This window comes from Empidonax traillii, unplaced genomic scaffold, assembly GCF_003031625.1.
Source record: "Empidonax traillii isolate 1590-97213 ecotype Southwest subspecies unplaced genomic scaffold, ASM303162v1 scaffold448:size1359114, whole genome shotgun sequence".
Classification (NCBI taxonomy): Eukaryota; Metazoa; Chordata; class Aves; order Passeriformes; family Tyrannidae; genus Empidonax; species Empidonax traillii.
Genome location: NW_020955641.1, coordinates 432,649 through 534,965, shown reverse-complemented (window position 1 = coordinate 534,965; position 102,317 = coordinate 432,649). Strand labels below are relative to the sequence as shown.

The 102,317-nt window shown below is 55.4% G+C and overlaps 3 protein-coding genes across 13 annotated transcripts in view; 1 reads left to right on the top strand and 2 right to left on the bottom strand.

Annotated features, from left to right (window-relative positions):
- Window positions 1–15,425: 15,425 nt before the first annotated feature.
- NOL4L (nucleolar protein 4 like) lies at window positions 15,426–77,864 on the top strand. Of its 7 annotated transcripts, XM_027895023.1 has the most exons (12): window positions 29,780–29,836; window positions 31,453–31,598; window positions 32,974–33,129; window positions 36,800–36,911; window positions 41,152–41,261; window positions 57,682–57,823; window positions 69,170–69,441; window positions 69,800–69,985; window positions 70,065–70,256; window positions 70,343–70,465; window positions 70,754–70,955; window positions 72,705–77,864. In XM_027895023.1, exons 3-12 carry the CDS (start codon window positions 33,058–33,060, stop codon window positions 72,902–72,904), a joined length of 1,611 nt encoding a protein of 536 aa, XP_027750824.1. In that variant the 5' UTR covers window positions 29,780–29,836; window positions 31,453–31,598; window positions 32,974–33,057; the 3' UTR covers window positions 72,905–77,864. The 7 variants fall into 7 exon arrangements, with proteins under 7 accessions (XP_027750822.1, XP_027750824.1, XP_027750823.1 ...); XM_027895021.1 differs by lacking the exons at window positions 29,780–29,836; window positions 31,453–31,598 and adding an exon at window positions 15,426–15,871; XM_027895022.1 differs by lacking the exon at window positions 29,780–29,836 and having other exon boundaries at window positions 31,316–31,598.
- A 1,605-nt stretch (window positions 77,865–79,469) lies between these two features.
- Window positions 79,470–97,426, bottom strand: ASXL1 (ASXL transcriptional regulator 1). Of its 5 annotated transcripts, none has more exons than XM_027895014.1 (12): window positions 97,312–97,426; window positions 92,763–92,845; window positions 89,579–89,687; window positions 88,369–88,489; window positions 88,200–88,294; window positions 87,781–87,874; window positions 87,347–87,499; window positions 86,790–86,953; window positions 86,607–86,703; window positions 86,028–86,133; window positions 84,999–85,614; window positions 79,470–84,288 (listed from the first exon to the last, which is right to left on the bottom strand). In XM_027895014.1, the coding sequence occupies exons 1-12, from the start codon at window positions 97,369–97,371 to the stop codon at window positions 81,457–81,459; spliced, it is 4,530 nt and encodes a 1,509-aa protein (XP_027750815.1). In that variant the 5' UTR covers window positions 97,372–97,426; the 3' UTR covers window positions 79,470–81,456. The 5 variants fall into 5 exon arrangements, with proteins under 5 accessions (XP_027750815.1, XP_027750817.1, XP_027750816.1 ...); XM_027895016.1 differs by having other exon boundaries at window positions 88,200–88,252; XM_027895015.1 differs by having other exon boundaries at window positions 88,369–88,486.
- A 2,796-nt stretch (window positions 97,427–100,222) lies between these two features.
- KIF3B (kinesin family member 3B) overlaps window positions 100,223–102,317 on the bottom strand; it is a 10,798-nt gene continuing 8,703 nt past the window's right edge. Inside the window, exon 10 of the mRNA XM_027895019.1 lies at window positions 100,223–102,112. Coding sequence (XP_027750820.1) covers window positions 102,101–102,112 — 12 coding nt within the window. The 3' untranslated portion in view covers window positions 100,223–102,100. The remainder of the gene's footprint in view (window positions 102,113–102,317) is intronic.

Below are 102,317 nucleotides of genomic sequence, written 5' to 3'. Positions count from 1 at the left end.
AGGCGGTCCCCCCACCTCGACCCCCGCTCCTCCTGCCTCCAGCAGCACCATCTCCCCCGCAATTCCCACAAGCGCTTTCCCAGCCGGGAGAACCCTGGAGCCACACTTTTCCCTCCCCACCTCAAAACCGAGTGTCGAACCCAGACACCGCCCAGCTGGGCCATCCCGCCCCAGCCCCCCCGGACTGCCCCTGCGGCAGCCCCAGCTCAGAGCACCGACCCCCACCGCCCCCAGCAGAGCCCCCCGCACCGGTTCAGCTCTCGGCTGGGGGCAGAAGTTCCGGATTTATTCAAAATGTAATAAAACTGAAACCCAACAGTCCCTGTTCCCTGCTGTTCTGTGGGGCTGGTGCTGGAGTGAGCCCCCCTCCCACCCCACACACCCACAACACGCCGGGTGAGGCAGTTCCTCAGTCGGGCAGGCTTTGATAAGAGCAGATTAAAAATCATCATCATCATCATAATAATAATAACGAGAAGACCCCTTGCCTCTCTGGGGGCCACCTCCCAGTGCCTGCTCCCAGCCAGGCAGGCTGGGACTTTCAGCTTCTGCTGCTGAGGAATTACTTGCATTTCTGTACATATATGTGTATTTGCATTATCCCCCCACCTCCCTCTATGTGGGGTGCTGGTGGGTGCCTGTTCCCAGCTGCGGCCTCTGCAGGGCCAGGTGCTGAGGGAGGAGGCATTAGGAGTGGGGGATGAGTGGGGGCAGATACCCACAGGACAAGGGACAGTCCAGAGCCCCCTCAATGCAGATAGGGGGAACCCTGAGCTCAGGCAGAGCCTCACTGGCTAGCCTGGCTGCTTGGAGTGGGGCATGAGGCCCAAGGGGTGGGGGCAGAGCTGGGTCCCCCCCATGCCAGGCTGCAGGTGCAGAGCAGTTTGGCAGAGCACTGCTGGAGCAGGTGAAGGAGAGGGGGAGCACCCGCCTTTCCATCAGCTTTTCCACTTGCTCCGTCTCACATATAGCGAATTCTGAGCACACAATGCAGTTATCGAATAAAATTATTCTTTTTTTAGTACTTGTATGCATGTGGGTTTTAAGGCTCTGCCTAGAAACCAACCTCTGAGCCAGGAGCAGAGAGACCGGAGGGAAAAGCCAGGCCAGCCCCGGACCCCGCACCAGGCTGGAGGGCTGTGGGACACAGGGATGCAAGCACAGCACCACCAAGGAGAGCAGCTCACAGGTGGCACATCCATCCCACGCAGGTGACCATCCCACGCAGGTGACGTGCCCATCATTCCTGCAACCCCAGCAAGGAGGAGGAAGCGCTCCTGGCTAGGGCAGGGATCATCAGGGAAAATGGCCACCGCAGCCAGCCCAGGGCTGCCTCTCCTCTCCCTGTCACCATCTCCATCCCCCATGGCATCAGCTCTGTTCCCCTCCCACAGAGCTCTGCCTGTGCCCGCCAGGACGAGTCCTGCCTCCCCTCCGCCATCTCGCTCTCCCTCCAGGCAGCGGAGCCGAGGCGCTGCCAGCTCCATCTGCACAGTGCGGCGAGCACGGGGCCAAGGGGCAGGACCCACAATCACATTTCCTTGGAGCACATTGCTCTCACGCCTTGCCGAGGGTGTTGGAAATGGGTGGCTGTAATCATGGTGCCGTGAATAACTGCAGCTCACTCACCACGGCCTCCGAGCCTGCTGTGTGCTCCGGCTCCAGCCTCATCCTCTCTCAAGGCCGTTCCCTGCCATGACGTGCCCTGGTTTCCAACCTGCCTTATAACCTCCTGCCTCAGCCCAGGTGCCCGCAGTCCCCACTCCCTCCCTCCCTCCCACCACAGACTCCCATCAATGCTTCCCCCATTGCATCTGGTTTGGCTTTGACCTGTGTTCTCTTCCCAGCAGGATTCCCATGGGCTGAGGACCTGTGTTCTCTTCCCAGCAGGATTCCCATGGGCTGAGGACACAAATCCCCCCAAACGGGGGCTCTGCTGCCCTGTGACAGACAGCGCTGCCCAAACACAGTGCAGCACAAAGGGCTCACGGAGCTGTTGTTGCTGCTGATCCCATGTGGCTCCCCCAGACCTGCCTGGAGCAGAGGCTGCCCTTGGAGCTGGTGCCCTGCAGTCTCCCCAGGGCCCTTGGAAGGGTCGAGGCACAGCTCCCCACTCCCAGCAGCGGCAGCCCGGCCGCAGGGCAGCAGGTTCTCCTCTGCCACCAAACCTGGCTGAGGCTGCGCTGGTGCCATCTGTTCGTCAGGCACAGCCCCGTGTCACGCTGTGCTGCGGGAGCCATGCCAAAGCTCCCGGACCCTGCTGGAGCACCCGCACTGGAACCGGGCTCCGAGCGCCGCGACCGATGCGATTTGCAGCCCTGATGAAAAGAGGAGGGCAGGGATGCCAGAGGCGTTCCCCGGCTCTGGAGATGAGCCCTGTCGGGTAGGGCTGTGGGGCAGCCCGACGGAGGGGGTGCCAGGGTGGGGGGCAGCTCACCAGACCACCCACCAGTCGGGGAGATGGGTGTGCCCTGTGGAGTACCAGCAAGGGCACAGCAGTGGCGGGGTTGGAGTGGCACCGGGAAGCCTCGGGCCGGGCTCTGTCCCGCTCCGCTTGCTCAGGAGTGAAAGGATTTGTCAACAGGGAGCTGATGAGTCCCGCGGGCAGCCAGCTCGCCCTCCTCCCAGCACCCCCTGCCCGGCGGGTGGGCTCCTGACACCACACAGTCATCGAAAGCACGCTGGCCCCGAGTGCCGACTGCACCAGAGGGACTGCACCCACTGTCCCATCAAACCCCCAGTGTGAGGGCTCTGACCTTCTAAGGTGTTTCTGCAGGATGCTCAGAGTGACCCGGGCAGTGCTTGGCACACGGAGCAGCCACACGCCGCGGAGACAGGAATATGCTTTCACCAGGAGAACAAGAAGAGCCTCTGATGGCTGCCATGTCCCTTGTAAACACCAACTTTGAGAGCATCAAATTACAGCCGCTGCCTCGGCTCCAAACAAGATGGTAATCGGGAGCACAGAGGCACCCTGCCTGCATCCTGCCTGCATCCTGCCTGCACAGCAGGGCGCACCGGGGGCCTGGTGGCACCGCAGAGGCCATGACACCCTCTCCTGCATTGCAGGAGAGATGGTCCCACTGCGGCCCGACCCCACCAGCGCAGCGACCCAGCGCGCCCCGGGGCGAGCGGGAGCTCCCGCCTCCTGCCCGCGGCCGGGACCGCTGTTCGCTTATCCCCGGGTGCAGGCGCAGCGGAGGAACCGGGGGGGGGGCACAGGGTCCGCGTGGCAGGGAGGGCACCGCGGCTCGGTGCAGCCCCGCTGGGACACATCACAGCCCGTCCCCCGCAGCCGTGGGTGTGCGGCGGCGATATCTCCCACCCAGGGCTGGGTGGACCAACCCCCGTGGTCGCGGGCTCGCTGTGCTGCTGCTGCCGCCCTCGCTTGTGGGGTCCCGGCTCAGGAGATGCTCGGTCCCACGGCCGAGCCCCCCCGCAGCAAGGCCGGTTTGCGGGCTGCAGGTCCCGCCCCAAGGAGAGCTCGGGGAAGGCACAGCCGGGCAGGGCCGGTCCCGGGGCCGCAGCTGGCGGGGCTGGAGGCAGCTGCCCGCAGAGCAGGGCCCCCCCTCGCCACTCCCGCTACTCCCCGCTGAGCGGTCCGGGCTGCGGGGAGGGGGCAGCCCCCGCTCCCGTCCCCTGCCCCGGCAGCGGGCAGGACCGAGCGGTTGTTCCCGGCGCCGCCCCGCCGGTCCCGCACAGCGCGGGGACACCGGGACCGGCCGCTCCCCGCTCGACCGGGCCGGGGTGCGCGGTGCCGGCGGGGTGGGGGGGGGGACACGCGGGACCGCGGCTGCGCCCACGCTGCGGCAGCTGGCGGGGGGCGGCGGGGATCAGCTGCGGCCGGGGATCAGCTGTGCCCCGCGCCGCCCCGCCGGGGCCCCCCCGCTCCCCCGGGAGCGGCCCCGGCCCCCCTGCAACGCCCGCCCTGCCCGCCCTACCTGCCCGCCGCCCTCCCGGCCCTCCCCGGGGCGGCTGGCGGCCGCCCAGCCCGGAGCTGCCCTGCTCTCTCCTCTCCTCCACTCCTCCTCCTCCTCCTCCTCCTCCTCCCGCGGGCACGGCCCTGTCTAATCCCACGGGTGTCAAATCCACGCTGCGGCTTTGGCCGTGGAGGGGCCGGAGCGATGGGGCCGGAGGGGAGGACGCGGGAGGAAGGCGCGGGATGCTCCGGCGGGGGGACCCGGCCGAGCCCCCCCGCTCCGCACTCCGCAGCCATGGCAACGGCGATGGGCTGTCCCAGCCCGGCCGCAGCGCAGTGAAGGCGAGAGGGACGCAGGGAGGGAAGGAGCCGCCGGGCGATTCCTGAGGGGCTGGCACACACACAGCCGCTGGAAGCGACCGGAGCCAATCCCCCGGCTCCCTTTGTGATGCTTCCTGACACAGATTCCCTCTCCATGGCTGACTTTGCAAGTTTCCCCATCCTCTTCCCCTCCTCGCGCGGCTCCTTTTCATGCGACTAAATTATACACGAGAGGAGGGACATGCTGGAAATTCTAGTGACAAAATAGAAATGAGCAGGTTTGCGCAGGCGGCTGCAGCCCGGCCGCCTCCGGGACTCCTGCGAGCCGAGAGGGACCGGACCTGGTCCCAGGGCAGCAGCATTAAAGCCCGTGAATACTGAAACCACCAAGGAAAAGGCTTTTCCTGCGGCAGCAGAGGAGTGCCAGCGTGTGGAGCGGGACCGCGGTGCGTGTTGGGACTGCGGCCCCTCCGCACACAGCGGCTGCTGTCCCAGCACACAGCATCCCCGGGGACGGCAGGCGATGCATTCACTTCCCCTGAGAAATGTCTTGTTTGGGAGCCAGTAAAAAATATGCAAATCTGGCAGGGCTGGGCCTCAGCCTCTGAGCAGCTTTTCTCCCCTTCCTCCTGTTCCTCCCTATCCCAGAGCTCCGTGGGGCGACCTGAGGCTTGGGAGGCCGAAGGAAGGAAAAGGGCAGGGCCAGGGGGAGCGCGGGGGCGACAGGCGAGGCAGTAGGATGAGATTTAGGGTGTCGCGGAACAGGACGGGGAGGTGTCCGCGGGATAGCGGCTCCTCCAGACCGCGGGCATGCGGAGAAGGCTCCTGCTCCCGCAAGCCGGGGTGGGTGGAGCGTGCTGTCACTTTTTTGGTGCTGGGCAAGCCCGGCATCGCTGTCGCAGGATTGCTGCCTGTGCTCTGATGAGTCAGGAGCAGCGCTGCCACGTTTTCCTCCTACAGGCAGCGTCCCGTGGCGGGTCGGTCGTGCTCCGCACCGGGACGCTCCCGCACACGCGGTGCTGGTTCAGCTCCGATGCCACGTGGGTGGGTGAATCTCCGGCAGCGCCTCTCCGGGGAAACCCCTCTGGAGCAAAGGATGAGGACACCGACCTGCAGCTCGGACGAGATGTGGAGCGCCTGGCTCAGGCAGCGATCCCATGGGACACGGGCATATTCCTGTGCCTGCGTCCCACCTCCTCTGCCAGACAATGAAACACTGCCCTCCTTCCCAAGTCGCAGCAGAACAAATAAAGCAAGCGCCATATGGTGCCAAGACACGTTGGAAATGGGGCCAAGCCCAGGAGGTAGGGGAGGTGGCAAGCCTCCATCCCTACACCAGTCCCCATCACCAGCTCCAGGCCAGGGCTGTCCTTGGGGGAGCCCTGTGCCCGCTCCTCCTCCTTCCCCCTGCAGCCACTGCCCCGCTGCCAGGCACAGCGCTGCATCTCAGCTGTGGCTTTGCAGTGACTCACTTGACCTCCTCCTTGCCTGCAGTCTTGGGGAGCACGGAAACTAAAGGTGTCACCAAGAGCCCTCCTTCCTCTAAGGGCTGGGCCAGTCACCGCTGGACTGACACTGGGGCATTGTCAGGAAGGAGTTAATGCCCTGCACCCTGACATGGGACAGGGCACCCTGCTATCCCTCCCCCAGAATTACAAACAGGAGTGGGCGCCACTGACAGCTTGTCCCCTGCAGCCCAGGAGCTGGAGGAGAAGCCTCCCCAGAGCTCCAGGCCACCATAGAAACAGGACCCTGCTGTGAGCAGAAAGTGGCACCACCCTTCTGCCTGCCAAAGCAACCCTCCTGCCTGGATCCTCCCACAGCCCTACAGCTCCTGGATACCCTGTGTGTTTTCAGGCAAATCACCTCCAGGGCAGTGAGGTACCTCCCAGCAGAGCTGGGTAATCCCCATGGCAGGGCTTTCAGAGGTGCTGAGCATCCACAGTTCCCTGCAGCCAGCTCTGAGGAGCAGAGCACATCCTTGCAAGCACCCAGACTGCCCTGGCTACCCAAGGCCAGGACCTGACCTGGGACAGCGAATCCCAGATCTTCCTTGGAGGCAGGATATGACAAGGTCCCGGGGGAAGGAGCTAACAGACCTTCTGCAGGTGTGGCAAGCAGATGCCAGCCTTGCCCATGCCTGGGAGCCCTGTCACAAAGCCCCTGTGACACCACCCACCCACTTGCCACCCTCATTCACCCCATTCCCTCTGCAAGGGCCTCTGGGAGGGAAGTGCCTGGCTCTGTCCTCCAGGCTGAATCAAACTGAGGATCTCTGGGAGGTTTTGTAGCCACAGGGCTCAACTCTCTCACTGCAAATGTGAGCCCATCATTTGCACCTGAGTCACAGAGATGAGAATCAAGCAAGTTGTGCAAGCAAAGGAGTTTGTTGAATCATACACAAAAATGCCAGGATGATAAGGATCAGACAGGACCTGGGAGTAGCCCACAGGTCTCTATCTCTGTGCCATCCTCCTTCCTCCTTTGAAGAGGCAGCACTGCCCTATGGAGTGTCCCATGACCTGGCCCCGTCCCTACCTGCCACTGGAGCCTCTGGAACTGCTCTGCACCAACCAGTGTTTGCTAGCTGCTCTGCAGATCCAAAACACTGTATGAAAATATTATTATTTACTGTCAATGTTATAGATAACGGGAAAAGCAAGAGGCAGCCTTGCCCTACATTGCCTACTTAGATTCTTGTGGAGTGAACCAGGCAGGTCCAGGCAGAGGGTCTGGGCAGAGGGTCCCAGCTGCAGTGCTGGTTGCTGGCCGGTAGCTGTGGGTCTGCACTCACCGTGGCCCCAGCTCCACTCGGGCTTCCTACCCACCACGTGCTGATAAACAGAAAAAAAATGTACAATGGCTGCATTGAAGTTCCCAGTTCAACAGAACAGCAGTGGCTGCTCAGAAGGGGAACTCCTGTGTTATCTTTTGCTCTGTTAATTCAGAGGTGGGACTTACAGAAACAGGGTCAATCCACAGGGCACAGGGCAGGATCTGGATTTCTGAACACCCCCAGAATGAGAACCAGGGCAGGGTTAAATGGCAGCAGGCAAAAGAACAACAGCAACCCCAGAAACAAAGGGTCCATGGCTGTTTCAGGGCAGGGTGACTCCCAGGAGCAGCAGCAGGAGTTGCTGGGAGGTATGGGGTTAGGGCATGTCATGTTCCAGCACATGCAAGGTGAGGCCAGGGATCCCAGGTGGATCACCAGGTACTGAATGGCAGTGGGCTCCACCAGAGGCCAGGGATCCTGTCTGGATCACCAGACAGCCAGGCTCTGCCGGAGGCTGGGGATCCAGCACTGGCATTGCAGCCACACAGGACAGTGCCCAGGTGCTGCAGGGTGAGCAGTGGGCACAGCTGGGCAAATCACTGAGCTGCAGACAGTGGCAGAGCAAGCAGGGAGATCAGGCAGAGAGACCAGGCAGGGAGCTGCAGGCAGAGAGAGCAGGAAAGGAGAGGAGGCAGAGAGTGCAGGAAGGGAGCACAGGCAGCAGTGCTGGAAGCAGCAGCAGCTTAGTCAGGAGAGAATCAGGGGATGACTTGGTCCATGCTGGGACCTGGGACCTTGCTATTTCCCAAGTCCCTGCTGGCATGACAGTCCTGGGGGTCTGCACCCTGCTTCGTGCTGAGTTGGTGGGGTCCTGCTCAGCAGCAGCCAGGTGGGATCCTGTGCCTGGAGGAGACATGGCAGGATCAGCCCAGAGCAATCTGTTTGGATAGAAGTGGGTGGTAAATTAAAGGCAATGGAAGAACGACTCCCTGGCAGCTCCAAAGCAGGGTGTCAGCAGCGAGCAGGGCTCTAACGAGCCTCGAGAAGGCTGGAGCCCTCCGTGCCATTTCATCTCTGCTGCTCTGCGTCGGATTTCCCAGGAGCCCTGCAGGCTCGGCCTCATTAATTATGCAAATGAAAAGGTGATGCCAACGCGCCATCCCTCGGTAGGGTCCCCACGAGTGAAGTTGGGCCTGAGCAGCGGCCACTGCCCGGGCTGGGGCAGGGAGGGTCCGGGAGCACATCAGGCAGGATGGATGTTTGCAATAATTATCCAGTCATCCCCTTCAAGTGTACTGCAGCCATAGCAACAGACAGATGTTCTGTCCCAGCCAGAGTCCACAGCGAGCTGGGGAGGGAAGCACAAAAATTAACCCGTTCAGCCCTAGGATGACACAGAATCCTCTTTATTCTGGGACCAGCCCACACTTTGACATCCCTGAGGAAATCAGGCAAAACCCCAATCCCACAGTCCCCAAATCAAACCAGCAGGAATTGCTCCAGTGCTCCCTTGGCCACTGTTTGACACAGGCAGCTGAATGAGAAGCAGCAGCATCCCACAGGATGGCGTCTGGCTCTGTGAGGGCTCTCCTGCCTCTGTCCTGCATGGAAGTAGCCCGGCTCAGGCTCAGCATCCCCTGGGGGGTGATGCTGCAGGTGAGGCCCTTCAGCTCTGCTGGTAACAAGCCTTTGGAGATGGATGGATAGCACCGGGAACTTGCTCAGAGAAGCCACAAGCAGCACATGTTCTGTGGTCAGTACACACACAGTGCCCACAGCACAGACCCCACTGGGCACCCAGGCGGGCAGGAAGGGATGGATGAGCCACAGGGACCAGCATCCATTGCTGAGTTAACAGCTGGGTCAAAGCAATGAAAGTATTCGGAGGTGGGATGCAGCCAGACCAAAGAATAGTTGGCATTTCATTATCCTGCTGCTGCACAGGTTTCCAGGATTCAGCCCGAATCCATTAAATCCCACCCAGAAATATCACCACAGGGACCCTCATGCCTCCCAGCACACTGAAAATGTAAACTCAGCTTCTCCTGGGGCCTGCTGAGCAGGCAGCACTCCCCAGGCAAAACGTCTTTTCCCCACCCACCAGCGATTCCTTCCAGCACTGGCATTTAAATGTTGTAATGCAAAGGCCAGACCCCTGTGGACCTCACAGTTCCCTTCTGGAAGGAGCAGAGCTGCCCACTCTGGCCAGTATTTGCTTGTCCCCTCCTGTGCCAGCCATGCCCAGGGGTCCCACAGAAGCAGCAGGGATTCCTCAGAGCCCAGAGCAATCCCCTGACCTCAGAGCTGGCTCATGGGAAAGCCCTGTCCAGATGTTTGCAGCTGCAGATGCTGCTGGAGTGCACCCACGGTGAGGATTTCAAAGGAGGGTTAAGGGGCCGGGGAGGACAGCCTGAGCAGATGTGCCTGGAGGGACAGATCACACCTGGAAAAATGAAGAAGACCCTCCTCTGGGCTGGTGAAGGGAGACAGAACCCCCAGCACAGCAAACCATGGAATCACAGAATTGCTAAGGTTGGAAAAGACCTCTAAGATCATCGAGTCCAACTGTTAACCCAGCACAAGTGTGAGAGGTCACAGGAACAGTTTTACTTCTTAAACTGTACGACTATTTTTGGTTCCTATTCCTTCCCTCTTGTCCTCTGCCACACAGACAATGAGATCTCCAGCTTGCAGAGGGCACCCCGGCTGCTCCCGGCTGCTCCTGGCGCGCCTGCTGACAGCTTGTGCCGCCTTAGCACAGCCTAGCCTGGAAATCTGCGGTCTCCTGGTTGGTTTTTTCTTTTTCTTTTTTTTTTTTTTTTCCCCTTCTTTCTCCTGAAGGAAAAAAAGCAGAGAAGGGTGAATTTGCTGGTCTTGAAACTGAGGGAGACGTGGCATCATGTGCAGTCGGCAGAGGATGTGGGCAGGTGCCATCAGCCTTCCCCACGCAGCTCTGGGAATGGAGCTCAGCCCTGCTCTGCAGCTCCCTGGCTGTTCCTGCCCGGGCTCCCACACAGCTCTGGCAGATGCTGGGTATTTCAGTCCTTCCCCACAGCGCCAGGCTACCCCACTCCTTCTATGGCTCTTCCTCCAAGCACATCAATCCAGCGGCCACGTGGTTTGATTCCCAGCCTGCTGAAGCCACACTGGAGACAGAATAAGAAGGTGGGAAAAATGTCTATTATTTCCACAAATCCCCACTCAATTTGTGACTCCGGTTGCTCTGCCTGTCTCAGTCCCAGGCCTCTCCCAAGAAGAAGCCACACCAAATGATGTTTGGGGCTGTGACACGGACAGCAATCCAACAGGCTCCAGAAGGAATTCTTGCTCCTTGCTGACTTCCCCGAGCTGCTTTGACTTATTATCTGACCTGGATCTAAATTGGGTTTTGATTAAAGTCAAGAATAATTCTACTTGGGAAAACCTCATTGTTTAGGCTGAGAGTTAGCAAAAACTAGAAGAGAATTAGAGCTGATTTCTCACTCTGGGGACAGAGACCCCCCATGGGACCCCTGACTGCCCAGTGCCTGCTGTGAGAGGAAGCCACACTGGGCCACGTCATCCAGAACCCGACCAAGCTCCTTTTTGCAGCCACCAGGTTCTCTCCCTGGTTCATCTCTGAGTTCAATCCTGTAGAGCCTCATGGCTCTGATGCTTGGTCAGCATCTCCTCATTTCAGACATGGGGTTATCCATGGGCTGTGCATTCCTACTTGTACCAAGGGGGTGCCAGGGTTTAGCCTGTGTCCCTCCCTGCTGTCTGTCTATGGTTGTCCACAAATGTGTCTTCTCTCAGCATCCGTTTCTCTGAGATCAGGGAGCTGAGTCATCTCTGTAAGACACTCTCCTCTCTCCTGAACAATCCAGCAAACTCTCTCTGCACTAGTTTCAGGCTAAATTTTCTCAGCATGGCTCACGAGAACCAGGTGGCAGTCCGGAGCGTCTCCAGAGCCTTCGTCCTTCTCTGTGCCTCCCTTGAAATGACTCTTCCAAGACATCTTGGGATCATTCCCCTTTTCCATCCTGCTGGTGGATCACAGCTATCCAGTTGACGGATCACAGTTCTTCCCTTGGTGGATCATAGATCTCTTGGTGGATCACAGGTGTCCCATCCAGCCTCAGGCAGGTGAACGTCTCAGGCATGGACAGAGACATGTGGGCTCCCTTTGTGTTTGATGGGAAGAATAAGGCAGTTCCAGTGAGTAACTCATCTCACCGCATGGGGAGTGGTCAGAGCATGGGAATGAATGGTTTCTGGAGGTTCTCATTGTCATACACTGACTGTAGAGACAGTTGAGACACCCACATACCTCTGGCTGTCCAGCTGTGAATGACTGAAGTTACAAGAGCCAATCGTCATCCATAGTGATTCCACAACATTCTCTAATCCTCCCCAAGGAGCTGCTAGCAAAAGTGGCAGTTATTTACCCCTGAGTTCCCTTTGTGCTGCTCGGCACTAGACAATGTCCATAGATGGGTTGGGTGCCCCCGTGCCCACCACTTTGCCTGCCTCTGGTCCCACCCAGCCATACCCAGGGGGAGTGGGTAGATAGTTCCAGTTTTAGCTCTATTCGAGTGCAAATCCAGATGCTGAACAACGACATCAGGTGTTCAAGGCCAGGTTGGACAGGGTTTGGAACAACCTGGTCTAGTAAAAGGTGTCCCTGCACACGGCAGAGGGGTTGGAACTAGATGGTCTTTAAGGTCCCTTCTGAACCAAACCATTCCATGATTCTGTGACCTCTTGAGCACCTGATGTGATGTGTCTGGCAGTACAGCAGGATTTCATCCCTTGCTGTATGTTGCAGTGTCTGACCTCTGCAGGTGCCAACCCCTTTGCCCTGTGCACGTCCACCCCCTGGTCCAGCTGAGCATTTTTGTCAGAAGGACGAAAATTTCTTTAGGACACAACACAACTTGAAGTCAATTAGAAAGACACCTTAATGAGGAAAGAGCAGCAGAGTGCTCAGGTAAAACCCAAACCCAACCTTTTCTGCATACAGCATAAATAGCTTTGGACCTGGAGTCACCACCTGTTTGTCTATAAAAAATTCGTCAGCAGACACCCAATGCTGAACACACCCAGTACCTGCAGCCAAAACCAACAGCTGAAGGTCCAGTACCACCAGACAATTCCACTTTCTTTTTTCCCTATCTTTAAGGACAAGAGTGGCCTCAACATCATGCGCTCTAATTTGGTGTGTCATGAGAGTGCTCGTGCAGTGCAAGGTAAATACTCATTGAATCCATCTGGATTGGGACATAAAACATTGATCTGAACACTCAGGATGGTGCGAGTGGTCTGCACAAAATCATCACTCAGAGGGCATCGGTTCTTGGCATGGCTGGCCTTCCTGCCCAAACTAGGGAAACTCCTGTCCATGCTCACCAGAGAGGGACCCTCTGCATTGCTTTCTAAATGGACCCCAAACCTTCCAATGGGTGGGCTGAGGTAGGAGAAGACATCTGCCCATGCCTACAGTGGTGTGAGAGGACATTCCCTTTGTCCTGGCTCCTCAGCAGTTCAACTGCAAGGTGGGGAATTCGGTGGTGACCTCAGCCAGGAGGTCTGACCACGGTGAAGAAGGCAGCACCACCCCTGGGCAGAGGAACTCCTCAGCAGAAGCAAAACATCCTTTTTACTCCCGTCCTCACTCAGCTTCTCCTGCAAAGTGTCTGGACTCCAGCAATCAGAACTTCCTTGGCACTCACGGACATCCAACTGTCACCACACCACCCACATCACTGATTCACCGAGTTCTCATAGGACCCTGTCCACGGCTACCCCTGTACCAGCTGGCTCTGAACACCAGCTCAGCCAGTCACTTTATTCGGGGCAGGTGGATGCCCAGGGGCTGGAGCTGGCTAAGAGCTGAGCCCAGCTTCATCCACAAAGTCTTTGTGAGAAAGTTGCCCACCGAACCCAAATTCTGGAGAACATCCTCTTCTTTTCTGCCATTTCCGTCCACTCACTGCTCCCCACAACCATCCCTGGAGAAAGCCATGCTTCCATGGCTGGCTGAGGCTTCAGAGTATGTCCATCCTGTTCGTAGTGGTCATCAGAAATACTGCAGCGCACCAGAGGGTTCCTGCAGGCATCCTGCACAATGTGCCTTGGGGTGAAAATCAACAACAGGAAAGACCCCCTGCACTTCTGGAGTCCCTCTCCGATGGCATCATGTTGGGACCCACGCAAACTGGATGGGGACACTGAGAATTTTTTGAGGTATCCAGATATCCAATGGGATAGGGAAGGTCAACATGATCTCCAGTGGCATATTGCAATAAGTAATGCCAAGGCTCCAGTGTCATGGACGTCCCCTGGTTTCACTGTACCCTTCTGGCATGGCTAACCTACAGCTCAGCTCGTGCAGCATTTCATTTCTACCTCGAGATCTGTTGGATGGGCACCATGCAACTGTCACAGGGCAAGGGGCAGTGAAGAAAACTGCCCCTCAGCCGTGAAATGCCCTCACCTTCCCCCGTGTCTCCAGCCTTGGCATGTGGTACCACGGCCAGCTGTGCTCCGGCTGCTCTGCTGCCACGCCCAGCACCTCCAGCGCCAGCCTCTGCCAACTCACTGACACATCGAATTCCAGGTTCCCAGACTCCCAGCCCCTGTTCCAACACCCCATGCCAGCACTCCTGAAAACACAGGCAGCCCTCATATGCACCTATGCTGTGCTGCTGGCTGGGATGGAGCAGGTGTGTGGCTCTGCTGGGTGGGCATGGAACACACGTGTGACACTGACGGACAGACCAGGAGCACATCCGTGGCACTGCTGGGTGGGCACAAGAGCACATATGTGGCACCAATGGACAGAGTGGGAGCATGCACGTCACTGATGGACAGGGAACACAGGTGTGGGACAGAGGGACAGATGGAACACACGCATGGCACTAATGGACAGACTGGGACCACACATGTGGCACTGATGGACAGACAGGGAACACGTCCTGGCACCAACAAACAGACCAGGAGCAGACACGTGGCAGTGTTGGGTGGGCATGGAACACGCATGGGGCACTCAGGGACAGACCAGGAGCACATATGTGGCACTGAGGGACAGACAGGAAACACATATGACACCAACAGACAGATCAGGAGCACACACAGGTGAGACTGTTGGGTGGGCATGGAACATGCTTATGGCACTGGTGGACAGACCAGGAGCACACATATGGCATTGATGGACAGGGAGCACATGCGTGGGACCAGTGAACGGACCGGGAGCATACGTGTGGCATTGATGGGCAGACGAGGAGCACACGCGTGGCACCGCCGGGTGGGCACGGAGCACGCATGTGACACCGATGGACAGACCGGGAGCACACGTGTGGCACCACCAGCATCACAGCACATGCGTGAGAGCGCCGGGCAGAGCCCGAGCCGCAGCCGCCGGCCGGGACGGGCCGCCCCATCTCACCCCCCCGGGGCCCGCCTTGGCCGCCCCTCGCCTCCGCCCCCTCGGGGTCGGAGCAGCGGGACCGCGTCCCGACCCCCCCCGCTCGCCCCGCAGTGGCGGCGCTCGGTCCCGCCGCGGGACAGCCGGGGCTGCGGGGCGGATGCGGAGGGCGGGGGAGCGCAGAGAGGCACCGGGGCCGGGGTCCGGCCTTTGTCTCCCGCTCCAGGGGCCGGCAGGACCGCGGTTGCCCCGGGGCCGGGCTCGGGGCGGGGTGCGGCTCTCCCGGTCCGGCGGGACAAGCCGCAGCCGCCCCGGTCAACCGAGGGCGCTGCGGGACGATCCCGGTCCTCCCGGCGGGTGGCGGACCCCCCCTCGCCACCTTCCCCCTGCCGCTCCCGCTGCCCCCGCGGCTCCTCCCCGGCTCTGCGGCGGCTCGGCAGGTGCCCGCCTCCGCCCCCGCCGGCCCGTCCCGCCGCACACGTGCGCCCGCGCCCCGCCGGCCCTTTGTCTGGGACCGGCACCGGGACCCGCGCCCACCGACACCCCCCAGCCCGCCCCGGCCGTGCCCCCCGCCCCCCGCTGCCCCGCTCCCTCGCTGTACGGGGCCGTGTGGCCGGGGAGCGGGGAGGGGAGGGGGAGGGCGGCCGAGCCGGGGGAGCGCATCCCACCGGAGCCGGGGCGGGGGGAGCGGCAGCCCCGGGGCGGGGGTTTCGAGGGGGGGGGGCCCGTCGGTGGCGGCGAGGCCGCTCTAACAGGTGGGATCCCGCTGAGAGGAGGAGGCGGCCGGAGGGGGGCGGAGGAGGCAGGGACGGGCGGGCGGGCGGGCGGGCGGAGGGAGGGAGGGAGGGGGACGAGCCGGAGCCGCCTGTGATCCTGTGACAGGAGCGGCTGCTGCTGCTGCTGGCGCCGCCGGTGCCTCCCTCCGGTCGCTGTCCGAGCCCCGGTGCATCCCCCCATCCCCGTTACAGCGGCCGCCACCCCCCCTGCGCTTCTTGCTGCCCGCTCCATCCCGCCCGTCGCCCCCGCAGCCCGTCCCGGGAGCGCCGCTGCCCCTCCGCCCGCTCCGGGACAGGGCGCGGGGCCGGGCGCCGCCGCCGCTGCTGCTACCGCCGCCGTTACCGCCGCCGCCGCCGGTCGGGCGATGCCGAAGCCGCCGTTACTGCTGCGGGGGAGCCGCCCCGGGGACAGCGAGCTGGGGCGGCAGTTCCGGGACTGGTGCCTGCGCACCTACGGGGACTCGGCCAAAACCAAGACGGTGACCCGGAGCAAGTACCAGCGCATCGCCGAGGTGCTGCAGGGGGGAACCGGCTCCGGCGGCGGCTCCGGCGGGGGGGAGAAAGGCAAGTTCCAGTTCTGGGTCCGGTCCAAGGGCTTCCGCCTGGGAAACGGCACCAGGGAGGCGACGAAGATGGGTCAAGTGGTGGTTTATGTGCCGGTGAAAACGGGAACGGTTAGTGCGCTCCGTGCCCCGGGGGCTCTGTGTCTGTCTGTCTGCCTGCCTGTCCGTGTCTGTCTGTCCTCCCCGGGGGTGCGGGCAGGGGTGGGGGTGGGGGGTGAATTGCCCGGGGCGGGGGCGGGCACCCCCGGGGCCGCGGTCCCCTCCACCGCCGCGCCGGCCCTGTCCCGTCAGCACCGGGCGGCCCAGCCCCGCCGGCCGCCGGGAGCGCGCATGCCCCATGCGGGGCGCGACGCGGGGCCCGGCCGCTCCCGCAGCCCCCGCCGCTCCCGGGGCAGCCGCCGCGCCCCCGCCGCCCCGACCCGCCCGGGATGCGGATGGGGAGAGGCGCCCGCCCGGAGCCTCGCACCTTCCGCCACCCGCCCCCCCAGTCCCCGTCCCCGTCCCATCCGGTGCTGCCGCCGTCCCCGGGCGCTGCTGGCGCGGGGGAGGAGGGGGCGGCGGTGCCCCGCGCCCGCCGCCGTGCACCTGCCCCCGCGGGGGGGCCGCGCCGCCGCCCGGTGCGGGCCCCGCCGCCCCCCCGCTCTGTCCGATCACGTTCGCCCGGCATTTCCCATCCGCCCCACGGCCGGGGACAGGGCTGCAGTCAAGGGCAGCGGGCGGCGGGGAGGGGGCGCCGGCACCCCCCGGCCCCCCCGCGCCGCCGCCGCGCCCTGCCCGCCCCGCCGCCGCGCCGAGCGGAGCGGAGCGGAGCGGAGCGGGGCGAGTCCTGCCGAGCGGAGCGGGGCGAGCCCGACCGCCGCGCTGAGCCCGGCCCCGGCGTCCCGCGGCGCTGCCCGCCCGGCGCGGCCGCCGCAGCCGGTGCCCCGGGGGGTGCGGGCAGCGGCAGAGCCCGGATTAGGGCAGCTCCCCCGCCCTCGCCTGCCCGCGGGCCGCCGTCCCGGGAACTCCCCCGCCGGAGCCTCATTGTTCAGCACCCGGCCGGGCCGGGGCGCGGGGCACCGGCCGCCGCCTCCCTCCCTCCTCCCGCCGCCGCCCGGGGCTGCCCCGCCGCCCCATTGTTCCCGTCCCGAGCGTGTCCCGCTCCCCGGCGCGGGGGGAAACGCGCAACTTTAGCGGCCCCGGCCCCGCGCAGGGAGCGCCCGGAGGGGCTGCCCCGGCCCCGTGCCCCCCGCCATCCCCCGCGCCCCCCGCCGCCCCGCCGGGACCGCGGGCACCGGAGAGCTCCAGCAGGGATTTTTTTTTTTTTTTTCCTCCTGTCCCTCCCCGCCTCTCCCGCTGCTGCTGCTGCTGCCGCTGCTCTGAAGGGTGCAGTGTTTTCTGTGCACACAGACTCCAGCATTGATGTGGCTGGAGGATGCTTCCATTGAGGGCAGCCCATCTGTGGCAAATGCTTCTAAACGCACTATTTACCTCCCATCTGGTCCGCCTGATTATTGGGGGGAGGGGGAAGGGTCATTATTTCTCCCTCTCCCTTCGTGGTGCTCAGAGGCTCCTTTCTTTCTCCCCTCTCAGCCCCCCTCCCCCATGCCATGCCCCAAAAAAAATTCTTTGCGATTTTTTTTTTTTTTTGAGACCTTTTAGCAGCCCTTCTCTCCCGCTCCCCCCTCCCCCCCCACTCCAGGAGCCCCTGCGGAGGGCGGATTAGGAGCGGTACCCCCTTCCACAGACCCAGCACTCCCCCCAGGTCCTCTCCATCCAGCCGGCGACTCTATCCCAGATCTTCCAAATGCTGCAGAGTCATGGTACCCCAGAGAGGCCGAGCCAGACTCCCTCGACCCCGCTGCTCGCTAGACGCCCCCTCCCCTTTGTCCGGGAGGGAGTCCCAAGGGTCAGTGGCTCAACCAGGCCGGCGCAAGCCCTTATATTCCCAAAGGGCCCCTGCACAGATGAAGTTTCAGCAAGGAGAGTGCCTAGGCCCCCGCATCTTCCCTGGCAGAGTCCCTGCAGGCTACAGGCAGGAGTTACACCCAGGCTCCCCTAAACCAGCAAACACTGACAGGCATGTCCTGGGGGACAGCCGAATTTTCCAAGGGGCAGTACAGCTTATTTCCCAGCACCTGGATGCCCGCCGGACGGTAGGGCTGGGAGCGCTTTGCAGAGCCACTGGCTGTAGGGAAACCAGTCATCATGCTCCCCAAACCGTCCAGTGTGGGGTCTATAGAAATTGTTGCCTCCTGATCCCTTGGTCCTGGCCTCTCTCTATCAGGAATCGTGTGGACCGTTTCAGATGGGTGCAGCTGGAGTTTTGGCTTTGCCCGAAGTGGCTCTTAAATTTAGAGAGAACTTGACAGGGATTTTCTTCAGCTCCTCGTAATTCAGTGCTCTCCTCATCCTTGGTGGTTTGGGCTGGGTTTGGGGTGTATTTCATTGCTCTCATGCACACAGTCAAATAATTCATGAAGATGAGTTATTATGAAGCTTTTGCTGGACAGTAACGCCTGGATTCTGGTTTAATGCCTGTTCAGCTGCTTTTCCCAAATACTTCTGGAGCAGCGTTTCAGTTGCTTTCTCCTGGCTGTGCTCCTCAGCTACCTGATCTGGCTTGTCCTGTCTGCTCTCCCTTCTTTGAGCACATCTGCTGGGTGGCCACAGTGCTGGGGATGTCCCCTGCTGCAGGGACAGGCAGAGCCCCCAGCCTGGGTGCAGTGAGGGGGAGGCTCTGCTCTTGCTGCAGGAAATCCAAGGGACTGTGAGGGAAAGCTGGAGGAGAGGTGGTAAAGAGTGTGTAGAGGGCAGTAGTGGGGATAAGGTTTCCTTTCCCTGACAGGGCTGGGGCCACTCCTCCTCTGGAAAATAATAATAGTAATAATGATCCCAAACCCCCAAAATTAACTGCCCCCCAGCAAGCCAGTGGAGCTGCGCCTTCTGGCTTATGCACCCTGAGCTGGTTTGTGTATTTTCTGCGCATCTGTAGTGAAAAATTAATTAACATGTGGTTATTATTTTCTCTCCTGAGTAACTTTCCCTTGCCCTCCTCCAGGCCTCTCATCAGAACAGGCCTAATCAGATTTGGGTGGCTTGAGAGCGGGGACTGTGCACTGAGAAGGGGGCATCTGCCTTAGGTGGTGGTCAGAGCAGATGGTGGTCTTCTCAAAGAATGCACTGGGAATAGGAACAGCAGTGCGGACGGATGTCTGGCACAGAGACTGTTCACATTTCTTTTTCCCAGATGAACGTCCCAAAGATGCTGGACATTTAACACATACAATTAAAAAAGCCCTACGCAGATAAACGCGGGCGCATTAGTGGTGTAGGACATTGTTGCCTGACAGCCCCTATTCATGCACGGGCTGGATGCTGCATCCTTTAGGTCAGGGAGTTGGAAAAAAAAATGCATTTAGGCTGTGTTGAGGAGGAGGGTATCTTTGTGTCTGCAGCACAGACAATGGATACAGCCCAAAGTGCCCAGATATGCCCTTCTTTCACGTGCCTGAGGAGCACTAAGGTGCGAAGCCCCTCGTTGTCTGTGGGCTGGACCGAACCCTGGCACTGGATGTGCAGCCCTCGCCCTTCTCCCCATCTCTGCTAAGAACTGTGGGAGAATTTGCCCATGACAAGGTGCTAAGATGCAGTTCATTATAATCTCATGTCCCTCTTGTCCTAAGCATTTAGCATCATTTAGACAGCGTTTCCCAGACAAACGTGGAGTGAGATGGGGCCACGGTGCAGGGAAATGGGCAGCGCTGGGTGACAACCGGCGGAGCAGATGGCTGTGGCCGGAGCAGCGGGTGTGCAGGGGAGGGCTCTCCTCCGACTTGGGCCCGGGCGTTAGCTGCTCTCGGGATCGATGCTGTACTTGGCCGTGCGTGGTGGGAGCTTGTCACAACTCCGGCGCGGCGGCCAAGCCTCGCAGGACAGATTCATGCTGGCAGGCCGTGGTGCAGGCTGGGGGGCTGCGGGATGAGCAGGGTGAGCCTGGCGTCAGCCCGGCCCTCCGGGGGCTGCGCGGAGCCGTGGGGACCGGGCAGGCTCTGCAGCGCTTCCCACCTCGGATTCTGCTCCCCTGCTCTCTCCCCGTCCCCCGCAGCGCTGACACGAGGCTCGGGGGGCTCTGTAGGTATCGCTGACAGCACGAGGGCACTGCTGGGTGGGTTGCTGCCGTTGTGCAGGTACAGCTCACCTGTGCTGGCACCCCCAGAGCCAGATGTTCGGAATTATTTTATGATTGTGCCCAGTGAGACTCAGCCTGTGCTGTCGTGGGGAGAGCGCTAGAAATAGAAATGGTGAGTCCAAAATGCAAAATGGATGGAGGCTTTTACCGACAGCAGGAAAACCATCCTATGGGACAGTGGATAAATCTCATAGCACAGCCTATCCCTAAATATGTTTTAGCTCCAGAGACTGGAGTGTTGTGATGTGAAAGCTGCGGTGCCAGGCCGTGGGACAGCACAGCACAGTGGCAGAATGCCGGAGCTGAGGAGCCAGGCATGTCAGAAAGATGCTGCTCCAACAGCTAATAGAGGCTACATTTTTCCTGGTACAAGTACCCTTCAATGCCCATATTCAGTGCCCCAAAAAGCTGCACATCTACAACCTCTAAGAACATCAGTCAACAGAAGGTTTTCACGGCGTGAATAACCACTCAGACTTTCTGGGGACTTCAAGTGATAAAAAAAAATAAATCAAGACCATTCAGAAGAGCCTTAGACAAGGCAGATGGGCCTGAGGGTATTATCTGAGAAATTGTCTATTACTCCCATTGCACCAGCCTTACTTAGAGCACACAGAGCCTTCACCTGCAGAGAGATCCCATTCCCAGCACATGGGGCAGCACCAGCTCTTCCAAGGAGTGGAAGTGATGGCAAGTTTGCATTTAAGTGTGTGCTTAGCAGAGTGGTACAGTGCTGGCATGGGTGCTTGGTCCCCTCCAACCCCATCTAGAGAAAATCCCCCACATCAGCATCCGTTCCAGATTCAGCTCCAAGTTTGCACAACATCAGGTGCAGATTTTACTTTTGAAGGTGCTCGTGATAAGAGTCAGAGCAGTGACACCCAATCCTCTGGGCCCAAGAGCTGGCTTAGGCTCACCAGGCAGCAGCAGAAGCCTCCAGTACCTTGGCAAGGTGAATTTAAAGAGCTCTGACGATCCGCAGTTACGCAGCCTGGCAGAATGAAGTTCCTCACTGAGCCGGGAGCAGAAGATCTGGCAGCAGAGCCCGTTTCCAGCTCCTGCCCACTCCCACCCCTTGGGACAGCCTGCTGAAGCTGCTTCTAGGGATAAGGGGGAAACCAGCATCTAATTCAGTTCTTGCTTCATTTCTGCCAAGCCTGCAAGCCTGATTAAAGGCAGCCCCACTGTGGTCATTGGTACCACAGTAGGGCACATGTGGCACAGCTCCAGCGGGAGATCCCACCATCCCAGCCAGCCTCAGCATCAGGCACTGGCTTTGGTCACTTGGCCCTCATGAGACCTGGAGCCCCATCAGCAGAGGTCCCAGTTCCCAATACATATCTGACCAAACAGTTTTTGAAAATTAACTCCTTGCCATCTACACTGCTCATCCTATGCGATTCCAGAAACAGGAGCAGCGTTTTTTTCCAATAACATTAATCTGATGGTTGTCTCCTTCACCCACAGTTGTTTTCAGATATGTGGTTCTTAAGGGGTGCCACTCTGAAGAAGGTTGAAAAACAAACAACCAAAGCGCAGCTCTGCCAGGCCTTGGTCAATGAGGCTGAAATGGAAAGAAGGCCAGGAGTGACAAAGGGCTGTTGTTTGGACCCTCCAGGTTATGTCCCACCTTTGCACAGGAGGAGGGTCCAAGCGCTCAGGAGTGAGTTAATGAGGAGCAGAAAGCTGGCTGTAAAGACAGTATCTGGCTGTTCTCAGCTCTCCTTGTGAGCAGTGGCTGAGAGAGGCTTGCTCTGGCCATGGGCAGACAGGGGAATTCAGTCACTGACTGAAGACCACAGCAGAGCCCAGAGAGGCAGCCACACTCCTGCCAGCGAGAACTTTCTCAGGACCATTCTCGGCAATAATCTCCTGCTGATATAATTTCTTTGGTTTTGGTTTTACCATTACATTAGGCTTGGTATGAGCAGTCTGTGAACTTACACTGTGGACCAGGAAATGGCAGGGAAAGCCCAGAGGTGTGGAGGAGCATTGGTGGGGTGTCCTTTCACCTGGCCCACACAGATGCTCTGGCATTGCTGTGACAGGGGGATGCATATTCATATCGCTTTCTCCAGTGCAAATTAGTAATTATCTTTCCCTGATCTCATATCAGCTGTGCCCACCTCTAAAGAATCACATTGAGATGGGCCAGAGCCACCCCTGAGTTTTGATGTCTGGTTTAATTAGCTGATTGTAGCAAGGGCAGGTACCTGTTGGCCAAAATCACTGTCTTTGTTGGAAAGCCGCTGACTTCCACTTTTACATCTGGTGCCAAAGAGTAGCAATTTATTTGAGGAGAAATAGCTGCAGACTGTCTGTGCAGTGTATGGGAGCAGAGAGCAGAGCAGAGGTTTGGGTAACAGTGTCTTTGCCGCGTGTCTGAGGTTAAGGCAGCGGCCTTTGGAAGTTAAGTGGAGGCTGGTTGTGTCTTCCTGGTACGGAATGACAGCGGGAAGACAATGCTGTGTGAGTGGTTTCTCTCTGTCCTTGCTCTGCTTTGGCTTGGCGGCCCTGGTGGATGTGTTTGCCTTCTGACAGATGGGCATAGGCAACACTGGTGGCTCTGAGGGATCTGCTCCTCACCAAGAGGGAGGGGGTGACCTGGGAAAGATGGGGTCACTCAGTCTCTGTATCTCATGTTTGGGCTCTCTGGTTGGGGGTGGGTGTCTCTTATGGCAGTGTCTGGCCTGAAAATCCAGGCTCACCGTGCACCCCCCAGGGAAAAGCAGACTAAAGTTTGGGACTCCTCTGCTGGATTGCATTTGAAGGAGGGATCTCAAAGCAAACCCCGAGTCATCCACTCATCCACACTGTGATGACACCCAGAACCTCATGGGTGTCGGCGCTGTGGGTACCACCCGCACCAGTGCCCAAGGGTCCCGGGGTGTGCCAGTTTGCAGTCTCACAGCACTGGGACGGGCAGCCAGTGCAGGGAAGCTGGTCCCTTGGGGATGCTCTTGGGTTTGTCATTCCCATCATCAGATTGAATGCCGGTTGTGTGGCTGCCCGAGCTGGGAGGAGGCTTGGGAGGAGGCCTGCCTGCTCCCGCTCACCTGCGCCGGGCGTTTGGATCCGGCAGAAAGCCCTTGAGCTGGTGACAAAGGTCTGGATGTGGGCTGGAAAGTACAGTCCTGTCTCTTAGCAACTGGTTCCTACCTCTGAGCTCTCGGAGCCGTGTGTGGGACAGAGAGCATCAGTCACGCTCCCGCTGCCGCAGCAGCGACGCGCCGAGGAGGGGATGGGGGATCAGGCCGGCTCCAGCCACCGCCGAGACGCCTAAAGAAGCTCAGGCATTTCTAGCACAAGCAGTCATCTGTGAGCCCAATCAAAGCTCCGGTTTAATTGCTTTCCTCGTGCCCTTCTCTGCCCGGCCAGCGGGCGCCGATTGGCTGCGGCAGCAGTGCCTGCCGGCACCCAGAGCCTGCTCCCCACCATTTCGGTCACAGGGTGGGGACGGGGAAGGGTGGGGGAGGAGGAAGAGGGAGGACACGGCCTGTGTGTTTCTAGAAAAATTAGATGTCATTGGGTCCTCCCCTGAACTCCTCCACGCAGCACCTGGGAATCCCCGTCCTCTCACGGACATTTGCATGGCTGTTTTCTCTCTCAGGGCTCGTTCTGCTGTTTCACCCTCGTGTTTCCTCTCCCAGCCCGAATCAGCTCCTCTCTGGTGAGCGTTTCTCAGGGGCTCCCTTGCCAAGCACTGTTTCATAAACATTTTCACGAATCCTCTGCTTTGTCCTCCTAATTAACCATCCAATTGGCCCCCAATGGAGCCTTCACCTCTCCTGTGAAGATCCTGCTTGCACAGATTATAACCTGTCAGCTGCCAATTTATTTCTCATGCAGAGGGCAGGTTGTATTAATTGTCTGCCTTCCCTGCCCTGCTCGGTTTGCCCCCCTTTCTTCTGCTCCCAGAAGCATCCCAGTTTGGAGATACAGACCCACAGAGGACCAGGGGGACCCAGATGTGAGGCCACTCCGAATGACCCACATGTCCAGCCTGCAGTGATGTGGCACTGAGACCAGATGTGATGGGACGATGGGTCACACCTGGGAGAGGGATCTCTGTGGGTGGATTACCATGACAGAGTGTTTAAGAACATGCTTGACTTCTGCTCCCTTCACCTGTAGTCTCAGTTAAGAGCTCAAAAAAATTCCACTTGGTCATCCCAGGTTAATGGTGAATCCTTCCTGGTCTTATTAAAAGTCAGGGCTTGGCTTTTGGAAGGGTTGGGATCCACCTAGAGTGGTTATGGTGGATATGAGTCAGAATACAGAGGGAGGTTACCTGAATGCAGGGGGAGGCCAAACAGATTTCCATCAGGGTCTCTCCCCTGTGCCCCCTGCCCCGACTCCCTGTATAGGACCCTCCAGCCTTGCAGAGCCACACGTGGGCCCAGAATAAATACAAGTACCTGCTCTCACTGAGGGCAGTGGCTGACTGTTTTTCCTGGGTTCCCACACTGGGAAAGGGGCTGATGGAGTCCAACATGACCCTCATGGTTCTGCGCTGTCCCCATTTCTTGAAGCCATCATGTGCTCACAGGGAGTTTCCAGGCTCTGGTGTCAGGGCCGGGCTGTGCTGAAGCCCTGAAGTGGTGAAGTGCAGCTCAATCCCTGCCTCGCCCTGACCTGGCGAGGAGTCTGGTTTGGGAGGTGAGGGTGTGCAGCCCCTTAACCCCCCCCAGCATCTGCTGAACTGTCAGCATTTCCCTAGAGGCACATCATGCTGTTCCTGTGGGAGTCTCCAACGGTGGCCCACATACTGGGAATTGCCAGAGTACAGGGAGCTGGCACCAGGATGCCACACATCCAGGGCTCAGCCTCTCAGCCCAGCCTGACCTTGATTCACTGTAGCATCATCTATAACTGATTTGACATAATTTTGCTTACCACTGACGAGCTGAACTGCCGCCGCTGCTCTGTACCTCCTCCTCGGTTTCATTTTGACATCACGGTGTCCTCGCTGCGTGTGATGATGTCACCTGGCTGCCCTGACACTGCTGGGTCTATTCCCAGGCACAGAGGGGTCACCTTGCTGTGACAGGTCACCTCATCACTTTCTACAGTGCCTTGCTTCCCCCCCGACTCGAAGGATTTTGCTTTGGTGGTGATCTTTATTAGATTAGTGCTCAGCACTGGGGAGATCGCTCACAGTGATAAGTTACTTCAAGGAAGAGCCAGCTCTAGGCATGTTCTGAGTTTGTTATCAATATTCTTTAGACTTCTAGTTTTACATTTTTTTTTTTCTGGATGCTATGGAATATAAATGCTCTTCTGATTGTAAATTCAGTTTATCATTTCCCCCCTTTTTTTCCACTCCAGTAGCAGGCCCCGTCAAATCACTCAAACCAAGATCCAAATGACATTAAGAAATTGCTACCTGCCTTTGCAGATTTATTTAAAAAAAAAAAAAACAACAAACCAAAACCCAAACTCACATTTTAGAATCATAGAATCCTAGGAGGATTTGAAGGGTCCTTAAATATCATCTTGTTCCAAAGCCCCTGCCATGGGCAGGGACACCTTCCACTGGAACAAGGTTGCTCCAACATGGCCTTAAGCACTTCCATGGATGGGGCAGCCACTGGGCAAACCCTGCCTATTTCAAAATAGTAGGAAATAGTGCAACTTTATAACAATCCCCAAATAATAATGCCCGTGGTCTCTTCCCTGTTAGTGTCCACAGCATAGCCCTTCTCCTGCTCAGGTCCCACGTGCTGTGGAGCAGAGTGCGATGCTCACCAGCTGATGTGGAGTGGGAAACCCACGGCCCCAGGGAGTGATTCCCCAGGCAGGTCAGTCGGGTGCTCTGCTCGTGCAGCCTTTCTCACCAAACCCAAGCGAAGCAGTGCTCAAACAGCAGTTTGGGCTGCCCCACGGCACCCAGGATTTTGTTACCCCTGAAAGAGCTGGTTCCCCGTTGCTCCTGGCTGGAGAGTGTGGGGTCACATTAATTTGGGGAGCGCTGTGCTTGCCTCTGCCTGCCGGATCCAGCTGCTCCTGTGGCTTCCCCGCCGGCACAGCCCGGTGCTGGCAGGGAGGCAGCTCTGCTCTCCTGCGCCGTGCAAAATGTCCTCTGCCTCCCGGGCAGAGCAGGCATCCGAGGAGCCTCTGAGCAGCCATCAGAGCAAGGCTCTCTGCCTGCTGGGCTTCTCCAGGCAGCCCCAGGGTGGATGGCAGCCCCATTCCCCAGGCGCCCAGCAGACCCCACGCCCACCCACCTCCCCTTGGCACCCGGCACCTGGGCCCTCTCCACAGGCTGGAGGCAGGGCTGCCATTTCCAGGCTCGCCCCTCCCAGGCCGCTGTGTTTTCATTCCCAGGCCTGGGAGCCGGGAGAGGAATAAGCCGAGGTCAGAGCAAAGGCCTGGACCCATCCCCATGGCTCAGCTGCGGCTGCTGAAAGAGTGGCTCTCCCTGAAGAGACGCCTGTGCCCCGTGAAAGGCACACACCTCAGCTGTGTTTGCCGGCTAAAAATAAAGCGCCCGGCTCCCCTCACGAGGAAGTATTTACTTTGAGGAAAAAAAAAAAAAAAAAGGTATTGTGTACAGTTCTGGGTAGAGAAACAATGTGAATGCCCCCAGTCCCGGCCCGAGTCAGCGTGGAGCGTGGGGAAAATGACTTCTTCTTTATGCCTCGGTTTCCTCAGGAGAAATGAACCCTCCTGGGCTGGAGAGACTCTCAGCTGCTCAGCAGGGCTGGGGCTGTTTTCGCTGCAGTGGGTAGAGCTGCAGCTCTAAGTGCAGGATGGGGCTTCATGTTTGTGTGGTGCAACATGACACAGAAATGCTCAGTGCAGGGAAACGGCATCAGCATTTTAGCAGCCGCATTTCTCCCATTTTTCAACCAGAAATGATCAGAAAAATTTCCCAGCGAAGTATTTCCAGGAGAAAAAAAGAGCAAAATCTGTGAGTGAGATCAATTCCCATCGTCGTCTGGTGGGTTCTTTTGTTATGAGCAATACAACTGATATTGTTCTTAGCCCAGCATCTCCCCAGTGCCTATTCCTAAGGCACTCACTGTGCCCATGGCATGAGGGGCAAGAGGAAAAGGGAAGTTCGAGGAATGTAGCTCCTCTTTCTCCTCGCAGCATTAGCAGAGGGAGCCTGCTGTGGTTTAACATATCCCCCGCAAAAGCTGCTTTCATCCTACACCTAAATACCATGAGGAGTGAACTTCCTAAAGCCCTGGAGAAGTCTAAATATAGAAGCCAATCAAGGGCTGACTTCCCAGAGATGCAAAGTACCGAGAACAGTTTCTTGATCAAAAGTTGTAAGAGTCCATATTGAAATAAAACGTCTGTTTTGGTGCTGAAGCCTGTGCAGGAGGAGCAGTTGCAGAGGTGGGCTGTGTGCCGGTGGTGTCCGCAGCAGGAGGCCATGGGCTTCCCAGGGAGATGGACTTGAGGAGTCATGATGTTTGGAGGAAATTCCTTTGGTGAGGCCCTGTCACAGGTTGCCCAGAGAAACCGTGGATGTCCCATCCCTGGAAGTGTCCAAGGCCAGGTTGGACAGGGCTTGAAGCAACCTGGGCTAGGTGGAAGATGTCTCTGCACATGGCAGGGGGTTGGAACGAGATGTCTTTAAGTTCCCTTCCAACCCAAATGATTCCATGATTCTATGATCTCTCCAGCACCTGATGGGATGTCTCTGGCAGCATGGCAGGATTTCATCCTATCAGTTTTGACCTCTGTCCACTCCCTGGTCCAGCTGAGCACTTTTGTCAGCAGACTGAAAAATTCCTGAGAACAAAACACAACCTGTAGGAAATTAGAAAGGCACCCTAAAGACCACAGAGCAGCAGAGCCCTCTTGGTAAAACCCAAAGCCCACTTTTGCTCATCTCAGCACAGAGATGGCACCTTTGTGCCTGCAGCAGAAGGAACCACCCAAGACTAGCAGAAAGGGCAAGGGATGGCTGAGTGCCACAGGGATGGCACTGCCAGTGTGAGCTGTGGAATGTGTGCTCGTGCAGTGGGGGTCAGGGGAACCCTGATCCTGACCCAGCTGGGAACAGTGGCTGTGTCCCTCAGTCAGCGGGCAGCAGGAGCGCAGGCAGAGCAAGCGACACGGCCTGTCTCTGTGTGCAGTGGAGGTGACCTTGAGGGACAGCTCGATGTGGCTGGCCCCAAACCTCCTGCTCCACTGTCCCAGGGATGAGGGTGAGAGTGGCCCTTCCAGACAGCAGCAGGAAATTAGAGTTTAACGTGCAAGAGACTCTGTAGTGGGGCGGGGAGATGCTGCGGTTGGGAGATACAGAGGGGAACGCTTTCATGTGGGAAGTGCAAGGAGAGGCGAGGGCAGAGGGTCTGCTCCCAGGCAGAGAGTGGAGTGCAGCCATTATCAGGCAGGGCTCTGCTGGCAGGAAGCGGCTTTTGACTCACAGGAAGCTGAATTCGGCTGGTATCAGCCCCTCGTGTGAGGGCCAGGGCAGTGTTTTATCTGCTGTTGAGCACAGCAGATGGGGAAACAGTCGGCACTCCCTCCCAACCCACTCCTGCTCCAGCAGCCCCTGACTGATGGCCCTCCAGCATACCCCCCTTGGAAAAGGGATGCTTCCCTGTGGAGCCACGAAGCAGAGGCAGCTTCCCAGGCCCCAGGAGAGCTGCCAGCCCCACTGGAGGAGGCAGAGATTGTCCTGCCAACTGGTGCAAGGGCAGAGCCAGGACCCCCCAGGCTGCTGATCCCAGAACGGGCAGGTACCGGCTCCTCCAGCAGTGTCTACCCCAGTCAGTATGAAAAGGAGCTGGAAGCATGTAGGCCTTGGAGAGCCGGCTCTCTGGCTTGAAGCTCAGATTAAGTCCTCCCAGGTTCTCCCAAATCCAAGTCCACGATGGGGAAGGGCTTGCAGGGTTGGGGAGCCCTGTCATGCCTTGGCCTCTCTAGAGCTGCCCGGGTTGGGAGTCTGGTTTCGCTCAGGGTGGTGGCGGCTCGCCGGGGCTCGGGGTGGAGGTCACCGCAGGCAGTGTGGAGGGGATCGGGTGGCAGCTGCCAGCCATAGACCTACTGCCCCGTGGAAAACACAGTTTGTTCCTCAGTGCTGCAATTTAGCAGTGAAAACCTCAAATTGTGGCAGTTTTCACACCCAGGCCATGCTGCTGAGGAATGGCCGTAGGGGCCAGTGGAGACACAGCAGGTTGCTGAGAGTGAAGGGAGCAGGGTAGGTGGAGGAGGCTGGTCATGGAGGTGGTGCAGGTGCTGCTGCCGGGCTCAAAGGCAGGGCAGGTCCGTGTGGGAGCCAGGGCAGGTCCGTGTGGGAGCCATGGCAGAGCTGTGTGGGAGCCAGGGCAGGGCTGTGGGATCATGGCAGGACTGTGGGAGCCATGGCAGGTCCCTGCGGGATCATGGCAGGTCCCTGCGGGATCATGGCAGGACTGTGGCAGCCGCGGCAAGGCTGCGGTGGGAGCTGAGCGGAGCGCAGCGCTCCGGCGGGATGGCGGTGCCAGGGGATAGCAGGAGCCCGCCCCGCGCTCCGCCGCCGCCCCTGCCCGAGTCCCGCCCGGCCCGGGCTCGGTGAGGTCCAGGACCAGCCCTAGCGGGGCCCTGCCCCAGGCCGTGCCTGCCCCGGGCCGGTCCGCGCCGGGCGGGGCGCAGCGGGCGCGGGGGCACCGGGCGCGGGGCGGCGGCGGCGGGCCCGGGGGAGCGGATTACCGCCGGTTGCCGTGGTTACCCGCTACCTGCCGGCGGGCCCCAGCCCGGCCCGGGCGGGGGGGGCTCGGCCCGGCCCTCCCTCCTTCTCCCTCCCTCCTTCTCCCTCCCTCCTTCTCCCTCTCTCCTTCCCTCCCTCCCTCCCCGCCGCCGCGGCAGATGTCACCCCGCGCTGCCGCTCCGGGCGGCCCGGGCGCTCCCCGTCCCCTCCCGCCGCACCGCCCCCGTCCCGGGCAGGGCCGCCGAGAACAAAGGTGCCGGGGCTCGGCGCTCGCAGCGCCATGGCCGGTCCGCAGCCCGTGGGAAGCGCTGCCCGGCCCGTGCCGCACCCGGGACAGCGCTGCCTGAAATGGCTGTCGCCGCCCGGTGCCGGGCACGGCTCCCGGAGACCCCGGCCCGCACAACCGCCCCCCCGGCGGGGGTGGGAATGATGATGGGGCAGAGGGCAGGAGGTGCCGGGGCAGCGAGGCCCCGGGGGGCTGTGAAGGGCCGGGGGGGAGGCTGTCCTGGGGGGTAGGGGCGCTCCGAGATGTGAGGAGGAAGCAGGCAAAGAAACGTGGGACTAGAGGAGATGGGGAAGACAAAGGACACTGGGGAGGGAAAAGACCCGATGGAGGAGAGGAGGTGAGAGGCGCTCACAGCGCTGGCAAGGTGGGGAGGAGGTGAGGAAAGGGGGGCGAGAGCTGTGGGACAGGGTACACAGGGACGGAAAAAGAGGAGAGACCGGGAAGGGGGAGAGACAAATGATTGCGGGACAAATGTAGGAGAAAGGAGGATGACTGGAAGGTGATGAAGGAACTCAGCACCTGAAATGCCACCCACTTCTGAGCGCACATGTCAGGGCTGAGCTTTGCTCCTGAAATCTTTTACTCCTTTGGGGGCAGGTGACTTCTGATAAAGCCCCCATGCCAGAATAGGGTAAAAGCATCCTTTCTTCCCATTCTGCTTCCCAACTGATTTTTTATTGCTATTTAAACCTGAAGGTTTTTAAGCCGTTCTGAGATATTATGGGCTCTGACTCATGCCTTGAATACTGGTGAGCAATGCTGGGTGTGGAAGGAGGAACCCGAGGGGCGTGGGCCCCTCAGAGGGGTACTCAATAGCACACGTGTCCTCTTAAATCCTCGGTCAACATTTGGGTATATTGCCAGACATAAACCTCTCTAATCCTGGAGGTACTGACTTGATACAGCTTCTTATACCCAGTGCCTTTCATACCGCTTGCATCTCACCTGCTTCCCAGAGCTAAATAATCATCACGGGGAGAGCAGTCACAAGGCTGAGGAGGGGATGGAGAGACGCGAGGAGTCAGGGGAGGATCGCTGCAGGGAGTGGGATGCTGAGGAGGCAGCTTCGGCATCCGGCATCCAGCCGGTGTGGAGAGGAAGGCGCTGCTGGGTGTGCAGGGAGGCTGTGGCGATGCCCAGACCCTGAGGTTACCTTCACTCCTTCTGAAACGGGGGAGGAAACACGGACCTGCTGGCTGGCTGTGCAGGGAGGAGGGCATTAGCTGGCTGGAAATAGTGATTTGCATACAGGGTTGGTTACAACCTTAATTTTGAGGGCTCTGCTCATTACATCTGACTGTGCTTTTCTCCTGCTGCATTTTCCTTTGTCCTGTTTCTGTAATTATCCTCATTTCAACCCTGCTCTGAGGATTATTGGTCAGTAGGAAGCCTCCTAATGCCCGCTTCTCCTTGGCAGGGGAATACCCATGCCCTCGATTAAACTGAAACTCTCCGAACGGTGACAGAAGAAATTAGATCTGTATTCCTCAAAGACACTCCCTGGGGCAAAGTTTCCCGACCCCCACCATGCAGCCCTGCCACCCTGCCCCTTGTGTTCGCTCTCAATATTCTCTTTGTTACAGCCACCTTCAGACCCGGCTCAGGGCTCCTCCGGGAGGGCAGAGGTGGTTTGTGTTGGAAAATCGTCGTGCCCGTGTCCTGGTTGAGCTCACCGACTGTCCTGCTGTGGCCCGTGCCCAGGACAGGGAGTCTCTGTTCTGAAATTGGGGTGAGGAGCCAACTCTAATAGGCGAGCACTGTACATTAAACCCTGAGATGCTGGGTAGCTTTAGCATAAGGTGGACCCACTAAGTGATTGATTTTTGAGAGGCCCTTGACTGGTGGCTTAAAGAACAGCATTTATTCAACCTATAGCCTGTGTGAGATACACGGAGTCCAACCAAGGGCAACACAAAATACAGGTTAGGAGACTGGGTGTTCCCTTTGCTTGCAGCCCCCTGCCAGCCCCTGCCTGCCCTCTGGGATGTGTGAATGCAGGTGACAAAGATAGTTTTGCAGGTCGTTTAGATGTGCAGGTTGCTGCTCAGCAGCCTGGTGTGTACCCGCTGGACACCATCCATGCGTTCCTTTTGGAAAGCAGGCCTCAAAGGGACATAATGTATATATATATGTGTGCATATATATATGTTTTAGATTTGTGGTTTTGTTTTGGTTTTTTTTTGCCTGTGCAAAAATGGCATTTTTTCCTTGAGCAGGCTAAGTGACCTCCCAAAACCCAGCCCTTTTTTGGTCCCCCCTGCCATTGCAGTAGCCACTGACCACCTCCCACTAGCCCTCCGCTCTCGGGTGCTTTGTGCCGAACACCGATAGCAGCTGCTGGGTCCCAAAGGCTGCCTCCCCTTCCCACGGCACTCGCTGCCAGTGTGAGCTGACACCGTTGGTGCCAGTCAGCTCGGAGGAGCACTGCTCCCCACACTTCCCACTCCCATCAGTCTGTCACCACTGCCGTGTGGCAGAATTACTGCCTCCTGCTCTCCAGCACATCCGAACACACAAAGAGCTGTGCTGCTGCTGCCAGCGCTCAGCTGCTCTGCGTCTGTGAGAGGGAGGGAGCCTTGGAAAGGTCAGTGCAGGGAAGGAGGGGATGTTGGCTCCTTCCCTTAAGGGGCTGTATCCTGGCATCACAGTGAAACCTTGTCCTGCTGGCTGATCCACGCCTGCAGGGACTGCAGCCAGTGAGGGTACCCCACATCTCAGGGCTTCCCAGGATGGTTTAGCACCATGTGCAGGTCCAAAGAGCTTCCCCTTGCCTGTTCCGCGCCTAGCAAAACCATCCCACATTATGGAAATTGAATTTCTTGATCGGTTGTGGCTCCACTCTGGACCCTTCTCTTGTTTTTATTCCTGGCCCAATTTCACTGCCAGCTTTAGCAGCACAACAGCAGCAGCCGCCACTGCCCTGGCTACAGCAGGATCCTCCCTTGAGCGCTGTTTAATTTATCCCCCACATCCCCCCGTGCCCAAGGCAGCCCGAGGCGGGAGCACCGCCACTCTGCCCCCTCCAACCGCATTAGCCCCGGGCCGATCTCGTCACCCCTGTCACCCATCGCTGACACTAACTCAACTTGCCTGCACTGTTGTAGGGGGCAGATGGACTGTCGGAGCCCGAGGGCATCTCTCTGAAACGCGTGGCTGTGGTGGAAGATTTCTTTGACATCATCTACTCGATGCATGTGGAAAGCTCGTCGGAGCCGGGCAAAGCACCCAAACATGCCGGGCAGAAGAAAACCTACCGAGCGGTGAGAGAGCCCCCGCCGTGCCCCGGGCATCGAGGGGGGACTGGAGCAAAGAGGCTGAGGGGCCGTGGGACTGAGAGTCCTGTGGGGATGAGGATGAGAGGGCAGGTAGAAGCAGAGCCACTGGCGGAAGGCAGAGGCGAGGGAGAGGCCAGTGTGCCTGTGCGGGGAGGCGTGAGGAAGGAGGGGTTTAAAGGCAGAGCAGCTGTGCTTGGGGACGGGAAGCGGGGCTGCAGAGGCAGCACAGCGGTACGGCCGCGGGGAGAGGAGAGACCAGGGCAGTCATACAAAGACACCGCACACGTCTGAGCAGAAAAGAAAGAGAAATCCTCAGTATTAGTGATGAGCGAGGGGATGTTTGCCCAGTCGCCTGCACACTCCAGGCCATCTGCCTCCCTGTCTCCCTTGGCCAGAGGGAAATGTCTCGTGTGGGCCTTGGAGGGCAGGAGCAGCCAGAAAAGGGGACTGGGGCATGGTTGCAGCCCCTCTCCTGCTCCCAGCCTCCCTGGCGGATGCTCCCACCAGCCCATCCTGGGTTTCCTCAGTAACAAAATGGAGGCAGGCACAGAGCTAAGTCTCATCAGGTGCTCCGTGGATGCTGAGAACCAGCTCTATCCATCCTGAAACCACTCTAGTTGGGTCAGGAATAATTTAGCTTGAAATGTGCTTCTCCAGGGAGCTTGCTGTTTCTCCTGACTCTGCACAGCCCTTCAGTGCAAACATTTGGGCTCTCCTTTTACAAGAGCTGTCCAAAACCAAGCTACTCCCTTGATTCCCACAGCCCTAAGGACCAGGTCGCTTAGAGACAGGAGCGGCTGGCTGGCAGCTCGGCTCTCTGGTGTATATGTCATCTTAGAGAGGTCTGTGCAGGCTGTCCTGGTCTCTGTGATGATGCCTGAGGTTCTGCAGAGCTCAGTGTGCTGCCAGAGCTGGTGCAGGGCTGGAGTCTGTCCTGACTGTCCTGCCTGCGGATGTCCCTGGTCCAGCCGTGCTGTCACGCTGGCAGTGCTGGTGAGACAGCCCAGTGCCCTGCAGCCTCCCACACGTGGTGGGAGCCTCCAGGGAGCAGGGCTCTGAACACAGAGCTCATGGCATAGCACTCAACTCCTGCCCCTGGGGCAGAGCGTGAGACCGGGGGCTGGGGCACACACTGACCCTCCCTGGCCGGGGGCAAATGACCTCTTTGTGGTCCAGAGGGGGCAGCCCCACCAGCACGACCACAATTCAAAAACTTTCTGCTCATTTCCCCAGCAGACCACTCCGACCCTCCCCTAATTCCTTCAATTCAGCTCTCTGGAGGACTAATCTGTGCCCTGCACAGCCCCGGGGGAGCAGGCTGGATCCGTCTGTTTTCCCAGGCCTGCTCGCAGCAGTCAGAGAGCTTCACGCTCCACCCCTCATCTCCCTCTTGAGCTGAGATCATCACATTAGCAGTGTGTATCCCCTCCTGACCTGGCAGGACGCTGCTGGCTGGGCTGCCCGGCCTCTCTCCTGCCCTCACTCCCCAGAGCGCCTTTGCAGCCCGGGCTGGAAGGAGAAATGGTGCAGAGCACACGCCGTGCCTGGCTTGGCTGTACAAAGGGATGCTGCTGAATGGCCAGTTAGGAGGCTCCAGGGTCCCCTGTCTCCTTCTTCCAGCTCCCTTTCCCCACCACTTCTGATTAGAGGCACTGGAGAGTTTGCCCTTGTCCATGACCTCCGGAGGGAGGCAATCAGAAAGGGAGTTTGGATGGGAGATAACTCATCAAGGAAGCTGTCTGCTCTGCAGAGCATCAAATCAGCTGAGAAATAACAACTGTATCACTAAAATTAGCTGAGCATTTGCAGCAGAGACTGTGGGCTTGCTGGAGCAAAAGAGGCAGGGAGACGGCTGAGCCCGGCGGGCAGCGCGCGGGGACAGTTCCCTGCCTGCGCCACGACACCACGGCTGCCACCAGCAATTTTCAGGCCCCTAATTTCAGCGTGTCTGTGGGAGTCCCTCACGCTTGTGCATCGATAAATATCGCACAGAGGCGAGGACTGAGCTGGCATCCGCTCGGTCGCAACAGAGCTCGCCGGGGCCGCAGCTAAAGAGGAGGAGAATCCCATGAGGACCAGGCACTGCAGCCTCCATTTGAGCGCTGGGACAAGGTCCCCGCCTGAACTTTCCACCCATCTGGCATTCTGTGTGTGTGAAAGCCCGGGCTCTGCTGCCGCGCAGTGGAGATGGATGCAGATCCCTCCCACCGCAGCGGCTGGGGCTGCCTTAGCCACGATCCCGCGAACCCTCTGCCCCTGCCCTACTGCTCTGCTTCTCGAGAGCAGGATTTTAATCCAAGCTGAAGCATCACCCTTTCCTGGAGGGTAGGAAAAAAATGCTTGGAATTTAAGCATTTTTGTATTTAATACGTATTTCTATAATTTAGGTATTATTTGTTAACAACATAGGGTGGGAGGATGACACCCACCAGCCAGAGGAGGGGGACTGGGACATCCTGGGCCGCCCTCCCGGCTCCGCCCCGTCACCAGCCCTCACCCACGAGGTGTCTGGTTGCAGCCCCACTTCCCGTCCTGAGCCCCACTTCTGCCGGGCTCGCAGCCCCGAGGACTGGCACAAACAATTGAATTTCTGTCTGCTTTATGACCCCACTTGTAAGAGCTGTGACCCCTGTGGGGGTCACGGCCCCTGGTTTGGGAACAGCCGTGCTAGGACAAGTCACTTAGACCAAACAGGATGGGTGATTAACCGTAGGAACCAGCCCCAAACTAAGAGGTGGGCTCTCCACCTCTTAATGCCTTCCAATTAAGACCAGATGTCTTCCTGGAAGATGTTTTAGGCAAACCACAGGCCACTGGGCTGCAGGAGAACCTGGGTGAACATCCCTGACTTGTGCTACACAGGTCAGACTCCCAAGATTTGATGGTCTTTTATGGCCTTAAAAAAAGTCTACATTAAAATTGACTAATTCCTTCTCCAAATAACCTTGATCTTTAGAAATACTGTAAAATTGCTGCTGGCAGGGATTCACTGGAATAACAGGACTATGGGATTGCCAGGCACCTTCTCTGGGTGCTTAGGTCTGGCTCAAGTGTTTTAACTTCAAGCATCGAAGTTTTAAATATTTATCCTTATCTTTTCCTCATCTGTAAAATACAAATATCCCACAAAGGTTCAGGAGACTTAATTCATTACTGTTTGTAAAAATGTTTTCAATTCCCTAGATAAAATATGTCACAGAAGTGCAAAGTATTATTAACAGTAATTGATTGTCATTGTGGGAAAAAGTGACCTGCCCTTACAAAAGATTAATGGATTCTTCAGGTTACTGGTGTGATGGTAATTAACAATGCAAACAGAGCTGACAAGACCTTACTTTTGCATTTGATTCTTACACATCTGTAGCTTCACTCTTCCCAGACTCCAAGGGGGAAGGAGTTTCTGGGAAGACAGGGGTATGCAGGGTTTCCAAAGGTCTGTTCAGTTATGTCTTGGTGCCTCTCTGACACACCAGTTCCCCTCCTAAAGCATTCCCCCATTAATAGCTGCTCTGGAGGGAGGGATTTAGGGCTGAAGGGAACAGTGTGTGGCTATGAGCTGCTGATGTTCTCAGTGGGCTGAGCAGGTGAGGTGGGAGGGTGCCCGTGCTCCTGCACTCCCTCCCCCAGCACATTCAGCTCTCTGTTGTTTCCCCAGATTGCAGAGACCTATGCTTTCCTCCCGAGAGAGGCTGTGACCAGGTTCCTGATGAGTTGCACCGAGTGCCAGAAGAGGATGCATTTCAACTCCAACGGCCTGGAGCCCAAAGGTAAGGGCCAGTGGCTTCTGCCAGCAGAGCTGACACTGCATTTTGCACCAGCACCGCCGACAGCTGCCAGATACTGCCCCCACCAGCAGATACGTATTGACCTAAGGAATATCCCAACCCCGCTTATTTTTTCATGCACTTTTACAGCCAAGATGAAAGAATTGCTTAAACCTGCTTTGTCTGTCACTGCTTTCAGCTCAGGGAGCAGGAGCAGCCTGGCTTTCTTTCCGAGCTTCCCCAGTAGGTCAAAAATATCACAGATATGGCTGCAATCAGCCCATAATCATGTGTGGGTGGAAACTTCAGTGTCTAAAAAAACCATGATCTAAAGTTTTTCCTCTGAACTGTTAATTTTGTATTGAAAGACACCGGAATATGTCTGAATAGCTGAAGTTTCTGATAAAGGAGCAATTTACACTAATTAATAGATAAGCACATGATCCCTGGGTTTGATAATGGCAAGTGTTTTGGCAATCGCAGTTGCATTGTGCCTGTGTACCCACCCAATTAGTGTGGTGGTTGACTCGTTATGGTTCAATGTGCAGCTCCTAGGCCTAAGAGAGAAGCAGTGGGAAAATGACAGGATCAGGTTCTCTTCCAGGGGAGATGGTTAAAGTTTGTGAGTTTGTGTGTTAATGTTTGTGTGTTTTTTTTTTTCTGGTTTCACACAACAAAATAATTTCTTTTAAAAAAACCAGAAGCAAATTGCAAAGACTTTGGTCTGTTTCAAGTCTGAGAAGGCAAACTGCCTCGTTTGGCAGGTCTTATCAAGAAGGGAAGCAGAATTTAAGGAACAAAAGGCCCAACAATAGAAAAATTCTACTATTAAATACTGATTGCCAACTGTTTACTGCGGGGAGCAGAGCTACAAACATCCCAGAGGTTCAGTGTAAGTGGATTATGTGCCAGTTGTCCAAAGGTAGTGACTGAAATGCTTTGTACTCATGCTATTTTTTAGAAACTCTCCCAAATAACCCCATGGGGCTTTTATAAGCTGAAGCTCCATTACTGCAGCACTTCCCACTCTGCCAGCTAAGGGCCCGATCCCTGTTTCCAGTTATGCCAAGAGAAGTTCTGGCCTTTGGCCTCGCTGGGAGCAAACCTGACCTTCACACCGATTGCACTGCATCCATCACGGGTGACACTCCAGGCACTGCGGCTGCAGCGCTCGGCTCAGTGGACGGGAGGGATGATGGGATGAGTCAGGCCAACAGGGATGTCCATCTCATTCCAACACCCTGCCGCGGGCAGGGACATTAAAGCAGACCAGCCTGGTCTTCCCTCAGGGGCCCCCACCCACCATCCTGCATCTCCTGTGCCTCCCCAGCAGCACACACCCATCCCAGCTCAGAGGCAGCTCAGAGAACACCAGATGCTGGGTATCCTTCCCAGAGCAGTCCTAGCTATGGGAACCATAGCCAGCTGAGAGCTGGCTGTCCTGAGCAAATTTATAAATTATTATCAATTACCGATTTATTTTCATAAAGCTTCTCCCCTTAGCAGTTCTCTTAAAAATATGTCAGTCAGGAAAACAAAAGATCCCACATGTAAAAAGTCCCACTTACCCACCAGGAATGAAAGGACAGAAGTGCTTTTCTGCTCTGAATAGCACCTAACTAGTGACTAAGTACATGTGAAAATGCATTGAGTAGATTAGATAAGGTAACTTTTACTGGGGAAAAGTGTCTGATTTCACTAACACTTATTCAGGAATTTATCAGGAGCAAATCACCTAAAAAAACACTGGGGTCACAGAAGAACCACTGAAGTGTATGCACATGCATACACACATACAAGCATATACAGGTAAAGTTTAACTCAGTAAGTTGACAGATTTTGAGTCATTCCCTTCTCTTCCTACTTCTCTTGTCCACGGAACAAATCTCAACACATTTAATTTGTGATCACAAAAGTCCCTAATTAAACATATCTGACATCAAACCCTGCAGGGCACCCACATCATTCATAAAAGCAAATTGTCTTGCTCATGGGAAACTTTGAACGTCACTGGACTTCACTGGGATCTCTTTACAGTGTTACTAAATTAGGATTAATTCCAGTGGAGTTAAACAAATGTGGAATTAGGATCAAAACCATTTTACTTTCAACCATCCTGCTTGTTCCATCTGTATGTCCAACATGTGGGGCATGTGACAGAGATAACTGTTTGAAAAATGAGCTGAAGGATTCCAGGAGCTTCCTCTTGTGACATAGGATGTGAGGATTGTTCCCGTGGAGCCCCCCAGGCCCTTTAAAAACAAAGGTTTTCTTTCTTTTCCAGATAAATTAAAAAAGAGGGGGGGAAAAAAGGGTTTGGTTTCTTAGGCTCAAGCCCTTATGTGCTGCAGTTGCACAAATTCACAGTTAATTTGTGGCTGCTAATGGGATTATTCCAAATTTACATCAGGATGGCTTCAGGCAGAATCCAAGCACCGAAGATCACTTACCTCCCTCTTCTTCCCCACCTGAAGTTGCTGAGCTGCTCCTGTTCAGCCTCATTCATCTCTGCAGCTTTTCTAAACTCTTCTTAAGGACTCAGCCAGCTGAGGGAGGTGACAGATTCTGTCCCTGCAAGAAGGTCCCCTTGCTCTGGGATTTTCATTATGAAACAACATCCTTGTACAGCAGAATAATGGGTTATTTTGGGTGGTTATTATGTAGAGACGTAGAAGTGCTCCTAATTAAGCTGTAGGTCAAAGCATGACAGAGACTGCTGACATACAGCCATAAGAAAAGAGGAGGAATCAGTTTACAAGGTTCCTAAAAGCTATGGACCTTCATATTTGGGCAGGTTGGTGGCCTGAGGGGCTTTGGCTGCTCTTTCCTGCTTCCACTGCCAGGAGCGCTTCATCTGCCCAGGGGTGGACTAGATGGACCTGGGAAAAAAGCATTATATTGCCATGGACCCAGTCAGTGTCTTGATAGAGAAGATTTGCAAAAACCTGTGTGATATTAAGTCACTTACAGCTTCGGGGTCAGGTCACTTCTTAATCAGACTTGATAGATCTGGTGTTTCCAGAGGACTGGAGCGTCTTCAGGTCCGCTGAGTTTCACCGGGATTTTTCGACACTCAGCGTTTCTGAGCAGCAGGCCCATTACAGTTGGGATGATGGGTTTTCTGAGCTGCTGTAAAACATTTTGTGAAGGCACTTTTTCAAGGGGCTGTGTCAGAGGTGCCTGTGAAACCAGTGACCCCAGGAAATGCAAGCCAGCCATGGAGATTCCGAACCAGGAATGGAAACCTCCCACCACCAGCTCACCTTCAGCTCCTGGAAATCCTTCTTCCCTGTCCATTGTTGCTTAAGCTTCCTGTCCAGGGGACACCACACATCCCCTCAGCATGTGCTGGAAGGCTGGATTAATTCTCCACACTTGCATCTGCCTGTCCTGAGGACAAAGAAATCTTCCTTGTAGCCAGCAGCCATCCCTGTGGACAACAGCAGCTTTCCTCCTGGACAAACCCACTGCACGAGCCTGTAAATTCAGTGTTAGAACAGATCATTCTGGCAGCCTTCGTGTCCTGCGTGGAGAGATCACAGACTCCGCAGTGCTTGTGGCAGAGGAGGCAAATCTTTGAGAATTCACAGAAATCACTGAGAATTTGCTTTGTGGGGTCTCCTTTGGCCTGGCCACACAGAGCGACCTGCAGGAGTGTCCGAACCCAGAGCCATCCCTAGAGCTCAATTTGATGCAGCCAGAGGAATTAGCAGGAACAATTTAAATTAAAGATCTTTAAAATTAAGTTTGTGTCTTAATGAGGATGTTAAAAATAATCTTCATCATCAGGTACAGATACTTAATACATTGCCTTAATGTTAACTCCTACCTGAGGGAATCCCAGCAAAATCAGCGAGACTTTTGCAATGCTAAAGCAAGCTGCAAATAGATCCTTGTTCATCACCTTCCACATAAATCCCATGTGCATGGAAGCACTTCTGAGGCACAGGCAAGACTCTGCTTCTTCCTCTGGTTTGGGAGACGGTGAAAAATTACGTATTATATGTAGTTTTTTCCACAGGTGACAGCAATGCTTGTTTGTTGTTTTTTTTTTTTTTTTCCAAGACAACATCTGTTCTGTAATTATGTTCTTGGTGGGGTCACGTTGTTAGAGGAACCTTCGCTCAGCGGGCAGCGGCTCTCACCAGGGATTTGAAGCGCTCCAAAATACCCAAGTGTAACAGTTATGAGAACACATCACAGGTCCCTCACCTGAGTAAAGTTTTTTTCCTCTGTTCTTCAGAGAGCGAGCCTCCTTCCTCCCTGGTTTCTGGGATCATTGACTACAACATGCCCCTCACCTCGACTTACCTGAAGCAGATGAAGCTGCGGGTGATGAACTCACAGGAGCAGGTGAGTGGGGCGGCACGAGGGGCACCGTGGGGCTCTGCCCGCGCCAAAGGGCTGAACGGAGCGATTGCTCCTGGGCACGTGGATTTTTTGGGAGGATGTTTTTGGGAATGGCCGGTCTGCCCAAGCAGGTCAGGCTCTGACTGAGCACAGCTGGTGCATGGAGGCTGAGGGGCAGCGTGTCCTGGGTCTCCTGGCCCAGAGGAAGCAAACCAGGCTGCTTCAGTGTCGTGTCAGTGGAGAGAGGCAGAGGTGGGGTTGATGCAGTTCCTGCTTATGACAGCCTGCTAGTTCTTTAGACTTACAGTTCTTCTAAGAAATTGTCTTAAAAAAATAAATATGGCAAACAGGAATTTGTTTCTTTGCCTCCCCCTGGTTGCCTGGGAGCTTTAGCAGACAGGGTCTGAAGCCCAGACCTTGCTTTGGTGCTCTGACCCTCTCTTAAACAGCTCAGCAACTTGAGGTGGTTCAACCACAGGCGCTCAGTTCCCATGTCAGAGTGGGAGACGGCTCCGTTGTTTGATGACAGTGTTAAGCCGCTGGATTTTGCTTTGAGGATGTATGGGGCACCCTGCCACAGGATTATACCCAGGCTGTGCAATTTTCTGAAGTTCTGCAGCTGCAGAATTAGCTATGGGAACCTCTGTGCACCATGGAAACAGTCTATAAAAAGAAAAGTATGTTTTACTTGCTCCCCACAATCTGCACTGGAAGCCAGTGCTGGATTTTCTTTCCAGCACACTGAAACCTGAACCTGATCTCACACATTGCTGCCAGTGGCAAAAAGTGACAGGGTTTGCATCTGCTGTGGTGGAAAGCATTGCTGGGAGCTCGAGCTGTGAAGCTGTGCCCAACGTGGGCTTTTATCCAGCGGCTTCCTAAAGGCACATGGGTTAGAGCATCACTGCCAGGGTGTAAAGTGCCAGGTGTGGGTTTGCTGGAGAGATTCCGAGCTCCTCCATTGCTTCCGCTGTGAAACCTTCTCGCTGGAGGACAAAATGGCATCTGGTGGGAAGCATTTCTGTGTCTTGGAGCTTTTTCCTTTGTGCTTGTTGGACACTTGAGTGGGTTGAAGGTTTTGTGTTAGGTTTTGAAAGGTGAAAGGCTGCAATGTGTCAGGTTTTGTACTTGTGGTGGGCTGGGCATTAGAACAGTGAACAGTTTGGGGGGGTGACCGGGCTGGGCTGGAGACGTGGGGTGGCTGGATGTGCCCCTTCATGTCATCTGAGGGCTGCTTGAGGACCACTTCTGGATAAACAGGGTTGGGGACCAACATGTTCCAACCACCTCTGGGTTGTGCAGAGTGTTTGCTGGGTCTCAGTGCATCTCCTGGCAGAGCAGCACTGGGATGGCAGACCTTGAAATCCTATTCTTCACCAAGGTCAGAGACTCAGAGGCCACGAAGGCTTGGCTGTGCTTCTCAGCATTTGAGATGGCTGTTTCAACTTAAGTTTGCTATATACAAAAGGATGGCCTGAGTGGTTTGACTTGTCACCATTTATGCGTTTTCAATCAGTTCCTCTTGGCTCTGAAGCTGCTCAAGGGAAGTGTGTTGTGAAGCTTCATTAAACTCCTGTACCCAGTTTCTACAGGTACAAAACTGGCCTTGCAGTTTGATCTCATTCCCAGAATAACAAATCCCCCCAGAAGCTGGCAGGCATCAGTACCAGATCTCGAGTGTTGGAGCTGCCTGCTTAGGGATGCTTGTTTTGAGAGCTTTGGTTGGTAATTTAGGGATTTGAGTTTCTACCCTGAGTGTTGGTGTAGCAGTTTGCTCTGGAACTGTCACTAGATCGATATAACGTGCAGCTAACACGAACCCTCCTGAAGCTTGCAAAGATCGGAATAGAGGCGTGTGTCATGTGGGAACAAAAAGGGACCAGCTGAGGCAACCAGCAGTTGTTGGTTTAGATCATAAATCAAATGGTTTGATGTTATTCCCTACCTCTAAAGTTTCCCTTCTCCTGCGCTCCTGTTGGTGCGTTGCAACGCAGCTTTCGAAGCTTTTCAAGCCGTAGCAGCCAGGGGAAAAAGCCTGCTTGGAAGAAGTAAAATTTGCCATTCAGTGTGTTACTGAAACTGATTCCTGTTACTGAAACTGATTCCTGTGAGCAAAATAATAAAAAAGATCAGTCCTACTGCTCAGATTTCTGAAGCGTTAACGCTTCCCATCATGATGACAGTCTGGAGAGGATGCAAGTGGTTGGACCCGCTGGGGAAAACCCAGCAGGACTTGAGTGCTGTCCATTCCAGTATGGGACACTCCCTGGATTCCCCTGGGGAATCATAGACTCATTTAGGTTGAAAAGATCTCTAAGATCATCAGTTCCAACTCTTTACCCAGCACTGCCAAGCCCACAACTAAACCCTGTCCCCAGGTGCCACATCTAGTGTCTTTTAAATCCCTCCAGGAATGGTGACTCCACCATGACTACCCTGGACAGCCTTTTGGTGAGAAAACTTTTTCTAATATCCAACCTAAACCTCCCCTGGTGCAACTTGAGTGAAAAACAAGTGCCACGCTCCTGAGGCAGCCGTGGCTGGACCTGAATCTGCTAACACCGAGGGAATGTGAAGAAAATGTGTGTAATAGTGCCAATACCAAGGTTAAGTTCCCTCCACAAGCATTCCCTTGATATTTTTATGCCATCCTTTTTTTTTTTTGCTGGAGGATCCTGGCAGTCTGTGTGGAGCATGGACTGTGTGGAGCATGGGCTGTGAGACATGGGCTGTGCAACACAGGCTGCTGCTCACCCTTCCCCAGGGTTAGGGTTGCAGAGTTTAGAAGTTGCAGCTTTTGGGGTTCCAGGTGTGTGCCAACTACAAAACCCTTCTAAAGATGATAGGAAAAAACCCTGACTTTTCTACAAATGCAAAACAGGCAGAAAATTCAACCTGCTTTTAAAGTTTGCACTACACAAATATTCTCTGCGTGGCAGCAGCTTGAGTGATGCCACTGTGCAACTCACTAACATTTGATGGTGATAATAGAAATAAATTAGGCAACGGACTCGTGTTTCACTTGGCTCTGGCCAAAAGCAATTATTTGTATGCAGCAGCACCAGGAGGAACTTGCTTCACTTGGGGTAACAATGAATGAATTTATGCCAAAGTGGCCTTTTAACTTCATTATTCAGGAAAAACAGTGTGTGCATGTAAGTGCAATCTATTAGTGCTGCTAAGCACATCGGTATTAGGGCACCAGTGTCTCCAGAAGGAAGCACAGCCAGAACCTTAGAGAATGCATTTTATCTCTGCTTAGGGACAAAAAACTGTCAGAAAAGAAGCTCTTGTGGTTGCTCACAAAATGAAGAGTTCCCGCAGAATGTATTCCTGTATATTTCTTGGAGTCAGAGCATCTGTTCTGTCGTGGTGGAAAACAACAGTGACCCAAGTTGCTTATACTGGGTTCACTGGGACATGCAGGAGCTCCTGGGGTGGGATTCTTCCTTCATCCCCATTGCGTACCAGCTCTCACATGTGAGAAAAATCAGGCCCCTTACTCTTCCCAGAGTGCTGAATTAGCCCCATTTCAGGGTGTCTGCCGAGGCATTAAAGCACTTCTGAACTGCTGACCTTCCCAATCTAGCAGCAAAAAGGAATGAAAAGAAGATAATTGATATTTATCTATAATGATCCTTCCACCTCATTTTCAAATGCTAAATATTAGCATTTTTAAATGATTGGCTATTCCATTGCAGTCATTTTCCAGACAACCTTTCCTGTGTTACTCAACCCCAGCCTCGGATTTATTTTTCACGCCGCACTGTTGGGCAGGATTTCCACTGGTTACTGGTGGAATAGAAAGATTCTGAGAGAACAAAATGAGAGCACTGACATGCCAGGCTCTCTCTCTCTGCTCTGGAGCTGTTGCTGTTACCTTGGCAGACACAGTCCAGGGCCGAGTAACCGGGTTTAAATGATACTGAAACGTTTTCAAAGATTGCTTCAGCGGCTGCTGGCAGAAGGTCACGCAATCAGTGAATGGCAGGAAGCTGCTCTTGGATGGGAAATAAGAGGAGCGTTTTTCTTGTTGCTATGGCTTTGCTGCACTGACTTGTAAGTGTCTGAGAGGGACAGAGCCTTGTCCTGCACCGTCACACACTCCATCCATCCAGTAAATTCCCTGTAAGCCTGGAGTGTGTGATGGTGCGTGGATGTGAAGTGGTTTTCAGAACACAATTTCGAGCAATGTTTTAACCCAGACAGTGGGGTGATCCTGGGAGGGGGGTGCAGGGGTTCAAATCCCGCTGATGTACCCGGAGTTGGCTTTGGCTGGTGCTGGTGAGGATCAAGCCTTTGCAGGATTCGGGAGCTCACGGAGCCTCGTGATCAGAGGCTGGTTGGCAATGTGAAGTCTTCCTTCTTACACTCTCCTCTGGTCCACCCATTACTGTACTTGCTCACTTCAGTGTCCCAGAGGCTCTGAGAGCAGCTGAGATGCATCTTCCCCTGGCAGCTCACTTGCTTCCTGCTTTGGAGCCATCTCCAGATAATCCTGGGGGTGCAGAAGGCGGGGAGGGGAGCCTGCACTTTAAGACGAGGGCATTCGTTTTCAATCTGTCAGTTCACTAGTAAGAGTTGCAGGCTTCTCATTTCACACAGTCCAGAGCCCAGGAGCAAATCTGACAGAGCTGGCAGCTGCTGGGTGAGCTCTGGGACCTGGGTTTAGCTGTCTGAGTGTTTCATGAAGGCATCCTGAAGAAATGCTGTGTGTGTTCACAGAGGTGAGGAAGGCAGAAGCATGCAGCCAGTACTTGGAAGGAAGTGGGATGATGTGTTTGCATCACATGAGGATGATAAGGTACTTCCCAGCCCATTAAAGAGGGTGTTAAACATCTCTGTGAATAAATACCTCTAAATCAACCTGACAAGATAGCTCTCGTTCAGGAGGCTTTGTCTTGGCTTGGGAAGATCTTTGTTTCCTGATGTTAATTTTTAAGACGGTTTGGAGCACTAGAGGAGTTCCCTAAATGAACCCTTACGCACAGAAGGGACCACTGGCCGTAGGCACAAGGAGGCACCGAGTTAGAAACTGATTTCATCGCTGCTCGACGGGCTCGGCAGCACAGCCCTCTAGTGGGGACGGAGCTTCTGCCGCCGGGAGCCGGCTTTGCCTGGGAAACTTCAGTTCTGCCCTAAAGGACACAGTTAGTCCAGGCAAAGCCAGGTCCAGCTGTCACAACCAGTCTTTTTTTACTGGCAAAGATGGTTTAGCAAAACTTTCGTCCTTGGCCTGACGGCTCATGAGATGCAGGAGGTCAGATGACCAGCCCATTTAGCCTGGGTTCAGACTGGTGTGAATGGGTCGCTTTCAACGAAGGGCAGCTCATCTTTGTTACTGGGATTAACTCTGATGTTCCCAGCTAGTGAAATCTTGGGAGCTTTCATTTCCCAGACCCACCGTGTGGATCTGTCAATACTTTTCCCACTGTTCCAGGTGAGCTCTGTGTTTGTTCAGTGTGACGTGCACGGCGAGCAAACAGTGTGAGACCAGCTGGGGTCCGTCCTGCCACCGCAGCTCTTGTCTTCAAAGGACGTGTGATGAAGGCTCTGACTCTTTGTACTTTTGGGGCTAATCATGTTGTTTTCTGTAAGAAAGGAGGTGGCACTGCCTGATTCCAGTGGTGCTGGGCACAATTTGAACTGCTCAGGTGTATTTAGTTATTGCACGCAGTGGCTCCAATCTGTTCTCCTTGCTGGTAGCTGTGCACTGATGGGGAGAAGCTGATCCCTTCCCCCATGAGAGCTGATCTCTCTTCACTTCCCTGTGATGTTGTGCAGCTCAGCTAAGGTCCTGGAGAAGTGGCTGGAGGATGTTTAGAAGTTTCCCTGGCTCTTGGTGGATCTCTTGGTTGCAGCAAGACTCCTCTGTGCCAGGACTGATCCCCACCCCTGGGGAACTGGGACTGGTCACCCTCCACCATGCACACCTATCCTGGTGCCTGTTACCTGGTCTGAGAAGCCTTCTAGAGCCGAGCTGCTTGAGCCTGTGTCTGGAGACACTAAATAAGTAGGGCCAGAATCCCCACTATGTGTCTTTAATTCCTTATTTCTTCCCACTACATCCCCTGCTTGGTAAGGAGAGCTGCGTCCCGTTCCCTGTGTGTTAACAAGGATCAAAGGCAGCTGTTCCCAGTAGAACAAGGTTTTGGTTCAGAGCCTGTAGAGTGGGGCTGGAAAACATTCCCAGCGGGAAAAGTAAAGATGTCTAGCTCAGGGTGATGAAAGCACTATTCCAACATCCCTGGAGTAGTCCCATGAATCCAGTTAGATCTGTCCTGTACCTGTGGAAAGCTGTGCACAGTGGGCTGTTCTGCATCGTCTCCAAGCTCAGGTGCTGACGTGCTGTACAGTGACTTTGATCAAGTCACACAAATGGCTGTTTCTTAATTGCCTTCTCCCTTTAAAAAGGGAATAATACCTTAGAGAGACTTCTGAGGTCTCGCTCACTAATAAAGCTCTTCAAGAGCTCGGATGGCAACTACTTCGAGAGCGCAAACTGTTATTAATGATTTCCGTTATTACGGAAGATGAAGCTGTGTGGTTCAGCTTTTTAACCTTGAATTGTGTGCTTGCTTTTGTTTCTGCTGCTGTTAAACCTGTGTGGCCAGGTTTGCACCTTGCCTGCCTGCACAGACCCCTCAGACCCGCATCAGGGGCCAGGTGTGTGCAAAGGGTGCGGGTGTATCACTGAGGAGTCAGTTTTGCTCACAAAGATGGGTTATGCATCACGTGGCATGGCTTGAGAATGGCCAGAAATGGGGTTAGCGGTGGTTCTGTTTATATTGATTCATCTCCTGGCCCCCCAAATCAGAATTAACCTGTGAAGGTCGTCCTCAGTATATAGAGCAATGCAGACATTGCAGCCAGAGCTGTGGATTTGGGCTGTAGAAAGGAATGTTGGAGGATATTTAACCGCCATGGACCTATCTCTTCTAACACCCATTCCCTGTCCTCCAGAGGAAGAAAATCCCGCCCACAGAAACAACTCCTTTCCTGCTCCTTTTTTTTTGGCAGTGACTGGTGTACCCTGTGATGTATGGAGTGGTATTTCCTTTTCTTCTCTTGTCTTGGCTCCTGGGAGAAAAAAAAACCCCTTTTATTCATGCACATGCCAGGTGCTAACTACTGCTGCTTCTAAGGAAGGAGGGACCAGGGTGAAGTGAGAACACAGCCCTCAGCCTACACCAAATCTGGTTTATAACAAAAGTTTCCCAAATCTTTACTCTCCTTTTTTTTTTTTTTTTTTTCCCTGGCTCTGCTTTGGATGGCAAATAATTTAAATTCAGTGTGGATAAAAGCTGTGTCTCCCCCTCATGCCATGCTCTGGGCCCTCCTTTGGTCCCTCCTGCCCCCCTTTCCTGACTGGCCTTGCCCCGGAGAGATTTGCATTTTACTGCTTATTCCTCAGCAGGGTTTGATGGTCACAGAGGACCCAGTGCAAGAGGTCCCGTTTGTTATTTAACCTACTTTTCAGAGGCACAAGAACATCAAGTGACTCGCACAAGGTCGCCCATGAGTCAGTGACTCCTCTGGCGTGATGGCCAGACCCTGCAGTCCCTGCTCCCACCACTAGATCCCTGTGCCCACACTCCACAGCACCACAACCATTCAATTAAGCTCCTGCAGTGCCTTAAATGTCGTTTATTCCTGGGTTTGACAGCAGCCCTGGTATTCTTGTGGAGCCTTGCCTTAGAAAATGACAGCGGATGAGGTCAGGGCATCGTTAGCGATGCCCTTGGAAGCATCACTGCCTGGTGCTCAGGCAGGCTGTGTGGTGTGGGTGCTCTTAGGCAGGATGTGGCTCTTCCCAGGACCTGCAGCTCGGCTCTGGTGGCAATCTGTGGGATCCTGGCTGGACCAGCACAGACAGACAGGGAGCCCCACGTTCTCTGCACGGGCAGATCTGTGTCCATGTGAAGGGGCTTGCAGGGCCCAGAGGTAGTGAACATATTGTGAGGAGAGAGGAAAGGAAGCGACTTATAAATAATATATTTGATGTATATTATATATATAATAACAGCAGCACTGGTTTATTATGGCCTGTGTTTTTTAAGATGTAATCTCATAAGGCACTTACCCCTGTTCCTGACAACTCGATAAATTATTATTACCAATTCCATACCTAATTGCCAGTTATTTCCCCCTAGACAATTTGAATCCAAAAAATCCCCACCAGGAAGGTGCTTGGCATGCCCTTTCCCAGAGCTGCTTCCCTGGCTGTTCCTGGAGGCAGCCCCTCTTCCGCCGGTGAGCCCCACTTTGCCAGCCTCGTGACCTCGCACACTGGCACAAACAATTGCATTGCTGTCGGGCTCATGACCCCACTTGTAACAGCGGTGACCCCCCCCTTGGGGTCAGGACCCCTCCCCTGCACAGGGAAAAGCTCCTGCCCAGCAGCTCTTGCTGAATGGCTCTTCCTCCCTCGCTGCCTGTGTGGATGCTGTTCCGCACTAAGTTTGCCGATGTGAAATTTAGGTTAATCCATTTCCAAAGTGGATTAAGCTAACCCACACAAAGGCACTTAGTATAAAATAAGAGTGTCCACATGGTGAGGCAGCACGGAATAGTGACTGTGCTTCAAACTCGCATCCTGGCCGGTTTGTGTCCCCTGTGTGAGCTCTCCAAATGGAGGGGCAGGCGCTTCAATCCCGTGGGATGTGCTCTCCCAAATGGCTTTAAGCCGATCTAGCCCGAAGCTGAAGGAAGCACAAGGAGTAAACAAAGCCCAGCAATGGGAAGGGGTTAAAGCCCGCTCCGCTGAGGTCCTCGGCAAGGCTCCTGTTCACCTTAAATGGTCAGGATTTTATTTTAGCTTCAGGGAGGAGCAGCAGCCATGGAGTGGGAAAGGAGCCCTGAACAGGCCCTGGGGGCTCACAGCCTGCTGCCCTCCCGGCCACCCGCTTCCTGCAGAATGTCCCCAGGGCTCTGCTCTCCCTTCAGCCTCTGGTTCCATGGATCAGCCTGGAGGAGATGGAAATGTGGCGCTGAGTGATGCCCATTTTCACCTCTGGATCTTCCTGAGCTGCCCTTCTCTCTTGTGTGCCTTCCCTGGCAGTGAGGTGGTTAATGCTGGAATAGATAACATCATAATTGGCCATCCACACTAACAAACCATAAACCCCAAACCTGGCAGTTCCTATCCTGGCTCTGGCACCATTTCTGGCACTGGCCTACTGCAGGCTCCACGCGGAACCGCTACACTTGGTTTATTCCATAAAAATTTCCTTTGTAACCATTAAATAGCGAAACATGAGGTGGACTGAGAAGGGGGATGCTGTGATACTGGTGCCCATCACCAGGATGGGGATCACCAACCCCATCATGGTGATCCCATACTGGATCAGCCACTGACCCGCTGCCCTCAGGGCCCAGCCTGTCAGCAGGTACCAGCCTCGGGGATGCTGGGGTGCAGCATCCCCATCCTCCTGGCCACCTTCCAGCCGGTGCTCTGCCCAGAGGTGTGCAGGGCAAGCCGCTGGTTTCCCAACAGCCAGCTCCAGCGTTCGGAGGCTGCGGCGGGTGGGTGATGATGTTGCCGGCAGCGCGGGGTCCTCCTTCTCCCGCGGAACGAGGGAGAATCATCGGGAACAAAAGGATTCGGCAGCGGCGGCAGCGCGGGGCCCGGCACCGCGGCACCCACCGCGCGGGGAAGGGGCTGCGGGGACCCACCGCGCCCGGGGCTCACTGCGAGGGCCCGGCACTCGCCCCCGCGCACGGGCAGCCCCCGGGACGGAGCTCCCGGTGCTGTGCCGAGCCGGGCGAGCTGTGGGTGCCCGGGCCGTGCCGGGCAGGGCGGCAGCCCCCCAATGCTGTGCCGAGCGGAGGGTCCCCGGATGGGCTGCAGCCCCCCGGGCGGTGCGGAGCGGAGGATGCTCGGGCGGGTTGCGGCCCCCCCCGTGCCGTGCCGATCCATACCGTGCCCCGGCCGCGCATTCTCGCGCTCTCCAGCAGGCGCCCGGCCCTGGACATTGTCTCCTCCCGGGGAAGGGCCCTCCCGGCCCCTCCACAATGTGCTCTTCCAGGCGCGGCTCCGCGCCCCCCGCCGCGCCCGGCCCGGTGCGCCCGCCCCCCGCGGCCCCGCTCCCCTTCCCCCGCCGCCCCCGCCCCCTCCGCCCGCGGCCGGGCCCCGCTCGCCCCCCTCCGCCTCCCCGGCCCCCCCCGGGAGCCGGGAGTGACGCGCTCCGCAGCGCCGGCCCCTCTCCCCGGGCAGCAGCTGGCTGTCAGCCTCTCCGGAGCGCCGCCAGCCCGGGCCCCCTCCCTCCGTCCCTCCGTCCCTCCGCCCCGCGCTCCCCGCCGCGCCGCCGGGCTGGCGCAGGCCGGCAGGCCCCGGGCTCCGCTCCAGGTAGGCGCCCGCCCGCGGGGGGCTCCGGTACCGGCCCCGGGGCGTTGGGCGGGGGGGGATGCGCGGGGGCTCCACGCGGCCGCGGCGCTGCGGGGCGGAGGGCGGGGGGGGGGGGGCACCGGCGGGCGGGGCGGGGCGGGGCGGGGGGGGCGCGGCGGCCGCGGGGCCCGGCCCCAACTCCGGGGGGAGCGGCCGCCCCGCGGCCCCGGGAAGTTGCGGGTCGCCCGCCCGGCTGGCCGGCGGCGGGGGGGGGAGGGCGGCGCGTCCTTCCCCGCGCCCGGCGCGGCTCCCCCGCGCCCGGAAGAGCACAAAAGCGCCGAAGAAAGTGGGAGGAGGCGGCGGCGGGAGCGCTCCGTCCCCGGCTATCCCCGGGCACCGGCCCCAGCCATCCCCCCGGGCACCGGCCCCGCGCCGCCATCACCGGCCCCGGCCCCGGGCGGGGATTGTGCTGGAAATAGCCGCCTCCCTGGAGGTAAAGCCCTACTTACGTGTCAATCCTCGCCGCACGCTGAGCCCCGCACACGCGCGGGCAGGGCTCCATCGCGGGTGTATCTATTTACCTGCGGGCGGGGGGCGGGACGGGGACGGGGACGCTCGCCCGGCTCTCGGCATCTCGCTGCTGCGGGGACACACGCGGGAACCTCGTCCCACCGGGGAAACGCCGGGTCCCGTGGCCGCCGGGGAGGGGGGAGGACACAGGGACCCCCTCAGCCCGCAGCGCTGCCCTCGCCTCCAAAGCCGGGTCCGTCCCCCCAACCCCCCGACACCCGCTTCCCGGTGCTGGGGGAAGAGCAAAGTACCCTTTCACACCGCGCGGTATCAGGCACCGTCCCCGCCTCGCGTGGAAAAGCAAACGCCTGGGAGCAAGTTCAGGTGCGGGGGAGGCGGGTGCGGGTCTCCGGGGTGGTGGAGGGAGTCCTGCAGCCCTGTCCCCCCTGCCCCGCGTTCAGCACCTCCCCGCTGAACAGCAGGAGCGGGGCAGCGGCTGCGGGAAGGGGCTGCGGGGCCGCCCCCCGCCCTGGCAGCTCGGGGTGGTGGGAATGCTCGGGGGGGTTCCCAGAAGAAGAGCTCCTAGAGAAGGGGGAGGGGGAGGAAGGGATGAGCCTCCCTTCCTCTTCCATTTGCCGTTTGCCTTTGAAAAATTAACTCTTTTTGCCGATTTTCGGGGGCTAAATGAATACTCGGGTTTTTCCTGGTCCCGTAGAAATCAGCAGAAATAGCAGTAAATAAGAACGTAAGTGACCTGACAAAGAGCGCCAGGGATGTTCTCTTTGGTGTGGGAATTGCACACACGAGTAGGCAGCACAGTCACAGCTCACCGCCGCCACAGCCCGCGTACACCCGTGTGCTGTGAGGCTTCCCGGGTCTTTGAAGCAATGACCACCACAGCATTTGTGGCTGCAGTATCAATCTTTGACCTGGAGTGTTTTATCTTCCATTAGTAAGCCTTTCTCTGCGCTGAACTGGTTAAGTTAGGGTCAAATCTGGTTCAATACCTTCTTGGCATGCTCAGAGGGCTGGGTTTAAACAGTGGCTGAGACGAAGATGAGGCTGCCTTCCTCAGAGAGCTCGTCCCCGTGCGCCGCTGCTGCTGCTGCTGCCGTGGGTCATGGCACGAGGTGCTCTTCCCTGGCCAGGTTTAGCAGACCTGGGGGCTGCCCGTGCCGGGCAGGTTGTGCATGGCACCAGCATGGCAGTGGAGCAGCTCCGGGGGCTGGCAGTCACGCGTTGCCTTTTGTTGACTCTAAAAACACGGCTGGTTCTGGTGGGAAGCTGAGCGTGGCTGTGTGCTGAGGAGGTTGCACAGCGCACAGCCTTAGTTCCTGCTCCATGGAAGGAAGTCCCATCAGGATAGTGGGCTGTGGCGTGAAAGGATGAGTTTTAAAATAAAAGGACTCAAAGTGAGAAAATAAACCGTCCTGAGACTCGGAGCTTGGAATATTAAACGTGAGGCACAGCATGTAAATGATGGGAGAGAGGCTTGCAAGGCAGTCCCCGAGAAACTGAGCCTGGCTGTAAAATAAGCAGGTTACCGATAGTCTTGCATATATTTACGAGGTTATAAGAGTAGCTTCCCCCCCTGCCCTGCTCCAGCCCGTACTATGGGAGGTTGTTCTCCAGGAAGGAGAGTGCTGGTGAAGAAACATTGTCTAACAATTAGAGCCTTGCAGTCCGGAGGGCTTGATTGGGTTCCTGGATCTGCCAGCGAACCGCTGTGTTCTTGGACCAGCCAGGCTGTCAGTACCCGGAGTTTCCAGCTCTATAATAGGAAGAATAGTTTTCTAACTCAGAGCGGAGTTGGGAGGCTCAGCGGACGCGTGCAGGCGTGGTGCTCGAAGATCGTGAATGGAAAGTGGGACAGAAATGTGGAGTGTGAGCCCTACACATGTGAGTGTCTGCTGGGTAGAAAGTATTGGCTGCAAGTGTCTGCAGAGCAGCTGTGGATGTTGGACTGTAGATAAGCAGCGGAGCGAGGATTTTGTTTTCCAAATCCTGCACGGTGCCGGGAGCCCTGCTCCGATGTTTGGGTGTGCCCTGTGAGTGCAGCAGCAGGATCCGACTTCCCCTTGCAGAGAGGAGCTGCACGCACACTGCCTGACCCTTGATCGCTCAGTCCCTCGAACACTGGAAACAAAGCGATGGGACTTTACTGCGGGGTGAGGAGATCTCTCCAGAGAGCTGGGAAAGGCAGGAAGGAGGAGGGCAGCAGCAGCAGTGCTGGGTTTCGGCGTTTGGCTCTGGGCTGGCTGCTTGGGGCGCCACTGGCACTTCCATCTGTGCCACGAGTGGTGTGGAACTGGGGAAAAGGCGGCAGGTCCTAAGACAGGCACTTCTAATGGATTGCATTCTGTTTTCTAATGAAAGTTTCATTTGAAGTTTGTTTACAGGAAAGAAGAAATTAGCAGAGAGAATTCTCCTGAGAACCCAGAGAGGAAAAAGAATGAGCTGCCTGACTTGCAAGCCAAAAGAGGGTGGAAGGGTAGATTAGATTTACCGTATTGCTCCGAGTCGTGGCTGTTGCTGCTGTTGAGAAGCGGTTCCTTGTTTGGCTGGGTGAGGCTCAGCCTTCAGCCAGATTACTGACATCCAGGGAGATTCAGAGCTCCCACTCAGCCAGAAATTTTGATCCTGATGGATTTGAGGCTGGATGTGTGCTGCGCTGTGCTGTGTTGTGCTGCTGTCCCCCCTTTCCAGCCCACTGACACAGGGCTGCTCCTGGGCTGTGGCTGGGCAGCCAGTGCTCTGGGTGCTGCTGCCAGGGCCTCCCTCCCTGGGATTGTCCCTGGTATGTGAGGAGGCAGTGCCAGCAGTTGGCAGGCAGCACTAGGAGGTCACAATGCTCAGCCTTTGGTCTCTGAGGGGTGTCCCAAAGAGGGAGCTTGCTGGTGGCCTCTGGTGTTCCAACAAGCAGCGAGGGATGCAGCAGAGGGGCAGTGGGGGATGCCAGAGCTGGGGTGACAGGGGAGGACACAGCCACGCTCAAGGTCAAGGCCTTTCTCTTTCTCAAGGAGGAGGCACAAAGGTGTGAGCAGCTCCTGGGGTGGTGTGGGCAGAGCAGGGGGTCTGCTCCAAGCCAGCAGGCAGTGGACGTTCTCTCGGCAGTTCCCACTGCTGGCTTTGGTCATTTCCTGCTGCCGTGAAGGGTTCACCTGCTACCACCTGCACCATTGACTTTGCATTCCCTTGGGATGGGCTGTGTTGTGAGAGCTGTGTGATGCTGGGAAGTTTGTGCTGTTGGCGTTTTGGCCAAGGGTGTTAGTGCTGGAAAGCAGAAAGCTCTGGTGGAAAGCAGAGGGTGACTTTCTGTTGGTGTCTGGATCCTGGACTGGTGTGACAGCCTTGTTTAACTTGAGTCATTTGTAGCTTATCAGTTTCTGGTTTGATAGCCGGAGTATTTCTAATAATAGGCGAATGTTATTGAGCCTTGAGAGAATTGTACACATTTATAAAGCACTTTGCATTACATGTGCATGCGAGGCATCCTTCGTGTCGCTGCTTTTCCCCCGTGTGTGAGTGCACAGAGAGTCTGATGCTTCCCGGGCTGTGGTTTGGGTGCTGTGGCTGGGTGTCCTCTGCAGCTGAGCCTGAACCACCCGAAAACATCTCAGGTCACTCCCAGGGCTCCTCCTCCTCACCGGACAGGTGAGAGACTGTGGGCAGCAAGGACCTTGGCATTTGCATTTGTCTCTTAAGCCTGACAGTAATCTTGAGTAAGCCTTGTGAAGAAGGCCAGATATTAGGGTGGCTGCCTCCCTGCAAATGCTTACAATAAAGAGACTATTTATAGTTTGCAACAGGGAGACCTTTCCAGTTCTGTTCCTGTACGTACAAGATGGAGTTTCTGGAGAGGTGGGATTGCTTTGTGGCTGGTGTGGCAGTGGAGCTGTGCTGAGCCAGGGACACCATACCCGTCCCAGCCTCCTGCCCTCCTGCTCGGCTTCACCTGGGCACAGGGGGCTGCACGGGGGCACTGGCAGGTCTGGGGTCAGAGTGTCCCCACGGCAGGCATGCTTGGGGCTGCTGAGCTCTGTCCATCCGTCCCTCGGTCCCCCGTCCCTTGGTGCGTGCAGGGTTTCACAAGCCGTAAATTCCAGGAAACTCCCCGGGAGGCACATGGAGGGAGCGGGCTGGGGGCGGCGCGAGCCCTGAGCCAGCAGATGTGTCTGCAGGGACAAGGAGCTGGGAGGAAAAGCGCAAACCTGTCTCTAAAGACATTTGTTTGTTCACAATAAAAACTATCAGCCAGCGGCGGCCAGACAGGGCTGTTTTTATGAGGCACAGGCGTAGGTTGGAGGGGTGCTGCCAATTGCTGCTTACACGGAAAGGGAGCGGGGATTGTATTTTATCTCAGGACCAAGGGGGAGGGAAAAAAAAAATAAGAGCAGAGAGTTTACAAGCCTTTGAAATGTTTCAATCAAAGGAAAGCGGAGTTGAAAGCGGTGCTGGAAACATTTTCGGTGTTCCCCTGCGCCCCAGGGCTCTGGATGTGGGCTGTGCCCCTGGCTTTGGGAGGGGAGCAGGGAGAGGAAGGCAGATAAAGGGATCACCAGCAGGACCATGTCCATACGGGAAAACGTATCTGCTTCCTCCCAAGCTGCGTGTTGGGAGAGTTCAGCCCGGGGAGGTCCCGCAGCCCCTCCTCTCATTCAGGATCTCAGTGCTGCCTTTATGATGATGGTTTTGAAATCCTGTGGCTGACCTTTCCGGTGCTGGAAGCGATCCAAGGGCTGTGTCTTGAAGTACTGTAAAGGTTAGTGAGAAGGGAGAGAGGGAGAGAGAAAATGTCCTTTCAGCTGCAGGAGTGGGAGAGAGGAATGTCGTCTATGCCCTCGCTGGGGGGCAGGCAGCTGGCTGGGGTCCCCTGGCCTGAGCTGGAGTGTTCCTTGCCTCAGGGGAGACTTCACTCCCCCAGCCCCTTCCCAAGGTGTGTGCTGTCGTTTTTGGTCAGGCTACAGAGGCAGTACCCTTCCAGAGAAGGCTGGAGGAGCAGCCCCTTGGGACTGGGCTCCAGGAACCTCCTCCGCATCATCAGGCAGTGCAGGTCTATGGGGATCCTTACCTGTGTCCAGGACTGCCACAGCAACCACTCCTGCTGCTGCCTGTCCCCCAGTGATTCCTCTTTTCAGCAGATTATTTGATCTCAAAAAAGTATGAGGTGTTTTATGGAGCCGTTTCTCGCCCGTCCTCAGCTCCTCCGCGCCACTGCCTCACCAGGAGCACGCTGGGGTGGATGGAGATTAAAGGGTAAACTCCAGGGCTCAGCCATCCGCTCCTACAGGATGTGAGCTCTTTCTAATTGTCCTCAATTAGAGACAGTGCCATTGCTCAGGCAAGTCTTCAGGCAGGAAGCAGAGCCCTGGTCCCTGCTGGGGCAGCCACCTCGCCCTGCGCAGGGAAGGGCAGCTCAGGGAAGGGCCGCTCGCCGTGGCCTTGGGGCCAGCAAGCCTTCTCAGGGGACAGGAGCTGCCCAAGGAATTGTTTTTAGGAAGGAGTGTGCTGAGGAGATTTTATAAAGCCAGAGAAAGGAGGAAAGGAAATAGCTCAATGAGTTAACCCTTTCCTGCTTGTCTCCAGGATGAGACGTCGGTGAGCAGCGAGGACTTTGATATGAACGACTCCACATGGATCTCAGCTGACCAGCACCTGAACTCCAGCCTGAGCCCCAGCCAGGACGAGAGCATGCGCAGCCCGCAGAACCTGCACGGCCACGAGGACGGTGAGTGCCCCGGTGGGCGGGAAGCGCTCCGCGCCTCTGCCACAGGATGTTTTTGTGACTTATTAAACATTAACCAGTCCTTTCTGATCAAGTGTCCCACCTGTGGGATGGATTTCATATCAGCTCAGGCTTTGAAGCAGCTCCCAGTCCTTCCCATTTAGCCTCTGGGTTCCTGCTCAGCCAGGGCTCTGTCCGGCTCAGAACTGATGGTCCTTGTGCCCAGACCTGTCTCCCAGCTCCTCCAGAAAGAGATCACCAAACCCCCTCCTAAGGCACTGGGTTTTAGCTCTCCAAGTCCTCTCACCAGGTGATGAGGAGAACCCTTTCAGTTCTGAATGCACAGAGGATGCCAAGGCTTCGCAGCACAGGTCACAGCTTTCTGTGCTTGAAAAGCTGCATCTTCAACAGGTCTTGGATCCCCCAGGCAAGAAATTGTGAATAATCTGCAACACCTGACAGTAGTGGTGCAAGGGGCGATTGTGGGTGTCTCCTCTGGTTGGAAGGGCTGAAGGCAGCACACGTGGGCTGGGTGGGAGGAAGAGTTTGGTGAAGAGAGGTGGTGTGTTGCGTCTGTGAAACGTGCAAGTTGAAAATAAAAGAGCAAGTAAATAAGTGGTAGAAGTACAAGTTGGGGTCAGAGTTCATCTCTGTGATGCTTGGGAGGATTCGGTGGTTGGACTGTTATGGCTTTTGCTCAGGAGGTTGAATCCCTCATTGTCCCCAGCCTGGCTGCTGCTGGGAGAGCAGGAAGGGAGCAGAGGGACCGAGGGACAGCCCAGGCTGGGTCAGTGCTGCTTTAAGAAAGGGGGACTGGAAACCCACCCCAGAGGAAAGAAAGGGCTTTTGTGCTGGCAGGTCTCCATGGGGTGGCTCTTAGCTGGTTGTGTGGCCAGTGGCAGGGACAGCAGGGACGCTGCTCTCTTCAGTGCATTGTGGCACTTCAGTTTCCACTGTAAATCTGCAGTTTTGGGAAACTGCTGGTTTTCTCCAAGCAGCCCCAGCGCTGGGGGCAGCCTTGGTGAGGATGTGAAACCTGCCTGCGCGGCACCGCGTCCCCGCAGTGGGATGGGCAGGGGCACTTCTGCTTGCCCAGGGCCCCCAGTGGGGCTGTGCCACAGCAGGAGGAAGGGCATTTTGGCGGTGACACAGCTGCTCCCATCAACAGCTTTTGACTCTTCAGGGCCAGGCTGCAGCCTCTGCCCCAGAGACCACGGCCTCTCATCCCCACGGCCTGGCTGGGTGTCTCGGTACCCCCTGAACTTTGCCTTTCTCCCACTGGGACACCTTGGTCTTGTGACTTACCACTGAATTCCCAAGTCTCATTTACAATCTGGAATGACACAGTTTTGATCCCTTTGCTGAACACTGTAATTCAGCAGGGCAGTAATTTAATAAGGGACTCACGTATTTAGGCAAATCAAGATGTTCCAGCTAAAGCTAAATCCTTCCTCTCTCTCTGCCCTCTGAGGAATTGCTTCCAATTTTTCATGCCCTGTGGTTTTCCTTCAGAAGCAGGTGTCCTCTTTGGGGCTTTTCTTGGCTCCTTTAATTTCTTTTGTAAGGTTCAGTGATGAGCAATAAAGCACAAATAGTCCCTTTCTGTGAGGAATGCAAGTGTCCCAGGTGCTGGCAGAGGCTGAACCACGTAGACCTTGGTGGATCAGAAGTGATGGAATTGAAAAGTAAGCAAGCCAAGCCCAGGGTTATGAACAAAACCCATTCAGTAAAAGCTAGAGATTTGGATTTTCATCAGGCTGCCATACTTTAGGGGCATTTTATGGACTGAAAGGTGGTTTTTGTACCTGTGGTGAATGTCCATGGTCTGTGTCCGAACTCTAAACACAGACTAATGCCATCTCGTTTCAGTCCCTCTTCCAAATCAATGCTCCCACTCAGGACTGAAGCATGCGTGAGACTGGGAAGGGGAGGGACAGTGGAGCTGGAACAACCCTGGAAGGCAGTGGGTAGTTAGAGGAGAGGAGCACGGAGCAGAGAAGGAGTATGGAGCAGAGGAGCATGTCCTGAGAGGAAAAGCAAATTGCTGGTGTGGGGAAGGGAATGTGCGTGAATCAAAGTGTCGACCGCTCTTCAGTTTCGTCTTCTCTTGACCTATGAAAACTCTTTTTATTTTGGAAGCTAATGTGTTTTCTGGGTTCACACAAGCTTAGTAAGGCTGTGCAAAAAATGTGAGTAACCAGCCCACGTGGGCTTGCACGCTCCTTGGAGCCCAGGTGGCCAAGGTGCCTGTGCAGGGTGCTCACACTGGGGCAGCACAAGTACTCCCAAGCTGGAAGTTTGTCCACATCTCCTGCGCTCAGCTGTCCACTGTGCTTTGCAGCAGCCCTGCAGAGCTCCAGCTGGTGCCACAGTGAGCCCCACACCAGACTGGGCTCAGCTCCAGGTGTCCTGGCGCTGCAGAGGGGTCTGGTTGCGCACCGTGTCCTTCAGTTGGAAGCTTGTTCAGAATTGGGTACTCTCCTCCTTCAGGAAAACCCTCTGAGTTACTAAATTGCTCCTGCCTGCTGCCGTCTGATGGGTGGGATGCTTGGAGTGTGTCTTCTGTGAAAGGCTTCCTAAAGTATAAAGTTTTAATGAGGAGTTGCCTGGTAGGAGAGCAGTATCGTCTGACACGCTCGTGAAAAAACTCTTTTTTAAAGGACCTAAACACAAGCTCCAGGTCCTTCTGAGGCCTGGGAGTAGCAAGTGCTCTCCTATGGCGTAGAGCAGAGTGGTATGAAATCCGGAGAGGTGGGAGAGCAGGGAATTGTCATCCCATGCTTTGACACTCAGGTAGCTGCTAAATCTTCAGAGACCTAAAAAAGAGCTGGGGCAAAAGCCGGCACCTTCTTTACTCTCAGTGCCCAGAAGCCTCGGCCCGTGCTGCAACCAGTGTCAGCCCCGGAACTGCAGGGAGAGCAGATTACACCTGAAGACTCTGGGGGGTCGGGGGCAGAGCAGGCACTGTCAGGAGAGCTTTGGCAGCAGAGCCGGGGTTGCCGCTGGGCCGGTGGGACGTAGGACACACCGGCCGGCTCTGAGCAGCACACACTCGCTCCTTCCATTTTCCTTTGTTACTCATCCTGCGGGCCCCAGCACGGAAAACGTGAAGCTCCCAGCAACATCCCTTCCCAGTCGGATGTTGCTCACAGCGTACGTGCCCACAGGAAGCCGGCGGCTGCCCAAAGCGACAGCGAGATCAACATGAGCTCCGCTGCTGCGGCGGAGCTATTGTGCCGGACATCCTGGAGGGACACATCTGGGGAAGCCAGCACACACACTGGGAGCAAAGGGACCCTGAATGCTGCGCCGTCCCACTGTCGGTGCCTGTCACCATCCCCACTCCCTGTGCTCGGCCCTGTCTGGGTGCAGCGGTTTGAGCTGAACTGTGTCCGTCTCCAAAGGCTGCTTCCACAACCTCCCAGTTTGGCCTGGTGTGTGGGCTCAGTGGGGTATCCCACCACAGAGGTGCTGGGGTATCCTGCTGCTGTGACTTGCTGGCAAGTGCAGTGCCCTGGAAAGTAAAGCAGGTGACAGACCCTAAATCCCGGTGTGTGACATGGCAAAGCGCTTGGACTCATGGAGAAGATCCTCTGTCTTGCCCTCTAATAGGATGCATCTTGCCTTGTTCCTGGCCCTACATTCCTGCTCCATTGCCAGGTGCAGTGCTCAGCCCACAGACAGGGCTTGCTGCTCCCCAGCCCGTCCTGCCCCATGCTTCTGAAGAGCAGGGAAAGCTCCTGGGTGTAAGATGTTCTTTCCCTGTATGGGGGACATGAGATTGGTTACTGGCACCATGATGGACAGATTCCCTTTGGCTGAGATCCCGAAGTGCAGTCCTCACTTGACTGGCAGCGTCCCCGCTGAGCCCGTTCTGCCCGGAGCAGCAGTGGCTAATCCAGACCTTGGAGAAAGGACTTTCTTAACCTACTTAACTGTGAAGGCACACGCTTCTCAGGGGCATCCCTTGAGGCAGCTGGTTGGGAAGGCTTCTGGGTGTTGGGGGCATCCCTCAGCAGTGCTCCAAGGAGGGACCTCAAGGACATGCAGGCAAGCATTATTTCAGGACACTGTCCCAGGGACAGGTAGGGCCTGTCACTCCTCTGGACACCCTGCCCTAGGATGGCAGGGACAGCACTGAGCCATCCCCAGCACTGCAGTCTCTCTCCTGGTATGGCACATGTCCTGCAGCTCTGGGTCACACCCATGTTATTTGATGAGATACCCGCGATGTGCTGCACATCACCAGCTTCCCTGAGCTGCTGGCCTGGCAGAGCGCTTTCCAAGGAGGACCAGCCTCTTGCCAAGTGCTGACCAAAAGCCAGGCTCTGTCCCCAGGGCAGCCATGATGTCCTGCCCCACAGCTGCACCTCTGACAGCTGTCACCCGACCGTGGGGCGATGACTGTGCCCTAACAGAGTCACTCACCACAGCGGCGTTGGGTGTCGCGCAGCTCCCGGTTCCCCTCTGCTGCTGGGGCTTTCCTCAGCCAGCCCATCCCTGCTCCAGGTGAACACAAACACCCTTTGTCAGCCCCAGGGGAAGCCCAGCAGACCACAGGCAGCCATCTGATGGCTGGCCAGTGCAGGAGCTGGCCTGCAAGCCCTGAAATACTTGTTTAGCCCAGACTGCAAAATCCTCGCTGTTTTCCAGATTTCTTGCACCACTGTTGGGTTTCATCCACCCGAAGCCCAAGCTCAGAGCCTAAAATAAGACTAGGACCAGCAACCAGGTTTTACTACAGCTAGATCTTATTTTCCTTAGGGATATATTTCCTCTTCCCCAAGATGTCCCCATGCCATGCTGTCCCTGCAGCAGGAGTCAGCAAGCATGTCCCTGCCTCGCCTCAGTGGTTTGGACTGGTGACTCTGTTCCCGTCACATCTTCCAGGGGCGCATCTGCTCCTCCCAAGCAAAGGCCCTGGCCCATGATAAACACCCTCCTTTCGGTGTCCTTTGAAGGCTGTCCTTCCCTGCTGCCAGGCTGGGCAGTGCAGCAAGGACACTGCGAGGCCGTGGTGGCTTTGCCAGCCTGGCGCACTGAGCTCGGCTTGGGGCTCCCTCACGGCTGGTGCAGGCGCTGCTGAGCCTGTTGGTTCATTCTGTTGGTGCTTGGAGCAGAGTTAGGGGGGTCTCTTCCCTGGAGCAGAGAGGGTCACTGGGCTGTGTGTGAGCAGCCAGCACTGCCTGTGCCCCCAGTTCTTCCCAAACCGAGTACCCTCAACTGAAGGGGGGAGCAGGGATGGCAGGGTGAGCTCCACAGCTTGGGGACAGTCCCCAAAGGTCTCTCTGGTGGCAGGTCTGTGCTGGAGGCTCCAGCTCAGTGCGAATCCGGCCAAAGCCACCAAACCCGTTTGTTTGGCATGGGGAGAGGCAGTGCCCGGGCAGCACAGGGCTGTGGCATGTCCCCTCCCTGCACTGGGATCCGGGTGGCTGCCAGCGGCAGTGGCACAAGGAGAGTCTTGGTCTGTGCCACCTCCTTCCTCACTGCAGACAAGGGCCAGCTCCTGGCTCAAGCACTCCTCTAGCAGTGCGGTGGGAGGGACAGGGCTTGGGAGGAGAAGGGAAAACAGAGGGACAGAGCGTGTTTGTGACAAGGCTGCTCTGTGCAGTGGGAGCTGACGAGCTTTGGGGCGTGGGAGAGTGTCCAGCACAGGGCCGGCGCGGTGAGGTCCCAGTGCCGGAGGGAGCTGCTCCCTCGGGCTGGGCAGTGGAGCCGGGGGGAGACGGCACCGGGGGGCACCTTTCATGGCAAGGGACGGGGAGGCGGCCGCACAGCGCTGCCTTGTCCGGCCAGGCTTGCCTGCAGACGCGCATTGTGTCCGGCCGTGCCAGATGTCTGGCTTGCCGAGGGCTCTGGTCGAGGCAGGGACCCAGGGAGGGAGCGTGGAGGGTGGACACTTTGTCTGGGACATAACGAGGTTTGCGTTAGCGGAGGAAGACAGGAAATAGAGCGTCTTAGCTGGACCCTTGCCAGCCCCAGCGCACCACGGCCCTCAGCCACGTTGCTTTTTTTTCTTCCTTATGCATCTTGGAGGCAAATGCTGGGCAGGACCTGGAGTAAATGGGCTCTGTGCTCTGGCCAAGTGAATGGTGTGTGCCCAGGGCCTCTCCTGCTGCTCACCTCCCACTCGTGGTGGGCCTTGCTTGCCCCTAATTGAGTGTGGCGCTAACGCCTGGCCATTGCCCCCCCCCCCCCCCCCCCCCCCCCCCCCCCCCCCCCCCCCCCCCCCCCCCCCCCCCCCCCGCCAGGGCCCCGTTCCCACTGGGTCTCTCTAATTTGTATTAAGTATCCCTTCCTCGCAGGCTTTCCTCCTCCCCTTCTTCCCCCTTCTCGTCTCTTTTGTGAGTGAATAATTTATGGCACTTTTCATCTTCCTGGCTGTTGTTCCAGGCGGGCGGCAGTGGGATGCTCTGTGCCCTCCTGACGGCCGCTCCCAGGCTGGGTGGACGGCACCATCCCGTGCCGGTGCCACAGTGGGCTGGAAATGGGACAGACCCTCCCAGGAGCCACGGGGGGACTCACGTGGGAGCAGAACCCCTGCCATCACCCCTGGAGGCAGAACAGGCAAGGGCTGTGGCTGGCAGATCCATGGGAGTCCTTGGGGACCGGGGGTCACTGGTGGGATGGGGAATGGCCACAGTGCCCACGGCTGTGCAGGCAGGTGGGCAGCAGTGAGGGAGGGCCACCCCTGGGCCAACTGGGGGTCCCACAGCAGTGGGGTGTGGGCAGGGCTGGGCAGCCCCTGTCCCACCGCGTGGTGCGGGGCTGTGGCGAGGTTTCCGTGGGCTGCTGGCTCTTACATAAGCTCATTGTTTCCTGAGTCAAAAGAGGTTTTGTCTCCGCTCTGGAGATGTGACAGGAGGAGGAACAATTTGCCCCATTCATCTTTAGCTCTGCTCTGGAGAGCGGTGTGGTGGCCTGCGCCGGCAGAGACGTTAAACCCAACCACTTCCCCGCCGTAAAAATCTCCCGGGGAGCAGGTGTTGGAAATCGCCCCTTCCCCTCCTGATCTCCTCAAATCCAGCGCCACAGAAATCAAGGATAATCCAGCAGCCTCTTCAAAATGAAAACGCTGAGCCCTGATTAATTCATTTAATAAGTGACTGATCTCCTCCTCCCCCAGCACCGCGGCCCAAGAAGCCATTTTGCTTCTTGTTCTCTTGGGCTGATGCCAGGGAGGTGCTGGGGCTGCAGCAGAGGCACGAGGTTGGTACCCCCTGGCCTCCTTACCAGACTGGCTGTGTGCCTTGTCATGGCCTGGCCTCTGCATCGGGGCTGGGAAGGGCAGTGCTCTGTGGGCTGTGGGGCCAGTGGCCTCCATTGGGCTCTCCAGGCTCACTGGCCTCACCCACGCAGTGCCAGGGTCTGCTCCACCTCCCATCCAGCCCACGGAGCCCTGGCTCGAGGGGATTAAACAGGAGAACGAAATACTCCGTTTTCCAACCGAAAGATCAAACCAGTTAGAAGTGACATTGTTTTTGCAGTTCCATCTGCTTCAATTAGGGCACGGGGGTGGAGCAGGGGGGCTCCCAATTATCCTCATTAGAGGGGCTCCTCGTGCAGCCAAGCTCCAGCCGTGAGCAGGGAGCTCACCAGGCTCGTGCTGGTTGATAATGAATATATTCATGGCTGCACAGCCTGGCCTTGCTCGCCTGCTGCTGCCGGAGCCCTGCTCCTGACATGTGCTCTGGGCACTGCTGGGAGATGCAGAAAACCTCTCCAAGCTCAGGAGCTTGGCGGGTTTTACTGAAAGAGAGCGTGGCCAACATGGCCCCATCGCTGCTCAGCACCCTGCCATAGCAGTCACAGGAGCCTAAACCTGGTTCTTGCGCTCCAGGTGGGAGCACTCCTGCTCCCTCTCCCCCAGGTCCTGCTTTCTTGGGAGGTGTCCCAGCTCCTCTCAGGGCTGGCTGTGGGCTGGAGATACCCAGCAAAGCTGCCCAGGGAGCAGCACTGTCCCTGTCCCTGTCCCATCTGCTCCAACCAGGAGAATGCAGCTCCCTCCCAAGCTCATCTGTTTTCAAGCTGGCTGAAGCCATTCCCGCTCAGACCCAAGCGCTCACTAGTCTGAATTTGTGGCTGTTTCTCTGCTCACAACACTGAGATTAACCCCCCACTTTGTGTGCAGAGCTTCTGGGAGAGCATAAAGCGTAAAAATGTGGAAATAAGAAAATATCTGTAGCCCACGGGTTTACAAACCTCATTATTTACGTACGTCCATCCTTGGTATAAACTAAATTGTTCTTTTAGTAGGTGCTGGTCACTGATATTAAATTCCCATTTCATTCTCTTATCCCACCTGGCAGGTTCCTAGAGACACCTTCCTCTTTGTTTGCAATATTTTTTGCCTGTAGCAAACCCAGGGTTCATAAATGCAGCAGCGTTGGGCGGAAACCTGACGTGCAGCTGCTGTGTGTGCTCTGTGCAATACAAAAGAAAACCTGAGACACGGAGAAATTGGGGCGGTCCAGACGTCACCCCCAGGATCCCGCCTGATGTCAGCAACCGGGGATGGGGCGGCAGAGCTGGGGGCTGTGGGGAGGCTGGGTGTGGGCGGGCAAGGGCAGAGCAGGATGCCCAAGGAGGAGTGGGGGTGCTTAAGGCATAGTAAGGATGCCCAGGGCAGGTTGGGGTTGTTCAAGGCAGGTTGGGGATGTCCAGGATAGACTGGGGATAATCAGGGCAGGTTGAGGATGCTCTCGTCCCTGCAGGGCTGCCCGGAGAAGGTTGGGGATGCCCCGGATGCCGAGGTTTGGGGATGTGCAGGGCAGGTTTGGCGATGCCCAGGGCACCTGCTTATCCTTCTCCCAGGTGATGTCTCTCCAGGTGCCCTTGCCTGGCAGGGGTTTTGTCACATGGCAGGCCCCTGGCCCCACTGGTGCAGGCAGCCTAGGGGGGTTGCTGAGGAGCTGTGGGAGGTTCCTGCCCTCGGCCTGGTCGCTGTGCCGATTGGCCCTGCGGTGCAACGCTGTTGCTGTGGCTGTGCCCGGGCTGATGGCGGGGCCTGGCCTGCAGCTCGTGCCTCCGCGCAAGGGAATAATTCTCCTTAATCCTTCCGAGAGGCATCGCTGGATGAGACTGGAGCCTCCCTCTGGGAGCCCCATCTCCCCTGGCGCAGAGAACAGAGCTGGGGGAGGGACAACCACCATCCTGGGCAGGGAGGCCTCTGTGCCCCCGGCCACCTGCCCTCTGCTGCTGGGGCCGCAGCCAAGCCAGCAATGCTCCTGCACCCGTTCCGAGGGACAGCAAAACCCGGGGGAGCTCAGAGCACCAGACCAGTGCCCTGGGACAGGAGGGTGCGGGGGCAGGAGTTGGCACTGCCCCCAACATCCTGCCCCTCCAGATAACAGCACAGCCAGCAGCAGAAGCACATGGGGCCGTGGTCTGGGACTCAGCCACCCACTGCAGCCTCACTGCCGCAGCACGGGGAGAGGAGACCAGAGCTCCTCTTGGAGGGGTTGGCTTGGAGGATGCCCCTGGACAGGGCTGACTGCTGAGCCCCTCCAGAGCCCCACACTCGCTGGCATGCAGCGTCCCGGCCCAGAGCAAGGACTTCTGCCAGGAGCCAGCCCTGTGATGGGGAGGGTGACGCCTGCTGCCAGCCCAGAGCACCCGGCACATAAACACCACCCCGGGGATTAGGTCAGCTCTGGTCATCGCTCAGACGAATAAGTGGATCAGTGCAAGGGAAAGGAGGGGGAGGGAGCTCTGCTGAGCGGGGAGCTCCAGTGGGGACCTTCTAATTTAGGGGCTCGTGGGGCCAGGAGCCGCCTTGGTGCAGGCACGAGGCTGGGCAGCGAGCGCTGACGCCCGTGGCGGGGCGGCTGGGGACACGCGACGGCAACCCCGGCCGGCCCCACGGTCGGCTCGGATGCCCCAGTGTCCTCAAGTCTGTTTATTTTAAGGGATACAAAGTCCTGGGCTGCCGCAGGGTCACCGCAGCACTCGCCCAACCTCGCAGTAAAGTTTTCTGCAGGTGCTGGCAGGGGGAGGAGGAAGAGGAGGAGGGTGGGTGGCAGCAGCCGGGCACCGTCCCGCCGCCCTGCGCCCGCACACCTTTGGACCTGGCGGCCCATGCGCCAGGAGCCGTCAGCGCAGTGCCACGGCCACCCCACAGCCCCGGGCCATTGTCCCGCAGCGCCCGGGCCGGGTGTGGGGACGGCCATCTGCTCGTCGCTGCTGCCGACAGCTTCTTTGTTCACCGCCCGGCGCACGCTGGCGCAGGAAGCGGCTCCCACGTGCTTCGCCCTTTCCCTCTCGCGGAGGCACCTAATGAAATAAAGGATTTACTGCGGAGAGGGGGAGGGAGGGGAATGGGCTGAGCAATTTGAAATGCTCTGCTTGGCCCCCAGGGCTGGGCCCTCTGGCAGGGTGCAGGCAAGGTGGGTGCAGGCAGTGCCAGGCTCTCTGCCGTTTCTAGGCTGTCTTTCAGGAACCACCACGGTGGGAGTGGGCACAGAAAGGGGGATGGTGCCAGGGGCTGTGTTGTGAGTAGAACTGAATCTGAGCAGAGCCAGGCTGTGCACTGGATGTGCGTGGCACCACCATTACCGAGCCCCTGACCTGCCTGGGTGGTGGGGGAAGGCCATGCAGTTGCCATGGGGATGGCTCTGGGGCACTTGGAAACAGGGAACAGGAGTGTCCATGTAGGGTGTAGGTCACTTGGGCTTTGAGTGGGACAGGAAGGACATGGTGCAGCCCTGTCCCCTCCCTGCAGCAGTGTGCTGAGGAGGAGCCTTGTTGGGTCGTGTGCCTGCTGTGAGCAGAGCTCCTAATGCTACTTCTAGGCATCGTGAATTCGGCATTTTCCCACTCATGAGCTTGTCCTTGTGTGTATCCTTATGCCCCAGACCTCTGTTCAGCAGCACATCCCTGAGCCACCAGTGCTGGAACTCGTCACCTCTCACTGCACCCAACCCCAAACTGGGCCAGGAGGACGGTGAGGGACCTGGCGGGGAGAGGCAGTGCCCCTTTCTCCTCCCTGCAATGCAAACAGAAACCTAAAAGGACCAAATTCCAAAGTTCTTATTCAAGCCCAGGCACCGTGGCCGAGGGCGGAGGCGCGGGGACTGTCACCTGCGGAGGGATGGGTGGCTCGGGCACGGGGCACGGCAGCGTCCGGTGTGCTTGGAGGGACGAGGGAGTGAATCCATGTGACAGTGTCCCTGCAGCTGTGGGTGCCAGCATCTGTACTTCCAGCTGCTGTGTCCCAGGGCCCAAAGCACAGCAGTGCCAGCCTGGCTTCCAGTGGCACATGTGGTAGCTCAGCCACCAAGTGAGCCCAGAGCAGCCCCAGGAGAGCGGTCACAGGGTGCCGCGGGGGTGACCGCACGTCCTTCCTTGCAGATGACTCCTCGTCAGAGAGCTGCAGCGGGAATGGCTCCTCCACCCTGAACCCCTCCACTTCCAGCAGCACGCAAGGCGACAGCGCCTTCCCCGAAATGAACGGCAATGGCACCGTGGCCCCCATGGACTTCACCGCCTCCGCTGACGACCAGCCCATCAACCTCTGCGATAAGCTCACACCTGCCCACGTCACCCCTTCCTACCAGTCCGACAGCTGCAGTGCCGACGGGCTGCGCAGCAGGGTCAAGTACGCGGTGAAGACCACGGCAGAGGTACGGCCTAGGGTGGTTCGGGAGAGCCACGGACATCCCCCACACCCCACCTGCCCCAGAGCTGGGCACTGCACTGGGCTCACCTCACCCTCACCTTATGGCCACCACGTGAGGAGGAGCCCGTTCCTGCTGGGTCCAACAGTGTTTCCCATAGGACGAGGCAGAGCCACGGTCCCACCAGCCAGAGCAGCCACTGGGCCATCAGGCCTTCACAGGCTCCCTTGCCCCAGGCAGGCAGGAGGTGACGCTCAGGGGAGCTTGGCCATGGGTTCATCTCCCCGAGTCGCAGGGGGCCATCAGGAGAAAGGGCAGGTGCATCAGGTGAGGGCCCCTGGTGGTAACCACTGTCTCCTTTCAGTCCCCGCCGTACAGCTCGGGCAGCTACGACTCCATCAAGACAGAGGTGAGCGGCTGCCCCGAGGACCTGACCGTCGGCAGGGCCCCCACGGCTGACGAAGATGACGATGACCACGATGACCATGAAGACAACGATAAAATCAACGACTCGGAGGGGATGGACCCGGAGAGGCTAAAGGCCTTCAACGTAAGGAGGGCTCCGCGGGGAGGATGAGCCTGCCTGCCTCCCATCTCGAGGTTCCCACCGCCTGTCTTCTCCTTTGCAGATGTTCGTGCGCCTTTTTGTGGACGAGAACCTGGACAGGATGGTTCCCATCTCCAAGCAGCCCAAGGAGAAGATCCAGGCCATCATCGAGTCCTGCAGCCGGCAGTTCCCCGAGTTCCAGGAGCGGGCGCGGAAGCGCATCCGCACCTACCTCAAGTCCTGCCGCCGCATGAAGAAGAACGGGATGGAGATGGTGAGTGGCCGCCCCAGTGCCCTCCTGCTCACCCCCACTGCGGGGGCAGCAGGTCCCTGAGCTCCCTCTCTGCTTGTGTCCTGCAGACCAGGCCCACGCCGCCTCACCTGACCTCGGCCATGGCAGAGAACATCCTGGCCGCCGCCTGTGAGAGCGAAACGCGGAAAGCAGCCAAGAGGATGCGACTGGAGATCTACCAGACCTCCCAGGTACGGTGCTGGCAGCTGGAGGTGGGCAAGAGGCTGTGTCCTGTGGTGGGATGAGGGAGAGACATTTGTGTGCAGTTTAGAAAAGAGTTTTTAAAAGTCTTATTTCTAAAAGTCAGCGAGGCTGCAGAACAGAGCCCCGTGGTCTGTCCTGAGACTCAGGCCAACGGGGATGGGGATGCTGGTTTGGACTGGCCATGCTGCAGTCACAGGAGAGCAGGCATCCCTCTGCTGTCCCTCCCGCTGGCCACAGGCTCCTCTCTGGAGTAAGTCTGTGTTTCTCCTGCGCAGGACGAACCGATCGCTCTAGACAAGCAGCACTCCAGAGACTCCACAGCCATCACCCACTCCTCCTACTCACTGCCAGCTTCATCTTACTCCCAAGACCCGGTCTACATCAATGGAAGCCTGAACTACAGCTACCGTGGCTACGGGTCCCTGGGGGGCAGCCTGCAGCCCCCCGCCTCCCTCCAGACAGGCAACCACAGTAATGGTAAGTGGCCACGCTGGGGCCTGCGGGGGCACGGGGAGCCCACCCAGCCGCTGCTCTGCCCCATGCCCAGGCAGTGTGCAACAGGCTCCTGGCAGCCCACAACTGTGGGGCTGAGCTGGCTGCTGGAGGGGAGGAAGAGCTGCTCCAAAAATCCCCTCTTGTCCTGCAGCTGGCAGAGGTCTCAGCTCACCTCGTCAGCAGACGGTTAATTGTTGAACTGCACTTGGAAGGACGGTCTGGGTGGCACTGGTGGAGGCAAGGAGTGTCACTTAAAAAAAAAGAGAATCTGTACCAGCTATTAATCATTAACAGGAGCGGGCGCCTATCGCTGCCCTGATCTCCTGCTGGTACGAGCCGTTCCGCTCTCGGGGACGGATGGGGCTGGGGGCACAACCACAGCTCAGGAGGGCTCTGAGGGGCTGGGCATTGCCTGGGAACAACAGCTGGGAAAACAGAACTGATGCTGCAGGACAGGAAGGCAGAAGGAAATCACAGGCAGGGCTTAAGGTTTGGAGCAAGTGAATATCCTGGGCCTCAGCAGGGCACACAGGAAGGCTCCCGTGTGCCTGATGACTCCCTTGCACCTGGAGAGACAGGTATGGGGTGAGGCCAAATGTTCCCTCTGATTCTGCCCTGCAGTGCTGGTGGCAGGAGGGGCTAGAGTCCTTGCCAGTCCTTATCCCGTCCTTCAGCAATCTCCAGGCTGCCATCGCCTGTCCTGGTGCGCTCTGGGCTCCTGCCCTGCCCCTGCCCGCCCCGACGGGAGCCAGGATTTGGAAGGATGTGATTTCCGGAGGCCTGAGAGATGCCTGTCTGGGATTAACTCTTATCATCCCTTCCTAATGCTTCTTAACCCTGAATAAAGATCCCGTCCCGGCCTCCAGCTGCTGAGACCTAATCCTCGCAGCAATGGTTCCTCCCCAGAGGAGCACAGGCACCCCGACCTCCCGCTGCTGAGCACCCTCCTCTGGCCTGGCCAAGCCACAGGCTCTGGCTCCTCCATGTGAGACAGCAGATGTGCAGGAAGGTCGCTGAGCAGCCTCCAGGAGGAGCAGACGGGCCCTGGGTGCAGCACCCAGCGGCAGCACCCAGCAGCACCTCACCTCCTCCTTTGGAGTGGATTTCCAAAGCTCTGCTTTGTAAATCTTTTTTCCCCAAGCTCTTGCCCAGCCCTTCAGAGGGAAGAGTGCGCTGCAAGGAGCTGTGCCTTCTCCTCCCCTTGAGCAGAGGCCTGCAGGGGTTTGCTGCCCAGGAGTGTCTTCTCCCTCCATCCCCCACCTCAGGCAATGCTTGCTCAAGCCCACATCCCTGCTCCCAGCTCCTTCCCCCCTTGGTGAGCTGGGAAACAGGCTCCGTTTACTGCTGCCTTCTCTGTCCAGTGAAATTGCTTTCGCATGAGAGCCTCCTCCTTCTTCTCCTCCTCCGCCTTCTCCTCCTCCTCCCCCACTTCAAAGCACTGGTTCTCCTGGCATGGAACACTTCTGCTGGTGCTGCTATTCCCGCAGCGTTTGCTGCTCCAGCATTGCTTTCCTTGGATGGTTTCCATCCCGCCCGGGGTGATGTGCTCCCCTCCCTGCCACCATCACCAGTGGCACCCCCCTGGGCTCGGGGTTGGGGGGTCACTGAACTCTCCCATTCTGGTTTGCACATGGCCACAGTGCCCAGTCCTTGCCTGGTGTCCCCCGTGTCCCACGGCTGTGTTGGGCCACCCAGCAGGAGCTCAGCTTCCCTCTCGCTTCTCCTTGGCAGGTCCAACCGATCTCAGCATGAAAGGTGGGGCCTCCAGCACGGCCCCCTCCAACAGCACCAGCCGGGGCATGCAGGCGGCCCAGCTCAGCCCCACGGAGATCAGCGCCGTGCGGCAGCTCATCGCCGGGTACCGGGAGTCGGCGGCGTTCCTGCTCCGCTCTGCAGACGAACTGGAAAACCTCATTTTACAGCAGAACTGACTCCCCGTGTCTGCGTCGCTCCTCGGTCGAGAAGACAATTTATACCTGCTAGAAAGAGGCTCCCGGCGATGCCCTGCTCAGCACCACCATCGTCCTCCCGCCACGCCGCGGGTACATGTAGTTTTTAGAAGGTGGAATTCAAAAGACCTGTTTTCTTTTACACTCCAAGCACCTGGGACTTCAGGCACAAGGACACGTTTTGGAACCGTACCGACACACCCGTGCGTCTGGCCGACCAGAAGCCAGCCCTGCAGCTTGGAAGGATGTGGGACTCTGAAGGGCAGAAGGGAGCCTGGGGAGGTTTGGGGCTGCAGATGTATTTAGAATAACCTTTGTGGACCCAAATGTTAGATTCCCATCCCCAGATAATTTCCAAGTCTTAGGTGAGCTGAATCACATATTTATTGAGAAATGGACCCTCCTCTCCCCTTAGTAATTTATTTTTCTGAAAATGGATTCTTTTGAGTTTGTACAGATTGCCAGTTTTTTGTCTGTCTGATCAGAAGGAATTTATTCCTGTGAAATAACACATTCCATATCACTACACTACTAATTTCCAGGCAGCTCTGCCTGTTTCTCTGGTGAACCCTTGTCCCACAGGGAGCAAGTTTGCCATCCAGCCTTTGATATCAAGGCTGCTCAGCCTCCAGTGAGCGTAGGTGGGAGCTGAACAGCAGCACAAGCTTAGGCCTTCGTTCTAAAGGGTTCCATAGCACCAGTGGGGTCTGAACCTCCCGCAGAGACCTCCGGCTGGAAGGACATCTCGCACTCATTTTAAGTCATTGCAGATAAGAGAAGGAAGGAAGGAAGGAGATACCTGAGAAACACTGTCTTGCGGTCACCATCCGTACTCTACCTCACACTCCATTGTGGGCTTCTTCCAGGACTGGCCGTGCTGGTCCTGGGGGACGGTGAGTGTCGCAGACATGGGGATCGTGCCGAGGAGGCTGGAACCTCCGGCTGGGGTCCTGCTGTGCCTGGCCATCCGCTCCGCTCCGTCCCAAACCAGCCCCGGGGCAGCACCGGGAGATGAAGCGCTCGGGGCCCACGGGGTGTGAGGCAGGGCAGCGCCGGGGCTCACCCAGAAGGGGAGTTGGTGCCGTGACCACTCGCTCCTGCGGGAGAGACGGGCAGCATTGAGCAGCAGAACTGACAGAAGTCCTCTCTGGGGCCCAGGATCTTTCCCGCTCCCTGCTCACAGTCCTGGAACAAGCCCACAGTTCCCGAAGTGTGGAAGAACCATAGTCCGATGACCATTCTGCCCCGTTTCCGCCCCTCTCCCCCACGATGCACTTCGTTTTGCTCAGTGCAATACCTACTGCCAGTGCTGCTAACCCAGGGACCTCACCCCTGCCCGGGGTGCCCAGCCCAGCCCAGCAATGCCCCGAGCTCTGGAGCTGCGCAGAGACCGGCGGGGGTCCCGCTGCTCCCCGACCCCCGCGGCCCCCCCAGCCCGGCTGGAGTCCACACCGTGAGATAGCAATTCGATAAGTGTGAAGCTGTTTTGTAGGTAGAAACTTTCTCTCTTTGGAACCAGCTTTTAGCTTATTTTTTTGGCCGCTTGGAGCTGGCGGATGGGGGCTGCTGCTCCCGAGGGCCAGCGCCACTGACAGGGGCTTGAGCAGCGGCTGGGCTGGCCAGGAGTGGGCCCGGGCAGTTCCCCTGTACCCTCTGTACCCCGTGATGCTCCACACACTGGAAGAGAAGCAAAACTTTACCTTGCTCTTAGTCTCAGAACAGAAAAGGTTCTGTCTCCTGAGGCCAGCTGTGCCTGGCCCGGCAGCAGAAGGGATCAACCATCGCATTGACTGTTTTTCCCCAAACCTTAAACTTTCCGTAGCATTTGGAGAAAAGGGACCCAGCCCCTGGCCACGGGGTGCAGAGATGAGGTTGGTGGCTCATTAGACCCGAGCCGGTGCTGGAACCGGGAGCATCGTGGCCACACCCATCCCCTCCTGCCTGCGGGGCGGGGGCCCTGGGGATGCCGACCCCCAGCCAGGGCTCATGCTTTCCCCAGCACTTCACAAGCCTGCTTGGTTTGTCCACTGCATCCTCCCATACTCGGAATTTATGTAAATATTTATTTTTGTGTGAATACCATGAAGTAACAAACCTTTGACAAAACCTGTAACCGCAGCCATTCGTGAAAGTCTTACCGTTCAGGCAGGAGAGGCAGAGACAATCGCTGTCCCGGGATTCTCCCTCTCCGCAGTCTCCCACCCGTGCCGGTGCCTCCCTCCCCGGCAGAGGCAGTGGAATTGTTAGCCATAAGTTTGCCATCAGTGTATACTGAAACAGAGGTAACCCGGGAGCTCATGGACAGACCACCAACAGCCACAGTGGGGTTAAGTTTTATTTATCCGAGGTTTAGCTGTCGTTCCCGGTCACCTCTGAACCTGTCTCGGCGCGTGTGGAAGTTCAGGAGCTCTTGCAGGTGGTCAAACTGCTGTGGAGGACACCGAGGCTGCGTGGGTGTAGGAGGGTGCCCAACACCGCCCTGTCCCAGCACCTGATGTTCATGACCTGCAGCTGAATGGTACAGACTCAGATTCCCCCAGCCCTGGTGACAGCCACATCTGGGACAAGTTATGAATGAAACAGACGGGATTGACTCCGAATTTTCTGTCAGGGATCTTTTTCTTTTTTTCCTTTCTTTTTTTTTTGGTGAGCCGCGGCGTTAACGGTTCCTTCGGCATGAGCTCCACAGACATCTCCGCGCTCTGCAGCTGCTCCGTGCTCCGCCACGGCTCCCCTGTGCTCCAGGACTGTTCACAGCCACATTCCTGCGCTCTCACTGGGCAGGACGGGGTCAGGAATTGCTAGTCCGGGTTCTCAACGAGAAGGAACGAGCAGGAGCAGAATACACCGGCTTTCCAGATATCTGAGAGGTGGAAGGAGAATGCTGGGTTAGCAAATGGTCTGGATGGTCTTGGGTTCGGTTAAGAAAAGCTGATCACTGGTCAAGAAAATAGATTTACTATTATTATTTTTTTTTTTAATTTTATTTTATTTTAACACACCCACCCTGTCCTGGATGTGCGGTTCCCATGACTCTGTTTCTCCATGGGAGAGCGTTCCCGGGGTTGCGAGCAGACATAACTTGTACCTCCCTGATCCCAAGGGCCGCTTCCCTCCCGGAGCGGCCGTCGGATTTAGTACCAGTTCATGGAAAAAAAAAAAAAAAATGCTGCTTTGAACTCAGAGGGTTAATATACTTTTGATTTGTAATTTTTTGTAAAACTTTTTACAAGGTAGCATAGTATTTCACCAGACACCAACTACAATCCGTCCATGGTCTGATTTTTATATAATTTAGTGGTGCTTTAGAAACTTTTGTTCGGTTGTTTCGGAGCTGCACAGCTCAGTTCTTCGCCTGTATCTACCTAAGACCAATGTGAACCTTTGTATTTTTGCTCCTAATTTTGGACTCAGTGAAAGTGTACTGTTTACATGTACAGAACTCCCGGCCCCCGTGTGTTCTGCCAGACCTGCTGTTGAAGAGGAAGCTGCCCCTCACCCCAGTTCGTCTGTTTAACCCAGCCACAGCCTCACCCACCCACTGACACGCGCCCGCCCCGAGGGACACCCCACCAAACCCAGACACCCTTTAAGCAATTTTGGGTTTTTGCACAAGCTGTTGTTTTTGTTTTGTTTTTGTTTTTTAAATTTCCCAGTAGTAGCATGGATTGGTCGTAATTCCAACCAGGAGCCGATCCGGAGCTCTGAAGCGCCAGATCCGGGCAGTGCTGCTGCCTCCCCATCCTCCTCCTCCTCCTCCTCCTCCTCCCGCCTGGACGCTGCCCAGCTCCTCGCAGGGTCCAGCTGGCGCAGGGGAACAGGGGGAAAACACTCCTCAGCAGAACTGGGAATACTTTAGGGAAGGGGTGAGCTTGCCCAAGCCTGGACACTGGTTTGGGCTGGAGGGTGGGAGCGCGGTCCCGCGGGAGGCGGGGGGCTCCCAACGAGGCAGAAGAGGCTCTTTGGGAAGCTGGTGCTTTCCCGAGGACTCAGAAAGCGTATGGCACTTAATCCAGCTTTTAAGGTGACACTTTATTGCTTAATCAATTGATTCCTTTGGAAATGATATTTTTGCAGATAGGCACCTATGCAACTTCATGTGGCTCTTAAGCAGATGAGCACTTCCTCCTCAACGAGCTTGATAAGAGTTATTTGTGTTATATACTGTGGATTTTTCCAGTAAATGTGGCTTAATATTTTAATTCTTAGAATGTGTGTCTATTATATATGTGATGCAACTTAATTCTGTTCTGTTTGTGGAATGATTAGCACAGGCCAACTCCCTGTCCCCTCACTTAACAAAGACCAATGAGCTGTTAATCGAGCTGTTATCTCCATGGTATTACTTGCTAAATGCACTGATTTCATAAGTATGTGGAATCCTCTTTTTTTTTTTTTTCTTTTGAATCTGTATATCATATATAAGACTGAATCTACTTAATAAACACTGTATAACAAAAAGGGCTTTCTCCTCCACTGTCGAGCCCCGCTGGGTGCTGCTGGCCCCAGCGCTGCCCCTCGCCCCAGCCCCTGTGCGAGGGAGGTCAGTGCCATCAGCCGCCTGGAGCGGGATCTAAATTCGGGTGTTAAAAGAGAAAAAAAAAACAAAATCAAAAAAAAACCAAACCCAACCCCATCTTTCAATCCTGTTGACATAAGCTGTGCTTTCCATTCCGTAACAGACAGCGCGGGTACCAGAGAGAGCAGCGGTAGCACTCACCATGGGGGGGGCAAGGCACCAGTTTTATGCTTAACTTATATTTTGACAAAATTAATTTTGTGAAGTGTCTGGTTTTTGTGAGAAAAAAAAAAAAAAAGAAAAAAAAAAAAAAGGAGTTTTCATTGAAGTTTGTGGAAAGTTCTCCCTCTCCCCTCATGGAAAATACTGATTTTTCGTTATCAGCTTTATTCACTAAGTATAATAAACCTTTGCATCCATAAACGTTCCTCTTCAAGCGCTGTGTAGATACGATCTCCTGGTTTGACTGTCAGGAGACCCAGAGAGGCAAAGTGGGGGGATTTGCATCTTCCTTGGAAGTGCAGCTGTCCACGGGTGTGGGGGTGCTGGCTGGCTGGGAGGGTGGGCAGCCCTTTCCCTGGATTTGCTGTGGCTGCAGCCGGGAACAAGGCCAGCAGGACCCACCTGAAGGTTTCTGCTTCTAAACCATCACCTGGGATGGTGGCAGCACGTCCCAAATGGAGAATCCCTGGAAATCCCTAATGTCTGGGGGCTCAGTGCTAATGCTCCTGTGCCTGTGACACTGTTGGGTTTATAACTGAGCCTCTGGCTGAGCTTTGCTCCCAAATTTCAAAAGCAGCACAGAGATGGCTGCAAAACCCAGGGATTAGCAGTGCTGGGTTCCGCCAGTTGCAAACCAGTTGGTGGTACCTGCTGGAGGCTTCCAGGCCCCGTAACTGGGCTGACTCGGGATGTCCCCTCCATGGGGCCAGGGTGCTCCAGAGCATGGCAGAGCTGGGCCCTAACAGCAGTCAGGCTGTGAGAGAGAAAATCTGTTCCTCAGCACAGAAATATCACAGAGAAAAAAAAAACAACAGTGTATTTGCTCTGTGTGAAATCCTGACGTTAATGGGTTTTGCCCTTGAAACCCCTCCCTATTCCAGAGGTAACTAATCCTGACACCATCACCTCCCACCCCAATAAAACAGGGAAGGATTGTTTATTAAGTTTTAATGCTTGGCCAAGTAGCAACTCTACTCATTTTCTGCATTCCTTATTTTCAGCTTATTTAGATTATCTGGGATCTTTAACCATGCTGTGTGCAAGACAACCTGCCAGAGTCAGAACATCCAGGGAACTACCAAAAACCAAAAAAAAAAAGCCTTTTTTCTCCCCAAAAGCTGGTGTGGGACCATCCACAGTCCCAGCCCTTGCTCTTGTGTGATGGAAGCACTGTGAAATGTGAGGAAGTCCGGGATTGTATCACCACACGGATCTCAGCACTCCCACAGCCCCAGGCAGGAGATCCCTGCTCACTACACGGAATGTCCACGCCCTGAGAACCCAGACACGTAATAATTTGGTATCCTGATATTTCCTTACTGCCTAGAAAAGAGAAAGGACACGGCTCTAAAGTAATTTTACAGGTGGTTTCAATAAACTGTAATTGGCAGCACCTGTTTATGCTCTTGAGAAACATTTTTAGATTCATTTATCCAACAATGAGGGCAGGAACAGCAGACCTGCCATGACCCTGGGACCAGTCTCGGTGCTGCTGCCCACGGGCATCACCCAAGGAGGGCAGGGATGCCCTGTGACTGTGGGGGTCCCTGTCCCTCAGCCCCACTGTGGCTTTCAGAGCCTTCAGGGTGTCTGTTCCCCAAGAGCCTCACAGCATCTCTGCAGTAGCTGCACCATCTTCATGTTCTGTAAGAGCATAAAACTGGATTTCATGAAGCCAAGTAGCAACACAGCCCCCAGCCAGTGACCCGAGCAGAGCTCTGGAACACTCCCAGTTAAAAGAGAGGAAAACCCACATTGCCTCAGCACAGAGGAGGACTTGAGAAAAAAGGACTGAAACCACACCAGCAGATTTTACAGTGTTTATTTTTCCAATAGCACAAGGGACAGACACGAGCAGGCCCCCTCCCCCCGAGGGCTCTGCCCCCAGACCAGTCTGAGCTGAACACTGCAGTGGCCCCCCAGGAGGCAGAGCCAGCCCCCCATCTTTGGTAAGCAGGTTCCAAACCTCCGCTCGCCCCCACCAACATCGCAGCCCTGCCCAGGCTGGGGTGCCACGCGGGCCGGGCTCTCGTTCCCATGGGATGAGGCTGTTGGATGCATTAAGGATAAACCGTCTTGGGGACTCAACTTGTTGCACCCCTCAGGCTTGTGTCTGAAAAGAGGAACTTGCACGCCTGAAAAAAAGTGCATGGTGAAGGGAGGTAGGATGGAGCTGGAAGAGGGACAGGAAGAAACCAAATGAAAATAAACCCCCTAAAAACTCTTGCTACTGCCCACTTGAATAAACCAGCGGCTTCTCCCCCTCACTGAAGCAATTCGCTCCTGATGAGGAATTGCTCCGAAGAGGAGGAGGGTTGCAGTTTTGCTCTCCCTCTGTGGATGCACAAGGACGTTCACCTTCCTGCAGCACAGGCACAGCCAATCCCTGGGAGCTCGGGTGCAGCAACAACCACCAAGAGCTTAGAGGAGGAACCGGTGAACTTGCTGGGGTCGGCAAATCCCACCTGGTCATCCTTGAGCCCGCACAGCACAGTCCACCCGGGCACGGGGAGGCTGTCGGAACCCAGACACCTCTGTGTGGTGAGCCTCATGTCAGGCAAGACAGAATACAGTGGCTCTGACAATAACTAACACCACTTTAATGCAATACTGCTGTAGAGCCTGAAAATCCAAGGGGGAAAAAAAAAAAAAAAAAGAAAGAAAAAAGACCCCTTTATGCTCTATGTACATTACATCCATTTACAGAGTTGGCCAGTACTGTGTACAACATATAAATACATGATCAAACAGATGCAGAGAGGATACTTACAGGAGCCAAATAATTCATTTTATACATCCAAGAATGAAAATATAAAAAAAAGTTAAAAAAGAAAAAAAAAAAAAAGAAAAAGAAAAGAGGAAAGAACACTGCTTAAAATGTTAGGTGATGGTCACACAGATGCCTGCAGCTCAGCTGCTGTGGGGTTCAGGTCCTCACCACAGGGCTGCAGTGCAGAGCGCACTGCCCACAGCCAAGAGCTCCAGGGAACCTCCAGCATTCCACAGCAGTTTGTGGAAGTTGGCCAAAGGAGGCAGGCACAGCTGCTGGGCCAGGAGTTCAGCCAGGCAGTTCCCCAGCCACACAGCTTCCTGCAGGCCAGCAGAAGGCATTTGCTTGGCACTTGCCCCAAATTTTTTTCCCCCCTCTTCTTCTTGCATCCTCCACATCAGCTCCATCTGGCACACGGTGGGCTGTACGCGGCTCCACAGCCACCTGCGGGGCACGTCCCTGGGCACCATGGTCTGCTGCAGCATCCAAAAACCACGCCGGACCATCACTGCAGGGCAGCTCTCTGCTTACACTCACTGCACAGCAGCACTTCCCACACAAACCAGGAATGGAGATGGCAGAAGGGGAGAGTGGAAGACTGTAGGGCCTCACCTCACACAGCCCTGAAATAGCAAACACCCTCTTCCAGTTCCTTTGGATGGAAGGATTTCCTCCACAGAGGGTCCATGGATTGCCACAGCGAACGGCCTCTCCCCCCGGCGTCAGCCTCAGCATGTGGTACCAGAGCACAGTTGGCAACTCCAGGACAGCAGGAAGCAGCAGGGTCACTCCCACGGGGCACAGCCCACCCAGACCAGGGTGTCACGGCGAGCAGGAACAGGCTCTGCATTGTCGATCTCCACGGGAAAGGCAGGTCAACGTTCTCCTCACCAAAACAAAGTGTAACAGCGTTTCTACTATGAACAGAGAGTACTTTGTGTACTTTTGTGTACAGGCGTTAGGATCAGTCATTATCAAAATACACACAACTGAATATACAACCTGTCCCATGGCCATAATTTATTATCTCACCACAAGGCACAATACACAGAGCTTAGAGGGTCCTATACAGTCGTCGTGGCAGAAGGCGCCGCAGCCTTTGCACATGATCATGGCCTTGAGGCTGCACGAGCACTGGAAGGAGATCTCCTCCACGCTGCTGCTGTCAGCAAACATCTGCACAGCCAGGGCCGTGCCCCGGCCCGCTGCAAAGTTCGCTTTGTGGGCGAGCTGCACCACGCTCCCAGTGAGGCCCCGGGGGAAAGCCGGAGTGTTGGATGAATAATTAAAGCTGGTGGAATTAAGCTGCAGCTTCGAAAGCTTCCCATAAAACGCTTGCTTGATATTGAGCTGAGAGGGGATGGACGAAGGCTCCAAAGGGTGACTCTGTCCTTTCCCTGGATCCCTTGAAAACTTGAAGAAAGGCCAGTCCATGACCAGTGGCTCGCTCTGTGTGTGCCCGGCCAGCTCCGTGGGGTGCTGGGCTGCGTCCCCCCTGTTCTCTGCGTTACTCTTGGCTGGGCTGCCACACACCAGCACATTCTCATTTCTGATCCCTCCCGGAGTGCTGCTGTGCTGCTTTGAAGTCCATTCCTCCCTGGCAGCTGGGATTCCTTCTCCCAGTGCACAGCCCTTGTCCAAGGGAATCTGTTTGTTGGGCGACAAGGTTCCCATGGCTGAACCGTGATCCAAAGCCCTGGAATGATGCAGCCTCACGCTGGGGTTGGAGGGAAAACCAGAACCAAAGAGCTTTTTGCCTTGACCTCCACTGTAATTTTTATTGACTGATGCACCTCCTGTCTGGTTTGGTCCAAGAGCAGTTACAGCTGGAGATAAAAACCGAGGCTCCGTACAGGCGTTCAGCTGCTCCGGGCTCTTACCTGCCACGACACTCGTTAACGGGTTGTGCTGTGGCACCCGGTGGACCTTGGACAACTCCTTCTGCTCCTCAAAGCTACAGGAAGAAAATTGCCTTTCCCGAGGGCCCACATCTTCAGGCTTCAGAGAGGCACTTGCCACATTTGCCAGTTGGTCTTGGCAGCTTGAAGTCGAGTCGACTTTGGAATGTTTTTCTGGAACAGCCTGATCCTCTGCTCTAGGCAATGCTGCCCCCGATCCACACGTCTTTTCCTGGGGATCTGTGGAAGATCTCACTGAGTGGATGTCATCGCTCCTGCTTCGGGCACTTGTCTTTATTCCTACCTCTGGCGAAGATTCTTCGCCGAAGTAGCGACTGCTGCCTCTGTCCAGCTGCAGGGAGAGGCTTTCCGACTGCTTCTCCAGCACCGGCTGCGCAATTTCCAGCTTGATGTCGACGTGAGACACTGGGAGAACCTCTTCCAGTGGAAGCTTCCCCTTCAGCAGCTGCATCACCAGGGGGTTGTTGGTCTCGATGGAGGACGCGGGCCGAGCAGAGCCGGGGGGTCCCCACCTCTGGGACGGGGGTGCAGGAGGGTCCCCAGCACAGGCCGGACTATTTGCCTCCACAGACGATTTTGACCTAATCCCATTGCACCTCTCACTGCTGCTGTGACAGGAAGAGCCTTTCCCAGCCGCCTCCCTGCAGCTGACACTTCTGAAGCGCACCTCCACCTCCACGTTCTCATCAGGCACGTCCCCTTCCCAGTCAGACGCAGTGTCTGTAGTTTCACTGTGGGTACTCTGGACTTCCTCATCTCCTCTTGCCTTCAGCTCCTGCGTCTCTCCCAGGGGCTGGTGTGCGTTTCCCGGTTCAGTTCTGGGGCACCTCTCCCTCGGCTGCAGGAGTTTTTCAGAGGTGTCTATCCTACTCTGAGAAATGAAGCCACCAAGCACAGAGGGCTGCGCCGGGGCCTCTGCATTTTGTTCTTCATAACACTGTTTGCCATCACTGCCTTTCCCTGCCTGCAGCTGGGCAGCGTCACACGCCACAGGGATCACTTTCTTCACTCCAGCAGTTGCCGTTTTGGAGGTATCAGCAACACATTTTTCCATAAACGCTTTGGAGTTGTTAAGCCTAAACCTAGACACCGTCTCTGGATCATGGCGTTCTGTACCACCCGATGACAACTCTGGCGGAAAAGGACAACTGGAGGAATTTTCCTTTCCATCAGAAGGATAATCCAGCTGTGTGGTGGGAGCACCAACACCTCCGAGTTCCACCACAGCCCTGTCTCCCGTAGGACTGACCCCTGCTCCCTGCCCCCCAGAACACAGACCGGCCACCACGGGAACTGCACAGCCCAGCTTTGTGCTCTCCTGAGATGCAGCACAAGGTGGGGGTTCGGTCCTTGGGTCACAGAGGAGCTGCTCAGGGCTCTCCTCCGGCCTCTCAGGAGTCACACTGTCCAAGGATGACCCAGTCACAGAGTCACAGAATGGCCTCCTGGGTGACCCATCGCCGGGCTGAGTGTCCCCTGAGCCAGCACCTGCAGCACAGCCTGGAAGGCCACTCCCTTCGCTCTTTGAGGAAGAGGGGTCTTGTCTGGAAGAGAGGCAGGGATTCATGCTGGCCCCCTCAGAGTCAGCCCTCCCTCCGCTCAGAGGAACAGGCGACTGTAGTTGTGCTCGCTGTAGATCTGCCGCGCGCTTTCCATGAGCTCTCTTGGATCTCCTGTGCTGGGAACGCCTGCCGGATTCTCCTCCACCTCCTCCTTCATCGGTGCTTCTCCCCCCGCCTGGGCCACCCCCTCCTCCGATGGCGGCGGCTTCGCGCTGGGCTCGGGCTTGCAGAGCACGGGCCTTAATGTCTGCGAGGGTCCGGGCCCCGGGGCGGCCCCGGCCGGAGGGCTCCGAGCTGGGGATGATCCGGGGGCAGATCTGGTAAGTGGGCTGACCTTTAACCACCCAGGGTGGTTTAATACGTGAAAGTTGAATCTGAAAGAAAAGGGAAGAGCGGTTGGTTCCGATACTGACCGCCTCCGGTGAAATGCGCTTTACCGGCATCTGCTTATCACAGTTCTCATCACAATTCCTCTCACAAGAATTCAACAAAAAAACTTCAAATTTCAGCTTAGGAACTACTTTATACAGAGAAGCAGCCTGTTTCTGCAACCTCTGCTCCGTGCTCTGTAAAGCTCAGTTCACACTAATACTGTTTTACCGGAGCCCGCAGGCAAATACAAAGCAAGTTATTTACACTCACGTCTTCAGACATACCAAACTGTTCTCCCCTACACCAGGATGACTACCCTGGAGCTACCAAAATGGGTATCTCTAGTCAAAACAGGAAAAGTCAGAAGGAATACTGAGATTCTGTCAAAAAAAAAAAAAAAATGGGAACTGAGGAACTACACAGGATAATGAACACGATTTGAAGGTCTTTCTGTATCCACAGAAATGCCAATGAAGGGAGCAAGTCAAGGTTACCCCGTGCTCTTGTGCAAAGACCTTGGGACGATTTTACATTCTTTGCCTGTCTAAATACGACAGCAGACTGTGGCAATCAGAGGCACTTCGCCAGCTCTACCAGTGAAACCTTTCGACTCCTTCCCGAAAGGTGGCAACACTTGACATTTTAGCAACGTTTTGATGCTACTGAGCATGGCAGACCTGAGACACCAAGCAGCTCTAAAGCTCTTTCTTACCCGGATGGGTGGGACTTTGGGCTCCTCTTTAGTAGGCTGTGGCTTTTCTGGGTGAACACTTTCAATTGTGTTACGAAAGGACTGACGATCTTCAAGCCGGGGCTTCTTTTCGGGGAAGGACGTGGAGGCAGACTCCTCAAAGCTTTTCCTCTTCTGCTCCTTGGACTCCTGAGCAGAGTTCTCCTGGGGCAAACTGGGAATTCTGTTCCCAGCTGCCAAAGACGGATCTTCCGACTTGCTGTGTGATTTGGAAGTCTCTGGAGAGAGGTTCAGCTCCAAACTCTCTGCCTTCAGTCCTGCAGCTGAGGGGCTGGTCAGATCCTCTTTCTTCAGGTCTGTCTCAGGCTTTGGCTCTTTATGGAGGGAGGAATCTGGCCCCACGGGAGCAGGTTCTTTGGGAGCCTCCGTGTGCTCGGGTTCCCGCAGTCTGTACAGGCTCCTCCTGGCCCGGCACCGCAGGTCGGCCCGGGAGCGTTTCCGGAAGCGTCCGTCCCTCTGCCGCGTGGTCGGCCCGCGAGGCAGCCTTGCTTCTCCTTTAACAGGCAGCTCTGTCCTGTTCTCAGCATCTTCCTGCACCGAATTCTGCTCCTGGGATTCCTCCTGGGTCAGGCCCAACCTACGGGGCAAGCACAAAAACCAGCTAAGACCTAAAGCCCAGGTTGATTTCAGTGTTACTGAATAGCAACCACCATGGGCAGAGACTCCTCAAACCCTTGTTAACTCACCCTGCAAGGGGAGAACCCACACATTCACCACATTGCTACCACAGGGGATGAGAAAAATAAGAAAATGTAAATATTTGTAATAATTAACCTGTCTTGGAAACAAAATAGATGGGTTACAAAATTCTACGACCCAGTCAATTCCACAAAGGATTTTCCCAGAGCGACAGCTGGATCGATTCACCTGACAACCTGTATTCTTCAAGGAGTTCATGCTGCATCTGCTCAGGTATTGTCAAACAGAAACAACATCCTGCCACCTGCATAAACATGGATAAAACAGGATAGACAAGGTAAAATTTCTCACTTTTGTCCATAATAGTCCTCAAAGAACTTCTCTTTCCATTGCTCTACTCTCTTTTCCTTTTCCATCTCCTGCCGGATTCGAACTTGCATCTCGTGGGTGAATTCACCTACATGGAAGCAAGAGACTGAAATTCAGTTCTAAACAAAACTGATTCTGCAAATGCAACCTCTAGCGTTTGGACAGTATAGCAGCTCCATATATGAAGGACAGACTGGCTGTTACCACCCTGCTCCCCACCCTACTCCGGATCCATGTGCTGCCTGCAGCTCCGTAAGGATGGTGGTCACATAGCCTCAAGTAAGTCTGGAAAAAATCATGTTTAACCAGACACAGGCCATCAAGTCTGGCACTACTTTATACCTTCACCACTTAGCTCTGAAAGTCCCATGGCACCAAAACGAAATCACACCTTTGATTTTAAAGGGGGGGAAAAAAAAAAAAAAAGTAAGACGAAAAGTAGGGGGTGACAGAGCTGCATACGTAGAAAAGCTGCTCTACATTTCTGTTCGTTAAGTGCAAAAGAGAAACACAAATCCCACAAAATGAGCACCTACTCCCCGGGAAAGCAGAGCCACTCACCGTCGGCGAGCCGCTCTCTCCAGCTCTGCGCGGCGTGGGTGAAGAACTCGTTGTTGAGAGCGCTGCCGCTGAGCCGCATCAGCCCGTCAGCCCCAACCTGCCAGGACACACAGGACACGTCTGCTCCAGCTGCTCCACACTCAGGAGGCAACCAGAGAAGGGAAAACACCCGAGTGCTCGTACCTGTCTATCGACTTCGGGCAGGAGGTAAAGCAGCTGCTGCTGGAAGTGCGACGGGAGCGCGTTAAAGGTCCTGGAGTTGATCAACGCCCGCAGGTTTGTGTTGACGAGGATGGAGCCAGGGGTCTCAAAGTCAATATCCTCACCCCTGTTCCGTTTCATTTGCCCTGCAGTTTAAGGACAGGCAAATAAAATTAACATTGTTTTATGTAAGTATTTCAGTATGATGGGGAAGAAATTAATTTAAACTGCTACAGCAAAAGGAGCAAGAGAGGCGAGAAAGACTGCAGCATGCAAGTGTGAAGAATGACTCCAGCACAGTAATTAATAGAATGGAATTTTAATATGAGGTCACAGTTCTGCCATATTCAGGTACAATTCTCGATGCTTCTCTTCAGACCAGGCAAACTTTTAAGCCATTGTCTCGCTAATGTTCAGGGTGGAAAGCCTGGCTTGAGACCTCAGATCATCAAATGCCTCCTGGGGGAAGAGATTCTGGTGCTCTTTTCTCAGATTCAACACCACCGATTATTCTTCTACCTGTAACCAGAAGCACATACCAGCCGTGGGCTTTCGGATGCCCCTCAGCAGCTGTGGAGGATCCCTGTTTATCTCTGTCCGACTGCGCAGGCTGGTTTTGCACAAGGCCAAGGAGCTGCTGCTGCTGCTGGATGTGCTGCTGCTCTCTCCGTCAGCGTGCCTTCCTGTGAACCCTAAAAAGCAAACCAACTTCATAAAAATACACAAAACCCAGCCAGAGTTCAACTGGGAGGGTGGTTGAACATGCAGGAATTATCTGTTACTAAGAGATCTGCTATAACAGGGTATTGCCCAGGTACCAGCTATTTTGATGGAGTTACACACGCACACAACTCTCTGCAGCCACACTCATTCTCAGCAGGCATTACAGAAATCCTCAGGCAAACACGGATGACTGGGAGATTGAGAGAGGTCTGTGAGGTCAGCAGGAACCCCCTCCCAAAGCCATGCTCACCCGAGGCAGACTCCATGTGTGCCCCGTTTACTTTCAGCGGGGTTAACACCACCCGTGGCAGCATCACACCCGTCTTTTTCTTCTGTTTGGTTGTCTGCAGGCCAGATAGAAACCAGAAACAAAGAGAAGGAATGAGGACATCAGGGAAGGGTAAAATGATCTAAACAGCATGTTCTTTGGTTAAAGAACTGCCTGGCTCCCAGGCAAATCTTCAGGTGTCATTATACTCAGGACTAGCAGAGAATTCAAGTTTGCCTTCCTGTACATGATCCCTCCCCATCCTGCCAGCTCCTCCAAGGAGACAGCCCCTCAACTCTGAGGCACCTGTGCACAACTAGTCCCTGTCACACCACCCCCAGCAGCAACAAGAGCTCCCCCTGAGAGGCTTCACCCTTCCCATTAGTCCCACTTTTTCCTACCTGGGAAGCAGTTCTGTAGCTCTCCCTGGTAGCAGGTCCCTTGCTCTGAGATTCTGTGGAACAGGAGGCATTAGAGGAGGTTTCATCAAGAGACACTGAAAGAGATGGGCTCTCAGTCAGACACAGGAGTAGGCCCTAGAGCTTAGGGTTAATGCCACCAGACACTTACCATCGTTGTCACCACTCACAGTGCTGGCTTCGTTGGACCCACAGCTTTCTGCATCCGCTGTGTCCTCCAGCTCCTCCCCTTCTGGCACTGACAGGTTCCGGGACCACTGCAAGGCATCCTTCTAGAGGGGAAACACAACTGAGGTGGGTACAGCCCTCCCTCCCTCCCTCCCAGACCGACACCAGTGGGAGCGTTTAACCTTAATTTTAATCCTCGATGCAGAAAGATATTTTAAAGTACATTTGGGCTCACAGCAGCACAGAAGTCACCTAAACTACAAGCACTTCACAGCCCCCTCCTAGACAAGTAACTCACACACCCAAAATATCAGGTTAATAGCAATTAATTTAATAAAAAGATGAATCATTTGTCAAATTTTTTTGTAAGCAAGGAGATGCTACTAAAAAGAAGCATCTCATTCTTGCTAAGAAAGAATGGGTTGCATCAGAGGAGCCAAATACTAAGACAGTAAGCTTAGGAGCTTTTTTTTTCTACTTGTACAAGCAAAGCAATTTCAATGCCATCTATTTTCAGCAAAATAGGGTGATTCAACAAGATTTTCTAACAACAGAAAATATATGGAAATGAAACAGCTATCTGTTGTCTATCAAGCTGATACTTACCAGGGAATCCAACAGTACAAAACAACGCAAAAGGAAAGCCCAAGACCAGAAACATTTTCAATATTTAAGATAACTGGGACAATAAACTAAAAATTAAAAAACATGTTCCAGAGAGACCTCAAGATTTGAGGAAAACACTGATGCTAAACAACACTCAATGTGGTGGAACACAAAACAACCAACCAAAAAAATAAATCTGCATTTTCCTATCAAGATTTTACTTGTTGCTACAAACTCTTGGACCAATTTAATTCCTTGGCCGGCTGTTTTCCCTTGTGGCTGGCAGCAAGGGAGTGCACAGGACTGCTCCAATAAGCAGCCACCTGAGTGGAACACCAGGTACTGCAATAGGAGGATTTATCTTCCTTGTGCAATTCAAGAAAAAGTTGGGGTATATTAAAAGTTATTTATCATAGATGCTGAATACAGCTGAAAGGTACAAGCTCCAAGGAAATAATGAATTCCAGCCCCTCTCTCACATGACAGTCTCACCTGCAGCACACTGCCCCTTGATGCTCAGCGGCAGGTAACACTCAGCCCCGCACAAGGAGCAGAACTCACACCTGGGAGCAGAGCTCAGCATTTACCTTGAGTGTGAAAAGGCTGATGCGTCCAGGCAGTTTGTAGAAGAGCCCATCCCCTCCCCGGGAATTGGAGTGCAGCATGGCGTTGAGGCAGGCTAGGGGGGACGTGCCACTGGAACGCAGGAAGGAAGAGAGGGAATAGGTTAAGAGATGGGTTTATCAAGAAAACAGCCCCTGATTTCTTGATCTGGTTAAAAGGGCAACATTTAGCTGACAGAGGGGAACAGAGGTGATGTCATAAACTTTATGGGACGGAAGCTTCAGTCAGAATAGTGTCACTGCTTTCATTCTGACCTGTGCATCAGCCTCAGTGCATCACACCAAGCCATCGGCAGCAAACAGGAAACGTGACGCCAATTTTAAGTTACCCTCGTCTGGTTTTAGACATTTCTGACTTTTATTACCTGTTTCCTCCCCTCCTCTGCTTGAAACCTTCAGTCCTGGATTGACTTTTACAAAAACCCCAGATTTACTCAGCAGTAGAAAGACGTAAACAAACTGCACACACACACACACGCGTTACTGGAATGTCTCCCTGACAGGTCACAAACCAAACTGCAGGAGCAGAGCTCGAGATGATGGCTCTGATGCACTCACTGGTCCTGTGTAACACCCTGGTTAAAGCCCCATCCCACACTCACACCAATGGAGCTGCTGTGCCACGTAATATTGTGTTTTCCACTCAGTCCCACACGTACAGGCAGAAAGTTATCTGGAAGAGACATTACAGCAGCCCCGACTGCATTCTTAGTAAAAGCGAAACCGAAAACTGGATTTAGATAAAATATTTCTAAGAAAATCATCCTCAAATTGAAAAACTTAGAACACTCTGTTTCCAACCTGAATGTGTTTGGGTTTTGGACATTCCTTCACAGGTCTTGGCAACAGGCAGAGTTAGCCTGTATCACTTTTAGATAATATGAATAAAATTTCCAGCCTGGTGTCCTGTCAGACAGTGCTTTCCCCTCTGTGTTTACCAGCACACTCACCAGCCACAGAGCTGTATGAAAACATCAAAGTAAGTAGTTCCTCCCCGAAACAAGAGAAAAGCAAGTGGTTAAAACTCTGCTGAAGTAGCTAAACTCAGTATGGTGCTGGGCCCAGCGTCCTGTGTCCAGCACCAGCCTCATGGGAACATCAGTGTCCCATACGGAACACGGCCCTCCTGGCAGAGCAGCGCGACCCCTGAACTGGGGAGCTCCACCTCAGGACTGATTCAGAGGGAAAAACATCTCGAGGCACTGAGCTATTTCCTTCAGGAAATGGAGTTTCAGGAAGGGCTTCTATACAAGCAGCAGCAAAGCCGGCTGCACGTTGAACCAGGCAGGCTCACCGCCTTTATTCTGTGAACAATCGTGCTCCGAAGAAAACAATCTTTTTTTACAGCAGAAAATTAATGACCGGGGAAGGAAAAGCAGATATCCCAAGGGAAACCACCGACCTTTAAAGGAATTAGTTAGCTTTGTGGGATTTAACCTGACACATGCTCCAAAGTCTGGTCTTTACTTATACAGTGTGACAGGCCACTTGTAAAAACCGGGAAAGCAGAGGATAATTTCTCTGTGTGAAGAGCCCTGCTATTACCTTTGGCAGAGGACAGCCTGTGCACAGAGATCTGCAACTGCCTGCTTAGGTAGCAGGACTGATGTGAGAGTTGCACAGGACTGATTAAAGCAAAACTGTATGAAAGTCCTCATTAAAATCTGTCTGAATTCTACGCATGGCTGCGAAACCATTGTCCATAACCAAACAGGTGAAGATCTCCTCAACAAGGATCATAGAATCCAAAGATGGGTTGGGTTGGGAAGGGACCTTAAAGCTCATCTCATTCCAACCCCCCTGCCACGGGCAGGGACACCTCCCACTATCCCGGGTTGCTTCAAGCCCTGTCCAACCTGGCCTTGGACACTTCCAGGGATGGGCCATCCACAGCTTCTCTGGGCAACCTGTGCCAGGGCCTCCCCACCCTCACAATAAAGAACTCCTTCCTAATATCCAATCTAAATCTACCCTCCTTCACCTTAAGGCTATTCCCCTTTATCCTATCACTATGTGCCCTTGTGAAAAGTCCCTCTCCACCCTTCTGGTAAGCCCTTGGCAGGTGGGCATTCCAACAGCTCCAAATTTGATGGAGTTGCAGACATGGGCCCTGCACCTCTCCAAACAAGGGCAGGTCCCACACCCAACACTTCTGTACACGTCACTGATTTTCACTATTTAAACCACCCCAGCTGTTTCCTGATTTCACACAAATGAGGAGCAGAAACAAGCTAACATTTAGGTCCCAGGAGAAATCAATTTACCTTCTGTAGGTGGGTAAAGTACAGGTTGAGGAAATGCAGATATCAGGGTGGAAAATAGTCCACACACACAAGGGGAGGGGGAAGCAAGACTAGAAAAAGAAAAGATTCCCCAGGAGGCCCTCCTTGGGCAGCAGCTTTTTCTGTCTCTGATAGTCAAACTTCCTTTTTTTTTTTGGACTATCACAGTTACCCACTTTCTTTGAGCTGCAAGACACTCTGTGTTTCTACTACTGTCATGGAAACAGATGGAAGCTCACAGGAACTTAACCAAGGAAAGCAGTCTCCCACTTCTGCCCTTTCCAAGGCTCTGTATCAAGTTCTTTTCCATATGAAACCCACTCTGAGATGGGCATCAATGTCAAGAGGCACAACCGTGTGAGCTGCGCTCTCTCAGTGCTCGAGAATCTGAGCAGCAGCCAGTGTAGTGACACAAAACAAAGAAGACTGACTTGAGTCTCCCAGCACATAATGTCTGCTCTGGAAATGAAGCATCAGAGGAGACAAAACTTAAATCATTCTCAAACTCGAGTCACAATAGCAGAAACTGCTGGGAGCTACTCGTGAGAGAACCACGCGAGTGAGTGGTGTAAGTACAGCACAATGCAGGGGTCTGATCTGCAGGAGGCATTTATTTCACAATAGACGGGTGAAGGGACTCTCTGTGTTGTAAAAAAAAATCCACAGCTTCCAGTTATTGTCAAAGAAAAAGCCCCACAACCTGTACATAAATGTCTGTGCTGTCATCTGAAATTACTAGGCTGGAAAGAAAAAAAGGGAAGCAAAGTGGGCTGGGCATGAGGCAGAACTGCACAAAGCAACACAAGCCTTCAGACGCTGCCTCCCCCATGCTCCACGCTGGTTTAGGCAAGATCATCAATACTAACCTCATTTCCTTTAGTCCTTCAGCCTCTATGACCTGCAGAATCTGTTTGGGGGTCATGGGAGCATCAGAGTAATTTTCCAGCACCTGAAAAGACAGAAAGACCATGTGTCATTACAGAATTGGCTTCTACATTCCCAGAATTACTCTATCAGCTGTGGCCCAGACCCAGTAATGTGTCTCTTCGAACTCGATTCATCTGCAAAGACACACAGTAAAATTTCAGGCTACCCCAGGGTCCCAGTGAGCATCACAAAAGGCTTTACCTTCATCTGGTCCCTAATGAACTGAAATACAAACATGGAGGAGAAAAAGCAGCAGAATTCGGCCTTGACCCCAGGGGAAGCTTTACTATAGACATCCAGTAGACTTCAGTATACATTAGACCAAGCTGCTGCCACATAAACCTTCAGAACTGAACATCAGGTCATTGACCTTTAATGATGTAGAGTGTTCTCCTACCTCTCCACAAAGCATCCAGTATTTTCCTGCCACTAAAAGTATTACTGTACGGCCATACAGTCCAATAGTGTACCTTCCCTGGATCACTGCATTCATATTTGCTCCATCCCAAGAAGGGAACCAGGGGTAAGAGTCAGAATTTGTGTCAGAGGAGGACAGAATTCAGAAAAGAACAAAATAACAGTAAAGGATTTGGGAAAAAAATATGGCTGGAGACACAAAAAAGATTGAGTGCTTGCCTCTGATACAAAATGAGGAAAATCAGACATTAAAAGGCAATACAATAAATAACAAATCATCCTGCCATATATTATATGAAGAATAGAATTGCTGAAGAACTAAAGAGGTTATTACGTGATTTTCTTTTAAAGCCTGTGGAACTTAAGTGCTCCGAAATGTCTAAAAGCAAGAACTCAAGGATTCAAAGAAAGGACCGGACATTTCTGTGGATAAGAAGATTACCCACATAAACAGGAAACAATGAGCAAAAATAAGCTGCAGTAGATGTAAACCATGCTGCTTCTTCGGGAGCAGATTACCCTACAGCTGCCGACCACACGCCGGCTCCTGCCTTCCCCAGCAGCAGACAGTGCTGCTCTCGGAATGCAAAGGCACTGAGCTCCACACACCTGGGGCTGAGTGAGGAATGGCAGGGTGAGACAGGCACGGGACATGGCCTGGAGAAGCTGCAGGACACGGCCTGGAACAGGCACGAAAAGCAGCAATGGGAATTCGCTCGGGAACTTTTTTATCATAACTCTGGTCTAAATTCCCCCAATGTCACGGCCACACGAGGCACAGCCCCGGTGTTGTCTGTCCCCACGCTGCAGGAGTCAGCAACACGGTGCTGCCTCTCACTCTGACTCGTGTAGGAACCAACTGGAGAGACCCAAACGCCCCATTTCCATCAGCGACATCTCGAAGTGAGTCACCGTGGCAGCCACGGCAACAGGACACGTGCAAAAACACCCCAAAGCTGTGCAGGGCTCCATTTTCACCTCCGAACCATCCCCACCCTCCACCAGTAAAGGAGAACCCAACCCACGTCACTGCAGTTCTGCACCTCAACGATATGTTGTGATAAGGCCAAGTTGGACAGGGCTTGGGACAGCCTGGTCTAGTGGAAGTGGTCCTGTGCAGTGCAAGGGAGATGATCTTTAAGGTCCCTTCCAATCCAAACTGTTCAGTGATTCTATAAAAGGAATTTCTTAAATCATATCCACCCAGCAGGTATTTTGCAGATGCCTGAAGCTCAGAAGCATTTGAGAATGAGGTGAGAACCCGGATGGGGAGGGGAATTAGAGAACTAACCTGAGCTGAGACACAATGAAAACACAAAGAGTTTGAAGGGAAGATCAAAGCGAGTGATAAGCCATATTCGGAGGCAGCAAACTAAATTAATTCCATACAGCTCCAGCACACTTTTTCCTCCCTCCACAGGTCACAAGGTCTCCGTGCCTCCCTCCTGAGCTGTCACCCCGTCACTCAAAGGCAGCAGACAGCTGACACGGGGAAACGCATCGCTCCCGAGCCCAGCGAGATCCGCCAAACGCAACACGCCTGTTCCAAAAAAAAATCAGGGAATTATTCAAACCCCTCTCCAGTGACAGACACAGCAAGCGAAACACGCGGCCTAAAACTGAGCACGAAGGAGCATTTACATACGGATAAAAGAATCTGCACTCAGGGGAACAATTTCCAATCAAGAGCTGTATTAAGTGTACAGAGCCCTTAATGGAAGAACTGGGGGAAGAGAAGATCCTGCAAGCTTTAGACACCAAATCCCAGCTTCCAGAGCCGGCCCTCCATCCTTCTCCAACCTGACACTTCCACTGCCACATCAGCCTTCCACCCAGAGCTACAACTTCAGCATTAGCTATTCCTTACCCCCAAAACAGAATTTCCCCTCCTCCAGTGTTCACAGCCAAGGAATCCTGTGCCCCGAATTATGGAAGTTTACATCACTTCCTCAATTAATTTACTGGACATCCATCTCTGACAGCACCTGTGGGACAGTGCCACGGCTCTGGGCATCCAGATGAATCTTTAAAGGCTTATTTTAAGGAACGTGCAGAGCTTTGGCTCTGTAGGAGTAGCAACACTGAAAAGCACTTTTGCCTGTGATTCTCAGGAACGTTGAGAGGAATACAAAATACACCAGTGCACGTCAGAGAGGGAAATTAAAAGCATTTTGACAGGGAGCATGTGTAAGACTAGTGTGAAATAAAGATCTATTTTTAGTGGATTTACAATCAGTCCTGCAAACTGGAAGTGCAGCTACGCAACTGCAGGTCTCTGTAAGTGGATAATCTAGTATGAGATCGTTCTATTTCTGGTTCATCGATGGCTCTAAGATGCTGTTGAGGCTTAAACACCTCATGCACCCACTGTGCCTGAGGTTCTGTCCAGAAGACAGGTGAGAGGGACTGTGTGAAGAGTTCCTTTCCCCATCACATGAGGCTGAGGAGGTGTATTAGGTGACTGCTTTAAAGTCAGCATCTCATGTGCTGCTTTGGGCAGCAGATAAATACTGATTTTTTCTTTTTTTCACCTCTCAGGGCTCAGGATGTTTAAATGAGCTGACTTTGTGCAAGGCACAGCCTCTGCCCCCAGGGTCCCCTACCAGGAAAGCATCCCTGCCACCTGCAGGGACACATCTGGCTCACAGAACCTGATCCCAAGGAGAAATGCACGATGGAGAACCAACCAGATCACCAGGCTCCCGCAGTGAAGTTCCACAGAGGCTGCCCTAAGCCCTTCTTCGGTTTGTAAAGCAAAGCCACGTGGGTCTAAAATATTATAATTTACACACAAAAGATGATGCAAGTTGTTGGAAGACAGATTCTTGTCTGATTAGGTTTCTTCCTGGCAAGCAGTAAGAAAACACTCCAATAGCCAAAGAAATCTTACTCAGGAGCACAAAGACTTATCCTCAACATCCTCAGTACCAGACATGAGTCTCCCTGGACTCACCCACACTATTCCTCTGAATGTTTATATGCTCCAAGCCATAACCTGGGCTGGCAAAACCAAAACACACACACGGCAACAGAGGAAACCAAAGAAAACCACCACCCTCAAGCCCTGTAGATCTGTTTCTACAGAAGTCCATGGGCTACACAGAGGGAACACATACTAAACACCACTGACAGGGCTACAGGGAGGAAACCAGGGATCTGTTCACACAGATTGCAGGCAGCTGGATCATCCCTTACTCCATGCACTGGCACTCCTGCACCCGCACAGATCTGTGTCACCGTGTCACTGGGAGAGAATTGACTCTTAAATCAAACCTCTGACCAGCACCTGATGGTCGAACTGAAGTTATTTTTCTTGTTACACTTCCCAGCTCACAACTGAGGTCCAAGACAGATCTGATTCAAAACACTTCACGGAGGGAAGTCCAACAGCAGCAGCCTTCCCACAGGCACCACTGGAGCAGGGTTGGGCTTGGAACCTGGAAGACCTCAACAAGGAGATTCCCTAAGACAAAAGGACTAAGACATACCCTTGGCCATGTCTCCTAACCCCAAAGTGACCAGGGATGTTTAGTACAGCTGCTGCTCCGGGGCAGCCCGTCACACGGAGGGAACCCACACCCTAATTAAATCAGAAACTTTTGACAGCAGCCGTGCCCGGGCTCCGGGCCGGGCTCTCTCCAGGGGCTCAGGTTCGCCCCACAGAGCCTTAAACCATCCGAAAAGAGGAGAATGGACCGACCCGTCCCCGCAGCCCCGGCCGGCACACACTGACCCGCTGCGGGACGGCACCTCCCGAGCCCATACCGGGAGCCGGGACCGGAGAAGGCCGTGGGGACCCCCGGAGGCAGGGCGGGCAGCTCGCCCCGGAGCACCCCCGGCGGGCCGGGGGCCGCGCTCGCCCCGCGCTGGGGGCGCGTCCCCTTCCCACCGGGCTGGGGACGGGAAACAAGCGGGCAGGAGACGCCCGGCCCCCGGCTCGGCCCCACGGCCGCGATGGCGGCGCCCCAGGTCCCGTTACTCGGGGAGGGGCCGGGCGCGGCGGGGAGGCCCCTGGGCCCGGCCGAGCCCCCGCGCCCCTTCCCCGGAGCGCCCCCGCCCCCCGGGCCTCACCAGGCGGGCGGCCTCGGCCCACGTGCGCTCCTTCTTCCTCCTCTGCTTCATCTCCTTCATCCTCCTCCTCCTCCTCCTCCTCCTCCTCCCGCGCGGGCGGGCGCGGCGGGCGCGGACCGTTGGACGCGCGGGCGGGCTGGCGGGCGGGCGGCGGCCGGGCCGGGCCGGGCCGGGGCGGGGCGGGGCAGGGCGGGCGCGGCGGGCGCGGCGGGCGAGGCGCGAGGCGGGGGCGGCTCCGGGCGCTACGGGAGGCGGCGGCGGCGGCGGCGGCGAGTCGGGCCCGGCATAACAACGGGGTCAAAGGGCCGGCAGCGGGGCGGGGCGGCAGGGCCCGGCGACGGTGGCCGCGGCGGGACACGGCGGGAGCGGAGGGGCGGGCACCGGGGGGGCGGTGCCTGGATGGTTTGAAGGAAAACAAACCGCAAGGGCCGCCGGGAGTTGTAGTCCTCGCGGGCGGGCCCGCCGCGGGAGAGAGGCGGCCCGCGGACTACAAGTCCCGGCGGGTGCCGCGCACCATGGCGGGAGAGGCCTCTGCCGCCGCATGGCCGCGGTGGGGGAGCGGCACCGCCCGGGGCCGGGGGCGGCGGCGGGACCGTGGCCGAGACTCTGCGATAGCCCCCCGGGTGAGAGCTGCGGCTGTTTGCTTTCTGGCACCTGGGTTATCACAGAATCGGAATGGGTTAGGTTGGGAAGGACCTGAGGTCATCGAGTTCAAGCCGTGACTGAACGCCGCTACATCAACCAGACTGTGGCACCGAGTGCCATGTCCAGTCTGTCCTCACACACCGCCAGGGACGATGGCTCCACCATCTCCCTGGGCAGCCCGTTCCTATGCCTGACCACCCTTTCTGTGAAGAAGTTCTTCCTGATGTCCAACCTAAACCTCCCCATCACAGTTCAAGGCTGTCCTCTCCTCCAGTCTCTAGTCACCTGGGAGCAGAGCCCGACCCCCACCTGGATACAAACTCCTGTCAGGGAGTTGTAGAGTGATGAGGTCACCCCTGAACCTCCTTTTCTACAGGCTAACCATCCCCACCCAGCTCCCTCAGCTGGTCCTCATCAGACTTGTGCTCCAGACCCTTCTGGACACATTACAAAATTCACTGCAGTTCTACTCACATTTTACCACTTAGTTTACCCAGAGACTTTTTTTTTTTTTTAGGTCAAAACAGCACAAGGCTTTGTAAAACACGGAATTGCTGAGCCCTGCCCCAAATTAACGATGAAAACCACACGTTTTGATAGATGCAATAAATCTTATTGACTTTATTACACGTCATATTTTAGGATCACTTTACATTCCTAGACAAAAGAGATGATACAAATAAATATAAGCTGTAAAACTATGGACAGAACTATGGACAGGTTCTTTTTTTTCTACAGATCACCTAAGAGAAGGTGGAGGTGGGTGTATCTCCAAGGAGCTGAGAGTTCTCACGGACAGCTGTGCCCACAGGGGGACATTCTGCGGCACCTCTTCAAAAAGAAAGGGAGCTGGAGAAGGCAGTAAGTGCCTGGGCCCTGGAGAGTCAACCCTCCTCTGCACAGTGCAGCAGGCAGGACCAGCGTTCTCATTTCAGTTCCATCTCCGCAGCTAATTATGGCTTTTGCAGGTTCTCTTTTCCAATCCACAGCATGAACAGAACCCCCCAGGAATCTTACTGAACTGTTTAAAGCCTGGTGCACCTTAACCAGGCACAGACAGGAGAGAGGATAGGCCCAGGTCCGCAGGTGTCTCACTGGAACTCCAGCGCTGCGTGCTCAGCGAGGGCAGAGTTAAAACACCCAAAACTGGCTGAACACAGGCCTGCTCTGATCTGCATAAGGCACCGGCGCGGCCCCGGGTGCTCTGGCAGAGGTATGTGTGTTTGAGAAGATTCAAGCAGCATGCAAATTGTTTTTTTTAAAAAGGCGCTGGGCTTAAGGATTTCGGAAAGTGCTTTAACTCCGATGCGTCAGCGTCACACGGCGCTCGCTCCAGCACCAAGGGCCCGCTCCTGCCCCGTGCCACTTCTTAAAAAAAAGATCCCGTTATACAGATCAGAGCAAAGACAAGGATGTTAAACATTCCTATGAAGAAAGGGTGGCGGTGCACGCTGTCCCAGGGCCTCTTCCAGGGGTCTGGCTGGATTTCCTGCCTTTGGTTAACCAGCAGGAAGCCCAGATGGTTCAGATATCACCCAGAGAGGGGCAAACTCGGCAGGAATGTTTCTTAAAAACTTCAACCCAGAGCTCAGTATGTTTTTGTACAGCTTAAGACAACGTATCTTAACTTAGTATCAGTGCCACTGAGCATCTGGTGAGGGTAAATCCATCGGAATGAGAATCCAAAAGCTTCTGTAAAAGGCCGAGATTGCCCTCGAATACACTGCCCAAATCTCCACTGCAGCCCCAATTTACATACAATGACTAAATATGCAGATTTATTCTGTTTTCCACCCTACTGAGTTTCTTTCACCTTGCTAATGAATTTCTACAGAGTTAAAAGCAGAGCCTTTCTGACACATCACCAGCTCATCAACATGAAAACAGGTTTGCACTGCAGAGTTCCACGGTACCAGCCCTGCCACGAGGGCAGTTTCCAGCATATGAGTTTAATATAGAATTCCCTATGGAATAGTAGCAACTGAGGAAGAGTGTGCACATGTGCAGACACGGAGGTGTCTGTGTATGCATTATTCACATAAAACATGTGTACACAGGTACGTACAGAGACGTGGTTAATTATTGTGCTGCTATTTCGGGGTTTTAAAACCCCGCTTGTTTCATTTCCACTCTCTGAGCACTCACGCCATACAATCATCTTTAAAAATGTCCCAGTATAGAAGATTATGTGCTGGAGAGAAAGAGGGGAGAGAGGGCAGAGAAGGTGATATTACATTATGCAAAAAAAGCCAATTAAAAGGCTCTCTGGACATAAACAGTGCGTCATAAAAAGGAAGATTATGCCGGGTTTCCATGTTCAGGTTGAAAGAAATTGGTCATGTGCCTGCTCTCTCAATTATTAGCAAACTCCTTCCTCCACCAAAACTAATATATATATATATTTATATGTGCATATATGTGTATCCATATATTAACCTTGTGGCCCAGGAAAGCAGTCCATGGGTTGCAGCAGCCGAGTTGGTGTTTAGGGGCCCCCCTGGGCAGCTGGCTCACCTGGGCACCGTGCCTGCAGGATGCAGAGGTGAGCTGTGCTGAGCGCTCGGTTCCTCCCGCTCAGGGGGTCAGCAGAACGGAGTTCTCCAGCCTGGGTGAAGTCACTCCGTGGACACTTAACGAGCACAAGGCAGAGTCCACACATCAGAGCATTTCTACAGCCAGGCAAGTCCTCACACACTCACACACGTGTCGGTCGGGAGGAAGTCGTCAGTGAGGGGAACAGGTTAAAAAACGTTCACAGGATGACAGCCAAAAGCAACCAGAAAAAGTAACATCCCAAGTCTCAATATACAGTGAACTAAAACTTACAAATGAGCTGTGGGACACTAGACAGGGACACCTTACTCTGTCCTTAGTGTGGAGTTCCACCTCCCTCAAGCCTGCGGCATTACACGAGGCTGCTTTAGTCATAGGGCAGCTTTGCAAGGAGACCGTCAAAAGCAGTTCTTCCTCCCTTGTTTTCAAAGTAAAACCCCCGAAATTAACACTAGCTTCCATCATCCAGCCTCAGTTAGGTCTGCTTTCACTCCCAGTGGGCTCTGCATGGGCTGGGAGGTGCAGAGGGAAAGCTGCTCAGCCTGGAACAGGTGAGGCACAAGAGGCACTGAATGCTGAACCTCGTTAGACACCAAGGGAAGGGGCCATGCTCCCAGGAGTGCACTCAAAGGCAGCTACATGTTCCAGTGCTCTGCCCAGCTTCCAGGAGAGCCTGAGCCTGGCAGGAAGAGCTCTGATCCAATGCTACATTTCCCATGAAGAGTGAGGGACATGAGAAAATGGCCATATGCCATTAAAGATGTCATATGGACACTGGTTTTAAATGCCAGGGGGTAAAGTGGGAGGCAAGAGAGAGGAGGAAAGCTGTGGGGCTGGCACTGGCATGCAGAGGTGTTCTTTGACAAGGTGGTTCCTGTTGGTAGGGGTGAGGTCTGTAGGAGGTCAGCTCAGAGGAGCTCTTATTTACGCCTGTAAACAAGGAAAGGACTTCAGATTCTACTGCTGCCTTTCTAGACAGCACAGAGTTGTTTTCAAGACCCTTTCTTGTCCTACGGCTCTAAAGGGAGGCACAGCTGTGTGTTTTTGAGGACACACTGGCCAGCCTGCCTGTTCAGACCAACACCTTAACCCCAGATCTCTCAAGCAGGAAGAGGAAGAACTATGCACCTTGTCGAGTTCGAACAGATCCCTCTGCTTTTTAGCCTCATTTGGTTCTCACTGTGGAGCTCTGGAGTGATGGTTCTGTTGAGATGACTTTCAACTCTGTCTTCTTATTGCCCAACAGCCAGAAAGCCCAATGCAGAAGGGCTGGTGCAGGAGGAGGAGGACGGTGATGCTGTGAGGTGATCCCCATGCTTCCCATTGCTCCTAACACACTTTAACGTACCTCATGCATTTTTGATTTCCTAACTAAAATCCATTTCCCACAGAGGCCAAATGCTGAATTGCAAGCACGGATCTTCCTGTGGCTCAGTGCCCCTGGAACTGGCCCGAGTCAGTTAAACAGCAACAAGGCCATTCTCCAGGAAAAGGGGCTGGAGGCTGGCCGGGAGCTCTCTCTGCAGGTTTTTATTTGTCTCTGCTCCCAGAAGGCAAAGGCTGTTCTCTCCCTGGAGAGGAGCTGCTGGTTTTACTTTGGAACCAGCCCTCGTGACTGTGGGTAGAGCTGAGAACTGTGGGAGCCTGCTGACGAGGATCCCGACGATTTCCTTCCAGTTTTCGGCCTAAGGAAGTAAAAATGAAAATATAAACATAAACAAAAAAATTTGTACCAGAGGAGGTTCACTTTGGATATTAAGAAAAATTTCTTTGCTGAAAGAGTGGTTAAGGAACAGTTTGCTCAGGGC

Bases quoted from the DNA above. Each gene is read 5' to 3' on its own strand.
- NOL4L (XM_027895021.1), top strand. From the start codon at position 15,563: ATGCCGAAGCCGCCGTTACTGCTGCGGGGGAGCCGCCCCGGGGACAGC. The intron at 70,466-70,753 runs GTACGGTGCTGG...TCTCCTGCGCAG, and splicing joins AGATCTACCAGACCTCCCAG to GACGAACCGATCGCTCTAGA. The intron at 70,956-72,704 runs GTAAGTGGCCAC...TCTCCTTGGCAG, and splicing joins GACAGGCAACCACAGTAATG to GTCCAACCGATCTCAGCATG.
- ASXL1 (XM_027895014.1), bottom strand. From the start codon at position 97,371: ATGAAGGAGATGAAGCAGAGGAGGAAGAAGGAGCGCACGTGGGCCGAG. The intron at 87,875-88,199 runs GTAGGAAAAAGT...TCTGGCCTGCAG, and splicing joins GCTACAGAACTGCTTCCCAG to ACAACCAAACAGAAGAAAAA. The intron at 86,134-86,606 runs GTGAGTGGCTCT...GCTTCCATGTAG, and splicing joins GAGAGAGCGGCTCGCCGACG to GTGAATTCACCCACGAGATG.